Source organism: Wolffia australiana, chromosome 8, assembly GCF_029677425.1.
Source record: "Wolffia australiana isolate 7733 chromosome 8, ASM2967742v1".
In the NCBI taxonomy this organism is placed as follows: domain Eukaryota; kingdom Viridiplantae; phylum Streptophyta; class Magnoliopsida; order Alismatales; family Araceae; genus Wolffia; species Wolffia australiana.
In genome coordinates, this window is record NC_135842.1 from 9,542,457 (window position 1) to 9,679,298 (window position 136,842).

Consider the following 136,842-nt stretch of genomic DNA (forward strand, 5'->3'; position numbering starts at 1 on the left):
CTATCCAATATTTGGGTTGCGGACACCGGAGCTACGGACCATATGTCCCCAAACGGGTCTGTTTTCAGTCATTACTCCTCTTCCAAGATTAATCACAAAGTTCAGACAGCTGGAGGGGGAACCTTGCCCGTAAAAGGAGTTGGAAGTGTCCACCTGGACTCAGTTGGCCTCCTTAAGAATGTTCTGCATGTGGAAAATTTGATGACTAACCTTCTCTCTATTCAAAGGGCTGTTGATGACTTTGGATGGAGGTTTATATTGGACAGTGATGACTGTTTTTTCTGTGATAAGGTATCCGGGACGAGGACTTCATCCTTTAGGAGGGAAGGGGGCCTACTCCTCCTGGAGGGCAATGTGGAAAGATGCATGGTGTCGCGAAGAATGAGCCCCAAGGAGGAGAGGGTGATCCGTCTTCATCAACGGATGGGTCATCCACCTTTTGATTTACTCAGAACTTGTTACCCCTCATTGTTTAGGGGTATTTCGGTTAAAGAATTTTTTTGTGAAGCCTGCCAGATGGCAAAACTTCGAAGGATTTCTTTTAAATCTATGGATGAACGCTTTTATTCTCCATTTGATTGCATACATAGTGATGTGTGGGGGCCATCCCCCGTTGAAAGCTTGACTGGATGCAGATACTTTGTTGTCTTTGTGGACGATTATAGCCGTACTATGTGGTTACATTTGATGAAATCAAAGGCCGAGGTACCGAAGATAATAATTGAATTCTGCGAGATGATTGAAAATCAATTTGGGAAGAGGATCAAGCGATTCAGATCCGACAACGGAACGGAATTCCTCAACTTTGAAGTCAGATCGCATTTCTTGGCCAAGGGGATTATTCACGAGACCTCATGTGTCAACACTCCACAGCAAAACGGCCTAGCAGAGAGGCGTCTTGGCTATACTCTCGCAACTGCCCGAACTTTGCTATTCCAAGGGAATTTGCCAAAGAACTATTGGGGAGAAGCCGTGTTAACAGCCGCTCATCTTATTAATAGAATTCGATAAAAGTAATTGGATACGAAAGTCCTCTGAGCTGTCTGAAGCAATCATTCCCGGAAGTTCGCTTTTCTCCGGACTCCCGGCTAGAACATTTGGGTGTGTGGCGTACACCCATCAAAACAGCGGCAAGTTAGAACCGAGGGGAGTACGCTGTGTCTTTGTGGGTTATTCAGGCACCCAGAAAGGGTATAGATGCTATCATCCTCCCTCACGAAAGTTTATTGTCTCTGCCGATATCACATTTCAGGAGTCTGAATTCTACTTTCAGAAGGAAAGTTCAGTTGAAAGCGTTGTGAAGCCGTGAGGAGACAAACCTGGGATTCCTTCAACACATGGGAACACTCCAGGAACTTCCCCTACAATGTCCATTTCGGTACAGCTTCCTGAAAAGCAAATCTCAAAGAAGACACCGTGATGAAAGTCCTGTGAATCGACCTCAGGTGGAAGATAATGGGCAATCAGAAATTGAACACCAAGTTGATACGGAAATTGAGGAAAGCCGGAATGAGCCAGAGGAGTTAGAAGACAGACCACCTATCAGTGCTGTGGAGGATGACCTTAGTTGGCCCATAGCACTTCAGAAAGGGGGCGTGAGCTGCCGGGCCAGAGCTAAGTACCCTATTAGCCAATATGTCAAGTATGAGAAGTTCAGCGATCACTACAGAAGTTTTCTCACACGGTTGGGAGAAATTCAGATTCCAGTCAAGGTCGAGGAAGCCCTTCAGGACCCTGGATGGAAGTCTGCCATGGATGAGGAGATGAACGCCCTCTTGAAGAACAATACATGGGAAATTGTCACCTTGCCCAAGGGAAAGAAAGTGGTGGGGTGCCGCTGGGTGTACACCCAAAAGTTCTCAGCAGGCCGTACACTAGAACGCCTCAAGGCCCGGTTAGCTGCCAAGGGATACACCCAGACGGAAGGCATTGATCATGGGGAGACCTCTGCTCCGGTGGCCAAGTTTAACACAGTGCGAGTGCTGATTGCGCTTGCTGCTAAGTGTGACTGGGATATTCTTCAGCTTGATGTGAAGAATGCTTTCCTTCATGGAGAGCTAGAAGAGGAAGTTTATATGCAGCTCCCTCCGGGATACACACTCACAGACCAGCCAAATCAAGTATGCAGACTGAAGCGAGCATTGTATGGGCTTAAACAGTCCCTCGAGCCTGGTTTGGGAGGTTTACCAAGGCGATGGTTGAGTTGAACTACCACCAAGCTAGAGGATCACGCATTATTCATCAAGCAGGGACTAACGGAAAGGTTACTATCTTACTAGTGTACGTGGATGATATCTTGATCACTGGGGCAGACAGAGAGGAAATAAGCCGACTGATTAGTTCACTATCAAAGCAATTTGAGATGAAAGAACTTGGTAAGTTGCAATATTTTTTGGGAATTGAAGTAGCATATTCCAGTGGTGGTATACTGCTGAGCCAACACAAGTACATCCTCGACCTCCTCCAAGAGACGGACAGTTGGGATGCAAACCAGTCTCCACTCCCCTCGATGTGAATGTTAGAATCGGCAGAGACGATGGAGGTGCAGCAGTGGACAAGACGGCTTATCAGAGGTTGATCGGAAAGCTAATCTATCTTAACCATACAAGGCCAGACATATCATTTGCCGTCAGTTTGCTTAGTCAGTTTATGAGTGAGCCACTGGAAGTTCACCTTCGGTCAGCCCATCGCATCCTTGCTTACCTGAAATTCACTGTGGGCCAGGGACTTCTCTTCTCACGTGAAGGGGGCTCGCTGGAGGCTTACACAGATTCTGACTGGGCAGGGTCCGTGACCGATAGTCGATCCACATCAGGGTACTGCACATTCCTTGGGGGAAGTTTGGTCACATGGAGGAGTAAAAAACAGAAAGAAGTATCGCTATCAAGTGCTGAAGCGGCTGCGTGCATTAAAGAGGGTGTCTCCGAGTGGCGGTGGCTGAAACACCACCTAGAAGACAATGGGGTCTATGACAATAATGGCATTTGCCTATATTGTGATAATCAGTCGGCCCTGGCAATAGCAAAGAACCCGGTTCAGCACGACAGGACTAAACATATGGCCTTAAATCGACACTACTTAGCCGAAAATATTGATCGTGGCGTTATCAAGCCGAAGTACATTCCTTCTGTAGATCAGAAAGCGGACATCTTCACTAAGGCTCTTCCGGGTCCCAGGTTTCAACAGCTGGCGTCCAAGCTCGGCATGGTCAACGCCCACACCTAGCTTGCGGGGGGGTGTTGGACTGGGACTCCTCAGATCCCTATTTTCCCCTTCTCCCTCTTCTCTAAGTCTGTTGTAAGTGGGCCACAGATCTATAAGTGGCCCACCCTTTTTCCCCCCTCTTTTCTCCCCTTTTTTCTTCTCCTTTTTCCTTCTCTTTCCTTCTCGAACTTACTCTCCTTTTTCCCACGTGTGGCCCACTGTTTAAGGAGTCACACGTGGGACTCTAGTCGAGTAAGTGGTCCCACGTGGGAGGCCACTTAAGGACCTCCCCACGTGGGACAAATGTAATCGGGGGGCCTTTTAAGTGCCCAAACCCTAGCCGCTAATGAGAGCTTCTCCTGTTCATTCTTTCTGTTCCCTAAAGGCGCCGCCCCTGGGCTGGAGCTCCTGCAGCCTCCTTCTTCCTTTGCTTTGGCCTCTTCTGCCCTCTCAGACACATCTCTGTGCTATACTCGACTCAGATCCACTTGCTGGGAACAGTTTGACATGGACCTTGCTCCACACTTGGACTATCCCATCACAAATTGTTCATCTTATTTGTAGATGATTTCTCTAGATATACATGGGTATATCTACTGAAATCCAAGACTGAAATTCCATCTGTTATCATTAAATTTTGTGAAATGATTCATACACAATTCGGAAAGAAAGTAAGGATATTTAGATCAGATAATGCAACAGAATTTTTTTGTGGAAGAGTGACTAATTACATGGAAGAAAAAGGGATAATCCACCAGTCCTCATGTGTGAATACCCCTCAGCAAAATGGTCTTGCTAAGAGAAAGATTGGCCATATAATGTTTTCAGCCAGGGCTCTTTTATTTTAAGGAAATTGTCCCAAGAATTACTGGGCTGAAGCAGTCGCAACAGCCACTCATCTCATAAATAGGACGGCTTCAAAGACACTAAATTATCATGCTCCTATTGATCTTTTATCTGCTGAATTTCCACATTTATCTTTAAGACTCAGGAACTAACCTCCCAGCCAAGGTGTTTGGCTGTGTTGAACTAAATTATCATGCTCCTATTGAACTAACCTCCCAGCCAAGGTGTTTGGCTGTGTTGTGTATGTTCAAGTTCATCATGCAGGGAAATTGGACCATCGAGCCCTAAGATGTGTGTTTCTGGGATATTCGCCAACCCAGAAAGGTTATAAATGTTATCATGTAAGCTCCAGGAAGATCTTCATTACTGCAGACGTGAAGTTTGACAAAGTCCGAATGTTCCATGCCCATTTGGAGCAGTCAGAAGCGTATTTAGAGTCTTCGGAGCCAGAAAATGACAGTATGCAGCGAAGTCTCTCTTCGGCATCAGAAACTTATGATAAGGACATGGCTATAAGCACTCCTCCAAGTCCTCCTGAGGAGGAGGAGGAGTCTTACAGACCACGGGATGACTCAAGTGAAGAAACTCTGCCAGCAGGTGAAGAAGACTCAGGAAACGATGGTTGGTCCATTGCTATAAGCAAGGGAATTCGTAGCTGCACGAAGACCAAACTCTATCCAGTCAGAAATTACATATCTTACTCCTGGCTCTCTCCAGAATATAATCAGGTGGTTCAAGCCCTGATGCAAGTATCTATTCCGAAGAATGTGACAGAAGCTATGTCATCTGCAGAATGGAAGACAGCTATGGAAGAAGAAATGGCAGCACTAAAGAGGAATGACACTTGGGAGATGGGCCCACTCCCACTTGGAAAAAAACTAGTGGGAAGTTGATGGGTATTTACTGTAAAATATCACTCAGATGGGTCAGTTGCCAGACACAAAGCTCGGTTGGTGGCACAAGGATATGCCCAGTCTTACGGCATTGACTACAACGAGACCTTTGCCCCAGTTGCAAAGCTAAACACAGTTCGGGTCTTTATAGCACTCGCAGCGCTATTTAATTGGAAACTCTATCAATACGACGTGAAAAATGCCTTCTTGCATGGAGAATTGAAAGAAGAAGTGTATATGGCACCTCCTCCTGGGGATTGTCTAAGTCAAAATTCAGGGGACGTATGTCATCTCAAGAAATCTTTATATGGACTGAACAATCGCCAAGAGCGTGGTTTGGAAGATTTTCAACAGTAATGTTAGCAGTGGGATTCTTCCAAAGTGAGGGAGACCACACGTTGTTTATAAAGCATGACAAGGATGGGAAGATTGCAATCTTAATTGTGTATGTGGACGACATCATCATCACTGGAGATGACCACACTGAAATTCAGAATCTGGAGAAACACCTTTCACTATCCTTTGACATAAAGGCACTAGGTTTAATGACGTATTTCCTGGGAATTGAAGTGGCCTATTCTCGGTCAGGGATCGTACTTTCTCAGCATAAGTACATCCTTGATCCGCTAAAAGAAACCGGAAAATTGGATTGTCGACCAGCAGCTACACCAGTGGATAGTAATGTTAAGTTAAAAGCTGAACAAGGTGAAAAAGACACACCAGTAAACAAGACTTCATTTCATCGCCTCATTGGCAAGCTACTTTATCTTAACCACACTCGGCCGGATATTGCTTTCGCAGTCAATTCTCTAAGTCAATTCATGAATGATCCTCGGGAATCACATCAAAATGCAGCAGATCGCATTCTAGCTTACCTGAAGGGGTCAATTAGACTTGGCCTACTATTTAACAGAGGAAGTGAGCCAAGTGTGGTCCTCTACACGGATTCTGACTATGCAGGATCGTTTGAGGACAGCCGGTCTACATCTGGTTATTGCAGTCTCATAGGAGGGAACCTAGTCACATGGCGTAGTAAGAAGCAGAAAGAGATCTCTTTATCAAGTGCAGAAGCTGAACTCCGAGCACTGAAGAAGGGAGTATGTGAAGGAATGTGGCTTGAGGGTATCTTATAGGATTTGAAAATTTTTCCTGACAGAGGGATGATTTTGTACTCTGATAGCAAGTCAGCAATTGCTATGGCAAAAAATCCAGTTCAACACGAAAGGACGAAGCATGCACGGGTGGCACGACACTATATCAAACAAAGCATTGATGAGGGATTCATTATACCTCACTACATTCCTTCTCTGGAGCAGATTGCAGATATTTTCACCAAAGGCATTCCCGGCCCGCAGTTCCAAGCCTTGGTGTCCAAGTTGGGCATGATCAACATCTATACCCAACTTGAGGGGGGGTGTTAGATCATATGGCCCAAAAATGAGGCCCATTAACTTATGTTATATCATGTACTACCGGGCCCATATTCTATAAATGGGACCGATCATCGTGAAATATGACCGTTGATTCCAACGGTCATATTTTCCAACGGTCGATATGTAGTCCCTCTAAAAGGGAACAGGGCGTACTGTACCGTGGGCTCTGTGTGTAAAAATAATACGATCATTCTTTTTCTTTTCTTCCACAAATCCTTCTCTTCGATATTCAAGAAATCACAATTAAGATACAAAATTCCAAGAAATTATTATGGGGAGAGACGAGAGAGAGAGAGGGAGAGACACAGGAGAGAGAGAGAGAGAGAGCAAGAGAATCACGTCTTGACAACACTTATAATTCTCACCCTTCAGAACCAAAGGAGGAGTGTACCAGGATTCATGTTTAAACTAAAGGATTATAGAGCTCCCAATCAACACTGAGAAACATCACTGGGCAAGAAGTATTCATTCACCATTGAACGGAAAGATGTTTGCGACAATTAAACAAGGAGTTACCATATCCAGAAAGAGCTATATAAAAGCCACAGTTTCAAAGAAATAAGAATTCTTCCCAGTGAGAAATAACAATAACAAGACCAACGAACCATTAAGATGGAAAATTGATCTATTCTTTCTGTCTACTGAACTGTTCGAACAATCCGGCTTATCTTCATCCGCAGATTCATCCATTTGGGCCCATTTCACTCGGCCCTTCAAATTGCCTTCTGAAAGTGCCTTTTTGTCGCCGATTGAACTCTCTGAGTTGCTCTGCGCGAATATTTCGGCACACTGGATATTAATCGAGTCATGGGTGCTTGAAGCTCCTCGTAATCCAAAGTATTGGGGTGTACCAGGTGTCAAGATGACGCCAGAGTGTTTTGGTTGCATGAACACATCAAAATCCTTTACTTGCATCTCTTGGGGAAGTTCAGAGTACCAAAGCTGGAACGATGCCAAACCATGGATCAAGTGAACATGAGGATCACTCGAAGACTCCCGGTCCTGTGAAAGGCTGCAAAAATAGCAAAGTGCCCTATATAAATAGAAATAACTTTTAAAGATAATCTAAAAGCTCTGTCGATGGTTTCCTGTCAGCGCAAAAACATCACTTTCTATATTTTTCTCCTCACTTTCTATATTTTTACTCTTTGAGAGGCTGAGGACAATGATGAGCTGTCATCATTGCCATTTGTCAGTGGCTAGAATGTCAATGCTGATGACGATCTTGTCCTCATCATTCTGGTAGCAGGCGAGTACAATGATGAGGATGACTCGTTATCGTCCTCTGTAGACAACCAACTCGTCATTGTTGGAGAACTTGGCCAAGAGAATAATCCAGAGGAGAAGAAATTTAAGAAATACAATGTGTGGGCATGCCTTCACTGCACTCCTGATCACAGTGCAGACTACGAAACCCCACTTTTCAACTAAACCTTCTACATTTGTGAAAAGTGGAAAAAAAACTGGCGTCAAGTGGAGAAACTGACAATTTTATGGCCTGATGAGCTTCTTTAACGTTCCCTTGCATAAGGCAGAAGATAGCAAGCTCCATCTGGACTACTTGCTTCTGTAAAAAAAAAATATGTAGGAAAAGAGAATTGAGAAAAAACTCAATAGATTGATGGCAAGACCCAAAGACCCTACACCACATGAGAAGAGTTGACTAAGGAAGTAAGCCACCAGCCACATTTATTGAGTTTATTAATGATGATTGGCGAACATTCTATAGAAATTCTTCAACTCGGATACGTGTCACATGAATGACAGCGAGCAGGAAAAATCAACGGACAGGCTAACTTGAATCTTTGAATAGGAAGCACAAAGAAAATAAGGAATAGCTTCTAACAATAAAGCAGAAACTATACAAAGGAAAAACAAAAAAAAATGTAAGAGATATGGTTTCTCAAAAAAAAAGGAAAAACCAAGTCATCCTGAATTAATATCTTAAGATAAATGCAAATGCGAGTCCCTAACTTAAACAATGAGCTTCTTAGCTGGATAAATTCTTTTTTAAAGAAATATCTAACTGAATAACAGGTAGGCGCATCAAACTATACAAAGATATGCTTTAATATCTAACTGAACCAAACAACATGAACCTAGACTCGGCACACCGGACCTGCCAATATCGACAGAATTTAAATTATTTTCATTGCAATAGTAGGCAAAAAGAGGGCGAGTAAAGAGATAAAAGAAAACCTTCATAGGACACTTTTTTGCCCACGGAAGCTTGCCCATCCATACGTCAAATATATGTTTGATTCTTCTGCTATAGTCAACAGAACTCGGGAAGCGTCGGATTACTTCCATGGCAAGCTAGGAACAACAAGCAAAGAGACATTTAAAATGAAAGAGCGCAAAACGGATTCTTGATGCAAGAAAACGAAAAATATGAAAATAAATAAATATATATATGTATATATTTCTTTCACCTGCGATCTACCGTAATTTTTGCAAAATGGAACAAATGAAAACTTAGAAAAACTGGAAAATCCCTTATTTTCCCCGGAGGAAAGATCATACCGTGAAATGTTTCCGATCCTCCAGGAGAGAGCAGCCGCGGGGAGTTCCTTTAAGCAAGACGCTTAAAGCGCCGCTCACATCTCGCCATTCATGCTTCATACACAACTTATCTAACAGTAAAATCAGCCTACGCTTGTGCTCATGCAGCAAGGGCTTCAGACACGGGCGCTTTTGCAACCTTCTATTCTTCACACTCAACTTAGCGCCATGAATTCCACGCTCTACTTTGACAGACTCCACATTCATCGTCCCGATATCCTCTGTTGCCCTAAAACAGTCGTCGGGCTCAGTTTTGACGGTTGTGTTTGAAGCTTCTTTCAAACTCCATGCCGCCATGATGTCCGACGATTCTCTAAGGGAAGGCCAAAATTTCCTAGAAATTTGTCTGCATCAGATGATAGATAAGAACACAAGATACTAAATAACAACAAAACGATTCAAGAAACAGATATATAAGAACTAACAGACAAGAGTAGAACCTTAACAAAGTAGCCGTCTTCCTTCCTCGCGGCGTCGAAATCGCCCGCTGCCCGAAGTAAAAGCCGCTCAACTCTACAGTTAGAAATCCTCAGTATTTATACAAGTTGGAGCCACTGAAGCGCATATTTACGATAATAAAACTAAAAAGGAAATAATAGTTAAAAATAAAAAATAATTAAGAAAATAAAATAAATGATTTACCTTAAGTGAAATGCATGCAAGTACCCCAAGTTTCAATCACAATAAAGAACTAATTTCAAAATTGAAAACTAGAGTCAATCATCGAATCACAATCCAACTATCCAATCACTAAAACACTGAAGCAACTTAAGAAGAAATAAAAATTTTCTAAATAAGTATACTAATTATAAAGTTAGTTGTATTTTTGTAATGTTTAACAATTAGCTTTAATTTTGTAATAATTAAATTGATATATATATATTAAAATATATTTAATATAGCATAAATAGTGTAAATAACCATTATAGAAATGATGTTTAAATATGCACGTATAAAGTAAAAGCTAATACTTTTTATGAGAAGTGACGATATTTTTCATATTATATTGCATTGAATATTGATAAGGTAAAGATAAGAAAGATAAATATAAGATACTTTGTATGCTTGTATAATCGTGGCATAATGACAAATGTGTGTGTGTTATTAATATGTTGGATACAAGAAAAGGTAATTGTCTATATTTTATTTTGTAATATAATTAAATGTGTATTACTTTAGCTTTTATCATATAAAAAAGAAGAGAAAAGCATGCGAGAGAATAATATGTATATATATATATATTAGAATTAATGTGTTTCAATATATACATACTATATGTAAATCATCTAATTATATTTTCATATTTATATATATATATATATATATATATATATTAATTACTCCATACAGAATGATAAACGAGAAATACGAATTAAAATGTCATTTTAGGCTCGTAATTCATGCAGAAATAGTTCTAAATTTCCTCATGAGCATAAATGGACTAATGCTAGAATTGACAAAGAGTAAGTATCAAAAAGGAGAATCTTCAGTTATTTGCCTCTTGGATATTTTTCTAAAATCACTTTCAATGCAAAGGAAATCACACAACTCAATAGTAATTTAAATAAATCAAACATTTTTTTCAGTGTCTGATAAACAAAATGAAATGATTTATGATCTTCAGATATATTTAGAATTTCTAGGGTGAAAAATAAATTAAAAGTGGCAGTTGCTAGTGTCAGTAGACTAAACAACCAGCAACGGAGGGCTGAAACATGTGTTTTGGACAAAAAACAGTAAAACTTTTGCCATATGAAATTTTTTTGGACATTACTGAAGAATTTCGAAAGCTAAACATCTAGAATATCTAATTTCACAATAATCTAGAAAATGCTAAACTATTATGACTGGAAAAGCTGGAATATATCATAAACTTGGATGCTTCTCCTACAGATCTCCTCCAATTTTTACACCACTTGACCTTCTGTGACTGAAGAATGGAACACAATGAGATTTTACTGAGGTTTTCCACTCCAATAAAATTTGGGCATAAAATCTTAGGTTTGATCAATCAAGGAGGGTAAGAGGGAATTTAAATAGAAATATTCAAAAACCCCAGCACATGGATGAACTCTAGGATTTCAGAGACCGCCATTCCTTCGTATCCATATTCTCAATCTATTTGAAATGGTCAATTGAGTGTCCATTAAAAATTGTAAGAGATTCGTAAAAAGGGTGGCATGTAAGACGATGTCTTAAACTCCTAAATTGGGCAATCTCTATGGAGCTTAAAATATTCCAAATTCTCTCTTTCTGCTTAATTTATTCCACAAAACAAATTTTTAGATCTCTTAATTCCAATATATTAACTAACGAGATCTGATAATAACTCTGTTTAATTAATTCTTAATTCAAAAGGTCCAGCTCATGGACTAACTCTTGGATTTCAGAGACCGTCATTCCTTCTTATCCGCATTCCAAATTCTCTCTTTCTGCTTAATTTATTCCTCAAAACATATTTTTTAATCTCCCAATTCCAATATATTAATTAAAGAAATTTGATAATAAATCTGTTTACTTACTTCCATAAATCAAATTTTAAATCTGCCAATTCCAATATATCAATTAAGGAGATTTGATAATAAATCTGTTTAATCACTTCCTCACATCATATTTTAAAATCTCCCAATTCCTATTTACTAATTAAGAAGATTTGATAATAAATCTACTTACCAAGATGAGTCAAGTGAGGTAGTCATAAAACCCTAAATGATAACAAGAAAAGATAATTCTGGACTTAGGGAATGTTTATAATATTCATTGAATTTACACCAAAGATGATTTAGACACGGTCTTTTTCACCTTCAGATGATAAATTAATTTAATTCAGCTCATAATTATCATGAATTGTTTGATGTTATCTCATAGCTAGACATATATTTCCATAAATTTAATTTTCTAGGGTTTCTAAGATAAATTACATCAAATACATTCAGAAATGTTGAGATTAATAAAACTTGAAAAATACATAAATTTTGTAAATTAAAAATATTGAGTAAATAGGGTTATGGGAATATACCTCTTCCCAAATAGAGCTCGTGATATGATATGGCTTAGATGCATGTTAGATAACTTGGACATCACCCCTTTTATGCCTTCGCCACATAAGCTATGATAACAAGGCAGTTATCTTCATTACTGGAAATCCTACCTTCCACAAGCATAGAAAACACATCAAGGAATGCCACACATTTGTGAAAAGGTGTTTTCTTGTTCACTTGTAGTCGATTTAATATTATTAGAAGTGGACAAGTTGGTATGTAGATATTGAATTTATATTAGCCATCATCACTCCTCCCTCCCAAAAGGGTAAATCAAAGACATTCAATTTTGAGTCTTCATTATTTTTTTTTTCTTTCCTCTGCCCGAACGTCCATATTTATTCATTAAATAAGATGTCAAGTCCTTAAGTTCATCCTCCCTCGTGAATCAACCCCTCATCGTGTGTTCATCATCCTTATGGTGTTTTAGAGTTTATAAAAGTTATTGAGGGTGATTAAGCTTTCACTGTAATAAGAAAAAGCATTTCATAATATAAATTTTAACCATATCTTGATTTTCTTAATGATATGTTAGGTTTTTAATTACCATGTTATTAAAAAAATTAACCATATATATTCTTCTTCCAAGAATTTTAATAATACGTAAAGTTTTTAGTTTTATGTGTTCCGTGGAAAATTTAATATTATTGATGTATTTGATATTTTCCCAGATCAAGATTTTTTAAAAAAAATATTTCAAACTTTTATTTGAATAATTATTAGTGAATTGAGCATACATATCATTATGTTCAAATCAAGCATAACTAAAGTACATTCATTTTCTCTCCAGTTCTCTTACACATTTATATGAATTATTTCAACCAATCTACATGTTATATTATTTAAGCCAATCATATTGATATGTTATGTTATTTCATTTTTTCTATTCCTTATTCTCTTGTATTTTTATACAGGTTCAAATTTTACCCATTTCACTTGGTAACTGATGAACAAAAAATGAGGCACAAAGTTATACATATTTTAAATTAAGTTGGAATCATTTTACTCATATTATCTCCATTTTTATATGAATGATCACTTTTAATATATTATTTGGTATATTTTACAAATCCAATTGTTTTCATGCAAAATGTGTTTTAATTTTAATGGGTTCAATTCTTATATCTAGTGTTATTCTATATTTTAAGGGGCTAAAGTAAAATTTGAATTAAAAAATGGATAGAAGAAAGAAGAAATGGGGTCTAGCAAAGCACTAACGGCTCATCCATGTGCAGTGGCACTCAATCCAATTGCAGGCTGGCGAACGTAGAGCGCTCAAGCCTGCCCACAAATGCTGAGTGCTGGCATGCAGGCAACAATTGACAGACAACAACAGAAGGAGTGGACACACACAATACCAGCCCACGAAGCCCCTTATATCAAGGTCACGCACAGTGATATCTCGTAAACAAGAGGGAGATGTTAATTTAATTTGAGCTTGGAATTTATATATTTGTCATTTTCTAACATTTTTTGATATGGAATCAATATAATACTGATTATTTCAGCCTAGCATGGCCAGGGCCTACAAGTAACAAGAAGGATCACGTCCCATCAGGTCGTGATCTTAAGAGAATTAGAAAGAAAATATGATTGGGCTTTGGGCCAACTGGGCCCAAAACACGTGTCACGATGGGTCGAGTTAAGTGTGGCGATTTAATCTAGGTCTTTTAATCTTCTTCGGGAATATTACACTATGAGACTTAACACACACAATTGTATAATTTTATTTTGTTTACTAGGCGTTTGATTGGTCTTGGCTAATGAGGACGATGGGGCCACAGGAAAGTTGAATTAAGAATGAGATCACTGTTGGGTTGGCTGATGTGCATGCTAAACAGGACTGTTGGCATGGTTTGGGGATGCACTAAACGTTGATTAAATCAAAAAATTTTACCCCTTGTCACATAAGATTCAATGGGTAGGGACAGATGCATCATCTGCATCCCTAGTTGCCTTCCTCCTCTTGCCGGGCAGTGGTTTTCGACCAAGGGGGCCCACTATAGGTAATCTAACGGACAGGGAGGACCCCTAAGGCTTATCCATGCCATCTATGGCCACATGAGATCCTTCCTAGGCCTTAAAAGGGGCTTGATGACCCCTCTATTTGCCATCCATACTGACGAGGGGAAACCCTTTCAGCAACAAGGCGCGCAAGAAGATGGGTGTGACACCTCCACGACAGTGCCATAGAGGGTGCATGAAGGCAAAGGTCTGCAACAACACGGAGGACAACAGAAGGGGAAATCTAATATCAAGGTTAGGTAGCTGCGATTGGTGCCCACAACACTTGTTCTTCAAATCTGGTTGAATCTGAAATTTTTTATGTCTTAATCAGGGTTGAACAAAAGTTTATGATTATTGGGATTGCAAAAATTTCAGTTCAATTCAAAGTTAGATGAATGTCATCAAAATTTAGTATCGCGGCCTTGTTGTCACATTTTGACAAACACCTACTTGGTATCCCGTGTTTTTTCCAAATTTATCCCATTTTTTGTATTTCATTGTATAAAAGATATTAAAAAATACTTATTAATTATACCTAATTAGATAAACCAGATTTATATTATTCTAATATAGACATAAAAGTAAAATAATATAAATACATATGTAAAGTCCTCATAATTACTCTCATTAGTCCTATATAGATTCCCTTATCCTCCTCTGTATCAAATCAATAAACTCTTCTAAGATTAAATGAAATGTTTTCTCTATCTCCCTTACTCTTAAACTCTTATTATATATAAATACTTCTCAACTTCACTAAGCTATATGAAAGTAGATAACATCTTTCTTATTAAAATAAAAATTATTATCATCACATCTTTCAGTTATCTTTCTTATTATACCTTACTAAAATAAATACTGTTATTTAATTATTGCATACATAATCAGCCTTCTTCATTAAAATATCTTTCTGTCTTTCTTAAATGAAATCCACTGCTAATTAAAAAAAATCATACTGAGAATCTCACCCACTGATCATAGTATCATTACTAATCTCTCTTCACCTTATTTCTCCAACATCTTAATTAAAATCTAAAAATATAACCTCCGATACCTATCTTACTATCTTGCTTCACTATAATAATATAGACAAATTTCCTTCTCCAGTTACTCATTGTCTCTAATATCCATCCAAATATTAATTCTAAGAAATTAAAGAATTAACATATTATCTTACAAACACCTTACATCTACCTTCTTTATTTCAATTTAACTTGTACAACTTATTCTCACGTACTAATTACTTATCTTACACCCTTTTCACTATCTTCATTATTATTACCACTTTTGTTACTCAGATTATAAATATTTTATTTCATCATCATTATTATCATCTTACTTTCCATAATTTTAACTCATGAGATCTATTTTTAAAGGCCAGTCCATGTGGAGATAGCCTCCCTCCTATTACAGGTATTTGAGTGAGTTTCTTTAATTCAAAATTTTATTTGATTTAGGAAATTTACTTTAAAACGATAGTAAAATTTGTCTCCATCAAATTTATCTATTCCTTATTACATTATGTTTAAAATATGTTGTACTTTTACTTAGGCAACAATTTTCCCATTTCACTTGTTAAGCTACATTTTTATAATTTTCAATTAAGCTCTTAAAACCTAATTTACCATGTTCTTTTAAAGGGGAAAATACTAATCTGATTTTTATATTAAAAACTAATTAAAATATTAGATGTATTTTCTAATTTTACTTAAAAGTATATCAAAGTGTTGTAAAAGGGAATATAATAATAAACATGCTAAGATTTGCATATGTCCTTCTACCTTTATCACATAATTCAATTCAACGGGATTGATATTTTGAATCATTTATGTAGAGGATGACACACTTGGTATTAGATTTATATAATTAACTTTCCACATTGATTTGTACTAAAATGCTTATGCATGTTATTAAACTTTTAATGATTAAATCTACTTTCAAAATGATCAAAGTATTTTTTTCTACTTCTCAGTAATTTTCTTTGTTTCCAACATGATAGTCATAATAAAATAATTTTCCAAATCAGAATTTATATATTTGAAGTTTTTTTACAGTAAACAAGCAAACAAAACTATTGTCTACATCGAAATGTTTTTTGTAGAATTTATTGACAATGCAGAGGATATTGTTATTTTTAATCTTCCTATTGGTTTTAAGCATTTTGATACATTGATTTTTTTTCAAATTATTTAAAATAAAATTTGAATTTTTTGTGTTTCCTAAGTAATTCTGATAGGATTAACGAGGAGAGAGAAATTCCAACGGCTGAGAATGATCCAATTTCAAATCAAAATATATGATAAGTATAGAGTTTCAGGCTAAAACTTTGTTGGTGAATTTGTCTCCCTCTCCTATTGCCATTACTACCATCTGATGTATAAATAGACCTCTTATGTAAATAGAAAAAGTAAATTCTCTAGGTATCCATCTTTGACTGAAGTTAGAAAACAAACAATAAGTGGAGGGGCTCTAAACTGATTCAAAGGGCCTGAATCTTGTTAGAATAAAATGATTTTATGGTGAGTAATCTTGATCTTAGTGTTCAGAGTTTCAGGTCCTCCATTGAAAGAATTCAAACTCAATTGTAGGGAAAAAAATGAAATTGAAGACATATTTGAAAAAAAAACATCACATTTTCACGAGTCAGATATGTGATTTCTTGTTTCCTCAAGTGAATATCTTCAAGCCATCTAGATGTCAGCTTCTAGATTTATCCACACGACCTTCAGAGCACTATATCTCCTCCCCTTTCTGCAAAAACTCCTGCTAGAAATCTGAAATCCTCTCTGTCTAATCTCCACTAGAAGTAACACTAAGGGAAGAGGAAAAAAAAAAAGAAAGAGGCACTCACACTAACTTGCAAGTGTATCAAATGAAATGCCCCTTCTATTTTGCCTAAAAATGTTTTCTTAAGAGTCCCCAAAAAGTTTCACAAAAGTCCATGTCTTGGAAAACTAATAAAAATCCCCAAACTTAAGAGTATTGTATCTCCAACCTTCAAAACTATTGCACCTTGTGACCCTCTAGGCCCATGTGTGACTCAAGTTAATGGCTTCACTGACCCGTTAACCTTTATTGGTATGACTTTATTAATTACATATAGGTTAATTAGTCAATGATCAATTTAACCCAATTGATTGGCTAAGTTACCAGATTATGGGGTGCCAAACTACACTTCATGCCCCTTAATGCTATTAGTTATCATGTAGGTATAATCTCTCATCCACAAAAGTGTCCACAATGACATAGGATATGATTAATAGGCAACCCCTTATACTGATGGATATTATGTGGCCGTCAAGCCAATCACACTATCATGTTTGTTTAGGTTTGTTGAATAAAATATTTACGTTCATTATTATTCCGTGTGATGTTTATAATGAAGTCCATGAATACGTGCACTGACTTAATGAATTATGATGAGATCATAATACAGTGATCACTAGTTTTTAAACATGTATTCTAAATATTCCTATTCGAGGATAGTTGAGATAGACATCGAATTATCCGGATAGAATAGCACTAGCTGATCCTACTTATTCGATAAGTATACCTGATCTTGTGGCTATTAGTGTGGCGACACTAAGGACAGATAGTGGGTGCTCTTTAGAGAAAGAGTTCATTGAATTGATCCGTATGAATCCCTGAATGGTATTATACCTAAATGTCAATCAGGTTGATTCAAGTCACGGTTGTATAAGCGATCCACTAACCTGAGACACCAAGGACATCTCGTGAGTGGACGACTACATTTTGACTATGAATTACTAGCCTCTAATGATGGGATTCAGATAAGTTATAGATTGGACGTAGTAAGAAGCTTACGGAGATGATTGAGCCGTCAAGATGGGATCATCCGCCCTCGGTATAAGAGGAGATTGACTCGAGGAAGATGATGCAGGAAAATCCCTGGCCAGGGTAGTGAGGATATTGGAGAAGGCTTTCGCCAATGATCCCTGTTATGCATCAGTACTAATCGAATGACGGATTAGGGTTTGACGATAAACCATGCTCTAAGTCGTTCGAGAGTCTCGCGCGGATGATGGATTGTACATATACGATAACCGATGATGATAAAGGTTCCATGAGAGAGTATCGAGACTACTCGGTATCTTCTAGAGCATGAGGTGTAGCTTGGCACCCCACGGGCTGGAAACTTAACCTGTTGATTTGGTTAAATTGATCCTTATTCAATTAATCTATAGGTTGATATAGTTAATTACTAAGGTTGGTCAATAAATATTATTGGGCCATTAAAGTTATTAACTAGAATGATACATGAGCCTAGAGGTCACACGCACAAGGTCATAAGGGCATTGGTGGATACATTTTTCTTTGGAGGGTTTTTGAGAGAAATCTTAAGTGAAATATAAAGAGGAAAAGGGGTTTCATTTTAAGCACCCATGCAAGCGTCATTCGAGAGCCCCCCCCCCCTTTCTCCACTCTCTTCTACACTCATCCAAGTAAGAGTGTTTTCATGGTGAGGAGATCTTCAAGATTCTCAAGAAGAAAGAAGAAGACGTGGAGATCCAAGTGCCGAGTGATCGCGTGGACACTTCTAGAACGATCTCGATTCGGCAAAGTCAAGGGTGCAATGAGTACCCCCAAAAGATATTTTCAATGGTTTGTTTTAAAGATTGATTGGGAATCAATGGACACGCTTTTGCATCCATGGAACGTGTTTTCCATGGCCGAACCAAGGCACCGAACCCAACAGATACATCGTCCTAGTTAGTACTTATGTGTGGCAAAATCATTAGAGAACAACTTCTCTTATATTTCCATTACCTTCATTAGGGATTTTACTACATCATCTTCCTTGAGTCAATCTCCTCTAACACCAAGGGCAAATGATCCCATCATGACCACACAATCAACTTTCTGGACTTTTTGCTGCATCATAAATGGACGGATTGGAATTTCTTGATTATAGACTCATAGGTCATGGTCAAAACATGATCGTCCATCTATAAGACGTGTTTGATGTCTCAATACTAATGACCACTTACATAACTATGACATGAATCAACTTGATTGATAATGGGTATAATATCATTAAGACATTCATATAAATCAGTTCAATGAACTTTTTCCTAAAGAGTACCCAATATCTATCCTTAATGTCTCTACACTATTGGCTAAGGGATCGACCATACTCATCATATGAATGGTATTAGATAGTGATATTCTATTTGAACTTTTCAATGTCCTTCTTAAGTGTCCTCCAAATAGAAATGTTTAGAACATATGTTTAAAGACTAGTGATCATTGTATTATGATATCCTCATAATTCACTTAGTCATTGCATGTATTCATTGACTTCAAATATAAGCATCATACATAAATTCTAATTAATATAATTGTTTCATGGAATATTGAACAAGATGTGGAATATGCAATTGACATGCAGTCCACTTATTATTCCAACATGAAGATCATCGTCATCTTCTCGACATATATCCATATCTACCCATCTACATCCAATATGATGTAGCCCAAAAGCCCATCTTCTAAAGCCCATTAGCAAGATGGGGCCTAAGAAGGAGATTCTTCTAGAACTGACAGGATCTGCAGAAAGATACCTAGAGCCCCTCAAAATCCTCTGACAGGATTTTCTCTGACAAGATCTTTTGACAGGATCATCTCTAACAGGATTTTCTCTGACAAGATCTTCTGACAGGATTATCTCTGACAAGCTTTCCTCTAACAAGATCTTTTGACAGAATCCTCTACCAGATTCTTCTTCTGCCAGGATCTCTGCTCGAACTTTTCAGATCTGCATATCTTCTGTTTTGTCACATCAGGATTTTCTTGAGCCACACAAATATCTCCTGACAGCTTCTACAGGCCCCAGAATCTACAGGATATCTCTGCTCAGGCCTGACAGGCTACTTATCCTATATTTTAGCTTGTGAGATTTGTTTTTCTCAATGCTTTGATTTGTCTTGTCATGGGTACAGTCATTATGGACGACCCTACACTTCTTGTGGCCTATATAAGGCCCCCATGTACCCCTGACTGAGCATTATTGAAATATGTTTTCTTGTTGAAACTGTTGTTTCTTCCCTCTTAGTGTTCTCTTTGTTAGAGAGTGCTTGTGTGCTTGTGGATTCAAGTACAACCCTTTGTGGACTCAAGGGTTGGAGAAGCTAGTTCTGTGGACTCAGGACTTAGCTACTTCAAGTAGAGCAAGGCTTGTGGACTCAAGTCGTGTTCCTACACCGTTCATGTGCTAAGGCTGCGTCACAATACATATCATCTGTATGTGTCATCCATCCATATATAACTCACCCAACATAGTTATTCAACATACCCACTTAATATTCATTTATATACATTAACTAATCCATAAATGTATATTTAATCAATAAATGTATATTCATTTATTTTGTCAAATAGCTCTTATCATTCCCTAATTAACATTTAAAAGGCATTAAATCCCTATTATTCATTCATTGTGGAGAACCTTGCTCAACACTAGCTAGCCATATTATATAATGAGTCAAGATGCTATTTTCATTGATTAACTTAAATACCAGTGAAACATTACCTCACCAAGTTTGAGTTCACTTGTAGATTCTTCTAAAATTGTTTGGCGAGCTCAAGTATAATTAGAAAACTAGAAAAGTTTCCAATTAAATCTGTGATCTTATCCACATATTTTGTAAAGTACTTTACATAAATATGATATAAATTTTACAATACTTATACTTAATCTGTTTTTTCCGCTTTGTAGTTTTAATTTATCGCATTTTTTTGAAGAAATATTTTATCACATTTTATTTATAGCTTATAGTTTTCAGCTTCAATTTGGTAATCTTTATGCATATCTTTTCTATAATACTTTGGAAAACAATCATATTCATGGAGTCATGACAAACATCATCTCCATATAGAAAGCTAAAATGTATACATTCCCCCATAAAACTTTTTTGGATGTAACTGATGACAAAACTTTTTGTAATGACAATATGTTTGAATCTTTGTTGGAAATTAAGACTTGTATAACGATCTGTTTCAAATCACTTCACATATATCTTCTCCCCATCAAAATCATTTCTAATTGTTCAATTAAATCATTGAAAGTTGAGTGACGTTAAAAAAGCGTACAAATAAATGAACATAAATTTTTAAAAGACAAGACCTCAACAGAAAAAATATTGGAAATATATTTTTTATTGGACAGTGGGAATTGGGTATTTGCCTAAATATCCAAATTCATGGATAACTGGAAGAAACTCCAGATAATGGAGGGTTTAATGATATGCAAATGTCTTTCATTTTCATCTCACATGAAATAGGGCAAGGCATGGAAAAATGCTACATTTATATCTCAAGATGCCAAATCCATAATATGGTGATGAGATATCAATGCATTCCATCTTGGCTCTGTAAAACATGTCATTAAATCTTGGTGATTCATAAAACTGTCAATTCTATTTGAACATAAATTGGGAGGGGGGTGTGAAACAGTCCTTTTATTTAGCTCATTATCATTATGATTAATTTGCTAAATCCCAAATATAACCGTTGTAGACCGACCCTAAAACCTCTTCACTAATTTAACCGGTCGCACGGTCGTCGCGGGGTGAGGTTCAGATTTCGAACCACCCTTCGCGCACACCCCGCGGTCTCTGGGGCAGAGCGGTTGAGCAATCCTGGGCGGTTTTTTATAAGAAAAAAAAAAGGTGCCGGGCCGCTGGCCGCTGCTGCTCGTCTCCTATTCTTTGAGTTACGAGAATTCGCAAATCTCCCATGCTTTTTTTTCTCTTTTGGAGACATAGAAGGGAAAATCGCTAATACCCAAATTTAAGAGGGTTAAGCTCAAAACCCTCTCCAAACTTAAAAAAGCTAAACCACACATCCACTTCTACAAGGGTACTATGTCAAATCCTAAATTCAAGAGGTCTAAATCTTAAAATCGACGTCTCACGCCGTCACGCGTGAGACGTTGCCAACTAGCCGTTGGCAATTCTAAGACCCCGAAAATCCGACCGTTACCTCCCCACCCCACTTAAAAAACCCTCTAGAGATTTCGCAACTTAGAGAGAGAGAGAGAGAGAGAGAGAGGATGGTGGCGAGGACGCCGCAGAGCAAGGACAGAAGGCGGGCGGCGCCGCCGCTGAGCCCCTCGGTGGTGAGAGAGACGGTGAAGAAGGTAATAGCAAGCAAGAGAGAGAAAGAGAATAATCGACTAAGATATAGAGAGAGAGAGCTGACCTGTTCTTCGCCTTCCCCGGTCGCAGGTGGAGAGATGCGTGGCGAGGCTACAGGAGCTCCAGTCGACCGTCGCCGGCGTAGACAAGCCGTTAAAGTCCAGGTTAGCTCCGCTTTTCCTACTCACCTGAGTTAACCATGGTTAAGTTAACCGGACGATGAGTTGACTCGGATTTGAAATTAAGCTCGCCGGGCAAGGGCGGAGAGTGGCGGAGCTTGTCGCTGCCGGCGATGTTGCTGGGGGAGACGGTGACGGAGATAATGGAGGCGAGCGGGTTCGCGAGAAGAGTAGACGGTGGAAAGGAGATGAGGGCGAAGAGAGCGAGGGAGAAGACGTACCCGGCTAAGTCCCCCCCCGTGAGGTCGGCCAGGGCGAGGATAACCTTCAAGCCGGCCGTCTCTGCAAACGATAAGTTCCTCAAGGCGGGGTCTCCGGTTGTTTGTAAAGGGCAGAGGCACAGGTTCATGGTTAAGTCCCCGGCGGCGGCGGCGGCGGCAGCGGCGGCGGCGGCGAGATCCAAGGCGGCGGCGCCGGCGAGGCAGCGGCGGTCGTTTTCCCCGGCGAGGCTGGCCACGAGGTTGGTTTCCATGTCGCCGCTGAGAACCCGGTCCTCCAAGAGAGAGGCGGCAACCCCAGCCGCCGCATGAAAATTTGACGTGTGAATTCGATAGAGAAATCGGTTAATTGTTATCTATTTAATTCCGGTGAAGAAATAAAAAGATCTATACAATTACATAAGGATTATTACTTACGCGTGGGTATGACTGCGATTGTGATAAAAAATTTGGGAATTAGTGATAATTCTGGAGATCGCCAGCTACGAAGCGTTTCACGAGGCTGCAGAAGAATTGAACATGGAATGTTGGGTAGAATGAGGAGGAAAAGCTTCCGGTGGCGAAATAAAAAGATCTATACAATTACAAAAGGAATGTTAGTTACGCGTGGGTATAACTGCGATTGTGATAAAAAATTGGGAATTAGTGATAAGTCTGGAGATCGCCAGCTACGAAGCGTTTCACCAGGCTGCAAAAGAATTGAACGTGAAATGTTGGGTAGAATGAGGAAGAAACGCTTCGATCGGACTGGCGAAGAGACGCTTGAAAATTTCGCTAAATCGCGTAGTTAATTCTTATTTCTGAGGGGGAAAATAGTAGATATATAGCAGGAAAGGGCAAGAAATATTAGAGAACGCTCCCGTCGGCGGATTCGGAGACCTGAGGAGAGCGAAAGAAATATTAATTACGCGAGGGTGAAGTTAATTAGGCATTGTAAGAAAAACAAGGAGATTATTGAAAATTACGCAGTATAAGAAAGGACTCAGGCGACCGCCTACTCCAGAGCGCTTCACCTGGTCGAGCTTCACGAGCCTGCAGAAAAATGGAACCACAGTCGTTGGATTGCGCTATAAGTTGGTGGATTGAAGATGAACGGCCGTGATGGCTCCGATCTAACATGCGGAGGGCTTTGCTGGTGTCTGGACTGTCGCCGAGGACGGCTCGGATCTTGACCTCAGAGGTGGAGCCCTTCTTGCAGAGTAAATCTAGTATGGCTTCTGCGCGTTTCCGCAAGCCGCTACTACGGCAAATTGTGACACGGCCTCCCGAGCCGTCAACCGAGGCTTCTTTTCCCGTCATCCGATTCGTCTTCGTCATCGCACAGCCGCTGTTTGCGGTTCCGGAGGAGGATGAGGCGGAGAAGGTAGGGCTGTTCGTGGAGACGCCTCCAACGGCCAGACTGACGGTTGAGGCACTAGACAGATAGGAAGGTTCTGGATCTTCGTCTAGATAGAATGTATCTCGCGGTCGTGGCGTTCGCTTCTCGTTGGTTTCGTTGTTGTTGCAGATACTCCTCGCGTAGACTACCGCGGAACGAGCCTTCCTTATGACCTGATGATCAGTCGTTGAGCGCGTTGTTATAAACGCTAGAGAGTGTTCTCCATGTAGAAATGTAAGCAAGAGGGAAGGATATATGAATTTGTAGAGACATATGTTAAGAGGCAATCTATATTTTCGTAAAATTCAAGGACTAACGGTGAATAGAGAGCGAATAGACACATCGGAGATTCAGAAACAGCTCACTGATTTGGCGAGAGTGATTAATCATTCCCGTCGGCGCGTATTTAAAGTCGCTAAAATGAGCATTCAATGTAGGAAGACGCGCGCGAGAGGAGGATATGAATTTGTATTGCTGAATGTTATGATTGCAACTGTATTTTCATAAATTATCATGATAAACTACAATTCGAGAGCGACGATACACATTTGAGGTTCAGAAACAGAGACAAATTCAGAAACAGCTCTCTGGATTGGTGAGACTGCTTAATCAGTCGCGCCGCACGGTGTTTTTAACGCTAGAGAGAGCATTAAGAGTAGAAACATGCGCAAGAGAAGTAAACTTCTATGTTAAGATCGCCTATATATTTTCGTAAAATTATACGGATAAACCGCAATTAGAGAACGTTGAGGAAAATTCAGAAACAGCTCACTGAATCGGATAGCCTTACCTTACGCTTGATGCTGACGTATCGAGCAGCCAAAGCGAGGAGGCGCAACGGATCCGCCTGGAGCTCGCCTGAGACAACACCAGCGGCGATCTCATGCGAAGAATACGACACAGTCGAAGAGGATAAAAACCGAGTTAACGGACAAGATGACGTTGAAGCAGAAGAAGGACACTGTTCTTCAGCAGAATCAACTGTAGCTTGGCTAGGCGACCAAAATCCAATGCTGAAGAAAAACGCAGTAAACATGACTAACAGCTGACAAAATCCTCGATTGAAGAAATGAATAACGTAAAGTTTGCATGAATTACCTCGCAGATGACCTCGAAGCAGTGGATGTGGACGATGAAGGCGCTGCAGTTGGGGAGGAATTGAGGAGCAAGAGGCCAGCAGCAGCAGATCTTTCGTCGGGAGAGGAGAAAATTCTTCTTGCTGCTTCCCCTGCCGCCATCTCCACTTCTGAGTCCCTCGCAGTGGCGGGAAATTTTGAATTTGACTTCGGAAGGCTAATTATCATCATCTCCTTTGCGACAGATCTCTCTGATACTTATAGTCGTGTTATAATTCAAAGTTTCAGGGGCAAATGAGGAATTTCGTCGCCTCATTCGGCAATTTGGTCGTGAAGAGGTTTGAATTAAAAACCGCAATTGCCTATAATGCCCTTCTACGGATGGCAACAGACTTTAGATGGGGATCACGTGGGGCCCGCGTTTTCGGTTCTGGTCTAGGGTAAAAGAGTAATTTGCTTGAAATGATTCCTTTCTAATCGGTTTATTTCGTTCGATAGCGACTTCTCAACGGAATGGCGACACGTCAGCTATGAAACATAATTCCACGTGGCATCAGCTCATACTTCCACGTGTCATCAGCTTGGGCTTTTTATGATGTAGTGGAGAAAGTGCAGATTTGTAATTACCATTGAAGGCAAAAATATGCATTATTTTAGCCATTATTTAATCCCTAAGTAAAATAATTCAATTATGACAAGTACAACTCCGTTGAAGTGATTTAGTTATGGGATTATGATATCCCATTATTGAGACTGGGATTAATTTAGGCGACCATAGGCTACTAAGAGGCCAAGTCTGTCCTTAATATCATGATGGCACAACTCATGATAGACTAAAGTGGATTACAATACTTCCATTGCCTATAAAAAGGGAGGGCCCTGTCCTTGAGTGATGGGTGAGGCTTTCTTTGAGAAATCCCATTTCTCCCAAGACTAAGGTGACTACTGGATGAATATCTCATTAGAGTGGGTCTTGATTGAGTTTGACATCCCAGTTGACTGCCTTGTTGATGAGGTAGTTGCCAGCCAACCTAAGATGGTCAAAGCACAAATACTACTCTTCATCTTTAAAAGAAAAAAAAAACTGAAACCCAATTATTACTTTGACCTCGATAAATCAATCCAAATGAAGTCCCAAAATTCTGAAAAAGGAAAAAATAATTAATACTTTGAGCATTATAAAACATATGTTTCATTTAGTGACCTGTTCAATAAAATTGATATTTTATAGAATTCACTAACCAATTCAAGGATTTATGGGGTAATTAAATGAGTGTAGTTTTTGCACTAAAATGAGTATTTTATGTTCCGTTCAGACACTAAAATACAATTTATAATTTTGTGAATTATTTAAGAGAACACAGTTCTAATTAAGGCTCAGAATGAATTATTGTGGTGAACAGGTCTATTGTTACTAGCATTACTGATGGAAATATATGTGGCCGGCAAGCCAATCACACATTCCACATCTCGTTTTATATTCATTAATAGAACATATTCATTATAGTGCACGTGTGATGCGTATAATGAAGTCCATGAATACATGCTCGAACTTAGTGAATTATGATGAGATCGTAATACGGAGGTCACTAGACTTTAAGCATGTGTTCTAAACATTCCTATTCAAAGGATACGCGAGAAGGAAATCAAAGTATCCGGATAGAATAGCACTATCTAGCCTAACTCATATGATGAGTATGAGTGGTCCCGTAGCCATTAGTGTGGCGACACTAAGGATAGATAGTGGGTGCTCTTTAGTGGAAAGAGTTCACTGAATTGATCCGTACGAATCCCTTAATGGTATTATACCGAACTGTCAATCAGGTTGATTCGCGTCACGGTTGTGTAAGTGGTCCTTAGACCTGAGACACCAAAGATGTCTTGTGGACAGACGGTTGTACTTTCGCGATGGCCAACGAGTCTCTAATCATGGGATTCTAAATGGTCTTAGTTCGGGTACATCAAGAAGTACACGAAGACGATTGAGTGGTCAAGATGGGATCGTACATCCTCGGTATAAGAGGTGACAACTCAAGGAAGATGATGCAATAAAGTCCTTGGCCAAGGTAGTGAAATATCAGAGAAGAGCTCTCCAATGATTTTTGAATGCATTAATAATAACTCGGATGACCGATTAGGGTTTGACAATTGACCATACCCTAAGTCGTCCAAGGAGCGTCAAGTGGATGAGGGATTATACATACACAGTAATTGATGACGAACATATTTCATGAGTGAGTCGATACACACTCCTTTGTATCTTCTAGGACACGAGGTCTAGCTTGGCACCCCACATGTCGGAGTCTCGACCTATCGATGGGATTAAATCGATCCGACATTAATTAATCTATATGATGATATAGTTAATTAATTTGGAAGGCCAATAAAGGTTATTGGGCCACTGGAGTCATTAACTAGACTGATACATGGGCCTAGAGGGTCACACGCAAATGGTCTTTTGGACGTCGGAAGATATACTTAAGTTTTGGGGGTTTTTATGAAAAATACCCACTTAGTATAAATAGGGGAATGCCCTCAACAAAATTCATCCAGGCCAGAATTGTTCAGGGGCCTTCCCCTTAATGGGGGACCATCCGCAAGCTGAAGCGCCAGGTCAACCCGTGCTGACACGTCAGCAACCACGTCGTGACGCTCGAGCCGACGAGAAGGACACGAAGTTCATGAGAAGGCGTCCCCACTTTACTTTCCTAGCGTTTTTCTGAACTATATGGTTGTGTTTTTGTTGGGGAGGGCCTCCGTGTTTTGGCCCTTCCGACGTACTTCGAACTGCATTTTACGACCCGATTAGGGGTTTTCCCTAATTACGGGCCTCCCCTAGGGTTCCCTCTCTCCCACTATAAAAGGAGAAGAGATGCCCTAGAGGAGTTTGGAGAAGATTGATTGAGTTTTGATTAGCAGTTGTTAGAATGGAGACCACTTGAGGGAGTTCTAGAGGAAGACGTCGCTGCTACGCTGCCAACCGTCGACGTCTGCAGATCACTTCTACCGCGCCGGACTGCACCGCTGCCGCGTTGCTGCCGTTGCCATCGTCTGGCCGTTTGTTGCCCCTCACCATTGCCGACTGCCCATTGACGGTCACCCGTCATCACCGCCTGCCCTAGGCCACGGCCGCCCACCAAGCGCCGACACTCGGCGCACCTGCCGGCCCCCATCGCCGGCCGCGCACGTTCGGCGCCCTCCGCAGCGCAGCCAACGCGCCTGGCCGAGACCCCGTCGGACCCCTAGGCGCCCAGCCGAGGCCGAGTTGCCCCAGCGCCTTGGGCCGAGTTGACTCAGTGGAGGGGAGGGGGTCGATCGATTCCCGCACTAAGTCGACTCAGCCCGACTCGGTTTTAAGTGACCGGCGAGTCACGACCGAGTCGACTCAGTAACAACTCAAATTTAAGAAAGGGCAACCCAGTAAATACTGGTACTCGGAGGGGCATGGTCGTCATTTTCCCACCGAAAGGGGGCTAGGGCATTCGACGATCAAGCGTCGCCGCTGTCGCCGTTCGTCGCCGCCGCCGCTGCCGCTCACTGCCACCGACACCGACGCTTCTTCTGCAGCCACTGTCGCCGCCTTTGTACACCCCACTGCTGCTGCCCCGACCACCACCCTTCGCCGCTCGCCGCCGCCACTCGTCACCGCTCGCTCACCCTCTGCCGCCAGACGCGCCCGCTCGACACCCCCTTCGGCGCCACCGACGCCCCGGCTGCCGCCTCCCGCTGAGTGTCGATACCTGGCGCAGCCCGTCGCCCTCTGCCACCGGACGTGCCAACCTGGCACCATCTTCGGCGCTACCAGGCGCTACGATTGCCGTCGGCCGCCGAGCGTCGGAACTCGGCACGTCTTCCCAACTCACGCTGTCCAACGCGGCCGCTCGGTGCCCCCTTCGGCGCGGCCAGACGCCTCGGCTGCTGCCGCCCGCTAGCACTGTTACCCGGTGCGCCCGCCTACCCTCCTGTCGTCGATGGTCCCGCCCCGGGTGCACCACGCCTATCACACTCCCGGACGCCCACCGCTGGATCCTCCGTGCCAGCCATCCCGACGACCGTTCCAGCTCGTCCCCAGTCTTGCCGCGCTGGTCTGTCACGCCCACCAAGGCTCAGCTTCGACCACCGTGACTACCGGACTCCCGTCCGCAGGTCACGCCGCTATCTCATCTCACGAGTCATTATTTCTTGCAATACTTTATTCGCATGCTCTACCTTCGGGCCTTGCCTTCGTCTTTACCGTATACCGCTTTCTGGGGTAGAAACTCCTCTTGTTTTCCCTGCCCACTTCCTTGTTTCCGAGATAGGTAGTTGGGTCGAGGATGCCCTCCACCTCGGTGTCTGTCGATTGATCCATCGGGTCATTGGAAGTCGGATCGTATGCGGGACGTACGAGAACTCTTACTGAACGCTCGTCTTATCTCAGCTGCTTCGTTGTACTTCTCGTTGTTTTCCTATAAACGTTGCATCATTACATTAAACATCGAATTATACTCGTTGACCGTTTCCTGCCCTGTGTTGCAACGCGCGCCGTCGATCCTGGCCGTACGTGTTGCATCACCCCTTCTTCTCCACTCTCCCCACACCCCCTCTCCATCCCTGATGTGATCGGGATGACGTAACGACACCGACGGAGAAAGAACGGGGCTCGTCAACGAGAAGGAGGAGATCCGACATGCCGAGGACTGCGTGGATACGTCTAGAGGCTGTACACTTTTGCACTCAACTTGTCTCGCTCTGGGATCGAAGAAATCACGAATGAGATTCATGCAAAGCTACCTCGTTTCAATGTTTTTATTGATGCGGTTCGATTCGTAAAAGTCTTCCGCTGCGTATCATTTTGTTTTGTTCATCCATGTCAAGGCCTCAAGAACCCAACAATTACCACCAACTTTATTTTAAATTTCCTCTCCTCTGTGCTTCAGACTCTATTGCCGCTGCTTGTGCCCGTATCCACTATGACACATGCTGTAGTCATTAAGTATGTCATTTTTGCTAGTTGCCAACAGCCAGTCTACAGACTATTATTGACCTCGTGTACTCCTCTTGATAATACATACACCAGCATTGATTTATGTTCTAAATAATTCCCCATTAAGGTACTATAAAGCCAAAAATATTTATTTTCTTTCTAATTCCTTCCAAGTACAAACTCCTAGATTTTCTAAAATGGTGTCCTCTTTTATTTAAATTCAATTTGGGGAGCAGCATTTGAAGATTAATGCCTAAGAAGTACTCTTGATATTTGGTAAATTTTGATGAATTTACAACAATTACATCAAGGCCAATCAGAAGTCAACCATAGCATGGGTTAACTTGCAACACTAGGTCAAAGTAACTTATTGTCTATGTGCCTGCAAAAGTTTATGAGAATCTAAATTCAACTAAGAAGTAAGTTTAGTGGTCAAAGGTAGAAATTGAATTTTAGGCCAAAATTGCCTAAAGTGATTCCCTATTCATTATCTGATAATCTATAATGAGTATAAGGAAGAGTTCTACACGAAAAACATCCTAAGTCATATCTAGTTTGCAAACATAAAATTTAGGAATTTTTTAGATGCATAGTTTAATATTTATAAGGGTAAGTTTGCTGGTTTAGCTATAAAGATTATTTATTTTTAATTAAGTTTTTTATTCTTACTTTTTTACCCTCAAAATAAGTAGCCATTAAGTTAAGCAGTACAGGGGCATTTTAGGCATAAGTTGAAGATTGATGGAAATAAAAGGAACCACGAAACGACAACAAAAATCCCCACTTTCTAGTGATAGGAAGAACCTCTGTGTTCAAGAAAAACATAAGCGTTGAGCAACATTTCTAGAACAACTGTTGAGCTGATCGTTCGAGATTATTTCTTGAACACGTTGAACTCTGGAAATCCAGATCTTCTGGAAGAACTCTAGTGAGATCAATCTGGTTTGTTTTTGGTTGCATCTTGATTACAGGTTAGCCTAGGAATCTCTTGACAAGGTGCTGGGACATACAGTATTCTTCAAAAATCCACTACCTATTTCCTAGTAAGAGTTCCCTGGGTAATTCTGGATTACCATTGACATACTCTCCTAGTTAAACCATAATATATATATTGTCAGAGCGTCATTATATCTTATGATCTTGAAAATAAACTCTAATAGTTCAACTAGATTATTAAACTGATTGAAATTATCAAACCTTATTAAATCCATCTGAGGTTTAAATGTGTTGCTGTCAAACTAATCTTGTTGAAATCAATTATCAAAGTCACTATTTAAAACTCTCTCAAGCCGAATTTGATCCACTACATAAAATTTATTCCTGAAATATACTATTGAAATCTCAAGAGGTTTGTTTCAATTTAGGGTGTTTTTGATTTGGAGATATAATTGAAATTATCATTAGAAATCAAAGGGAACAGTATAAGTTAGATTGGAGATAACAGGTACTTCTTGAATACCTATCTATATATGCTGATTTTTTATTGGAGATTATTATACACTGATTAATATCAGATGAAAGTGTCATTTCTTGATTAAAACCACGACCAAAATCAACCAATAATCCTTGCGTCTAAGTTGGATGTCTAAGAATTGAATTGGATTAAATTGAATTAAATTTGGATTGAGGCAAACAAGTATAATTGAATTGGCTTCATAATATTTCAAACTTAAATAATATTTTTTGATATTGGTGAACAAGATTAATCGTGAATAAACTAAGTGATCCCTGCGCACTTGTATCATGGAATTTTGTTTTTTGTTTGGTCCAAATTAACAATGCAAGAAAGTCAACGTAAATCTGCCAAGGAAGAAGAAGGAAGTATACTGAAGGATTTGCACAGATCCTTTTAGGTTTGGGTTCATGTTTTGATGCCTTTATGTGTCAAGCATCAAATTATTTCTGGGTAGGTAAACATTAGAAGTTACTGAAATACAGACGAGACTTTGCCAAAATGTTCAGTGATCTAGGTCAATTGTTGAGGGTATTTGAAAGACTAACATTTGATTATTAAAGGAAACCTTATATTTGACTAATTGAATTCAATATTTAGGATAAAATAATATAGTTAACGTGAATGTGAGGAGAATGAAGGAAATTGATTGAATTAAAGTAACAATCAAATGTTAGTCTTTCAAATACCCTCAACAATTGACCTACATCACCGAACATTTTGGCAAAGTCTCGTCTGTATTTCAGTAACTTCTAATGTTTACCTGCCCAGTCTTGGTGATGTAACACAACGGGGCCGAGATCGAACGACTCGTGTTACACCACAGGGAGGGGCAGATAATCTGAGATCCAAATGCGGATAGATGATGCAAGCATAGTAAAATTAATGAGGATATACGTCAAAAACCACTGACCAAGGGTGAAAGACCAGATAAATGACACAAGGTTTATAGGGTAGCAGACAGGCTCCCAATGTTCGGATGGTCGAGCTTGACAGTCGACTGGGAGGAGGACAATCACTGTCCACAAGCCTCCATGACCGTCATCGAGAGTGACTTGAATCCAACACCAGGAACGAAATTCCCTAACTCTCGATGTAGTGGCTAAACCTATGACTCAAAAATTATAAGTAGAGGAGCAAGCGAGGACAACATTGAAGAAAGTAATAATACTACAAAGAACAAGGAAGAGAGGTGTGACCTATGGGCCTGGGGCTCGAATGCTCAAGGCGTATGGTGATCATCGTTGTCAAGGAGGTCAGGGACAACCCCAGAAGCGTTCAAGATGGCACGATTGTAGGGCTGGCGACGATGGTGGAAGACGTATAGTCATACCAAACTCGGTTGGCCTGGTTGAGGGTGATGGATATATGTGGCCGTCAAGACAATCACACTACCATGTTTATTTAAGTCCATTGAATAAAATATTTACGTTCATTATTATTTCGTGTGATGTTTATAATGAAGTCCATGAATACCTGCACTGACTTAGTGAATTATGATGAGATCATAATACAGTGATCACTAGTTTTTAAACATGTATTCTAAATATTCCTATTCGAGGATAGTTGAGATAGACATCGAATTATCCGGATAGAATAGCACTAGCTGATCCTACTTATTCGATAAGTATACCTGATCTTGTGGCTATTAGTGTGGCGACACTAAGGACAGATAGTGGGTGCTCTTTAGAGAAAGAGTTCATTGAATTGATCCGTATGAATCCCTGAATGGTATTATACCTAAATGTCAATCAGGTTGATTCAAGTCACGGTTGTATAAGCGATCCACTAACCTGAGACACCAAGGACATCTCGTGAGTGGACGACTACATTTTGACTATGAATTACTAGCCTCTAATGATGGGATTCAGATAAGTTATAGATTGGACGTAGTAAGAAGCTTACGGAGATGATTGAGCCGTCAAGATGGGATCATCCGCCCTCGGTATAAGAGGAGATTGACTCGAGGAAGATGATGCAGGAAAATCCCTGGCCAGGGTAGTGAGGATATTGGAGAAGGCTTTCGCCAATGATCCCTGTTATGCATCAGTACTAATCGAATGACGGATTAAGGTTTGACGATAAACCATGCTCTAAGTCGTTCGAGAGGCTCGCGCAGATGATGGATTGTACATATACGATAACAGATGATGATAAAGGTTCCATGAGAGAGTTCGAGACTACTCGGTATCTTCTAGAGCATGAGGTGTAGCTTGGCACCCCACGGGCTGGAAACTTAACCTGTCGATTTGGTTAAATTGATCCTTATTTAATTAATCTATAGGTTGATATAGTTAATTACTAAGGTTGGTCAATAAATGTTATTGGGCCATTAAAGATATTAACTAAAATGATACATGAGCCTAGAGGTCACACGCACAAGGTCATAAAGGGCATTGGTGGACACATTTTTCTGTGGAGGGTTTTTGAGAGAAATCTTAAGTGAAATATAAAGAGGAAAAGGAGTTTCATTTTAAGCACCCATGCAAGTGTCATTCGAGAGCCCCCCCCTTTCTCCACTCTCGTCTACACTCATCCAAGTAAGAGTATTTTCATGGTGAGGAGATCTTCAAGATTCTCAAGAAGAAAGAAGAAGACGTGGAGATCCAAGTGCCGAGTGATCGCATGGACACTTCTAGAGGCCAGACGTGTGAACGGCTTCAGAACGATCTCGGAGCGGCAAATTCAAGGGTGGAACGAGTTCCCCAAAAGGTACTACAAATATTTTGTTTTATAGATTGATTGAGTATCGATCAACCACGCGTCCGCATCCATGGAACGTATTTTTCCATGGATGAACCAAAGCATAGAACCCAAGCGAGGGATGGTGGTGACCGTGTGGTAGGTGGCGGCTGCTGTTAGGCAATGGCGAGCGTCCGCTCATCGGCGGTGGTCGCTGATACTACAGTAGAGGGCCGGCATCAGTTGCCCATGATGATAGTAACGGTCTGCGGTTGCAGCATCCCCACACCCAAGCAATGGTCGTAGAGGTTGATGACGTTGAGTAGGCAGGCCACACTCTGTTGGGGTCAAGCGTAGCCAAACGGGCATGCCGATTAATGCTTGTGGCAGACCTTGGTTCATGCTATGTAGGGCATGGACAAAGAGGGAGCAGCTCTATGTAAGGAACACTTGCTGGGCATGATCGTGTGCAGATCAGCAACCTATAAATGGCGTGCGTAAGGGCCTCAAGTGAGCTCTATGTAAGGAACACTTGTCGAGGCTGGCCACGCAACCACAGACACGGTCGAGAGGTTGGCCATGGCGTGAGGGCAGGCGTTTGACGGGAGGCGAATGGTCCCACGACAGTGGCAAGGTGGTGTAGTTGCATTGGCGACAGGGTGCTGGTTAGGGGCTCACGGGCGTGAGGGCTAGTGCGGTAGAGATTGAGCCAGTGGCCGCGTCGGCAGTGTGATACAATGAACACTAAGGAGTTCTATTGACAAATGAGGATTCACGACGTTGGTCAATGACAACAGCCTATCTTTTGATGGTGACAATGGCTTTGGCGGTAGTGTACTTGGCAGCGATGGGCCGTCTGGCGTCGTCCTTCTCAAGTGTACTCTAGGAAGCAGCAAGATAGTTCTCTATGGGAAGAAGGGTGGGAACCCCAAAGAAAGAAAAACAACTCAAATTTTCAATTTCTCAAATGGAATTACAAGGGTCTCTTTGGGTATACCTATTGGATTCGGTGCCTTGGTTCGGCCATGGAAAACATGTTCCATGGATGCGGAAGTGTGTCAATCGATTCACAATCGATCTTTAAAATAAATCATTGAAAGTACCTTTTGGGGAACTTGTTCCACCCTTGACTTTGCCACTTCGAGATTTTTCTGAAGTTGTTCAGGCGTTTGGCCTTTAGAAGTATCCACGCGATCGCTCGGCGCTTAGATCTTCACGTCTTCTTCTTCAACTCTTCTTGAAAATCTTGAAGATCTCCTCACCATAAAGACACTCTTCCTTGGATGAGTGTAGAAGAGAGTGGAGAAAGGGAGGGGTTCTCCAATCAGGTTTGCATGGGTGCTTAAAATGAGACCCCTTTCCCTCTTTATATTGCACTCAAGGTTTTTCTTAAAAACCTACAAAGTAAAATATATCCACCAATGCCCTTATGACCTTGTGCATGTGACCCTCTAGGCCCATGTATCATTCTAGTTATTAACTTTAGTGGCTTAATAACATTTATTGACCAAACTTATTAATTAACTATATCAACTTATAGATTAATTCAATAAGGATCGATTTAACCCAATCGATAGGTTAAGTTTCCAGCCCATGGGGTACCAAGCTACACCTCATGCTCTAGAAGATACCGAGTAGTCTCGAACTCTTTCATGTAACCTTTATAGTAATCGGTTATCGTATATGTATAATCCATCCTCCGCGTGAGACTCTCAAATGACATAGGGTATGGTTTATTGTCAAACCCTAATCCGTCATTCAATTCATACTGATGTGTAACAGGGATCATTGAACAATGCCTTTTTCAATATTCTCACTACCCTGACTAGTGATTTTTTTTTTCATTATCTTCCTTGAGTCAATCTCTTATTATACCAAGGGCGGATGATCCCGTCTTGACCACTCAATCATCTCCATAAGCTTGTTACTACATCCGATCTATAACTTATTTGAATCCCTTGATTAGAGGCTCATAAGTCATAGTCAAAATGTAGTTTTCCACTCACAAGATGTCCTTTGTGTCTCAGGTCAAAGGATCACTTATAAAACTATGAATTAAATCAACCTGATTGATGTTTAAGTATAATACCATTCAGGGATTCATACAGATCCTTAGTGTCGGCACACTAATAGCCATAGGATCAACTATACTTATCATATAAGTAGGATCAGCTAGTGCTTTTCTATTTCGATGTCCTTCTCGACTATCCATCGAATAGGAATATTTAGAATACATGCTTAAAGACTAGTGATCACTATATTATGATCTCATCATAATTCACTAAGGCATTGCACATATTCATGGACTTCATGATAAACATAACACGGAATAATAATGAACGCAAATATTTTATTCAATGAACTTAAATAAACATTGTAATTTGATTGGCTTGAAGACCACATAATATCCATCAATACCTTCCCCTATATAGGTTTGGGCGGGTGCCCTAATTGGCCAACTTAGGGAAAACATCAAAAGTGACCAGGATATACCCTAATGGCCCGAATCAAATCTAAAAAAAACATGAAAAATGTGGGGATCCCAAAATACGAGGCAACCCATAAAATCCATAAAAATAATGCGCTAAAAAGAAAACAAACTCTGGAGACCCGTTGTCAAGCCTGATACTTGAAGCTCGGGTTCTTTACGTCAGCTTGCGCTCCACGGCGCCGCTGCTTATGAACTCAGGCCTGGTCTTCTAGATTGTCCTCCATCACTTGGATATTGTGACTTACATGTAGTGATTGAGTGATCACATAAATCAAAATTATATAAGTTGATAAGTTGTATTTATCTGTCAAGCATTATTGTTTTACTACTTGTGAGGATAATGATTTCTCAATTATTGGTATTAATGATATACACTATCTAAAAACCTTACAACATCAAATATCTTTTGACATGATTTATCTTCATAGAGGTTTATGGAGGCATACTAATACATGTAATTAAGGAAACATGCATGTTACTGATAACTCCAATCTTTGATTTTTGTGTCAATATTTTAATCTAAACTTGGCCAAATCTGGAAGTGGGGTTTCTATGGACAAATGGGCGCACCACTACCCTGCACAGACTTGCGTGCGATAAGACGAGCCTACAACTAGCTTACTATGAAAAACAAGTGAATATAGCAACAATGGATGGAAAACCATAGTTTTGAAGGGTTAAATAAATATTTTGTGTTTTTTAAATAGATAAACTAGATATAAAGATTTGGGTTAAGAGAAAGGAAGTGGTGAAAAATGAGATGGAGAGATAAAGTGAAAACTAAGGTTACAAGATAAAATGGTTTATCTTTTTATGAAATTTAAGGAGAATAAATTAGAGGTGTGGGGAAAGGCTTAAAGAGAGAAAGAGATGAATAGAGTGAGAGAAAACGGAAAAAACAGATATTTCGAGAGAGAAAATGAAGGGAGAAATGAATAGGAAATAGTAAGAAAATTTATTCCTAAGTTCATGTAACCTTAATGCACATTGCTTTAGCCCTTAATGCTTCCTCCAAAGTCCAGATTTCCATATTCCACTAGGAGGATGTATTTTTCATTGAAAACAAGAGATCATTCTAGATGAAAACTTTAAAAAATTTACATTAAGAAACTTACTAGCCACTTGTTGGAGGACCTCTAGAATGAGGTCAAATAATGAGAAAGAGAGTATGCATAATGCACATTGCTTTAGCCCTTAGTGCTTCCTCCGAAGTCCAGATTTCCATATTCCACTAGGATGATGTATTTTTCATTAAAAACAAGAGATCATTCTAGATGAAAACTTTAAAAAACTTACATTAAGAAACTTAAATAGCGTGCACCTTGTAGAAAGCCTTTTCCTTCTAACTAACCACTTGTTGGAGGACCTCCAGAATGAGGTCAAATAATGATAAAGAGAGTATGCATACATATGGGATGATTACTAAAATACTATTATGTGATTTATAATTCTCTTTCCTTGCTAGTTCATGTTTTTTCTCGATGGTTTTGAACCTTGTTCTTATAAATTTCATCTTCCCTTTTTTAGAAAATATTAGAGGGATAAATGGTCAGGCTAAGTTATAACCCATTCTCATCTAATTATTTCTTTGAAAGTCAAAATCTTGTTTGACCATCTTAAGTCAATTTTTACAATAAAATAACATCAAGATATGCTTTGGCTTACTAATATCTGATTTTTTCATAAAGTATTTATCAGTGATGCATGGATATTCAATTCATACACATAATAGCATGATAAACTCAACGTCATACATGCTAAAATCATATGAAATGTATGAAAACTGCTATGGATTTATCATGCTGTCATGCAAATACAATAGTATTTAATAGTTGAAAGGATTGTCAAGTGAAGTTGATGTCAGAATGAAGCAACATTCATATATTTTTCATAGGTGGAAATGCTTTATTCCTGGAAATTAATAAGACCTAGTGAAAATTTACAAATAATTCATCAAAATGATCAAATTTATTTCCAACTACAATAATAGATCATCAACTAATCTGTTAGGTCAATGAACATCATGTGAAGTTTCTCTAATCCTCTACAAATAATGATAAATTTAAGACATGCCAATTTGGATGAGGAATGGATGTAAAAATTAGATAAAATATAAACAAGTTATAGATAAACATATAGAAATAATAAATAACTAGCTCTTTTAACATCTAATAGATTTGATTTAGGGAATCCAAAACATACCTAAATTTTTTACAGAAATTACCATTTTTTCATCACTTATTTTTCAAAAATGTAATGAGTCCAAAGTTGATATAAGTAGTTTTTACCCTTAAAACACATATTTATGAAAGAATAAAATTGTAAAAATAAAATGCAATGACTCTGAATAAAATTAAAGTGGATAGAAGAAAATTCGAAATCAAATAATATAGTCAATAAAAAGTAGATCCTCTATAGTCTGATTTTACATAGTAAAACCCCAAACCTTAATCATGATTAATGATGGAACAAACACATAGGAATTAGGTCAAGTCTCCTTTCATTTTTTCAGCCATTCAACCCCTAGTGTTAAATATATGGTTTTGATGGTAAATTATTATTCCTAATGAATTCAAGTTTTGTGTTTCTTCCAAATGGAGTCATAGTAAGTTTTAGATAAATAAGGCTCATAGAATTCTTTGAAAAGGTCAAGTTCATCTGACATAACCAGAGGTAGCTTTAATATGGGATAATATGGGAAATAATTGGAAAATTGGGGTAGGAAGTGACCTCGGCACCTGTTAATCATAAACGGACATCATGCTAATTTGACTCCAGAAAGACCGTAAAACGGTATGCCCAAAGTACCCGGCCTCCACAGATTCCTACTCATTATATTCATCTATCTTGAGGGTTGGGATTCACATCGATGTCTACTTTGATTGATCCACCAAGAAATTATTCTTACATTGCTTCTTTATGATGCAGCCCATATGGGTTATGTCTCCTCGGTCTAGAATTTCCTCACCATATATCTCCAAAAAAAATAAAGTTAGTTTGGATATTTCTCAAAGGACATGGGGAATATAATGTGAAGGGTGATAAGTCCATTTTTAGGGATTCACAAAGATCATTGTATGGAAATGAGCTGATGTAATTAACTTTATAATTTTCATCTTAATAACTTAACAAACACTAGGTATGTATGGAGTATGGGTTAAATTGATTGTGGGGGGGGGGGGTAGGGAGATGTTTAAATCTGAAATTTAACCCTGACTAAGATAGAATTTGACAGTTTAGGAGATGAAACAGCTAGAAAAAGTGGATGGTTGTGCATATGTGGACGCTCACATGTCTGTATGTGTACGCACACTGGTGAATGCATTTGTGATGCAACAGTTTTGCAAGAAATACGCATTTAGACAAACGCTCAAGATATGTTATTTTCAGGAAGTTTAGATGCTGGAATACACATTGGCAGACATGGGGAGCAAAGTGGCCGCATGAGGATTGATGAGGTGCAGATGCTGCATGAAAATAGACAAGTGAGTAGCTATGTCATGGCACCTGGCCAAGCAGGCTGTTCTGGGACTCAAAGATGTCTGGGCCAATGCACTTGTATGTGATATCCCTACATGATCAGGAGACACGTGGTTTGGCACCACAAAGGAAGTTCCCTAAAAGGCTAGGGTTCATATGATCTGTCGATATGAATCGATATCTGATGATGAAGGATATCTTGATATTATATCAAAGATTAAAATTTCAGGGTAATTAGAAGGAATAGTTTGTGATTAGGGTGAATTTTAACGGATAATAAAATGAATGAGAGGAAGGAATATGGAAGGATGGAAATTTTCTATGATTTTTTTAGGGATGATGGAGCGGGAACTTGTAATACTTCTGATCAATAAAACATTAGCTGGCCCTATAATTTCCTCCTAGGCTAGGTATTTAGCATCAATATATCAACTATTCAAACATCAATATATAGAATATGCAGAATGAATCTCCAGCACGATTTGGAGTTAAGGAGTTCTATCAATGAAACTCTTCTGGGTATTTTCTGGCATGATTTATACTTGAGGATTTCTTGTCTCATTCAGAATCCAATACTCGTAAATATCTTCAAAATTAAGGAGAAAGAAATATTAAAATAGTTTATAATTAGATATTGGCTTTCCTAATTTCCTTCTCACTCTACTAAATTATGCTAAATGCCTCTCATCCTAGCCCCAGTCTCCTTACTCAATTGGTCCATTTTTTTACTATTTTAATTCAAATACAGTTCCTCATTTTTGAAATCTGACATTTGATTATAGTTTTTAAGGTGCAAAGTAATACATTGTTTTGGGAATTTGGATTAGTTTTATGATCTAAGATGAAGGGATACAATGAACCATGACCAAAATGTGGTTATTTGGGTTGAATATTGGCCTTATTGTGGATGCCTTTATAGAAATTCACATGCTACAAGCTCAATTTTTTCTAATACAATGGCCATATGGCTCATGTGCCCAAATAGTTATGAGGCCTACCTTGTGTTGTTCACTTGCAATAAGGAGATATACATGCATTTACATATGTTAAATGTTGGTCCCTCCTGATTCTCATTTTATACCTTCTCTTAAATTTGGAATATTATTATTTAATCATTCTCCATCATAACACCCAAAAATTTACGAAGAAGAAAAATATAACAAATGTTAGACATTACATGTAAAGTTTATACCTCAAATTCAGTTAAAATACCATGGAATAAATTGTGGATTAGCGAGGTACGGACTCAAAAAAAACTGAACAGGTAGGTGTTTGAAGTTATTTTAGTCAGCCAAAGTCCAATAATTTTGGGACGATGAAAATGCAAATTTGAGTTTATCAAGAATATAAAAATTCCTAACTAAGTTATAATTTCTAAGTGATCTCAAATGAGCTATGAATATAAAATTAACATTATAGTTGATGAAAAAATATTTTTTTGTTCTCAGATCTTAAATTCTGACTGGTTCTTCTTTCGGGCATAGCCGTCAATTTAAGATCAAATTCATACTCAACTCTTAAGTGAATGCAAGTGCATTCATGTCCGGAGCACAAGTTCTAAATCTCAGATTTCCAAAGCATCAAATATACACTATCTCAGGGCACATATTTTTTGAAATGACACAAATAATTTGGAATCCGTCGTTGTGTGAAGACGAGAGTTGCATTCAATTTTATAAACAAGATTCTTGCTCATCATTTTGAATAAGGTGGTACTGACTTGGGACAATAATATTTCCCACGTATCCCCATGGGAGTGACGATAATGATGCTGCTGATGATGATGATAATGACAATGATAATGATGAAGTCGATGACAATGAGAATGGCAATCAAGATGACAATTTCTGTGTGAATGATGATGGCGATGAAGATGAAGATGACAATCGCGATGAAGATGAAGATGATCGTAGCGATGAATGTGAAGATAAAAATGACCCCAAGATATAACTTTCTATCAATTAAATAAAAAATCTCCTAGCTTTGATTCATAATATTTTACTATTCTTGTGTACTTAATTAATCTTCCCTACTTCTTCCACTACCTTTACTAACATCATCCTTAATTCTAACACTATTAATCCTCTTCAACATCCAACTTTTTATTATCTTTAGTATCTATAACTATTATAATAATATTTGGTATCCTCTCATACACTTAATATTTTCCGGGGGGTAACATTACTGTAACACTGGACCTTCTGCAGTGCCTAGCGCCATTTCAGGGGGGTGCCCCGGTCCAGTAGGAAGGTCTGAACCTCTTGCACGTCCCGGTACTGATCAACAATAAACCCGCCATGGCCATGGTCAATGTGGGTGGCGACGGACAATGTCTTCACAGAAGATGAGGCAAAAAGACTCGGCATGAAGCTCTCCCCAAGTACGGGGAAGATCAAGGCTGTCAACTCAAAGGCGCGAGACATCGTTGGCCTAGCCAAGGGGGTATTGCTGCAGGAGCAAACATGGGAGGGTTCGACCAACCTCATGGTGACCCCGATGGATGACTTCGTGGTCGTCTTGGGTCTCAACCTCTTGATGGGAGCCCGTACGGTTGTGCTCCCCCAATACCACGGTGTATTGCTCTCAGAGGGATCTCACCTATGCATCGTGAGAGACCAAGGGGCCTAGAAGCCGTGAAACACCACTCTTATGTCCACAATGCAAATTAAGGATGACTACAGGAAAGGGGAAGAAATCTTCCTTGTCACCATATGAGGGCTAGCACCTTGGAAAAAGGGTGGAAGGCAAGGGTGTACACCAGCCCATTTGGCTGCACTTAGTTGGGGTGACGATGATGACAATAATCTTGATGTTATGATGGGTGGACTACTGGGGCAGATAATAGACGTGCTGCAAGAGTTCGTCGGGATGATGCATGCACAACTCCCAGCAAAGTTGCCGCAAAGGCGTGACGTGGACCATGAGATTGAAATACTACTTGGTACTCGTCCGCCTGCGCGGGCACCTTATAGGATGTCACTCGCCTAACTGTAGGAACTGCGAAAGCAACTTCATGAATTTCCGGAGAGCAAACTGATCCGGCCATCTAAGGCACCCTTTGGCGCACCAGTCCTATTCCAGAAGAAGAAGTGATGGAGCGCACCATCAGAGCTGTCTTCGCCATCATCAACATCACCGCCGGTCTGTATCCAGCACGACCGGCATGCCAAAGCATCCGTGAAGACGCCCGGGTTTAAATACCCTGGGTAGAGCACGCCCGCACACATGTTTGTGTTTTAATTATCTGTTTTCATTTGTCTAATTTCTGTTTTGTGTTTGTCACGACGAGTTCACCGTACTCGTCATGACACATCCGTATTGTTGCATTTTATCCATCATTTTATTTCAATTTTTTTTAAGTTTTCCCCCTATGTTTTCATTTTTAAGTATTGTAATGGGCCCATCATGGCCCTATATAAGGCCATGATGGGCACGTTCAGAGACAGATCTGGTTTATTTTGTGGCAGTTATTTTCTTAGAACCAGGTCTCATCGAGAGGAAAGGAGAAAGGAAGAAGAAGAAGAAAGAAAGAAGAGGAAGGCACACGAGAGAGACTTGAAGTCCTTGGGGACCATACACCGCTGCCATCTTCGAGTCTTCCAATTGCGCCGCTCTTCACTCTATGATATTGTCAGGAATTGCTGAGGTGTTGCCGCAATGCTTGACACCCTTGCCAGGCCAAGACCCTGTCCATCTAATCCTGGCTGCGTCCAAGTCAATATATCGCGTCCCCGAGGTGGGATGTTGCACCGCCGCGTCATGAATCTGTGGTTGCATGCACCATCCCTGCCTCCCTCGTGGCATGTACTCATCTCATCCCTCATCGCCCCATGATCCCATTTGATCTTCACCCATCATTGCACCCCCTATGCGAGTTCAGTCCACGCAGATCCTTGATCATGTAGTAGTTTTCGTCGACAAGTACAGTCAATGACTGTGCAGTCCTTCAAATCCAGCGACGCCCGGGTTTGACTAGTTGGATACATCAAGCACCTGACATCGCCCCGTCTTGTTCGCCTAGCGGATCTGAGTCCATGTGACTACGGCATTTCACGCGGAGAGAGTGGTCAGTGGTGTGCCGACTGAAGTGGAGCGTCGTGCCATCTTTGTGGACTGTTATCTTCCTCTCCCCCCGCCGATTGGACAGCGGCGTACCCACCAACTCATCATCGCGCCATCGCCATCTTGACTGGTTGTTCCTAACCAATCCACCCTACCGCAAGTGCACCGTTGTTGATTGATTGGGCCATTCGATGGTTCATGACTAAAGCCATCTATAGGGGTTGACGATCTCGCCCTCAACGACCAGTTCGACGGTTGGAGAGACTTCTTGGTATCCCTGATGATCCTGCATGAACCTAGCCGTAATGAGTTGTGCCCGGTTGTCACTGTGCTCATGACAACAGTTTGTCTCCAGTCACACCGATACACCATAACATTGCGCCCGCCGAGCACAACACCGCTTGAGCCATCCGCACATCGCATTATCTCCTTTGAGCATAGCTACCTTCGGACAAGTGCACCGCCAAACACAACCGCACTGCTCCCTCTCTTCTCCTCTAACTTTCAACATCGCTCCAACGTCACACCAACGACGACTATTGAGCCACTCCATGCTACCTCCGAAACACATCCACCGCTCCCTGTCTGCAGTGGTCCTTCGCACCAATGAAGATATCGACGACGAATGCCACCACTGATGAGGTACGCCGTTCCCCTTACTCGTCTGTTATATAACATCTTCTAGTGTATTTTCGACTACACTCCATTGCACTCGGGTTAAATTAGGTGAAAGAATCTATCGAGAAAAATTACGAATTTAGTGAATTATTTGGTACAGGTCAAGCCCGTCTATAACGTGCAAGCGCCAACGAAAAGTCTTTCGTTTGATGACGTAGTCCCACCGGCGTCACTCTGACAAGGGTCAGAAGGTCACCGACATTGTCACCGGTTGCTCTCCTGGAGCTTGGAGCTCGGCGAATCCCCAAGAGTCGGGGCCTACACGTAGGTCTGCCTAGGATTCATCGTATCACATAGTTACAACCATTAGAGAATTACCTGTTGGACGACGTCGTTGACGATGTCCGACATGAGGAAAGATAGGTCACTCCAACTTTGCATGGATTGTCGAGCGTTGAACAAGGTAACAATGAAAAAAAAATATCCTGTACCGAATGCTGAAGAGTCGTTTGAGAGGCTCGGAGATGCTCGCTTCTTCTCACAAATGGACTTCAAGGAGGAGGACGAGCCAAAGACAACATGCGTGACGCGCTATGGATCATTTGAATTTTGTGTGATGCCTTTCAGGCTCACAAATGCTTCTACTACATTTTCTTGCTTGATGAACAATATATTTCAGGATTATATCAATGATTTTGTGGTAGTGTCTTGGATGGTATTCTTGTATACAACCAAAGCTTGGATGACCATGTGAGGCACCTGAGGAAGGTGATGACCAATCTGAAGGAGCATGAGTTCTACGTCAACCCAAAGAAGTGTGAGTTTGCCTTGTAGGGGATTGAATTCCTTGGACACCTAATCGGGAAGGGAAGTATACACATGGATCCCTCTAAGGTGAAGGCCATCAGGGATTGGATAGCACCGAAGGGAGTACCTCAGTTGAGATCCTTTCTCAGGCTTGCCAATTACTACCGCAAATTCGTCATAGGCTTTTCCCAACTAGCTCCTCCCTTAACGGACTTGTTGAAGAAGGATTCAAAATGGCAGTGGACAGACTGTTGCTAGAAAGCATTTGATGAGTTGAAGAATGTAGTCTCCAATGAGTCGATGCTTTGATTGCCCAAATTTGACAAGTCGTACGAGGTACTACTGATTCTTCTAACTTTGCACTCGAGGGTGTCTTGATGCAGGACGAACATCTCGTGGCTTACGAGAGCCCTAAGCTAAATGACGTGAAGAGAAGGTATTCAATACACACGAAGGGAATGACGATAGTGGTACATCGCCTGAGAGTATGGTGCCATTATCTCCCAGAGGTAAATTTGTGGTCTACACTAACAATGTGGCCGCTAGTTGCTTCGAGTCCCAAAAGAAGCTGACCCCAAAGCAAGCCAGATGACAAGACTTCTCGACAGAGTTTGACTTCGACTTGAAGTACAAACAAAGGCGTGCCAATCAAATTGTTGACGCCTTGAGCCGCAAAGAACCAAAATTTTTTGTGGCCGCACTTTCAGCAGTCTAAGGAAGCATTCTAGATGACATCAAGTTGGTGCCGAAAGATGGTCGAGAAATTGTTCGCCTTATGAAGTGCATTGTTGCAGGCAAGATGAGGAGATTCTAGATCAAAGGGGATATAATCTATGCTAATGGGAATCGGCCATATGCGCCGCATGCGAGTGGGCTGCCCAGGACAAGCTCCTCTATGTAAGCTCCTCTACATAAGCTCCTCTACGAAGCACACGACGCACCCCACGCTGGACACCCAAGACAAGCTCTCATGCTTGCACTCCTGTCCAACAGCTATCATTGGCCGAGAATGGGATGTGGAGGCATATGTCCGTTCATGCTTGGTGTGCCAGCAAGATAAAAATGAGAAGGCTAAAGTTGCCGAAACGTTGGAACCTCTCCCAAGGGTGAGCAGACTGTGGGAGTCCATCTCGATGGATCTCATCACTTATCTTCTGCGCGTGGGTGGGCACGATGCTATCTTCGTGGTTGTGAACCATTTTTTCAAGTATGCAACATTCATCCCTACCTCGTTGGAAGTGCACGCTGATGGCATGGCTTGACTCTTTATGTCCCATGTGGCGAAGTACTGGGGTCTTCCATTAGACATCATTAGCAACAGCGATACAAGATTCACGGGATATTTTTGGAAGTCACTGTTTAAATACATGGGCTCGAAGCTCAAGTTTTCAATGAGCTTCCACCCCCAATTTGATGGCTAGACGGAGCATGTAAATGCTATGCTTGAAGAGTATCTACGACAATACGTCTTGGTCAACTAAGAGAATTGGGTGGAGCTGCTCGATGCAACGCAATTTGCACACAATATCAACAAGAGCTCGACTATAGGGCATTCGTTGTTCAAGATTGTGATGGGAAGGCAGCCGCTAACCCCTACGAAAGTGGTGAAAAGAGAAGGGAATGGTCATTTCCCACATCCTTCTACTTTGTGCGTGGTTATCATGCCTGCATTGAGGAAGCCCGTGAGGCACTTGAACGTGTTGCTCAGAGAATGAAGAAACATGAAGATCAACACAAAAGGGATGTGGAGTTCCAAGTGGGTGATCTGGTCTTGTTGAAGACGAACGCCCAAATATCAGAAACAAAACAGGCAAAGCAAAGGCATAAGGGTCTGAGACCACGCTATGATGGGCCTTTCGAGGTGGTAGTGAAGATCGAACGAGTTGCCTACCAGCTCAACATACCCCCTTGGTTGGCGGTCCATCCATTCTTTAATGTATCGATACTGAAAAAGTATATATCAGATCTTGAAGAAGTAGCGAGGAACCAGCCCCAAAGAGCATCGCCGAATGTGCGGGCGCGTTTCAAATAGGAGGTAGATACCGTCCTAGCAAAAAGGGAAATTGATCGGGGAGGACGTCACAGTTGCTACCACAAGATTGAGTACCTCATCAAGTGGAAGAACAAACCAGTCAAATCAAGGACTTGAAGCGGCCCAGCTAGTGTCGACGAGGGCGTGAGAAGTTCAGGCTGTGGGGGCATATTAGGCCCCTAACTAGGCAGGTTCCCTACCCAGGGGCATGCGTGCTTATTGGGAGGGCATGTTCACGTTTTGACTAACTATACTTGATGAATGTGTCCTATCTAGTGTGATGCTGTAGTGCACAAAGGATGGTGCCACCCAACCCTAATCTTTTAGGTTATCGCCTTTATAGTGGTAACACACTATGGATGGTGCGCGTGCCCACCGGTGCTATGCACAAAGGATCAGGGTGACCCGCGTGCATTGGAGCGCGCAGGCTGGCAAGAGCGTGCGTGTGTGCGCGCTGAGTGTCGCGCATGCGCATGATGCTCAAGTATGGCGGCAGTGCCATAATATGGCGCGCGGAGCTGTGCCGGGAGATGGCAGCTGTGCGTGAGCATTGCGCGCATTACGTGGGCGCAGCGTGGGAAGGGAGACATCTGGTCAGGAGACTAAGACATTCGCGCACAGTGAGTGCCTTGACAACTTGGGGCGTGTGGCGCCCTTGCTGGTAGTGCTAGGCGTGTGACATCAAGCTTGAGGCACCAAGCAGGATGATGCCCGAGCGGACCGAGTGAAAGGTGTGAGTGCGGGTACTGCAGCGTGTGTGATCACCCAAGGCTGGGATGGTGTGTGTGACTGCCACTCCTGCGGGTGCGCAACACCCAGCCCGGGGGCACGCGTGTAGCACCAGTGCTGGTGGGGGCGCAGGGGTTGTGAGCCTTAAGGCATGGAGTCGCCCCTACCAAGGTGCGCGGTGCCTCGTCTCGTTACTTCGGTATCAACCTTGGTCTTCCCCCATGTAATGCTTGTGATGACTATGTAACCCTTTTATGATATCAATGCAATGCCCGTATTCCTCGACGGGGCTGCGTACCCACCCTCTCCTCTAACCCCTTCTATGCGATCTCAAGCTATTGCAAGAGACTTCGGTTGCAAGAGATCAAGACTGCTTAGTGTTCTGCTCCAAGCACTGAGGTTGGCACACTCAAGATTCGAGCAATTGTCCTACCTCGGAATTTGACTGCGTGACACCAGGACGTAGTACAATTAACTCATGCCCAGCTGCACTACCAAACCAACAAGGAATTATCACGCAATTGGCATTAAATGAGGAATTACTGCAACCACCATCTTTAGCAACATTCATCCCACCAAGCAATCAAGTATTCAAATTAATGTAAAACACCCACCACATTCTTCACTCCTATCTCCAAGGTGGTTGCCCAAGAGGTAATATACTCTGTAACACCACGTTCATATCAATGTGAAATGTATCATTTAAGAAAGAAAAAATAGATAATGGATAATGAATACAAAATTGTCGCTAACAAATGAAATCCAAACTAAATAGCTTCTGATGTCATATTCATCATTTGACTCTGTAGCTCTCTAATGGTGATGATGAGATAGATGATGGTATCAAAGACAATCACCTTACAGATGATAATGGTATTGATATTGAATGGGACGGCCAACTGTGATGGTTTTGTCTTGTTGACACTGGTGTTAAGTGTTAACCTCGCTCAGATGACGGAAGATGAAGATACTTTCGTGATCGTCTCTTATGTCAACTTCATCCATTGTGTTGATGATAAGTACATCAGCGTCATCCTTACGCTGACGTAATTATCATCTACACAATGGATAATGTTGATGTCTTCGTCATCTTTCTAGATACTATGGATGATGTTGACGACTTCATCATTTTTCTGGATACTATGGATGACGTTGATGTCTTCATCATCTTGCTGGATACTCATGATGATGTTGAAGACTTCGTCATCTTGCTGGATACTGTGGATGACGTTGACGTCTTCTTCATCTTGCTGGATACTATGGATGACATTGACGTCTTCGTCGTCTTGTTGGATACTCATGATGATGTTGACGTCTTCGTCATCTTGCTGGATACTGTGGATGACGTTGACATCTTCTTCATCTTGCTGGATACTATGGATGACATTGACATCTTCATCATCTTGCTTGATACTCATGATGATGTTGACGTCTTCGTCATCTTGCGGGATACTGTGGAGGACGTTGATGTCTTCGTCATCTTGCTGGATACTCATGATGATGTTGACGTCTTCGTCATCTTGCTGGATACTCATGATGATGTTGACATCTTCGTCATCTTGCTGGATACTGTGGATGACGTTAACGTCTTCGTCATCTTTCCAGATACTATGGATGACATTCACATCTTCGTCATCTTTCCAGATACTATGGATAACGTTAACGTCTTCATCATCTTTCCAGATACTATGGATGACGTTAGCATCTTCGTCATCTTTCCAGATACTATGGATGACGTTAACGTCTTCGTCATCTTTCCAGATATATATGAATGACGTTAACGTCTTCGTCATCTTTCCAGATACTATGGATGACGTTATCGTCTTCGTCATCTTTCCAGATACTATGGATGACGTTGATGTCTTCGTCATCTTTCCAGATACTATGGATGACGTTAACGTCTTCGTCATCTTTCCAGATACTATGGATGACGTTGATGTCTTCGTCATCTTTCCAGATACTGGATGACGTTTTCATCTTCTGCAGTGTGGCTTTTGCGCGAGATACTTCTCTTTGTGGTACTTGGCAATAAAGCTTCAGCTCGCGCTCTTCGCCCCGGCAAGATCTGCAAGAACAGACATCACAGCTCGAATTTGAGATCCGTGTGGCCAATGTCGAGCGGCGGCGATTGCTGTAGTGTCAGAGCAATCTGGATTCTCAACCCTCAGGACTCGGTGATCTTCTCCAGGTTGGGCTTCGGTGAAACTTTCATATCATCTTTGTAGAATCTCATGATTCCTGCGATGCGTTTGTAATTTGATCTCTATTGCCTAAATTTCCGAGTATTTTTGTGTAGGAGATTCCCTGTAGTGGAAAGACGCTGGCGCTTGACGTGTCAGGGAGCTGGCAACGATGGATCATCTTCTCAATGGATGTTGCTTCCATCCGACGAAGAATTGGCGTCGGCTTTTTCAGAAAGAAGGAAAAAGTTCGTTCGTTTCTCTTGACCTTGCTTCCTAAATCCAAATTTTGATTGAAAATTTTGAATTCGTTCCATAAAATTGATTCTAAAGCCAATTCGATCCAAGGTAGTAGGACGTACTGAATTTTCCGCTCTCTTAGGTCATTCACACGTTCATACCCTATCTTGGAAATGCATTTTATCCTTTGAAAGACTTCAGACAGAATTAAATATTTTATCTCTCTGTCAATTTCGAATAATAGATGAAATACAGACCATCATTTCCTTCGAGGAAACGATGACGTTTTAATTTGAAGATGTGTCCGTCCATTGTTGAGGAGCTTGTATTAGGAAACACATTGTTGATGGGTCCTCATCTTTAATTTTACCATCTATCTCCTTGTGTACCGGTCTTCATCTAATCAGGATTGATACTGGCATTTTGGCTTCCTTTTCTAAAATAATCGTAATTACGGATCCTACTATGTCGTGTTCTCTATTTGCATTACGCAAGATCATAGATATTCCTTTTTTTCTTTCATAGATATCCCTTCTCTTTCTTCTTCGTTCTGTCCCTTCTCTGAAACAATCTTTTCCTCTCTCTCTCTCTCTCTCTATATATATATATATAGACATATTTCTCCCTCCCCCTTCTCTTCCCTCCCTCTCTCCCTCTCTTTCTCTCTCCCTAACACATTCTCTCTCTTCCCTCCCCCTCTCTCTTCTTTCCCTCTCTCCCCCTCTCTTATTTCCCTCTGTCCCCCTTTCTCTTCTTTGTCTCTCTCTCTGTCTCTTCTTTTTCCTCCTCTAACCTCTCCCCTATGCTCGTTCTCTTGCACTATCCCTTCTCAACCATCATACTTGCCTCCAATGTCTTTTTTCTCTCTGCGTCCTTATTTCCTATTGTTTTTCTCCCACTCTTCCATGCTCTCTCTCATTCTCTTCTGATTGCTTCGCACTCAGATTTTATTCTTCCTCAGTTCCTTCTCTCACCCAGTTTATTTTGGCTACGATGACTATGTAACGTTTTTATATACTATTGTATCTATGCTGAGTTCCTCAAAAAATTATCTTCGTACTGACAGGGAAGGTCTTTCTCAAGTCTTCGGCATTCGCAGTAGTCAATCGGCACGTGGATCAGACTCGTGGCTTGATGATCCAATTACACGTCACTTAATATCACTTCCAATCAATCAGAATGGGGGAAAAGTGTTTCAACTGTGGCCATTAGTTCTACATAGCAAAGGTTCTTTTCATATTATTGTGCTACCATTGATCCAACCTACGCATCTGGAAGCTTATGAGAGGATCTGTTATCAGTCTGATCATGGAAGTTTTATCGGACATGGAGAAAACCTCTCATCTCTTCTTCTCGACCTGCCTTGCATCACAGGGTATGGTAAGTCACTTGATATTCTTCCAAGTGCAATCAGCTTTTTTTGTCTTTATGCACAACGGACATCCAAAACTCGCATTCTAACTCTAAAACCACTGGACTTCTAGCACGGACTATGTATCATCTTTGCTCCCCGCATTTTTTTCTTTACTGCCTTGCATCACTGCACATTTTGGAATATCTTCGATGCCGGCAATGAAGAATCTCTTCTTTAATTTGGTCTGGTGGTACTATTTTTGTAAATCAATGTATAAATGTTCGTGTTACTTTTGTATCATACACAGTTTTAGCTTGCCTGATTTATTGAAGAATCTTAGCAGACATGCATATGTTTTTTGATTTTTTTATTTCCACACAGTTAAATTAGAAATTTTTCTATGCTTGTGGATGATCTACTCTTCCCTCTCCTTAATAAAAAATGTAAAAACTTGGATATTCATAGAAAATTGGACATTGTTATCATTGTATCGATTTTTTTGTGGAGTGTTGGCGTTTCATTATATTTTAATGTTTAATTGTTTTTCTTGGTTGAGTATTCTAGCCATATTTTGCCTTTGCTCCATTCGTTCTATTTTTTTTTTCTGCGAGCCCAAGAACTCTGATCTAAACTGGAACCACTCTATAGAGAAATTTTTGGTGGCTAGGGACCATTCAAAGTTAAACTCTAAATACGAATAACCAAACTTGAGACTATATCTTTTACCTGAAAGCGCAAACATCAACATTTATTCCCTAATCCTTTAATAACTTCTACCTAAAATAAATATAATACTGACCGATCTCCCTTTTTTCTGATACTCTAATTGATTTTTTATTGATTTCATTTAGGGCATTATTGGTTGCGCATTCCATTGGAGACGTAATCACTGGGGATTTTGTTGACCCAGAGGTGGTGTCCAATTCATCTCCATCTGTTGGAGGATTGCTTGATTCTCTCACTGGCACAATTGGAATAAGTGGGTTGTCTGCAAGAGCCAAACCCGCTGCAACACCAGTAACTTCTACTGCATCTGCCTCTTTGGCAGTTGGTGCCTCAGCATTCGATCCTCCCAAAAATTCATTAAGGTCTATAGACAAGGATGCCTTGCGTTCTTTCATCAGCAGCTCTATGCCCTTTGGTTGGTAATTTTTAGCTTCCATGCTACATTAAATTTCTTTCCTTTCTCTCTGTAATGTTGGATCATTCCAGGCAGGGTATCATTTTCTTACGTTGGCTGGTTATTTCATGTAATTGTGCAGGGACTCCTTTGGACCTCAACTATTCAAACATTGCCACCATGAGAGCCACCGGTTTTCCTCCTTCAGACATTCTACTTACAGACCTCAAACAGCCAGCCTGGAAGCCATATTTATACAAAGGAAAACAACGGATTTTGTTCACATTTCATGAGATAGTTCATGCAGCCATGTATGATAGGGACGAGATTCCAGACATTATATCAATATCTGGTCAAGTCAACTGCAGAGCAGAATTAGAGGGACTGGTTGATGTCTCTTTCCCTTTGACTGGACTGCAAACTGCTAATGCAGAAGTCATGTCTTTTCATCCATGCGCTCAAGTTCCAGAACAGGGTATGGACAAGCATGCTGTAATGTTCACCCCACCTCTGGGAAACTTCACTCTGATGAATTATCAAGCCTTTTCTGGGCTAGGCCCAGCTGTGAAGGGCTTTTATCAGCTATCCATGGTTTCAGAGAATGAGGGGGCCTTTCTATTTAAGCTGAAATTGATGGAAGGGTACAAAGCTCCCATGACCATGGAATATTGCACCGTTTGTCTGCCGTTTCCCAGAAGAAGAGTGGTGCATTTTGATGGCAATCCTTCTATTGGCACTGTCTCGACCACCGAGCATTCTATTGACTGGAAGATTGTGCCCACTGGTCGGGGCTTCACGGGGAAAATGATTGAGGCAACATTTCCCGGTACAATTAGGTTTTCTCCAATGTCCAGGCAAGCGTCAAATCCAGCCTTCCGGCCCATGAATGAGAGCTTGATAGATGATGATAGTGACTTAGAGCAAGAGATTTCCAGTAACACAATCAATATGGAAGAATTCTTGATGGAGAAAATGAAGAAAGAGATGCAACCAGCAGATTTGGGGGAACCGTTTTGCTGGCAGGCGTACAACTATGCAAAGGTAACAATTTCCACTATAAGTGCACAATTTCTATTGTTATGTTGATTAATTGTATCATCATGCACTGTTAATTCATTAATGTTCTCTTTGTATTTTTAGTCTAATATGTTTATGCTTATGGAAATATGAGGTGAGCGCAATACCAGATGAGTGAAGATAGATGAGTCCTGGGAAGGCCACTTGGGTCTGATTGCACTACATATGCAGCACAAATCAACCCATGTTAGTGCATCTCTGAGTGCGACTGCGGGCAGGATCTATTATGTTATTGGCACCCATATCACTACGCTAGGGACCCCTTATACTGTATCCCAGATTTGGCATAGCAGCAGCACCTCAAAAAGTGCCTCGTGTCACAATTTTCAGGAACCTAGCGACTGGATCAGTACTTAGGGGCTTGTCAATTACGGAGATCAAGCCTTGCAAAAGCCAGCGTTCAATGGGTGCACTGTCCATACCAAAGTTCTCCGTTGGCCATTCTTACATGGGCAGCCTAAGAACTATTACTGGCCACAAAGAAGCTCAGCCTGACTACTGTAGGCACCACATTCTTGATGGATCTTGGGAATTCCTTGGTTTTGGTCAAAATTGTATACTCTAGGACTTGGTTGTGGCTAGCAGGTAGTGAGAGAAGTATGAATTTTTTTTATAAAATTAATGAGTTCATGCACTTGCCATTAGTGGTATCTTTAGACATGTATCACTCTTGAATAAAAAAGTGTGCATGATCCTTTTCCGTCTCATGTTGTTTCTTCTCTGTGAGAGGCTGTATATTTAGGTAGAAAATGCTACCAGTTACTTTCTGTCTAAACTATCTTAGAAATCAATATGCCAGATATCATTTAATTTCCCTGCGCATGACTCTCAATGAGTTGAAAGTGAGATCGTTTGGATTGGTCAGAATTTATTTCTAAAGAACAAATGTTTAATCTGAAGCCCAGGTGTGTACATGCTCCTTTTGGTTTTAAATCCTGAGCATCAAAAGTGATCGAGTCAGAATCTGCAGAGTGTTAAAATGACATATTTGGGCAGTCATCCGACTCGTAATGGATGAAGAGAGCTGAATGAATCTGACTAGGGATCCAGTAAAAGATGAGTGACGATAGATGAGTTTCTGTCTCTTCTTAGACGAACAAGTTTTGGCCTTCTCAAATTGTCTGTGGCATCAGGCTGAGTCTCCTGAGAGGCTTCTAGAGCAAGAAGGGTTGGGAATCGTTTGAAATATTGATCTTATCAATCAGATCAAGCAGATGATCGGATCATGCTGCAATGGTATAGAATCAGATCAAGCAGATGATCAGTTCATGGCGCAACGGTATAGAATCAGATCAAGCAGATGATCAGATCATGGCGTAATTGTATAGAATAAGATCAAGCAGATGATCCTACCCAATTCAACCGCAGCAAGAAATGAGAGCAAGTTCTCTGAGGCATCAACCCTGGTTTTCTTCTCCTACTGCCTGTATTTCAGCTGTTATGGCAACAATATGGAGCATCTACTTTCAAGTGACTGCTCCATCCAAGTCCTGTACCAACATTAAAATAAGATGGCTGGAGATGATCCAGTTGTAATTTTGATAAGAGTTTTCACCTCAAGAGCACCCTTGTCACTGTTCATCATTAGGGGTATTTTAGTCATTTTAGGTCTGGGTGCTTCCAGAATCCATTCAATTTTCCTACATTTGACCTTGTACTCTATATGGTCACCTTGTAATCCCCATTCGTGTAGGTTGGTTATCTCCTTTCTATATGTAGTTTTTGAACATTTATGTTTTTATCGATGCAGATCACACATTGTTTTGTTTCATAGTTTGTCAGTCTTGTGGTGTCAAGACAACTGTCATAAACAAGATAACCATCAATTAATTCGATAGAAGTGGGTTCTTTTAATCTTATTCCGGCAATCTAAGCTGTCATGGAAGGACATCATAAATGTTTTACGGAACTCCCGAAGATTTTGATAGAAGCCCAATGTAGACTTATAAAGGCCTATAGAGGCATCTGATACGTCTATTTAGTTCAAAGAGAAAAATGGTTATTTACCTTTCTTGATATCGTAAGGGTATAAATACTCCTGTATGTAACAAATACGTAACAAAGACACTTGTGAAATGGGATTTGATGTTCTTTTGGGAGACATGGAGTCGCATCTGTCTCAACTGGGACCTCCATCTTATCTTGCCTCTTTCCCCCTTTGTTTTCCCTACCATTCTTGATAACTGATAGATTTCCACTCAGGCATCTTTAAGGCTCCTAAGGAACATCGTCCAAGGAGTTAGTAGGACAGGTGACAAATCCTTGCATTTTAGATTACAAAATAATAACAGTCAGGGTTAATACCTTTGTGAAAGATTCTTTGGACCTATTCACTGGGATTTGTGATTGTGGAAATCATTGGGTGATTTGCGCCAAAAAGGAAGACCCAAAGATTGGGGCCAAAAATATTGGGTTGAATTTGTCGATTATAAGATATCAAATGGGATGGATTTGCATAAATCTTGCCTGTGGCGCCTCTGTTACCTATTTGTCGTTAATTGACCCACCAAGCTATGGATCCCAGTAAATAGTAATCAATGATATTCTCTCACACTGGAATACGAAGCAGACCTTGTAGTCTGAGCTGATCAAGGGGCGTATGATATTTTTAGCTTTGTGTTATGAAAGAGTTGTAAGAGCAAATCTGATGATGAATATCTTCCAAATTTGGGTTTTTACAAATTCTTTTGACGTGTGGAGAAAAAAATGAAATTGTGAACTGAAACTCGTTTGAAATGACTAATATCTCTCTATTGGTACTGCTAATGAAAAACTGAGGATTTTACAGAAATGAATCCCCTGCCCCTTGCGTCAGTTCTTGTGTATTTTCAAACCTCGTTCCCATAAAATATCCATCTATCATTACTGTACTGGAGTTCGTTCTACCGGAAGATGTGACATCAACCACGCACTGGAGGGCCACACGGTCCCACTCTTTTAATCGATCATACAGAGGTTCTGACTTACAGTAGTTTTTAAGAAGTACAGTATAAATATACAGAGAACTGTTTACGGGCTAAAATGAGCTCCATTTCATTAACTGGTATAGTTATAGAAAGCCTGGGGGGGATGCGTGTCTCCACTATGGTTGCATCTTGATAGAAGCCTTGGTATAGGTTTCTGATAGAGACCTTGGAAGGGATGAGGGAGAAGGGCTGAAAGTTAATATAGACAAATTAAAATCTCTTTCCGTAACTGTCCCGATTTAGCTTCTTAACTACCCTCTGCCAAAAGTACGCCTGTGAGCTTCTGTTAGGTCACGGACAATAAGAATGAGGGAGACGGAGTGCTCGTTAGGGTACGGGCAGGTGAGAGCCGATAGAGAGATAAAAAAGAGAGAACAAAACAATTAAACTTCAAGTCAGCTAGTTTTGACAAGAGTTACATAGCACTTGAGTCCCACATGCTCCGTCCTAACAAGCTTCAGTATTTAAAGGGAAACTACCCTTAGGTCAACTGACAGTAAAAACCTTGTAGGGGGTTATGAATCTGTTAAGGCCCCTTCCTAGATCGAACAGGCGAGCAATTGTGTGAAAGTGAATTCAAGAAAGAGTCCAGGTAATTCCCGTCCAATAACAGGATTCAAGAAAATAGTCAAAATGTGGAAGTGTTCCAAGAACAAGAAAGGTGGTAGAAGGAAAAGGAAAGAACTAGGAGATCGGATACGTCGATCTCCTCCCTCTGGGTCGGGCATCTCCCGCTCTCCAGGCTCACAGCTTCTGTAACTGAAATTCAAGAATGCCCTTCTTTCTCCCTGGGCATTTATTTATAGGCAGCTCTGTTGACCAACTATGTTTTGGTTGACTGACAACGCTTGTTCCTCTGATGTGTCCGAGGCAGGACCGTATCAGAATCCCATCACATCTCCCTGGTACTTTCTCATTGTCGATGTGTTTTCTTATTGTCCCTGCAGGTATCGTTCAAGATAGTCGGCGGAACGCTTTCCGGAGCAACAATGGATCCGAAATCCGTCAGTAACAAGTTTTAAAGATATTTAAAACTTTAATCTTCTTAAGAGCCCTGATCTTTACTCGATAAAAAATACTGTAGGTGAGCATTTATCCTTCCGTCAAGGCTCCAGTCGACCTTGCGATGCAGGTTCATTTTAATTAAGTACTGAACACAGATTCTCATCTTTTTTGATGGCAAAATAATCCTCCGGATTTGTCGGGTGATCATCCCTTTCAATCTTCAAAAAAAAAATCTCTTGATTCCGGATTTCTGGATACTTTATATTTTGCTGACTAGTTTCAATTTGACTTGGAGTGGTATTTGTATTGGCAAACTGATGCTATATTTTTACGTACAGGCTGTGTCAGGAGATTACATTCTATGGAACACTTTGAGCCCTTGCCCTTCTGTGGCTTCTCTTAAGTGATGCCCATAATGGGAAGGTATAAAAGCTCGGCTTCAATAATATACAGTTTTCATTTCGTTCATTTCATTTCTTTCCTTATTTTTTGAATTGGGGGGCCAAGAAACCGTGTTTTGTGTTCCCTCTCATGTATTTTTTGGATATTTTTAAACCTTTTGAGTGTTGTTTTTGTCAATATTGAACTAATGAAGTTCAGCAGATAATGAAAAAAAGGAGAAAACAATATGGTGCGCGAGGCATTGTTTTTCTGTTTCTTGTCAGCTTTATCCCTTTCCCTGCTGCAGCGCTAAAAATTTCACCTTTGCATGGGATATCCATCGTAAACTGTGAGGAAAATTAAAATGAAGAATAATTCTAGTTATTTAGGAGTGATGGAGAACAGTAACAAATCAATAAGCAAATGGAGCGGCAATCTATTCATCCAAGAAAAGTCCAGTCAATGACAAATAAGAAACATCCATCTACAGAGAGACACAGATACTTGAGAGGTAGACATCCAGTCCAAGCACAGGAGCTGTCAGTTGTAACTATAGTTCAGGGACGCGGACGGGACGATTTTTTCATCCCGGGACAAAAAAATCGTCCCGTCCAAAGATACGGACGAATTTTGGGACGAAAATTCATCGTGGGGACCACCAGACAGGACAGTTTTCATCCCGTGGAACGAAAAAACTGTCCGTCCGGAGGTCTCGGACGATGGACGGACGGATGTGGACGAAAAACAGCTGGCTTCACATCCGACGGTTGAGATCTCATCACGTGGCCTCGCTATGACAATTTGCATCAAGGTCCTTGTGTTTTTTCGCGCGTGCAAACTGACGCCACTCAGAATTATTTGTACATATGTTCATTTGCAATCTCTCTCCTCCATATTTCCCTTAAAATACTTAGAAAAATCTGTATTAATATATTAAAAATATAAAATGGGTTTTTTTCGTCCGGGACGAATTTCAGGGAGGACTGGACGGGATGAAAAACCGTCCCGAGATTATTGGACGGGACGGTTTTTTTGTTGGTGGACGAAAAACAGTCCCGTCCTTCATCCCTGAGCTAGCATCGGACGTGGGACGGGACAAAATTCGTCCCGTCCCGTCCTTCGTCCACGTCCGGGACGATCCGGAACTATAGTTGTAACCATTTATGCCCAATGAGAGAAAAATGGATGCTTCTCTTTAGAGAAAACTTTATCTCCCCCCCTCTCTCTCTACCTCTAATATGAAAGATAGCGATTACAGTGGCAAACACGGACAGATAGAGACCAGAGGTATCAACCCTATGGTCTAAGCAGAGGAGCTGTGAGCTTTAACTATTTCTGTGCAAGGTAAGAAAATGGGATTTTACTTTTTAGAGATGTTAGCAAAAATAATTTCTTCAATTAAAACCATGTCTCTTTCTCTCTACCTCAAATATGAGAAAGAGAGAGATACAGGAGGGAGATAGAGAGACCAGAGGGGGTAAACCCCCTGGTCCAGTCACAGGAGCTATCACCTGATACTAATCCTGCACAATTTGAAAAAAATGGGATGATATAAGAAAAGGGCACCGAAGAAAACTATTTGAGAAAAAATCCCTCGAGTCTCTCTCTCTGCCTCAAAGATGTATGAGAGAGAGAGAGAGCATGGAGGTGAACCCCGTTGACGGATGCCATCACACGAGCTCCATCAACAAGGGGTCACCATTCGCCATCAATCTTATTAACCGGACAAAGTCCACCTCGCCGCCGATGTGGCAGGGGTAGACCCCCGGTACCTTCGCAGAGTACAAGTCGGCGCAGGTGGAATTAGAACGCAGTCCCTTGTCGTACACAACTCCGCTCAGAACCCCCGAATCAAAGTCGGCGATCTTGTCCATGGCCATGAAGAACATGGGCACTGCCGCCATCTGATGGAGGTCAACGTCTTTGACCAGGTCGACGAGGTCAACAAAGTCGCCGGCAAGGCGGCTGGGCACATAGAATATCTCGCTCCCACACAGAACCACGTCCCCATCTTCGCCCTCGCCGACAGCCTCCTTGTAGTTGACTGAGAAGTGCACGGGCAATGTGTTGACTGCCTGTTTGACCAGCTTCGCCTGGGCTGCGGCCCACTCGGAGCTGTTGCCGCTCGCGTCTGACACACTGAACCACGAGCTCGGCACCTGTAAATTTGAGAGAAATTTCAGAATAATTAAGAGAAATAGATTTCTTCAAAAAAAAGTGAAAATAAGACATGTTAGCTTTCCCAGAGTAAATGAAAATAAGACAAGGAAGATGATCAATTCAAGAAAATTCATGTTACGAAGTCGATTCAGATGCATCTTCATGTTACAAAGTCAACGAATTGATTTTTGTAGAATGATTTAATGCAATACCCTTGGTCGGGATAATCATGGGGAAATTGATGAATGATATGAGGTGCAATGGTGCACCTTGTTTGTAATCCAAAGTTTAGTTGTGTCTGCATCGAGGAGGTTCCAGTAGTTGAGAATCATGTCATCTTGGAGGAACAGAAATCCTTCAGTGCTGGTATACTGTTGAAAGATCTTCGGAAGATACCTGCATCACCACGCAAAAGAGAGAGGGCGATGATAAATATAGAGAGAAGTTACGATGTTCAATGATGGATATACCATATAAGAGAGAACGAGAGATTAATAATGCAGTAGATTGAGGAAAAAAGACAGGGAGAGGAGAGAGTGAAGCTAAAAAGATCAACGACGAAGCTATAAAGATCATAACACCATAGCAAGCTGAGCTATAAAGATCAACGACGAAGAAATCATGCAAGGGGGGCAAGAAGAGAGCGAACGAGGGCCAGAGGAGAGCAAGCCGGAGGATAATTGAAGAAACAAGGAGAGAAAGAGAAAGGTTGATCATAACACAGGAGAAAAAAAGCAATAAAGAGACTAGGAAGGAGAGAAAGAGAGAGCAATAAGGACATAGCAGAGAGAAGCAAGATAGAGAGAAGCTGATAATAACACAGGAGAGAAGCAATGAAAAGAATAGGAAGCAGAGAAAGAGAGACCAATCAGGATACAGGAGAGAGAAACGAGAAAGAATGAGGTGGATCACAACACATCAGAGAAGCAATGAAGAGACTAATAAGGCTAAAAAGAGAGACTGGTCAAAACACTGTAAAGAGAGAAGCGATGAAGAGGGAGTTTGATCATAACACAGATGATCGGCAATGAGGACACTCAGAAGGATAGAAAGAGAGACTGATCATAACATTCTAAAGCGAAGCAATGAAGAGAGAGGTTGATCATAACACAGCAGAGAAGCAACAAAGAGATTTGGACAGAGAGAAAGAGAGACTGATCATGACATTGTAAAGAGAGCAGTGAAGAGAGAGGTTGCTAATAACACATCAGAGAAGCAATGAAGAGACTAGGTAGGCTACAAAGGTAGACCGATCAAAGTATTGTAAAGAGAGAAGCAATGAAGAGGGAGGTTGATCATTGCACAGATGATAAGCAATGAGGACATTCAGAAGGATGGAAAGAGAGACTGATCATAACATTCTAAAGCGAAGCAATGAAGAGAGAGGTTGATCATAACACAGCAGAGAAGCAACAAAGAGACTTGGACAGAGAGAAAGAGAGACTGATCATGACATTGTAAAGAGAGCAGCAATGAAGAGAGAGAGAGAGAGAGAGAGAGAGAGAGAAAGACCTGTAGGCGTAGGCGAGTTGGGCACGGCCAACACCAAGCTCCGGACTAGTTTCCTCTGCGAGAACAATGACTGTCTTAAAGATGCGACCATAGAGCAACCTCCACTCAAGTGCCGCCCTCTCTGGCAGCGCCGTACAGAACACCACCAGCACCACATTCCCAAACTTGCCCCTCCACCGAATCAAGTTCCCGATCTCGAATCCGACGGTCCCTGTCTCCTCCACGTCGAGGTGCACTGAAGGCATCTGTTTTGCCACATACTCCTTCCTGTCCCCATGCCCGATTGTCGCCCTCATCCTGTCCAGCTCCAGTGACATCAGCCTTGGCTCCTGGTACCCCACTGCCGCCAAATCCTGCAACCATGCAGACGTCATCCTAACCTCCTTCTCCGTCCAGAACCCCTCCTCTGCCATCCTGTAACTCAGCTCCAGAGCCCTCTCGAAGAATGTCAACTTCTTCGACCGCCACATCAGCAAAAACTCTATCAACCTTCCCACATTCACATGCAAGTCCTTCTCTTCTGCAAATGGATACCCCCCTGACGTGTCCACCCTGTGCACCGTTGGCGGGTAGAAGGCCACGTAACCGCCAATCTCCCACAGAAGTCGCTGTGCCCAATACCCACGGATGACGTCTCCCGCCATTGTGCTGACATCAGCAGGGAGCATCAGCCCCCAGAATGCCTGGTAGTGGAAGAGGGTGTTGAAGGAGTTGACCGGCGCCATGATGCCCTGCGGCAGTGCCACCTTCGGGGCATCGCCGTCGAATCGGATGTCAAAGGTGGCAGTGGTTGACTTGCGGGTGAAGTAGAAGACGGCATCGACGTCAGGGAGGCCATCAGAGAGGCCTTGCTGGATGTATTGCCCCCCGCTGGCGACCTCCGTGTAGAAGTCCTCGCCGTTGACTGCACCCACTTTCTCTAATGGCAGCCCACGTGGCCAGACCGACCTGAAAATCATCATCAAAAACCAGTCATGAGGGATGATGGTCTGGTCATGTGCAGTGCACAATTGTGAGGGTCCTTGTACGCTGCCGCTTTAATTTTTTAACCAACAATCTTGGTGAACTCTCGGACAAGGAAATCTCAGATTCTTGAAAACAGTTTTGATTTGAAAACTTACTCTCTTAGCATGAGGAACGTGGCCCCCCTCCCAAATCCCTCTGAGGGGGGAAGACAGTTTTTCTTTCAATTAAAAAGTCACTCTGAATCCAAAGACTAAAAAGATGCAAGATTCCTGCATCCCTTTTGTAACAGACTTCTGCTTTCAAGTCCAAGTCCAAGTGCACAGTACTTCCGCATGTTGCGCAGCCTGCAGGCCCTCAGGCAGAGCGGTTGTGCAATTCCAGTGAAGTTCTTTAGGGTTTCTCTCTCGTTAATCATTTTTTTTGAAGAAAAAGAGGGAAAATCACCCGAAACCAGTGTCTCTCCTTGATTCCAGCTTGAATCTCTCTCGTTTCTCATCTCTCTCGAACAGTTTTGAGCAGAGCGCAGTTCAGATTTCCGCTTCAGACAAGACAATTGAGCTAGTATCCCTACCCATCATCAAGATCTGTAACGTCATCCACCTTCAGTATTCGAGGGCGATGACGCAAACCCACCATCAAATTCGACCATAGGCGAGGATGACCACAACAAAACCATCATCCTCATCCCCAACCAGAAGATCAAATCAAAGATTCACAGACTCTCAATTGTCATCTGGGGGAACAGCGAGTAAGTACTAGGCATGGGTGTTCTGTTCTGTTCGTTTGAGACGAACAAAAAATTTGCACAAAAGAACTGCACAGGGCCTTGTTCTTTAGTCTGTTCTTTTTTTGTGCAAAAACGAACAAAATTCGCACATCCGAACAAAATTCGCATATCCGAACAAAATTTGAACAAAACCAAACAGAAGGAACAATTCTGTTCGGTTTTCCGAACAGAACAATATCAAATTCGAACAATTCGCACAAATTCGCACAAAAGGAACAGAACAACCATGTCTAGAACTAAGTACCTCTGGCCGAAGTGGACGTAGGGGTTGACAACGGTGCGGTTGGGGTCGCGGTGGGTGTACTGGAGGAGGGAGGAGGGGCCGGCGAGGAGGTCGAGGTCGAAGCGGCGGGCGAGGTCGTCGGCGAGGACGGCGGCGCGGTCGTCGGCGTCGAAGATCTGGCGAGCGCCGTGCTGGATGGCGAAGAGATAGCCGGCGGGCTTGCGGAGGAAGGAGCGGTAAGGGAGGAGGTCGACAACGCGAAACCCTAATTTGGACTGGTCCTCGAGGGAGAGGAAGAGGGCGCCGCGGAGGGACCAGTCGGGGGGGGTGGAGGAGTCGCCGACGACGAGGAGCTGCCAGCCGCGGAGGCGGGCGAGGCGGCGGAGGGGATCGGACGGCGGGGATTTGGGGGCGGAGACGACGATCCAACGGTCGGATTTGAAGGAGGCGGTGGGGCCGGGGAGGGGGGGGAGGGGGGGGATGCGGGTCCAGGCGACGCGCGGGTAGGGGATGCGGGCGGCGCCGGGGCGCGCGGCGGCGACGCGGGACTCGAAGCAGAGGAGGGAGGCGGCGCCGCCGCCGAGCCGGCGGAGGAAGACGACGGCGACGAGGGTGGTGAAGAGGAGGACAAAGAAGGCGACTTTGGCGAGGTTGTCGCAGACCCACGTCGAGAAGTCGAGGCTGCGGGCCTTGGAGAAGCGCTGCCGCCGGAGGTGCCCGTTCGGGACGAATCGCCCGTCCTCTTCGTCATCCGACGGAGGAGGATGACGAGGAGGAGATCTTGGGGGGAGGGTGCGATCTTGCACCTGCATTTTGTGGGGGGTGGGGAGATCTGGAGGAGCTTCCCTGGGAGGATCTCTCTCTCTCTCTCTCTCTCTCTGGTTGTGAAGCAGAGAGGGGAGGGTGGAGAGGGGTGTGTCTTCTCTTTCTGTCTTCTTCGGGGTTGTCTTTGTTGTTGACTTGTTAGGTTGTGGTAGTTTTACCCCGCTTGGTTGAGTTGGTTCTCTCTCTGGAGTCTAGATCGGTTTGTTGTTGTCTGGGCTCTCTCTCTCCTTTTTTTTTTTTTTTTTTTTTTTGGTTAGGTTGTTGCGTGGGGATTGGGGTGGGGGGAGGGGGGGATTTGTTGGCGCGTGTTGATTTCCTTGACATGGAAGTTTTAAGCTGTTTTGCTCTCTATACCTCTCTCTCTATACCTCTGTCTCTCTCTATACCTCTCTCTTTCTATACCTCTGTCTCTCTCTATACCTCTCTCTTTCTATACCTCTCTCTCTCTCTCTCGCTATACCCCTCTCTCTCTCTATACATCTCTCTCTCTCTCTCGCTATACCCCTCTCTCTCTCTATACCTCTCTCTCTCTCTCTCTCTCTCTCTCTCTCTCTCTCTCTCTCTCTCTCTCTCTCTCTCTCTCTCTCTCTCTCTCTCTCTCTCTCCCTCTCTCTCTCTATACCTCTCTCTCTCTCTCTCGCTATACCCCTCTCTCTCTCTATACATCTCTCTCTCTCTCTCGCTATACCCCTCTCTCTCTCTATACCTCTCTCTCTCTCTCGCTATACCCCTCTCTCTCTCTCTATCCCTCTCTCTCTATACCTCTCTCTCTCTCTCGCTATACCCCTCTCTCTCTATACCTCTCTCTCTCTCGCTATACCCCTCTCTCTCTATACCTCTCTCTCTCTCGCTATACCCCTCTCTCTCTCTATACCTCTCTCTATACCCCTCTCTCTCTATACCTCTCTCTCTCGCTATACCTCTCTCTCTATATATATACCTCTCTCTGCACCTCTGTCTCTCTCTATACCTCTCTCTTTCTATACCTCTCTCTCTCAATACCTCTCTCTCTCTATACATCTCTCTCTCTATACCTCTCTCTCTATACATCTCTCTCTATACCTCTCTCTCTCTATACCTCTCTCTCTCCCTTCCTTTTGGCAATGTCTTCCTTATTTTCAATTTAATTTGCAATAAGTAAACTGTGTCGGTGACAACCTCTTGGAGGGTCTCAAGCTCATAGAAGGATCCAGCCATGCCCTGGACGCCATCCTGGAATATTTCATTAATGTATAAGTTTAGTTTTCGTTATTGTCATTTTTATACACTTACCCTCTCTTACTCTCTCTCTCTCAGTATATCACTTTTTTCTCTCTGCCTTTTTATTGGGAAATGTTTATCGCTTTATTTGGTGTTATTCATTTCCTTGATTAGAACATTGAAAGTGATTTTTATATTATTGGAAAGTGCTATTTTCTGGTGGTAGCATCTTGTTACATTTTACCACGTCCGATCGCCCAGCTAAGGCACGTGCCAAATCAAACATATGCGTGTCAGCGTGGGCAAATAACTTGCAATGTTTAAATTGCAAAATCAATTAATTGTTTAGTACGACATCAGAGAGTGCCATAAGTCGCCATAATTACGGTGGGCCACCAGAGTCGTCAATATCACAAGTTATCTTATCAAGAATTGTTTATAACTTTGTTCAATCCGAAAAAAATGACATTGTTTAATTTGGCATGAATAAAGAAATACAATTAAGAGGGAAAAAAAGAAGAGAATAAGTTACTTGAATAGCGAACGAGTATTTACTGAGAATTACTGACTCGTCGATGAAAAAAATGGTAATAGAGACAGCCGTGGAATATATTCTAGAGGAGAAAATAAATAACGTATTCACCAAATTATGTACTTAAATAGAGATCCATATGCTATTTTCTATAGTTGGCATAAATTTTCCAAAAATCTGTTTGTCGAGATCCAAACATATCTCTATCTTTATCTCTGTCTCTGTCGCTGCCTCTGTCTCTGCCTTTGTCTGTCTCGATCTGTCTCTATCTCTGCCTATCTACCTCTCCCTGAACAGAACGAGGGATGGAGAGAGAGAGATAGAGACTCCCTGAACAGAATGTTGAGTTTGCTTCTTTCAGTACTCATCCTCGTCATTTGTCTGAAGTAAAATGATCATCGCAATGCCGAATTCATCATCCTCACTGTCATTTGTAGATAGATAGGATGCGGATAACGAGACTGGCACCCATATCCTATCAATGGACGATGACAATGATGATGATGATGATGATGACAATGACTATGACGATGACGATGACGATGACGATGACAATGACGATGACAATGACGATGACAATGACGATGACAATGACGATGACAATGACGATGACAATGACAATGACGATGACAACGACGATAATATTGACAATGATGATGATGATGATGATGATGATGATGACTATGATGATGACGATGACGATGACAATGACGATGACAATGACGATGACAATGACAATGACAATGACAATGACAACGACGATAATATTGACAATGATGATGATGATGATGAAGAATTTGCCATTGTCCTCCAACCCAAGTTGTAATAGTGATGCATAATTGTTTGCATCCCTTACATCAAGCAAATCATGCATTTGAATGGGGAGAGGGGGATGGGAGAGAGATCTGAGGGGAAATCCAGATAAAAGACGGATACAAAAGAGATATGGAGGTGAGTCATACATCGTCCTTCCCTAACGTCTCAGACTTTAACAAAAGGGATTTGATAGAGAGATGTAACAAGAAGATGAATGAAAAAATCAAAGAAATCTACTCATCGCTCATTCATAGAAAACAGCACAGACATCTAAGATATGAAAACAGTAAATATCAAGCAAAATTCAATCAATTTCCAGATAATTAAACGTTCAAACAAATACCTTTAAACCCATCAAGCCTTTTGATAATGGCGAAGCTTGTATAACAACACCTTCCCCGCGGCATTCCCCACCGCCATGAACCCTCCATTTGGACTGAAGTCCAGGCAACGAGGATAACCCAAGTTGCACCCCAGAGCCGGCCAGTTAGAAAAAACAGTGAATGATGGCGCATGAACTAACTTCAAGCTGTTCTTCTTCATCGACGAGCAAATGGCAAGTATCTGTGCATCAGGACTAAACTTCAAGCAATCAATTTTCGTAGTAAGATTCTCAATAGTCTTCAAAGGCCTCTTCTTGCCTCCCAGAAACTCCCCACTAGAGTAAACGTTCACTATCCCGCTACTCGACCCGGCCGCAAACAATGCGTTGCCAGGAGATGTGCAGAGGGCTGAACCAGTCAGACAGCCTTCATCAACGCCCTTGTGAAAGCATCTCATCGTCCGAAGATCCCAGTGATAGACGTGCCCATCTCCTCCTCCACTCAGAAGCTGCCTTCCATCATCCGTAAACGCCAGAGATCGAACAGAGCCGTTCATCTTCAACGTGCCCACAAGATTCTTCGTCTTCGACGACACCAGCAGAATATACCCTTCATTGCCGATGAAGGCAATCGTGCTCGAGTCCGGGGACACTTCAAACGACTCCAGGCTCTTCTCTTCCCGGCCCAGTAACGGGCCCACTTTGTCGATCCTTGCTTTGACCAAGTCAAAGCAGTAGAAGAACTTCCTTCTCCCTGAGATGATAGCCTGGGAGCCATCTGGGAGGAAAGAAGCTTTCCTGATTGGGCAATCTTCCAAGAACACACTCTCGACTCGAGTGTTGTGCTTGCCATCGACTTGGAAGAACCGCAGCCGCCTATCCAGCCCTGCGGTTAGCAGCAATTGGGCATTTCTATGGAAGTGAACAGAGTTGATCGGCCCGTTAGAGGATTCCTCTTGATTTGCATCCATCAGTCTGGAGTACTCTAAGATTCCGGGGAGAAGCCTGGAACTGTCTTTCACGATGAGATCATCAGTGCTCTGAAGAATGCCAGTGCCTTTGATTTGGTCAGATTCTTCGTCGTCAGAGGAGTTGTAGTCGTCGGCAGTCGAGCCAATTCTTGCCCAGTCTGTTGCAGGGTTGAGTTTGATGTGCTGGGCACGCAGCCGAGAAACGAAGTCGCTGCCGGAGATGACGGTTTCGTCGGCCTTCTGCCGAAGTTTTCTCAGTCTGTTGACCTTAGTGACGTCGACTCTCAGTTTCTCCTCTTCATCGTCAACCCAGACAGATTCCCTGAACTCGATTACTTGTCCTTGTTCATGATCTTGAACTTTGAATTCTGATTCGAAGGGGATTATGCTATTGCTTCCTGATTTGTCAATGTAGAATTGGGGCCCAGAGGTTGCATCAATGACCTCTCCATCTCCATTTCCTTCCTTGCCAAATTCTGGAAACGAGTACAACGAGCCAAACAAGAGATCCTCCAAGTTTTTCTCTTCTGCTGCATCTGTCCCAGGTTCGTCTTCTCTTCTACTGACATCGACATCTCTGTTCTTCTTCTTCTTCTTCCGCCTCAACTTGGTGGAATTAGATACTTTGGTAACATCAGCCTCTTCTACGCCAAGAAATCCGGGAGATTCTTCAAAATCAGCTCCTTCGTCGACTTTTCTCCGCTTATCCTTCTTACTCGGCGCATTCTGCGAGATTAAGCTCATTGCCACGGTAGAATCACTGAAACCAGAGAGGAAATTCAGCTGAGAAAACCCTAGTACCACCGAAAACACTAAAAATTTTAATATAGGAACAGATAATGCAAACGAAAAAATCGATAAAATTCCGAGAGCGGGGGAAAATACCGCTGAAGATGAAATCGACAGACGCCCACTTCTTAGAACAACTAGATCAGAAGATGGGCTGATTCTTATACCTCAATCAAAGCATAGGAGGAGGTCGCGGCGACGGCAAGAGAGAACGCGCTGAGGACGACGGCGCCAATTGCAAAACGTACAAATACGAGGAGCAAGGGTTTTGGGAGGCAATCAAGGGGAGAAAACTTAAACCGGTTCTAGCGGTCGAAGATGTGGAACCGGGTTAGACCGGCCGGTTTGCTTTTATATTTGCCAAGAAGTTTCTGTTGGTTTTCATTGAATTTTACCATGTATGATAATAGATGGGATGCACTGTTATTCACCAGGAGCAACAAAATTTTTAGAATTTTTCATTTTTATCTTCCATTGTTCATTGCCAATAATTGCCGACGCATGTTGGGAGTTGATGATGTGGTAAAAAAGTGTTGAATTATAAAGTGTTTTGGTGTTGAGAAAAATGAATTATAAACATTGTGTAAAGAAGATATTATATATATATATATATATAGATATATTATGGCATTAATTAAACATTAATTAGATGATATATAATAAATAATGGATACTGAAGAATGTAGAGAAAGTGGACCACGGCCGTTGGTCAGTAGTATAGTGGTAGTGGTGGGCTACATGCCCAAAAAAAGTTGGAGTGAGATTTCCAAACAGTTGCTTGCACACCTGTGGGTGCCTAGTTATGCTTGTGCAGAAAACATTGATTGGTCCCCTAGAGGGCAAGAAATGGAGGGTGAATCAACGAGTCAGTGAGGCTGGCATTTGATAGAGCGAGGAGGGTGATAAGTCCATTCCAGGAGTGAAAGATAGTCTTATTATTGATAATATTTCTAATGTTAACATATAAACTTAAACTTAAGGAGTGAACAAGTTGTTGAACCCATGTGAATGTTTGGGCACTAATTGACTTAGTTTAAATAAAGGAACATGATGATTAGATATTGAAAATGGCCAGAATATAGAATGGAGAAATGCAAAGAAGTTGGCCCAAAATTAAAGTTGAATTGGTGAGAAATTAGAGAGAGATTTAGTGAGGAAATAATGCCCAAAATTTAAAAGAGCAACAATAAATGATTTCTGTGAGCCTAAGAAGGATCAGGAGGTGTTTCTAGCTAAACTACTCTCTCTAGGATATGAATCTTCTGCCAAGACAAGGTGCTTAACTCAAACAAGCAAGAACAGACTGAAAACATGAAAGATCCATCAGAATCAATGTTGAGGAAAGCACATTTTAATATCCTAGTCATAACTGGGAGCAAGTTCTAAATAAAAGGAGAGTTATATAGAATGATATTTTATACATAGGGCTTTAGTACCCCATACTGCATCTCTCCTTCTTAAATAACTAATAAACTTTGAGGTTGAATTGGCAAAATCTCCCATTGCACCAACTCCTTCAGTGGCAAGAAAAAGTATTGTTGTACTTGTTTTTTGAGGCACCTACTGAAAAAATATCCTTTGGACTCTTGGATATTTCTCTAGACTTGACATAGATGGCCCCAATAATAATCACATTTTACAAGGCCAGCACAATAGTATTAGCTTGGACTTTAATGTGCCACGCCCGATACAAAATGTGTCTGGACCCACCAAGCCTAAATGTGCACCTTGGGACCAGTTGCATGCAAGTGAGCAAGTCATCGAGCATGACATGGGCTTCTAGAAGCAAGCACCTCGATGCATCTAAGTGGGCACAGTGGCTTGTGGAATGAGACCCAGCCAATCATCATGTAGATGTGCAATTGTTGAACCCAGGGTGGGCAGAGTGGGTGCAAGCTAGTTTTTGCATTTGAGGGCATATCAATGTGGTGTTTTGAATGTGGTTGCATTCTTTTGGATGTGCCATGAGAAGTCCTTGGGCTCCCCATTCATCTCACGCAATGACCAATCCATATCACATACATACAACAATGTGGTGTGTGGCACTGGTTGCCAGGGTGTATGACCATTCAACATTGTGCTTCTCCCCTTGGTTTTCACTTACTTTATCTCCATTTGTACTGCACCTAAGTCCTGCACACATTAACATTCAAGATTTAATTTTCAAGCATCTACTTGAATTCATGGAGGTCAAGTGGGTTTCGTAGAAAACATAATTCATGATTCATGTAAAAATCAGGAGAATATAGGCAAGGTAAATCTTGATAATGCACTAACATGATTAAATCATATGATAACACATATATTAAGATCCCTTACTTCCTGCATATATCAAATCAATATGATACATTTTTTTCATAAAGATATGTGTTTTAGGTCGGTAATTGACATTCGATAAAAGTAGGCCAGCACAAATGGTGGCAAGTGTGGGGAACCACACTGGTGCCCTACAAGTGTTGATGAAAATCAGGCAAGTAGTGGCAGCAGTGTGTGTCCAATAAATGCACATTCTAATGAGGGGTATCCCTGAAAATTAGATAAGCATTGATAGTGGCATACATGCTTGCAAGATGTTGGGGGTGTGATAACATGCATTGATAGCATGCATTTAAACATCACTTAGCATCACTTTATGCTTGTGAGTTAGTGAAATAATGTATGCTATCATTTTAAAATTTTACATTTTTCATGCATGAATAAGTTTTTTCTTATTTTATATTATTTTAATATGACAAAAAATAAATGACACTGCATGACAACAAACCACAAAATCATTCTAAAACGAATTTTTACATTTTTAAGAGTTTTCCAAAGACTTGGAACATTTATTTTACAAATAAATGATTTATTTAAGTCAAAATTATATAGTAAAGGATTAATCTGCATTTCTTCTATGATATATGGTTTATTAAATTAGTGTACCAAATCCTAGAGTGGGCTTAGAGGGTCAGTGTGGTAGACCATGGTTAATTGGAGGAACACAGGGTAGCAGATCAAAATAGATGGCTTAGAGGCCCAATATCAGCAGGTCATCATTCTGGAATGAGAGAGTTAAGATGGAGGTCACATGATTAGTGAATTGGCATATCGGATTGCAAAGTAGTGGCAATAGAAATTAGCTGGCAGAGCAAGAAAAATTACCAGAATCAGTTAAATTGACTTAATCACACTAAGTGATAAAAAAATATTATGATGTGAAGCTTTTACATTTGCTCCATATTTATCTATAAATTGTTATAATGAACTTAAGTTTATGCATAACTGTTGGTCAAAATATTATTAATATGACCTCGCTACTTAAGTTATCAGATGCATTATTTTCTTTGGATTTATTGTTATTAAGATACCCCACTTGACTTCGTTGAAGTCAAGTGGATAATTTTTTATATCCTTTTGATTTTTTTTAAATGCAAGGACGCAGATTAAAGTAACACTACTGATTCAATTTTGGGAAAATCAGATGTCCAGATTCCCTCCAAAACATGAAACGAAAGCACATTCTCAAGCTGGATTAGGCCCCCATGGCTGCGTCAAATGATTTCACATTATGAGGAATGGAGTCAAACCTAGATTTTGACATTCCATCCATGTTTGAGTGAAATAAGGATGTGTAACTTAGGATCAGAATGATTCATCCTTGATATTCATTCTTAGGTCATCAAATTAGAAGCAAACTGGATAATTGAAGACTACTATTTGATCTTCTTCTCCCATTTCTAAAAGTCACCTTTAGTTTGCTAATAGTGGCTAGACTTGTGAAAAAAATTTTCGCTTGGTCCATTCTTGTTTCACAATGAAGTGGAAATTGGATGGAAACTTTAGGGATTGAATTTCCATGGTCAAAAACTGATTTTACAATGGAATATCAAATAAAAAGTGGATCTAAGAACCAAGAACATAGAAAAAAATTTCACCTTTGCACAGATCAAATCCGTGATTTCTTGGTTCCTCAAGTGACCATCTTCAAGCCGTTCAAATGTATCCACATGAACTTTTGAGTGCTGGATCTCCTTTTCTTTCCGCAAACTCTAATACCAAAAATTTGATTTCCTCTCCATCTAGTTCCCACTAGAAGCAACACGCATGGAAAAGGAAGAGAAGATGAGGGGGGCACTGAAATTGACTCACATGGTTATCAAATGAGGGTGACCTCCTCTATTTATACTGACTGTATGGGCAAATTTTCAAAAAACTCCCTGTCCTGGGGAATAATTAATAGAAGTCCCCATTTTTTTATTATATCCACATTCACCCAAAAACCTTGTGTGTATGACCCTCTAGGCCCATACAAATCATGTTGCCTACACAAGAAAGAGAGAAGAGATAGGGAAAAGAGAGAGAGTCCACATCATGACCTATCAGAGCGGGCCGGGCAATTGTCGAGGGTCCGATCCGCCATAACACATCAAATCGACGGTCGTGATCCCTCATGAAGAGAGATAAACTGTAAGGGGAGAGAACAAAAGGAGTACATGCCCCCCCCCGTGTGTTGCATGCAAGTCATGTCCCTCAAAAATTCTTTCACACCATGTACGCTCCTCGAACACTACATGTGCCGATGAATCGTTGATATGCCACCCACTCATAGCATTCCACATACCCTCTTCATTTAAGTAATCAGGTGGATCTAGTCCACTCTATCCAACGATCATCGTCTATCACCGTGATTGACGTCTTCATGCGGCCCCATCACCTATAAAAGTCACAAAAGGACATAAATCCTACATTTAAACCAAAAGAGAAATACATATGCATAAAAGAGCCACTCCAATCTCTCTTTTAAAATCATTTAAATGTTTCTCTCATGCGTGCCACACATGCATGCCACTTGTATGGTCATGCCTACATGGTGCCCATGTGGCAGTAACCAAGTGGCACCATAAATGATTTTTATTCATTTTTTATTTTTGCAATATTTATCCAAAAGTATTAATAAATTCATAAAATAAAGACTTGAAAATATAAAAATAAACAAACTATGGAGAGAAAACCCTTAAAGATAGAGTTAACATTGGATTTTTGCCTGACTTTGCGTGGGCATATCTCCCTATTGATTGCATCGAATTGGGCGACATTTTCACCCAATTCTTCTATCTTCACAAGGCTTTAAATTCATTCATCCTGCATTTCAAATAAGAGTCATTCAGGCACTCAAAGGCAGTGCAAAAGTAGGCACCTTGGACCTGAAATGCGGCATGTGCTTGGAGTGCAAAGACTGTCTTGATGTGAATTCTATTAACATGTATCCTTCACATCATAGAACTCAAAATAAATTATTAATTCATTGAGTTTTGACCGATTGAAAGGCCAAACCTGCAAATTACATCATATGAACTCTAATTTGACAAACAAATGAGCAAACACATGATGACATGTGATGAATGCTGAAATGATTAAAATACATGATAATATGCATCGAATTCGAGTGAATTATGAGTTTTGAATTGGTTATAAATGGGAATAATACATATCATTATAGCCCATTATCACTCAACACTTTGCCATATATAAGAATGTCGGACCCTTCTTCCAGTTTTTGGGTGATTGACTCTAAGTTTTTAGAGTTGGTAAAAAATATACATCAATCTATAATAAAACTTTATGATATTTGGGAAGTTTTGTTTCAAGCATAAGTTTGTGTAAATTGATCTAGAATATAGCAAAGAAATGCTGCCCGAAATACAAGCTCTTAAGTTCAAGTTCTTTTTGGATGAGCCACAAACATGGCATATATAGGATTGATCCAGCTAAAAACCAGGCCAACCATTAATTTAACTCATTCTTTATCAATTTAGACTATCAATTCATAATGAGAATAGATATTGATTGACTGGGCCCCCAAATTCACATGTGACAGATTATAGCCAATTAGATTTCCATTTTAATGAGGTTTCTCATTCAATCCTTTTCCTATTCCTTTTACCAATCTTCCCACCTAAAGAAATACATAAAAAATGATTTGAAGCCAAAAAACCTGTGTACAACCTTGGACTCTCTATTGCATAAAATTAATATTTTTTCTAAAGTGATTTCAAGATTATAAATTGTTGTCTATGTTCAATATAACCTGATATGATATAATGAGATACAAAATATCAAAGTTCAACAAGTGTATGTGGAAGTGGAAACCCAGATTGAGGATGGTATGGGTCTAGTTGATGGTTTTGATGAACTTGGAAATGTCGAGGTATAAATTTAGGTTCCTAAATAGGTTATTGTCGAAGACGATAGTCAATGTGAAAGAGGGAGGTGCATAAGCCTCAGTTTATAGCTATTTATAATATAAGTGATGCACAGAGTCGAAAAATATGTGATCAAGCTTCTCAAATTTTTCTCTAATGATCTTAAACAAGAATGGATATTTTTTTTGCATCAAGAGATCCAACGCAATGAAAAATCCAAAAAAGTGTAGATGAGAGAGAATAAAATATAGAATAAAAACTAGTGCCTTTTACCTGTCATTTGGAGAGTAGGAATAGCTGTCCAGGTTAGATTTTAGGCAGTAATGTGGCCATTATATAAATGTGATTTTACTCCTATATATGTTCGTTTAGAATCCTCATTTAAGGCTCCTATGATTCAATTTAATGGGCTTTGGGTGTCCTTTGTTTGGACTGGTTACCCTTGGACATCCTTTCATCTCACATATTGCATTTTAGTTCATGAGAAATTTCCTCATATACCCTTAGATTAAATAAGAATTAGAAAAAATACGAGTCTTGTGCATCTTTCTTGAATAAAGACAAGTGGGGTTAATTTAATAGTTCAAATAATAATATGAATTTTGGTCTTTGGAAAACACTGCATATTATGTATATTTAAATTAAGTTAGTAAATTAAATAATTCAAATAATAAAGTAAAATTATTTAGATTCATATGATAATACATTAATGAACCAGGTGTGGATGACTCTCAAGGCTGACATACCAGTTTGGTACATGATTCAATTAGCCCAATAAATTCTTGTTGATAACCAAGTTAATTGAAATTATATAATATTTTTTTATCAATTTAATCTGATTTAATAGGCTGAGTAGCCAACACATGAGGTGCCAAGGTAGGCTTCATATCCCATAAAGTATTAGGATTTTAATCAACCATTGACATAATCTATATATTCAAACTTATTATAGAATTATCATTGGTTGAGAAAAATGCACTCATACCTGTAATTTTTTGTGCTCTTAGCCTAGTAAATGGGTAATGTGTTATAAGTGGCGATGTGTTTTTTCGGTTTCCTTTTTATGTTATAAGTGACCAATCTGACTGTTTGTAAGTCATTTATGGTAGGGGGCCCATTACTCAGTTTTTGTATTGGTTAGTACTGAAACCAGATTGAACTGAATGTGTCATAGGAGCATCAAGGGGAGGAGAATAAGGTTTAACATGGTATCTAAGTAGGTTTACTAATTGCTGATATGACTCTCCCTGCACTCTCTTCACCATAGGTTATTTATGATTTGTTGTTTCTTGGTGGTTCACTCTAGGTCTCGTAAAAAATATATTCACATTCATGTAAAAGCATAAAAAGGGGATTCATGTACAAGAACTGTTGCCGCAAGTTCTGACATTTCTGGATACCAAACCTAAGTTTGATAGGTTCAATATTTATGAATAGAGAAAGCTTGTGGATCTGGCTATTGAAGGAAGATTTCTAGTAGATGATCTTAGTGATGATCTAGTCAAGAAGGGGCAACAAATGTATATAATGTCATGTTTTTAGGAAGCCCTTATTTGCTTGTGCATTTTGGATAATATGTTGCAAGATATAATTAAAGAATTTCTCATATATTGATACAGTGAAGGAGTCATAAATACAGTGGGAGAAGATTCAGAATGATAGTACCAAAAAGACCAAAGATGGGAGGCTATATGATCTTAATGTGAAGGCTGCTCAAGCCAAACAGGGAGAAATTTTAGTAATGGTGTATTCCTATCAAATGAAGGCAATTTGTATGGACATCAAATACTTTTGGCCCTTGAAAATCCTCTCTCTACTGAGAGAGGTTATACTTTGAAGCACAAGCTATTTTCCTTTTTCATGAGGCTCATCCTTGAGTATGAAATTATAGTAATGGTGTTAATAGCTTGATGCTTAACTGAGAAAGATATGGATCTAGACTGTGCTATCAGCATGATATCTGAAGAGGAAACTTTCATGAGAATTAGATCTAAACCTCAAAACTCCGCTCAATGCCAAAGGGAAGTCCTTCAACAATGCAACAGGTGTCCAGGTGAAAATGGCCATTGGGCAAATATGGGATGCTGATCCAAGAGATGAGCTGTGTTTTAACTATTGAAACAAAAAACATGTAAAAAAACATGTCATAAAATGGTATAAAAGAATCAACAGACAAAAAACATGTATGTCGCTATCTCTTCAGAAGGAGGAGAGCTAGTGCAGACCAAGGAGCTGACAAAACTTTCCCTGACTTGCTTAGTTGATTTTTACATTTTTATAGTTCATAAAATTTATCTATTGCAAATGGAGCTTACTAGATCTTGGATACTTGAGCGGCAGCCATATGACTTCTGATTGAGATAACTTTTCCAACTACATGAGCATTTAAGCACCAAGGAAAGTGCTGATGGATGGTGGCCAATACCTTCAGAAAAAAGGAATTGGTAGGTCAAGTTCAGCAAGCCATGAATTTTGAAGGTGGCCTGCTAACATGCAAACTATTTTAGACATATCGTGCACAATCATAAATATATGCATCTAAATGTCCATATTTGCATGTTATCATGCTTTAAAATGATTAAAATTTGAATTTATAATTTTTCAAGATTTTCTGAAATTTTTACAAATTTGTTTGACTTTATTCATTAAGAAATTAATTTTAGAAGGCAAAGACTATTTATTTTTAATTACTAATGGTGTTTCCTAATTTTTCTGGATTTTTTTCCACATTTTCTCACATTTTCAACACTAGATTCGCAAAGAGATTCCTTTCTTAATGTGCAAGATGAGCTGGCGACAGCGGAGGACACAGAAAGTGAAAAATTTGGATGGCCATGATTCATGAAACTTGAAACCTTGTGATAATCTCAAATTTAGGGGTTTAATTTTTTGTCGTTGGTAGTTGAGATTATTCAATAAAAATTATATTTAACAGTACTTAAGAATACTGATAACACCCTAAATTCGGTTTTTATTTCAAGCAATTTAGCACAATTTTATGCATTTAACGAGATTAATATGGGTTGTTATCACATATTTTTACATGATATTAATGTTTTCAAGTTATTTCTGATTTTCCCCTAATTTTCTGTTAATTTTATGAATTTATAGGGATTTATTTGACCTTGAAATAATTATGTTTAAATGAAAAGGCAGGTTTAAAATTTAATTTCGAGGTAAACTAGTATGTGGATGAATTACTAAATTTTCTAGAATGTTCTGGAATTTTCTAGATTTTTTCTAGGATTTTATTGGGTTTTTGGGAATTATTCAAAGAAGAAATGAATTTTTACATAAGAAAATGATATATTTATATGAAAAATATGAGTTTAAGAGCAATTTCTTAAGTCGGAGGGGCTTATCGTAAATTTTAGTTGCAATTATGCCCTCAAAAACAGCTCTCGCTCGTGTGTGCAGGCGTAAAGCTATTATTTAAACAGTTACAAGGTTTTATTGCAATTACTTAGTATTTTTTAATGGTTTTCAACCATTAAAAAATACTAAATATTTTTAGTGCGGCATTATTTTGCATGCGCGCTATTGAAAGGGGACTTTTCAAAAAATTTCCAGGGAATTCTCTCTCCCTTGTAATGCCTACACAGCGCACATACCGTGGATGACATGGCACCTTGGGATTGGGAGAGACTAGTCCAAACGCACATGCACATGCAAAGCGCTTTGTATCATGTTTATTTTTTTCTATTTTTCTCTTTATTCTGATTTCAGGAAAGGGGTACGTGGCGCAACGAGAATGAACCCGCCATTTGAAGTTTAAAATTTGTCATCCAATGAGGAATCGACACGTCATTGCGTGTTTCAGAGGAAAATAATTAAATAAATAGATTTAAATCCAATGGTTAAAATTGGTTTAAACTCATTTATTAATAACTTTTGATCCGGAAGTCCGATTGAAATGATTTTTTTATGGATTTGCTCGTCTTGATCCCCTCTTTCTATCTGTGTGGTTGGATCATTTAGATAAATCTTATATTGATGGATAAAAATTAATTACTAATTAGGGGTAAAATGGTAATTGTTACCATGTAACCTAAGTATAAAAGCCAAATTTCGATAGGAGGGGGTCATTCTTGATGGTGCTTGATGGCGCACGCCATCAAGGATCATCATCGACGTCATCCGCGCCCCGCGCCCACGACGTTGAAGACCGGGTGACCTTGCTCCGGTTATCTTCCTTGCTTTCCGTTCTCTTTCGTTCATGTTTTGTTTTACCCCGTCTCTTCCAACCACTTTTATCCTGTTTCGTCGCTCCCGCGACGGTCGTGTCTCGTTGTTTTTCCACCGAGGGGATGGATGTCTCCATCCACCCTTCTCCCCTCGTTTCTTCCCCCAAATTCCCCTCATTTCCCCTTTATTTTCTTCAGTTCTGTCTTGTATGTGTTAAGGGGAGCCCATTTAGAAGGGCCCCCAAGTCGGACCCATGATGGCCCACTTAAGGCCCAACTCTTCTCCCCGTTATAAGGGAAGAGAGGGCGCCCTAGGTCAGTTAGAATCATTGAAGCATTTTATCGAACAGTTGGTGGGTCTCGTTCCTCGTTTTGAGAAGAACAGAAAGAAGAGGAAGGAGGAGGAAGAGGAACGAAAAGAAAGGAGGAAGAGAAGGAGAGGAAGGAGGAGGGTCGCCGCCGCCGCCGTCGTGCGCTGCCCCTCACGCAGCCGCCGCTCGCGCCGCCTCGAGCACCGCCGTCGCTCGAGCGCCGCGCCGCCGCCGATCGCGAGCTGCCTGCGCGCCGCCCGCGCCGCCCGCGCGCGCTCACCGCGCGCGCGCACCTGACGTGCGCGCCGCCGCGCGCGCCGCCGCACACGCGCTGCGCGCTGCCGCGTCGCCCGCTGCCGTGTCGCCGCCGCCGCCGCGCGCCGCGCTTGCCGCGCCGCTGCCGCCAGCGCGCTGCCCGCCGCACCGCCGCTGTATCACCTGCGCGCGCGCCGCCATCGCATCCGCGCTGCCGCCGCCGTAGCGCCGTAGCGCTGTGCGCCGCCGTGCCGCTGCGCCGCTGCTGCCGCTGCCGCCTCGCCGCTGCCACGCCATCGTGCCGCCTGCCGCCGCACCGTCGTGCTGCCGCTCCGCTCCCGCCCACGCCAAGCCGTCGCCCATGCTGCACCCACCGTGACCGCCGACGTCCGACCATGGCCACATCACCACCGTGTTCGCGCCGTCGTCCCACTGCGCCGTTCGCTGACGACCGCACTGCCCTGCACCGCTCCGGCGCCGTCCGCGCGTCACCACCACTCCGCTAGATAGGCGCTCCGACGCCTAGACCTCGATGACTGAACTTTGCCAGCCACTCCGGCACCGTCGCTGCCCGTCGAGCCACCATGACCTCTCCGGCGCTCGTCACCCAACCCGCTCGAACGTCGGCCGTCTTTGAATACTGCACTTCGAGCTCGTCGTCGAGGTACGCCATACTCTCCGACTCTCGTTTATTTATTCCTTGCAGTATATTTTCGTCTCGACTCCACCACGCTCGGGCTAGGTAGGTGAGTGTGGTAGAACGAGAGAAAAACTACGAATCTGAGTGTCTTACCGGTGCGGACGAATTCGTCCGTCACGTGCGAGCCCTACGGACTGAGTCCGTTCGGCCGTAGTCGCCTACGTCCCTCCGACGAGGTCGAGTGGCCCCCGTTGCCGTCACCCGGCAACTCCCGTCCAAGCTTGGAGCTCGGCGCCTCCCTCGAGTCGGGGCCTGCACGTACGACACGTAGGGCATTCATCCCGTAGTTACATACCCGTTAGGGTATCGTCGGACGACAACATCGTCGCTCCCGATACATATCCTTTATCGTCGCCGAGCCATCATACTCGGTGACGACGGGACGACGTCCTGGGCGTACGTCTTGCATCAATGCTCTATCATAGCTGCAAGAGAGAGAGGAGCTCCAGCTTGGATAAACCTATTTGGTACCTTTTTCTTCTTTGTATTTGAAATTTTAGTGTATTTTGGATGATGTTTTAGTTAAATCTCTTCTTCGTTCTTCTTGATCTTGGTCTGAACTTCTAAATCGCTAGGCTTGAGCAAAATGTTTATGCCCTTACTGATATTGAGAGGAGAGATTGAGAGATTTACCTAGCTATTCCAACTGCATGTTAAAAAAACTATAAAAAAATTTCAATTTCTATGATATTAAATTTCCCTTTTTATTATCTAATACTGTAGTTATTTCTGAATTATCAAACCTACAAAACCAATGAAACCAATTCAAAATTTCCCTCTCAACCTCTCTAATTGACCCCTTTTACCTTTCTCTTTGGATCAAAGAAGCCAATTTAGATCTCCCTATTTCTTCTATTCATCCCATCTCTTCTACCCCCCTTTCTAAATTTCTCATCTAATTAGAGTGATTTGATCTTCATTGAAGATCAAGTTAACTCTAATTACTGTCAAATTATTCAAGTGTATCATCAATTGAATTAACTTACTAGCTTCCCTTGGATGATGCCCTTTACTTATCACTATACATCTTAAGTTAGGGTTTTATAAATTTTATTGTATAAGCTAAAATTAACAACAACAAGGGGTTTAAAAATTGCAAAATTCACCCCTATTTTTGGCTTATCAAATATTTAGTAAGTGATGAGTACGGATCGTCTCCACAGGGAACGATGATTAAGGAATTAATTTCTTATGATAGTGATGATCAATGAGAGAAGAGATGAAGACGAGAATAGAGGATATGAGCTAGTGATATCGAGTAAAAGGAAGTAAGCTATATGTTAATTTAACAACGAGTAAGTGAACGTGAAGGATACGGTGATGGTTGAGTGTGTGGACGATGATAGTGGTTGAATGTAAACGGTGTGATGGAGAGGATAGAGAGACGAATTAAGAGAGTACAAAGGAGTAAAATGTGAGTGAAAATATGATGAAGAACACTAATTAAGTGAATTATGATGTCGAAAAAGAAACAGCGTACGGCGAAGACGCTTACCTTAGATCCTTACGTTCTGCCAGGATCAGGGTGATTTATGAGTTCTGGTAAGCTCTCCCTCTTCTCCAATGCTTAAAAGAATATTTATCTGTTTTGTTTACTTAGATTGACTTAAGTACTCTTTTATGCAAAACCTGTCAATTGGTGAATAATAAATAGTCTACTTTTGAATTGTGTAATGTCAAATGCTTGAACCTTTTGAGTTTATTCATAACGGTGTGTGGGGGTCTGATAACATGCATATTTAGCACTTAATATGATCATATTTACATGTAAATTTGCATTAAATCACTCATATTTGCATGTTATCAAGCTTAAAACGATTAAATCTATTTTTAGAATGATTTCTGAATTTTATGCATTTTTTGGGATTTTTCTAATAATAGATTCTAAAAGAATACTATTTTTGAGATAGAATATGATTTTTCTAGAATTTTTTGACATTAAATTTGGAAATATATGACTTTTCCAAGTCAAAATATATATTTATACGTATTTTTTGGGCTTTTATATTATTTGATACGAATTTGTAAAGTATATTTGGTTTTTTTTTTCGCAGGGTGACGTGGCGCACTCACATCCACTCATTTAAAACAAAAAAAAGAAGAAATAAAAAGAGGGTGACGTGGCGCGTTGACGCGCCGCCATGTTATCCTCGAGAATAGGAAGGGCGCCCGCACGTAGCACGGAATACGAAGGGCGCCCGCCTGGTATACGAGAAGCATGTAATATCAAGCACTCTGACTTCTCAATGGGCACGGAAAATGATGAGGATGATGAGGAGAGAGAAAATTTCAAGGGCTAGGATTTCTTCAACTTCAAATGGCCATAACTTTTGATCTACAACTCCGAACGAGCTGAAATTTTTAGCACTGCTTCATCTTCATCTCTTCTTTCCATCCATGCTTAGATGTGGTTAGATGTGGAGTGGTACAATGGAGAGAATAGAGAGACCAGATAATGGGGAGGTAAGTAAGTGAAATGATAAATGAAAAGTTGATAAAAAACTATAATTATGATAACGATGATGTCAAGAGAGAAACAACGTAAGGCGAAGAAACTTACCTTAGATCCTTACGTTCCGCCAGGATCATGGTAATTTGCGAATGTCGGTAAGCTCCCCCTCTTCTCTTATGCTTCTTCCCACACACCCAAGACACCAAGAAGACACTTGATGGATGTCAAAACTCACTATCTTTCAATCATGCCACACAAGTAGGAAGCAAGTTCAAGATAAATTTCACAATGATCCAGGCCTCTAATGCCTTCCTCCATAGAAAATCAGAAGTTATGTATATGCCTTCGTCCATGGTTATAAGTTGATAGATCAACATAATAGTTTATGTGAGTTATAAAAAGTCATTTTATGGTCTCAAGCATTATCCTAGAAGCTGGTTTGGGAAACTTGCTGGAGTGATGAAGGGCATGGGCTACAAACGAAGTAACAGGGATCATACCAGGTCTTTTAAATTGGTCTTGATGGTTACAGTGTGGATGATATGATTATTACTAGAGATGACGCAGACGGAATCCATGTCCAGAGGCAAGACCTGTCTGAGAAGTTTGTTATCAAAGATTTGGGGTAGTGTGGTATTTTCTAGGAATAGAGGCATCATACTCACATGAGGAATAGTCTTATAACACTCCAACTATATACTTGATTGACTCAAATTTAAGGCGTTAATTTATCATTGATATTTGAGTTAATCAATAATAATTCATTAACCTTTACTCATAAAATAATTTAGCTAGTTAGTGATGAGCAAAGGTCATGTCCATAGAAAACAGATCTTACGAGATAACTCTCTCTTTAGGGGGAATTCAAGATGGTGAGAAGGAAAACGTAAGAGATAGTGATGGGACAAAGATAGTGATCAAAGAAAAGGATAGCAATTATTTAAGAAGAATATGAAGAGTATCATATGAGTAGTGGATTATGATCAAAGTGACTGAAAATGAGAGTGAAGGATGCAGGAAGTTGTGATGAAGTGAGGACTAGACAAGACGAGAAACTAATGTGCGGATAATAAGGGATATATGTTTTAGTGTTTAGTAGTGAAACTAGGGTTTATTATGATATAGGTGGGTTTGAAGGTGAGATGTGATGACCTTAGGAGACATGGTGATGAAGGTGGTGGAAATGGGAATAGAGTAATGGATAAAATGGAGGAAGTTAATGATTTGAGTTTTCCTAGATAAATAGAGAGGGGACACGTGACGAGATCATGATAGTGTAGGTGATATGTAAGGTGATGGTAGATGACTATAGTTAGGGATGATGATAGATGTTCATGGATATGGATGATGGATGATCTACCTAAATGTGTTGAATATTTACCAATGTAAGGCAAGAGGCTAATCCTAAATCCCTACATTATGCTGGGATCAAGGTGCCTTCCTGATGTAAATCAGCCTCCCCACTTCTCTTTTGATTATCTCCAAGCACTCAAGGCACCAACATTTTTTACCAATCAAAGGGAGAAAATTCACTATTTTAGGTCTTCCAACCTCACTCTCCGCATCACATTTGTTGCAAAATAAGTGCTCCTTTTCTTGATTTGGCCACATCACCCTCACGATTTTTAAAATTAGAAAGAGAATGTAAAGCATTAAATGCCATTATGATATTACTAGTCGTGACTGATGGATATTATGTGGCAGTCAAGCCAAATCACACCATTGTGTTTACTTATGTTCATTGAATAAAATATTATGTTCATTATTATTATAGTGTGATGTTTATAATGAAGTCTATGAATACGTGCAATGACATTGTGAATTATGATGAGATCATAATATATTGATCACTAGTCTTTAAACATGTATCCTAAATATTCCTCTTTGATGGGTAGTCGAGATGGATATCAAATTATCCGGATAGAATAACACTAACTGATCCTACTTATTTGATAAATATAGCTGATCCTTTGGCTATTAGTGTGGTGACACTAAGGACAGATAGCCGGTGCTCTTCGGGAAAAGAGTTCACTGATTGATCCGTTCGAATTCCTGAATGGTATTATACCTAAATGTCAATCAGGTTGACTCATGTCACAGTTTTATAAGTGATCTAATGACCTGAGACACCGAGGACATCTCGTGAATTGACAACTACATTTTGACTACGACTTACGAGCCTATAATCATGTGATTCAAATAAGTCATAGCTCAAATCTAGTGAGAAGCTCACGGAGGTGATTGAGTGGTCAAGACGAGATCATCTACCCTCGGTATAAGACGATATTGACTCAAGGAAGACAACGTAGAAAATCCTTGTCAGGGTAGTGAGGATATTGGAGAAGGCCTTCTCCAATGATCCCCATTACACATCAATATTAATCGAATGATGGATTAAGGTTTGACGATCAACCATACGCATTCGTTTATGGTAATCGATGATGACAACGATTCCATGAGAGAGTTCAAACACTACTCGGTATCTTCTAGAGCACGAGGTGTTGGCTTTTCACCCTATGGGCTAGAAACTTGACCTATCGATTGAGTTAAATAGATCCTTAGTTAATTAACCTATATGTTGATATAGTTAATTAATAAGGTTGGTCAATAATTGTTATTGGGTCACTAAAGTTATTAACTAGAAAAAAATTACCTAGAGGGTCACACGCATAAGATCATAAGGGCATTGGTGAATATATTTTATTTTATGGGTTTTTTGAAAAAAATTTAAGTAAAATATAAATAGGGAAGGGGTACTCATTTCAAGCACCAGGCCAGCCATAATTGAGAGCCCCTCCTTTCTCCATTCTACTCTCTTTTCCACTCAATTAAGGAGGGCGTCTTCATGATGAGAAGATCTTCAAGATTTTCAAGGAGAGTTGAAGAAGAAGAGGTGGAGATCCAAGCGACAAGTGATTGCGTGGATACTTCTAGAGGCCAGGCACATGAACGGCTTCAGAATGATCTCAATGAGAGCAGTTCAAGGGTGGAACAGGTTCCCCATAAGGTACATATGATATATGCTTTCATAGATTGATTGAGAATTGATTCACATGCTCCTGCATCATTGAATTATGATTTCCAAGGTTGAACAAAGGTGAAGAACCTAACAATGATGCCATATCGGGTTTGACGAATGATTGGTTGATGGCTGATAATCTCAAATTCAGGGTTTTAATTCATTGTTAGTATTTGAGATTATTCATAGTTCATCATTTTATCTAGTGATGAGTACGGATTGTCTCAAGAGGGAACACTGATTAATGATCTAATATTCTTAATATGGTAATTTTTACATGATAAGCGATAATTACTAATATGAAATCATGTGATGTGAAAATAGAAGGCAAAATAGTGATATTCAGTCAAGGAGAGTAGTTAGTAGATAATGATAATTAAGGTTTGAGAAGAGTGTGTAAATGCGAGAGTGAAATAACAATGATACGAGGAGTGACGGGAATGGGGTAGAAAACAAGTTGAAGATGATAATTAACGAGTAAGTTAATGTTACAACAATGATGTGAAGGTGGTAAGATGTGATTTGGAGAACATATGGAGGTGATGGAATGCGAAAATGTGTAGTGAAAATGAACTAAACAACCGTCGGTGTTGAGAAAGAACAATATAAGGTGAATATGCTTACTGTAGATCCTTATGTTCCCCCTTTTTTCTATTGGTTCTTCCCACACAACAGGGAACCAAGAACACACTTGATGGATCTCAGAAACAGATTATCTTTCAATCAGCCCACATGAGTAGGAAGCAAGTTTAAGGATAATTTTGACTGTGATCCACTCCTCGATGTATAGATCAGAGGGTATGTATCGAAAAAGGAGGCGAAGACAAAGCACCCCTAAAAATTTGATTGTACACTCTCAAATATCATTTGATTAAAGTAAAGTTAGAAATGACAACATTAACACACCCAAACTTGCTTTATCAAATTGGCACCCTTGTCGGGGATTGGCATCCCATGGAGTAGATTTAGCTTTTTGCTTCATTGCTATAATAGAGATATCCTGTTTTACTTGTGCTTGCGTTACATTTAGTATTTATCTTTCGTGCTCTTGGGTCAATCATGCTCTAGGAAGAAAAGGGACAACAAAGAACTACAAAAAAGAGAACCTAGGTTAGAAATTGAATTATTGCTCACATTAGGGGATAAAGTCAACGAGTCTAAACTCTTTCCTCACTCCCTCCCTAGAGGTTAATTGTGTTTGAATGAGAGGAGGTTGCTACAAAATCCTCTCATGAATCTCTTTAGCTCAACACATGAGGAGTTGACTTTCGATGACATCTCTATTTCAACATTGCCGCTTTCTACTATGGATGAAGATAACAAGAACAGCAAAAGGATGTGATTATGAGACCACTCAACTCCAATGCAGTATAGGCCAATCACAACGCTTCATGCCCCCATTGTTGCGGGGGGTGCACTTTAGAATTAATGGTTACACTATGAACCTTCTACCAACATTTTTAGGTAAACCTTCGGAAGACCCTTATAGGTTAGTTGTAGATTTTTCACGAGTCTGTGAGATGAAAAATTACCAAAATGTTCGTCTCGACATAGTGCAAATGTGACTCTTTCCTTTTACACTAAGGGATAGAGCGAGAGAATGGTCCCTAAATTTAGCTCGAACGCTTGATTCATGGGATGAGATTGAATAAGCATTACTTATGAAATTTTACCTTGTAGGAAAAACAAATGGTATCAAGAAATCCATTCAGGATTTTGACCAAGATGTTGGGAACCTTCAATGATGCTTTGGAGCAGTTCAGAGAATACACTAGATCTTGTCCTCATCACGGAATCCCTGATCACGAGATAGTACAGATCTTCTATGAAGGCCAAAACAATTTAGATTGACTTATGCTCAACGCAATTAATGGTGGAGCATTCATGAGCAAATACAACGACGATGCATTTGAACTCATAGAGTTAGTGGTTGAAAATACAGCCCATCATGCTGATGGAAATATATGTGGCCGGCAAACGAATCACACATTCCACATCTCGTTCCATGGTCATTAATGCAACATATTCATTATAGTGCACGTTTGATGCTTATAATAAGTTTCATGAATACATGATCGGACTTAGTGAATTATGATGAGATCGTAATATGGAGATCACTTGTCTTTAAGCATGCATTCTAAATATTCCTATTCGAAGGATTCTCGAGAAGGACATCGAAGTATCTGAATAGAATAGCACTATCTAGCCTCAATCATATGATGAGTATGGCCGGTCTCATAGTCATTAGTGTGGAAAGGGTTCACTGAATTGATCCGTACAAATCCCTGAATAGTATTATACTAAACTGTCAATCAGGTCGATTCATGTCACGGTTGTGTAAGTGGTACTTAGACCTGAGACACCAAAGACATCTTGTGGACGGACGGTTGTACTTTGACTATGGCCAACGAGTCTCTAATCATGGGATTCTAAACAGTCTTAGTTCGGGTACATCAAGAAGTTTACGAAGATGATTGAGTGGTCAAGATGGGATCGTCCACCCTCGGTATAAGAGGTGACAGCTCAAGGAAGACGATGCGATGAAGTCCTTGGCCAAGGCAGTAAAATATCAGAGAAGATTTCTCCAATGATTTTCGAATGCATCAGTACTAACTCGGATGATCGATTAGGGTTTGACAGTTAACCATATCCTAAGTCGTCCAAGGAGCATCAAGTGGATGAGGGACTATACCTACACGATAACCGATGATGAACAGGTTCCATGAGTGAGTCGATACACACTCCTTTGTATCTTCTAGAACACGAGGTGTAGCTTGGCACCCCACGTGTTGGAGACTCAACCTATCGATTGGGTTCAATCGATCAGACTTTCATTAATCTATATGATGATATAGATAATTAATCTATCGATTGGGCCACTAGAGTCGTAAACTAGACTGGTACATGGGCCTAGAGGGTCACACGCAAATGGTCTTTTGGACGTCAGAAGATATACCTACGTTTTGGGGGGTTTTATGAAAAATACTCACTTAGAACAGGGCCTTCCCCTACTTCTTCCCTCTCCCAACACCCCTATCCATGCCCAATGCGATCGGAATGGCGTAATGACGCCGGTGGAGGTAGAATGGGGCTTGTCAATGAGAAGGAGGAGATTAGACGTGCCAAGGATCACTTGGATACATCTAGAGGCTGCACACTTGAGCAGCTCGACTGGTCTCGCTCTAGGATCTAAGAAATCATAGATGCAATCCGTGCAAAGGTACATCGTTTTATGGTTTTTATGATCTAGTTTGATTCGTAAATGTCTTCCACTACGTATCATTTTGTTTTGTTCATCCAGATCTAGGCGTCTAGAACCCAACACATGCAGCACTAACTCAAACAAGGAGTGTCATACCCTAGAAGGGAGGTCTGATAATTGATGCTAATGTGGTATAGACTGACATGATAATGGATAAGATTTACAAATTGGTGGAAAGACAAAGGAGTCTAGTAAAAAAAGGTAGAACAAGTGAGTACTTATAGACATACTATAAACAGGGTAAACAAAGACTCGCCCCCTTGTATAATCTGCTCTAGCTTAGACCTTGAGGAAGATGATTGTCAATTGAATCCGGATGTGATGGCTATTCAGGAGCAAAGCCACTATAATCAGTATAAAGCTTCAATGCAAGCTGAAAGGCCTCAGTACTCGAATAGGTACAACAATACTGATGCTAATAGGGTTAACATGGATAAAAACCTTGGGTTTAGAAAGGGGCCATATCAACAGTACCATTTAAACCTTGGGATCAAAGAGGTGGATGTCATGGAAGTAGTTGAGGAACAACTTCATGATTTTAATGAGGAATCTCTAAATTATATGGGACTCGTGGGAAATGAAACTTACGAAGTATGCATAGATAACATGCATAGAAAGACCATTAGATCTAAAGACATTTCCATCCACTCTCAAGTATGCTTTCCTTGACAAGCAGGGAACCTCACTGGTGATCATATCCGCTCAACTTACTCCAAACGAAGAGAAATAACTTTTAAATGTGCTACGAAAACATCGAGACGCCATAGGATGGACACTAATGGACTTGAAAGGTTTAGATTCATCTGCGTGTGTGCACAATATTTATTTAGAGGAAAATGCAAGACTCGAAAGAAAGGCTCAAAGTAGACTCAATACTCAAGTATGGGATGCAGTGAAAGAAGAGATAATGAAATGGCTACATGCTGGAATTATATACCCTATTTTTGATAGCCCTTGGGTGAGTCCAATTCATGTAGTCCCCAAGAAATCAGGTATGACCGTTACATTAAATCTACTCTTCTCATGTCTTTAATGTATTTATGTTATTAGATTTGTAAATGGGTCACATCACTATGAGGCTCATATGTCCTTTCCCTATTCTTTTTTATGTTATTAAAAGGCAACATGTTATAAGTGGCCCATATTTTGGTTTTTAAGTCCCCTATGGTAGTGTGGCCACTACTCATTTTTTATATTATATGGTATTTAAACCAGCTCAAATAGAATGGAATTAGGTCATCTTATTTGATTATAACCTAGCCACCACTAGAGCTCCATTTTCAGGTGTGATAGGAGCATCAAGGGGACGAAGATGAATTTTAACATAACTCCCCATCTTCTCTGCGCTCTAGGAATGATTTGGTGCATGGCCAATCATCAAATCCAAATCATTCATCCCTTAGGGGAGTGGTGAAATGCTAATTCTTAAAAAATCTTGTGATAATATTTCCAATACTTTAACAGATGACATAATTTAAACATACTTAAATGTGTTCGACTCCTCTCCTATCTAAGGTGGATAATCCTATCTCACATGTAAAATCACATATGTATATTTGTTGTTGTATTTGAGATATCATCATTTGGAGTGATTAGAGATTCATAACTCATAGTCCAAAAAAAACTTCCCACCATAATATTTCATTGGAATCATAGGTCCAAGATAGATTGACAGTAATGTGAGATACCAACCAATGATTCAGATAGATAAATTCATTTCCCTCTTATTAAAAAGACCACTCGATATTTTCATGATTACTTGATAACCTATTGACAACCACAAATAACATGTGGTTATCTATAAAATTAAGTCACTAACTTATACATTTTATCTTCAAAGAAATGTTCACATTGTCTAGTAATAAAAATATTTTTAAAATTTTTAAAATGTTCTGATTTTCCCAATTTTCTGAATCATAATTTTAAGTCATAAATTTAATAGACTTATTTAAAAAATTTTGGGGTTTACTATATTTTAAAATGATATTCTTTTTTCCCATTTTTGGTATTTTTATGTAATTTTATGACATTAAACTCGTAAAGAAAACACTTATAAGTCGGAATGTTTGCATTTAAATTTATTTAAATAGTTGGAGTTTTCTTGAATTTTCCAGTCTTTGGATAACTTTATGGGACGCTGGCAATCTGCCTCTTAGATTAAGGCGGGTAGCTTCTCCCACATGAGCCATTTCTGGCTCTGATACCAAGGTAAGGATTGGAGACAGATGGATGCAGAAATGAGAATAAAATCATTCGCAGAATTAAAATATCTTGTAAAAGAACAATTAAAGATATAACTACTTGTAGGCAGACAATCAATCAACTTGAATTTGAGTTGATTGACTGTCTCTTAAGGAGTAGATACTCTTATCTACAAGGTCTTTATAGAGAAAGTTCTAAATCAGTATAGTTGACATATTTCCAGAAATATCCATTTTATTTATTCTGCCAGATATTTGGAAATAAAATTTATTTCATATTGCAAAAGGTTTTGCAGGAGAACGATAATAAATTTTATTTTACTCATGTTCACTACTATATAGAGTTTCAAAAATAATTTAGAGTTCACTGATGTATAGAGTTTCAGAAAAATATTTAGATTTCACTGCATTTGAACAGAGAGGTTGGTATGACAACTTCATAAATCTTTGTATGGTTCGTTCAAAAAAAAAGTCTTTATATGGACTCAAACAAGCATCTAGACAATGCTATTTCAAATTATCTTTATCCTTGGCTGAATCTAGCTATTCAACAATCACATCCAGACTACTCTTTCTTCTTGAGGCGAGAAGGAGGTGTTATAATCATCCTTCTCATGCATGGTGATGATATCATCACTGCGGGGTTAAACATTAATCACATTGAAAGTGAGGAAGTCTTCTTGAGCTTCAAGTTTTCTGAGTCACTGTTGGGCCTAAACAGACCCTTCCTGTATTTTGTTTTAAGGTGGGTGAATCTCTTACTACATTTTCAAGTTAAGTTTTAAGGTGTAGAGAGTGCTGCAGAGGATGGAGTCATGCCCAGGATATAGAGAGATAGAGAGAGATTGAGACATGAGTGAGAGGGTGATGGAGGGATTAATCATAGATTGATGAACAAAATAGAGATACTGGATGCAAAAGAAACAACACCTGAGGTGGCAGAATGAGAGGTTTTAGAAACTTTGATTTTCAGAACCTCGAAGATTTGGTGGCGACAATTTAAGTGGGACAGTGGTGATTAAAGACGGACATAGTTGGAGGCCAGGCTGAAGAATCAAAGAACTAACTGAGGTGAGAACTGTATTTTAGGGACAATTTTTTAGACTTCCCCCAACTACATGCGTCATCATCTTCAACCATTTTATCTCTGTTGTCCCTTCTTCCGCAGACCCATGACAGAAAACTGGTAGAATTGATGCATTTTGGACAGACCATGATTGGGACGCTCTCCAGAAATTATGAGACTTTGGGATAGATGACATCCATTCAGTTATGCTCGCTTCATCCCATATAGTCGTCCATGCACCAACAACGAACCTCCCCACATGTTCTTCAAATGCAACACATAAGAATAAGTGGAGGTTTCTTGAATTCAAGCCTCCAAGCAGTACAATGGCCCTTCTTGGGCTTCACTTGAGCCACAAAATCTACAGGTCCAGCCCAGTATTGGGCTGTTAATATTCTTTGGGGTTGTGACATAAAAATAAAGTTACAAATGGCTAGATACAATTTACTCGTGGGCCATGATATTTTTATTGCAATAATTTTCTTTTAACTGGTCACAATTTGGTCTTGGACTCTGGGTCCGAGGCCGCCAGCTCAGCATACATGTCAGCAATAGCCTTGTCAAAGTATGCCCTTGCTTGGGGCCTCTTGATCTAAGAAAAGCCAAAAACATTTTTCATTAAATTTGGTATTGAAATTTTTTAAAAAGAACAATAAATGTCAAAACTAGAGGTAAAGAGAAATAATATAAACGACAAAACTGTTGACTTATTGAGCATAAACCATAATTAAAACACCGTTTTAAAATGAAAGGAATACAAAATGAAAAGTATCACACTGGTGAATTGAGATAAAATATAATCTGATCTGATTAAAATAAAAACAAGTTATAAAATTGGTTGGCTTCTCATTCAGAGGAATTCTCCTTTTTCCCAAGTTGGTCAATTGTTTTTCTTGCAGAACCTAACTGCACTAGTTATAGCAGTTTTCTATGTGCGCGTGGGAGAACGAGGGCTGATCCAATCTGACATCTATTGAACCAATCAACTCCCGAAAAAAATTTATAGAATTATGATGTTAAATGGAAATGCTATAAACACAGTTTAGTTGTATAAATAAATTTAAAATATTTTTATATTAAAGAAAATGGTTAAAATTTAACTACCGCAGAATAGCATCCAAGAAAACATTATCCAAAAATATTTAGATTCTATTTTTAAATAAATAAGATACTAAAAAATTTATATAATTTTATAATGACGAATAGAAATGACAACTAATGGATAAACAAATAAATCAGAAATGATAACTGAGTTGAAAACACAACTATAATTTAAAAGGGTGTCATAAAAGAGAATAGAGAGAAAATATGACAACAAACCATTGAAAACATACTTTTAAAACATAAATAAAATGCAGATAAGTAAAAAAATCATAAAATTTACTATGAAAAGTTAAACTAAACTTTTTAATAAAGAGTTTAAACTAGAACTAATCAGCAATTTATTTTCCACAGAGTGGCCTGGTGGGATAGGAAGGTTACCTTGAATGTGGGAGTGAGAAGACCATTCTCCAAGGTAAACGGCTCAGTCACCAGGGTGACTGCCTTGACGAACTCAAATCCACGGAGCTGCAAATTGAAAATAGAGTTTTATTTAAAATATTTTATAAGATAACTGGGATCAGAATGGAAAAATTCATCTGGTAAGGTCACCTTCGACTCTCTTCCCACGGCATCCAAATCTGCCAGAACAGCAGCTCTAGCCCTGGGATCAGAGCACAGCTGCTCTAGACTGCCATACTGCGATGATAAAATTTCTTCGAGGTTATTTAATTATATTATACAGAACGGTTATGCTTGAACAAAAAAGTCAACGACAATGCCCACCTGAATTCCATTAGCTGATGCCCAGTTTCTCATGACGTCGGGGTCAACGGAGATCACCGCCACCAAGCTGGAGTTGAAGCTATCCCCTATTTTTTTTTAGCAGGCATCCATATCTCGCTTAGATTCGAACAAGTATTCATGGATTTTAATAGTAGATGTTTATTATTGGGTATGATTATTTAACATGAATACTCTTTTAATTGGAGGGCTTACCATAGACGAAGCACTGGGCGACGAATTTGCACTTGGCGTAAACGTTCTCAATCTTCTCTGGGGCTATGTACTCTCCCTGAGCCAGCTTAAATATGTTCTTCTTTCTAAAGATGTAAAAGATGATAAAATACTTTGAAATTAGAACGGATAATGGACTCGAATTGGGTGGAATAATTTGAGAAGAAACCCATCATTAATCAGGAATATAGGGGCAGAAGATTGTCCGCCAAAGGAATAAAAATTTTGATGGTTCCAAGGAAGACAGACTTTTCACCTAAATCACACACTAATCAGGATTCAAATTTTTTATGGTCCTATGGAAGATAGACTCTTCATTTAAAAATACTTCTAAATTTAGAATGAAAATGGACCCAAATTGGGTGGAATAATTTGAGAAAAAACCCATCTCTTAATCAGGGATATGGGAGGTAGAAAATTGTCCAAGAAAGGAATAAGAGAATTGTCCAGCTTAAAGATGGTTTCAAGAAAGATAAACTTGCCAAATATTCTTCCGAGAAGATCAATAAGACAAGGACCTTACGATTTTCAAATGATCAAGATATTTGTATAAACATCCATAGCTACCGAGTAGTTTTACTAACAACAATTTCTCCAAAAAATAGAACTGTGTCTTGAAAAACTTAAATGACGCCGCCAATCTTGGTCGATTTATTGTACCTGTCTATGATCTTGAGACGCCCACCAGGTAGCCAGAGTCCAATGTCCCCAGTATGTAGCCACCCATCCTCATCAATCACCTCTCTCCTGCCACGTCATTTCCTGTTAAATTATAGAAAATGATAACTGAAAATGACCTAATAATAGATTTTTTTCCACATTACGTTTGCATTTCATCCTTAAAGTAGCCCTTGAAAATGGTCGGGCCTCTCACACAAATTTCACCACGTGGATATGGCTGGTCATCAGATGTGTAGTTCATCTCTGGAACATCAACCAACTTGATTTCTGAATAAATAAATAGAAATTAAAATTATATAAACAAATAAATCATCTGAAAGAAGAAGTAAAAAATAAAAGCTTACCGCATGCAGTGTTTGGGGAACCAACGTGGCCACTGAGCTTGTCACCAGGATCCATGGCACTAATTACACATGAAGTTTCCGTCATCCCATAGCCCTCAATTACCTCACAACCAAAGCATCTGCACAAAATGATAAACACTAAGATTTAGATAGGGAGAAAGTTTATGAAAAATGTAGAACTTGCGATAAATTTTGAAATTTAACGAGCTTACACTCTCAAGAAATCCATGACATCAGGGGACAGTGGGGAAGCGCCAGATCCCATGAAGCGTACACGCCCTCCCAGCTTTGCTTTGATCTTATTGAAAACCAGTCTATCCCACAAAGGCGATGGGTTTTTGCCTGATGTTCGATTCAGGGATTTAATTCAATGTCGAAGAAATAAAATTCACGGCAAATAAAAAAATAACAGAGAGCAGAGGAAAAGAATAAAAAAAATTTCAAACATTAACCCTAAGATCTTTTCATAACCAATATGTGAATAGGAACATTTGGGCAGCGACTATCCATCAAAAATTGAATCTTGTTTGGGTTCGATCTAAAATTTAAATCGATAGAACAACCCTTATTCGCCTAATCTGATCAACTTGATCCGATCAATCAGAAGGGCTGGATCATGATAGGTTAGATAGATCCAATCCAATCGGCCCAGTTAGTGTAACAAGCGGTCAGATCATGATAGCTTGATTAATCGAATATACACAGTTTCTAAAGTTCAGAGAGGTAAAGGTTTATGCTTCCTATGGCTTACAACAAGCGAGGAAATGAGTAATAGAAGACAGAAAGCCCTGGAGAGTGACTACTGGCGGAAATTCTAAATTTTGATTATTTTTAAGAAATTTTCAGTTGCTTTAGGAGGGAGACACCATTAGAGGAATTAGAGAGAGAGAGAGCTCCTTTTTCTTTCTTGTTAATATTTTTACTGTCGATCACGAATCGATTCAACTGCTTAAATTTGAACAATTGATCATGATCGCTGGATCAGGAGCTGATCAAACTTTCTGACTGATCGTATATTGCTAGCTATATCTGATCTATCAATTGATGTGATCAATCTGATCGTAAAATAGACCGATCCCCAAACCTTAACAAGGAAAAACATTAAAACCAAAGTAACTACAGGAAAAAATTTAGAGAAAGCATGTCACCATTGGCGATTGCTTGCTTTTTGGAGTTGAAGGCAGTGAAGAAAAGCTTCTCTCGCAAGGCACCAGATGCTTTCACGGCATTGATAATGCTACAGAATTCATAGATTTTAATGTAAATTGAACAGGTATTTTCTCAGCAATGGAACGAATTAATGTCATAGAATAAAAGTCACGGAACTTACCCTGCATAGATTCTGTTATACAAGCGGGGTACGCTGCAGAAAACTGTTGGTCTCAGCACTGCCAGATCATCCATTAGCTTCAAGTTATCCTGTTTGAAGACATGCACAAATCAAACGTGTAAGATAAATAAATGGATGACAAACAAAGGAAAAAATAAAGTGATGACAAAATTCCAACTAAGGCATTAAGAAGGTGTTTTTTCATGGATATTACTCGTATATACACAGAGGTCGTAATAAGATGATTTCATTTTCAGACTCAGCAAGATGGAATAAAGTAACTTCATTAATTTCACGGAGAGATGATTATAGTATTCTGCTCGTAGCAGGTACGTGCTTCAATTTTCAATGCAGTGTGTTAGCCAAAACATGTAGTTTAATGTGTTTAAAGAGGGTCTTGAAAATATAATTACAAGAGATTTGAAAACGAAAATATCTCACGAACCCCTTGGTAGAAGCCCACAGAAACTCCGTAGTATGCTAATGCCACGTGGTTGGCACGCTCGTAGATGTGTGCCAAAGGAAGATAAGAGATGTAACTAAAAAAAATGTTCATAACGTTAATCAACGATAAGTCTGCAGTCCTTAATGAAAAGGAAAATTAATATGGGAGGATTATCTCACATATCAGATGTGTAGAAGGGAACGTTTGTGTTAAAACCAGCAACGCTCGCGATCATGTTCTTGTGCGTCAACACAACTCCCTGAAAAAGAGAACGCAATCCATATTTATTAACTCTCAAGAGAAAAGGCAAGGGATGAAAGAAGAATCATAATATACAAATAAGAAGTTCAATCCGTCCCCTACGAAAATTTCAGCAAAAATTTTCCCTACTCAAAATAAAGTGACCGTCAAAGGTAACCTTGGGTGTGCCTGTTGTCCCACTGGTGTAGCAGATCGTGTAAACATCGTCAGGTTTTGGAGGAATAAACGGATGAATGTTTCTCCTTCCCTGAAAACAGACGAGTCAAAGATGAGATTGATACACGTGGCATAATGAAATTTTATCACATTTCTTTCAGTCTAACCAAAATCAATGAACTTCAATTTGTAAATATTAAAAATAGGCAACATAATATGAACAATATGGAACGAGGGTTTATTTTTAAAGTACACTAAAACTAGATTCTCTCATTTTGAACTTTTTGTACCACGCTCTTATTCTATCTATAATTTTCCATATTTAAATATTTCTTTCACTTGTGGACTTTTTTTCCAATAATCTCTCTCGCGCCCACGTTCAATCTCCTTTCTGAATTTGCTGACAGAAGATTCAATATATAGTCAGATTATCAATTTACAATCTGTTCGCCAGCTTTTTCCCTCGGATGACAAAAAAAGACGTCCATAAGAATTACGATTATTTCCCGAAAGCTACCACAGAGTGAAAGTCCCGATATTTGATGAGTTGACGCGTAAAAAACCAAATTTGTGAAAGTGAGTCAGCAAGAAAAGACACCTGTTCAAGAAGCCTGGAATACGATACAATTTTCACGCCGGCTGCCACTGGAAGGGATGGTATCTTTTCGTCTTGCCCATCTATCACCTATTCAAAATAAGATAATATAATCAATAAAATAAATGCATAACACTGAAGCTATTAAAAAGAAAACTTGGAATCCTCCATACCACAATTAAACGCACAGATGGAATCTGAGACAAGAAGCTAAGGATCTGCACAGCGAGCATAATGTATCAAAAAAATTGACAAAAGCTTATCATCAGTTCCCGTTGACGAAAAGTCAAAAAGATTAGCCATTTTATCCCACAGTAAAATGGAATAGGAATGTTGGCCGAGTTTTACAGAAGCATAGACTCACAATGTCCAAAGTTTGGGGAAGACAAAAAATGGCCTGCACTTCGGCGTGATTTACAATAAAACTAACAGCATCAGGCCCTGCAGTGAATGAAATAATTGCACGTAAACAAATTACTGTTGCATTAACACAGGAAACAAGCATTAAGACGTTTAGTAAACTTACCAAGTGTATCATATAGGGGCACAGAAATAAACGAATACGCAGAACAGGCATGATCCACGATAAGCCACTCTGGCCGGTTGATGAAATAAAGTCCTACTGAAGCCCCCTGAAAGAAGATATCGTATTAATAGGGTTACAGAAAAGAAGATATTTTAATTTTTAGATAAATCGATTGATCAATAACACACTTGAGGGATTCCATGGTAAACAAGACCGGAGCCTATGGCAGTTCTTGCTGTGCTGGCTTCTCCGTATGTCATCCACCTGTATCTGCGATGCAAAAGAACAAAGAATCAAAACAAAAATTCATTTTTTATGAGGTTCCCAGAGAAGGAACCAGAAAATAATGACATGATTTTTCTGAAAACTTGACGGTAGAATAAAATAGAAAGTCACGAAAAGCTGTTCAAAAAGGCAATAGCACCGGAATCAACACACACATTTTTTTCACATGTTAATCACATAAAATGATTGAGAAACTGTCATATCCTTCAAACATGAAACGGATAATCCACTTACTCTCCGACTGTTCCGTCTTCTCTGATCCGCGAACCCAAGTACTTGTAGTCTCGAAAACTCTCAACTCCGTGCCTTCAGATACGACCAAGTTCATCGGCGTTAGATACAATTGAGTTTATGGTGAATTATACCCCGAGTTACCCATTGTTAAAATCGCTAAAAGGGACTCACACAAAATTTTCGTGGACAGTGCTAATTTCTGGATGGTCGGAAAACCTCGTTACCAGCTTTAAAGGAGAGCGTACAGATCTGCATACCGGGATTGAATATCAGAGAACTACGAATTTAACTCAGAATTGTTGGAGATTTAGCCGCAAAGAATTTGGGCTACCTGTATACGTTCCATTTCCCAGTATTGAGCTTCTCTGGAAGAACAACGCTGTACCCTTGATCTGTCGAACAGAAAACCAGATCATCAGAATCAAACCGAAACGTAGAGATTCTTTCCTATCATTATTTCTTTTCATCCCTTCTGATGAAAAAAATCTCCACACAGAGAATTCCAATGGAATTTCCAGAGAATTTAAATTGGAAGCGATCTCCATCTCTATCGCTCTCTATCGCTATCTCAACCTCTGCCTCCATCTCCTTCTGACAGCTTTTCATCGTTTCCGAAGAAAAAAAATCGTCCACAACGAAAACTCCAAGGAGAATTCAGGAAAAAATTTCTTCGAAATCGATCTCCATCTTAATCGTGTTCCACCAGAATCTCCATTTCAATCTCTACCTATCCCCACCTTTTCCGGTCTCCATCTATATCTCTACCTCTGAATCCACAAGGAAGAACCGTGAGCCGGCAACGATACAGATTTCTCGAGCAACAACAAATCTTCGCAACAACGTTCAAACGCACGAAAAGGATTGCGAAGATCCATCAGCTAGATACTCACTGTGAACGAATTCCGCAGCAGTCGGATTGAAGAACAAAGAGCGCGCCTCTTCCCGACAAGCATCATCGACGGAGCTGAGCAGGTGGCCGGAGATGGCTTTGAGCCGCCGCTGCGCCGCCGCGTGATCCATCTGCTCCGCCGCGAATTCCGCTCCCTCTTCTGCAAATCCTTCCTCTCTCTTCCTCTTCTTCCCTCTTGCAGAGACTGTTCTAACCGATGACTTGAGCAGGCAGTTATCTCTACGTATTTATATGGTGGCGACGAGACTGTCCGTTTCGGGGGATCGAAGAGGATCGAGGCGGGCGCGCCTTTCGAAGAAATCGATCGATCGATCGGTCGGTTGGTGTCGAAGAGAGGGAGTTGGTCAAAAGGGAGCGGCGGGGGGGTTCGGTTCGGGTTCGTGTCGAGAACGCCAGCGCTGAACGACCGGAGGCGCCGGACCTTGTTTACGTGGTGGTCGTTTTCGGGGTAAGCGGAGAAGCAAGTAGAGAGAGGAAACAGTGGGAAGAAAGGGGGAGGAAGAGAGGGAGTGTGTGAGAGGGAAAGAGAGGTAGAGAAACGTAGGGGGAAGGAGAGAGGTAGAGAGAAAGAGAAGTAGAGAGAGAGGGGGGGTAGGGAGAGAAAGAGAGTTAGAGAGAGAGAGGGGGAGGAAGGAGAGAAAGAGAGCGGGTGTAAGGGAGAGAGAGAGGTATAGACAGAGAAGAGAAAGGAGAGAAAGAGAAGGGAAGGAGAGAGAGATATATAGAGAGATAGAGAAGGAGAAATAGAGAAGGGAAGGAAAGAGAGAGGGGGGGAAGGAGATAGAGAAGGAAGGAAAGAGAGAGGGGGGGAAGGAGATAGAGAAGGAAGGAAAGAGAGAGGGGGAGGAAGGAGAGATAGAGAAGAGAAGGAAAGAGAGAGGGGGAGGAAGGAGAGATAGAGAAGAGAAGGAAAGAGAGATAGAGAACGAAGGAAAGAGAGAGGGGGAGGAAGGAGAGATAGAGAAGAGAAGGAAGATAGAGAACGAAGGAAAGAGAGAGAGGGAGGAAGGAGATAGTGAAGGGAAGGAAAGAGAGAGGGGGGAAGGAGATAGAGAGGGGGGAAGTAGATAGAGAAGGAAGGAAAGAGAGAGGGGGAGGAAGGAGAGATAGAGAAGAGACGGAAAGAGGGATAGAGAAGGGAAGGAAAGAGAGAGGGTGGGAAGGAGATAGAGAAGGAAGGAAAGAGTGATAGAGAAGGGAAGGAAAAGAGAGAGCGGGAAGAGATAGAGAAGGGAAGGAAAGAGAGAGAGCCGGAAGAGATAGAGAAGGGAAGGAAAGAGAGATAGAGAAGGAAGGAAAGAGATAGAGAAGGGAAGGAAAGAGAGAGGAAAAGAGAGGGAGGGAGGGAGTTTGCCCAGGGAAACTCAGAGACTGTGATTGATAGATAGAGAGAGAGCGAGAGAGAGGGTATGCTAAAGGCAGACTTGTACAGGAGAAAGAAAGAAAGAAAGAAAGAAAGAAAGAACGCAGAGAGAAAAAGAGAGAGAGACAGACAGGGTAGGTAGTAAGAGAGAAACTCAGCACATAAATCAACAAAGTCGGGCGGGGGTTATCCGGGGCGGCCAAGAAGAGAGAGCCGCCCCGGGTCCCGGCAGAGGAAGAAGAGGAATGTTACAAGTGAAGCAGAAGAAGAAGAAGCAAAGAGAGAGGGGTGATAACACCTATCGATCAGCGGTCGATGCCCTCGATCTTGTCCTCGACCTCGGAGTAGAGCTCGCGCAGGCGGTCGAGATTCTCGTCGGAGGTCTCCCAGTAGCCCCTCCCGCTGGCCTCCAAGAAGGTCTGCACCAGCTTCCTGAACGAGTTCGGGTTGGTGTCCATGAGCCGCTTCAGCATCGCCTCGTCCTTGATGAACGTCTCGTTGGCCTCCTCGTACACCCAATTATCCACCTGCCCGGACGTCGCGCTCCACCCCACCGTGTTCGTCAACCGCTTCTCGATCTCCCGCACCCCCTCGTACCCGCTCTTCATCATCCCCTCGTACCACTTCGGGTTCAGCAGCTTCGTCCTCGCGTCCAGCCGCACCGTCTCCGCCAGCGTCCTCACCTGCGCGTTCGCCGTCGTCGTGTCCGCGATGTACGAACCGGGCCGCTTCCCGTCCTTGCGCAGCGACTGCACCAGCTTGGTCGGGTCCGAGTCGAAGTAGTGGCTCACGTCCGTCAGCGAGATCTCGGACGAGTCCAGGTTCTGGAACGTGGCGTCCGCCGTGGCCAGCGCCATCTCGAACACCTTCCGCTTCTCCTCCATCCCCGCGCCGGGCGCGTCGCAGTCGAAGGCGAAGCTCTTGCGGCTCAGGTACATGTCCTGCAGCTGCTTCTCGTCGTTCCAGGTGGAGTTCTCCACGGCCAGGTTGACGTTGGAGGAGTAGGACCCGGACGCGTTGGAGAAGATCCGCGTGGCCGCGTCCCGGACCGTCGTCCCGAGCTCGGCGGCCTGCTGAAGCGCGTGCTTCCGGACGAAGTTCATCTCCTCGGGCTCGTCCAGCTCGGCCACCATCTTCACGGCCCGGTCCAGGAGGTTCATCTGGTTGATGAAGAGATCGCGGAAGACGCCGGAGCAGTTGACGACGACGTCGACGCGGGGCCGGCCGAGCTCCTCCAGGCTGACGGCCTCCACCTTGTTGACCCGGCCGAGCCCGTCGGGCACGGGCCGGACCCCGAGCATCCACAGGACCTGAGCCAGCGACTCGCCGTAGGTCTTGATGTTGTCGGTCCCCCAGAGCACCAGCGCGACCGTCTCCGGGTACCGCCCGCCGTTGTCCTTCTTCTGCCTCTCCAGCAGCCGGTCAACGACGACCATGGCGCTCTGCATGGCGGCGGTCGTGGGGATGGACTGCGGGTCCAGCGCGTGGATGTTCTTCCCCGTGGGGAGGACTTTCGGGTTCCGGATCGGGTCCCCGCCAGGCCCGGGCTCCACGTACTTGCCCTCCAGCGCCTGCTTCAGGCTCCCCAGCTCGTTGTCCATGACCACCAGCCGCAGGCACTCGCCGAGGAAGGTGAACACCACGCGGAGCTTCTCCCGGTCGGCCCTCAGGAACGGGGTGTCGGACAGGTACTGCACCCACGGCTCGGAGATCCCGAACCCGAACATGGACCCGAAGAGCTTGTCCGTGACGTCGACGACGAGCCCGCGGTCGTCGGTGGTGCGCTGCACGAAGGCGGTGATGGCGCCGCGGGACGCGTCGGTGATCTGGCGGAGGAGCTCGACGTCGGCGAGGACGCCGGCGTCGTTGCCGCGGTAGACGTCTTCGATGCGGCGGCCGACGGTGGCAGCGAGGATGGAGGGGAGGGAGGAGATGTTCTCCTCGGGGCGGTCCAGGGCGGCGATGTTGACCAGGGTGGCGACGGCTTCCAGGGCGGAGGGGGGCTCGCCGATGACGTGGAGGCCGCAGGGGAGGAGCCGGGACTCGATCTCCATGATCTTGGCGTAGACCTTGCCGACGACCAGGTCGCGGTCAGCGGGCTTCAGGTCCATGGTCTGGTCGTCGGCGGGGAGGTCAACGTCCTTGTCGAGGTTGCACTGGCGGGCGGTGCTGACGATGGAGCTGACGATCTGGGGGCCGCGGCCGGTGTCCTTGAGAGACTGGTAGGAGGAGATGAGCTCGGCGAGCTGCTTGAGGCCCTTGTAGAGACCCGCGTTCTCGGCGGGCGGGGTGAGGTAGCTGATGGTGTTGGCGTAGCTGCGGCGCTTGGCGACGGTGGCCTCGGAGGGGTTGTTGGCGGCGTAGTAGTAGATGTTGGGGATGTTGCCGATGAGGCTGTCGGGGTAGCAGACGTCGCTCATGCCCACCTGCTTGCCGGGCATGAACTCGAGCGAGCCGTGGGTGCCGAAGTGGAGGACGGCGTCGGCGCCGAAGATCTTCTCGACGAAGGAGTAGTAGGCGGCGAAGCCGTGGTGGGGGCTGGCGGAGCGGGAGAAGAGGAGGCGCATGGGGTCGCCCTCGTACCCGAAGGTGGGCTGCACGCCGATGAAGACGTTGCCGTACTGCTTGCCGTAGACGAGGAGGTTCTCGCCATCGGAGTTGAGGTTGCCCGGGGGCTTGCCCCAGTTCTCTTCCAGGAGCTGCGCGTAGGGGGTCAGCTTCTGGTACTCGCGGACGGGCATCTTGTACGCCACGTTCAGGTTCGGGCTGCTGAACTTGGCCTCCTTGTCGTGGATCACGTCCTCGATCAGCTGCTCCGCCGATTCGGGCAGGCCCGACACGTCGTAGCCGTCGGATTGGAGGTCCTTGAGCACGGAGAAGATGGAGGAGAACACGTTCAGGTACGCCGCCGTGCCCACGTTGCCCTTGTCCGGGGGGAAGCTGAACACGGTGATGGCCAGCTTCTTCTCCGCCTTGGTCTTCCGCCGCAGCTCCGCCCACCTGATCGCGCGGGTGCACAGCTGCTCCACCCTCTTGTGCAGCGCGTGCGATTTACCTAGTTTACGAGAGCACCATTCAGAATCAGAGAGATATAATATAGAGAACCAACGTGTAAAAGAGAGTTTACCCATGTGAGATCTACGATAGGAATAGCGAGATGGGTATGTAGAATTGTAGAGAGAGGGAATGCTAGAGATTGATGTTTTGAGATGGAGACTAGAGAGGGAGAGTTTAGCTGGGAGTCGCGTCATTCAGATACCACCGTAGTTGGAACGAGAGAGATGTATAGATAACAAAGAATAGAGAGGGATAGAGACCGAGAGAGAGTTTACCTATTTGTTCTCATCAAGAGAGAGAGAGAGAGATGGATAGAGATGGATAGAGATGGAGATAAATTGATAGAAATAGCGATAGGTATGTAAAATTCTAGAGATTGATGTTTTGGGATGGAGACTAGAGAGGGAGAGTTTAGCTAGGAGTCGCGTCATTCAGATAGAGTTAGTTTACCTGCGTATTTAGAACGAGAGATATATATAGATAACAAAGTATAGAGAGGGATAGAGACCGAGAGAGAGTTTACCTATTCGTTCTCATTAAGAGAGAGAGAGATAGAGATAGAAATAGCGATGGGTATGTAGAATTCTAGAGATGGATGTTTTGAGATGGAGACTAGAGAGGGGGATTTTAGCTGGGAGTCGCGTCATTAAGAAGGACAGAGAGAGAGAGAGGGTTTACCTGTGCGGGGGTCGCGGCCAGAGAAGACGATGGGCTCCATGCCGCCGTCGAGCTCGGGGAGAGCGACCTGGAGGGCAACCTGAATAGGGTGCAGGCCGAGGGTGCTGTTGAGCCACTCCTCCGTGGTCTGGAAGACCAGCGGCAGCGCCACGAGGTACGGCACGTCGAGCTTGCGCAGCGCCTCAATGGCCTTGGGATGGTCCTGCCTCGCCGGCCCACCCACCAACGCGAACCCCGTCAACGACACCGCCGCGTGAATGAACGGCTTCTTCGTCACCGGATCGACCAAGTACTTCTCCACCGGCCCGGAAAAGTCCAGCCCCCCAGCAAAGATCGGGATCACCTTCGCCCCCTTCGCCTCCAACTCCATGATAACCGCGACGTAATGCCCGTCATCCCCGGTAACAATGTGGCTACGCTGCAGAATCAACCCGATAATCGGCGCCTTGTCGTCCCTTAGCTTCTCGGTCGTGTCCCTTCTCGTCCCGTACCAGTTCAAATACTCCTTAACGTCCTCGAACATGGAGGGCGCGAGAGGGTGCCAGATCCCGGTATCAAGAAACAGAACCGGGTCCGAATAAGGCACCTTGGTCCCCTTCAATGCCGGCACGTACGACCCGGCGATCATCTTCACGAAGTTCTGCAAGTTCTCGGGCGAGCCCCCCAGCCAGAATTGCAGGCTAAGTATGTACAGGCGCGCGTCCTGGGCCTTGTCGCTGGGCAGGTACTTGAGCACCTTGGGCAGAGTCCTCACCAGCTTCAGCATGTTGTCCGCGAAGCCCGCGGACTGCTTGGGCTTCTTGAAGAGCTGGAAGAAGGGGGACTTGGACTGGCCCAACTGCGCCATGCTGAACGAGCCCAGCTTGTTCAGCCGCATCACCTCGGGCATGGACGGGAAGACGAGGACGGCGTCCATCCTCTCCCTCTCCTTCTCCACCGCGTCCTTCACCTTCTTCGCCAGCTCCTCCACGAAGATCAGCGACCCGATGAACACGTTCGCGTCCTCCAGATCCTTGCAGAAGGTCGCGTACGTCTCCGCATCGCGGAGCTCTTCCACGAGATAGCCGACGACCTCGAAGGAGGCGTACTCCTTGGCGGCGTTGAGGGCGCGGACGGCGGCGGAGAGGGAGGACTGGTACTGCGCCTCCAGCACGACATAGACGATCTTCACGCGGGGGAGCGATCGCTGGAGCTCCAGGGAAGGGACGATGCGGCGGACCTCGGGCTTGGTCTGGGTGAAGAGGCCGTTGCCGGCGACGCTGCGAATGCGGAGAGAGGAGGAGCCGGCGGCGCCGCCGCGGCGCCGCCGCGGGAGAACCGGCTGCAGGAATGTGCTCTTCTGCCCCGCCGATGATAAATGCTCCGCCGCGGAGAGAGAGAAGGAGGCCGCCGTGAGCGACGCCATTGCCGAGATCAGATCTGAGCTCGCCGCTTCTTCTTCTTCTTCTTCTTCGTCGTCGTCTTCCTCGGGGGGAGATTTGGGCGTTTAGGGTTCTTTGTTCTCGGCCGAGAGCCCGATCGGACTAAGCTTCTGAGAGAGGAGGAAGGGGGCGGAGTTTAATGGGGGAGTGAAGGAAGGCGAGCTTGTGTGTGGCCTGTGCAGAGGGAGGAGGACTGGTGGTGAAGCGGAAGGACACGTCGGCAGGCTTTTTGCCGTCGCCGTTATCTCGCCGTTAGTTTGGGGGGGAACGTACGGCGGGGGCGAGGATTGGGTGGATTTTGTGGGCCCCGGAGATGGAAGGATTCGCGCTCTGATTGGCCGGCCCGGATTGCTGTCTCAGCGGTTCGCCGATTCTCGGAGGATCAGGGGGGAGGGGGTTTAGGGGTAGGATGGGGAATTCGTGCGGGTCGGGGCGTGGGATTTTTGTGTCGACTTGTGGACGGGAAGGGGGCTTGACGCCGATATTTAGCGGGGAGGGGGGGAAATGACGGGGTTGGCCCCTCGAGGCGGACTTTTTGGCCACGAATTGGGGGTGAAGGAGACGTGGACGAATTGGGCCCAGGCAGACGTCATGTGCTCTGCTCGAGTGGGGTTTGAAAGTGAGCCCGGGAAGGGGGGCCCACGGGTTTGATTTTTTCGGAGTTTTATTATTCGCTTCAGAGTGAGCAAAGGAATAATGCCAAGATAGGTCAACTCTCTCTCTCTCTCTCTCTCTCTCTCTCTCTCTCTCTCTCTCTCTCTCTCTCTCTCTCTCTCTCTTTTCTTTCTCTCTCTCTCTCTCTCTCTCTCTCTCTCTCTCTCTCTCTCTCTCTCTCTCTCTGTCTCCTCTCTCTCTGTCTGTCTCCTCTCTCTCTCTCTGTCTCTCTCTCTTCCTCTCTCTCTGCCTCTCTCTGTCTCCCTCTGTCTGTCTCTCTCTGTCTCCCTCTCTGTCTGTCTCTCTCTGTGCCTCTCTCTCTCTCTGGCTCCCTCTCTCTCTCTGTGTCTCCCTCTCTCTCTCTCTCTCTCTCTCTCTGCCTCTCTCTCTCTCTCTCTCTGTCTCTCTCTCTCTCTCTCTCTCTCTCTCTCTCTCTCTCTCTCTCTCTCTCTCTCTCTCTCTCTCTCTCTCTCTCTCTCTCTCTCTCTCTCTCTCTCTCTCTCTCTCTTTCTCTCTCTCTCTCTCTCTCTCTCTCTCTCTCTCTCTCTCTCTCTCTCTCTCTCTCTCTCTCTCTCTCTCTCTCTCTCTCTCTCTCTCTCTCTCTCTCTCTCTCTCTCTCTCTCCCTCTCTCTCTCCATCTCTCTCTCTCCCCCTCTCGCTCGCTCTCGCTCTCTCTCTCCTCTCCCCCTCTCTCTCTCTCTCTCTCTCTCCCTCTCTCTCTCCCTCTCTCTCTCCCTCTCTCTCTCTCTCTCTCTCTCTCTCTCTCTCTCTCTCTCTCTCTCTCTCTCTCTCTCTCTCTCTCTCTCTCTCTCTCTCTCTCTCTCTCTCTCTCTCTCTCTCTCTCTCTCTCTCTCTCTCTCTCTCTCTCTCTCTCTCTCTCTCTTTCTCTCTCTGTGTTTCCCTCTCTTTTGTTTCCTTCTCTGTCTCTCTGCCTCTCTCTGCTTCTCTCTGTGTTTCCCTCTCTTGTGTATGTCTCTCTCTCTTTCTGTTTCCCACTCTTTCTGTCTCTCCCTATTGCCATCTCTGTCTCTCTCTCTCTATTTTCATCTCTGTCTCTTTCTTTGTGCTTTCTTCTCTTTGAGGGTAAACAATCACATCTTATCATTTAATGACCTTCGTGGACTTGTTGTATCTGAGCTAAAGCTTGAATCTCATAATTAGATACTTATAAGTTGTGCTGAAAACACAATAGTCTATCCACAAGGTGTGTTCAGTGTATGGGGTCAAAGAACCACTTATACAAGTGTGACATGAATTAGCATGATCGATAGTTAGGAATAATATCATTTAGGCATTCATAAGCTTCAATTAAGTGAACTCTTTTTCCTAAAGATCACCCACCATCTAGCCTTTGTGTATCTACAGTAGTGGCCACTGGATCAGCCATACTTATCATATAAGTAAGATTTTGTACTATTATTCTATCTTGATATTTCAGTCTCTATTTTGAGCATCCTTCAAATAGGAACTTTAAATATGTGTTTAAAGACCGGTGATCATTCCACTGTTATGTCATCATTATTCACTTAGTCATTGCATATCTGTAAGGATCTCAACATAAACACCAGACAAGAATAATAATGAAGAAACGTTTATTTCATGATCTTAAATGAGGCATACCTAGATGATATCCATCACACATACCTATCATGCCTCACTCAGTGATACTCAATCACACCAGCATGAAGCACCATCCACGAATCTATTGGGATGGGCGCCTAATTTTTGGAGTGCTAGCTCGTGCTTGGTAGAATGCATGACATATGGGGTTTGGTATGGCATAGATGAGATGAATGTGATGAATGGTTATGGGTGGGATTGTGACAAGCGATTTGTACATGTTCCACCCATCAGACACCTCTCATTTTTAGAAAAATTCTATCATAACCCATCACGTCACATGTTGTCACATCATGCGATCATTATGACATCCCAACGGCACCACGAGCTGATAATCTCAAAATCAGGGTTTTAACTCATTACTGGTATTTTTGAGATTATTCAATAAAAAAATAAACGTGTACTCTCTTAGTGATGCAAGACGTCATCCGGTTGGTACCGAGTTGATGCTCGGGTAGCGAGATAGTGATGTCGGACGTCAACGGCATCATCGCCCGACGGATAAACAAACCCTTGCAGGTAATGTAGCTATGATGAAATGAATGTGTACTACGCGTCGTACTTGCAAGCCTCGATTTGATGGAGAGTGCCGAACTCCGAGCTCCAAAGGAGTCATCGGGTGATAGCGAGGGTGGCCTCTCAAGCCTCGTCGAGGGGACGAAGGCGACCGGCGCCGAACGGAATCAATCTGTAGGGGCCCGCACGTAACGGACGGGCTCATCTGTACCAGTAAAGATGCTCAATGATATAACGAGCGCGCGGTGGAGTCAATCGAAAATACACTACAAGGGATAATATAACGAGCCGCGGAGAGATGACGTACTTCGGCGGTGTGTGATTCGCTGTGCAGGTTCCTCATCACCGCGGCAACCGGTGCGAGTGGCGGGTGGAGAGGAGCCGGAGAGGATCGGCGATCTTAACCGGCGGCGCGGCACAAGAGCAATTGGTGGAGTATGGAGGCGACGGATCGAGGGATATGTGGCAAAGGGAGTGGTTCGACTGGCACCTGGAGCTCAACGGCCACGTCCGTAACAGGGGACTGATGCGGTCGGAGCGGGTCGGGGTGCCGTCGGCCGATGAACCATCACCACTAGCAGCTTGGTCACGTCTAGCGGCAGTCATGCAGCAGCACGGTGATCAAGAGCTGCCATGTGTGCCACACACACCCAGAAAATTGTCGCATCCTGCCACCGTTCACCCAGCTTGCACCTCTAGCGGCTAACCCAGAAGGGACCGTCGGCTAGCACCGTTGAGTAAAGGGCTCAGCGCGCTTGCCGCGACCAGTAAGGCCGTCGATCTCAAATGGCGCGAGATCGGTCGTGGTTACTGCAGGAAAATGGCGATCAATTGAAGGGTGGTATTGCCAGGAGGGGGGGTCAATTTCCCAGCCTCCACCAATCCCGGCACACGCGTTGGGCGGATAAGTGCTATAGGACTTCCGTCGACTTGGTGGCGCCGGTGAATTAATGACTTCCGACTGTCGAGAAGATAGGATTCTCAACAGTTGACCGTAGTCGATCAAATTAGCAGCTCAGATGTGTGGTAACTCCCAAGCATCGAGATTATCGACCTCAATTCTGAACGTAGCCAATCGATCTGACGGCGCCGGTGCAACTAAATCTCCCGCGGACTGATAAAGCGGGGAATCAGTAGGGATTGGATCGGTTGCTCTGGGGCAGGAGAATTAGAACCGACGGATTGGGGGGGGGGAGGGTGGCGGACTAGGCAGGAACGAATCAGCCAACCACGTGGTCTCCCCTTCTTCTGGTCTTTGATATCCCTCCTTCCCTTCCGATTTCCTCTTCTCATGGCTCTCCTCTTTCCTCGCCTTCTCTTCTCCTTTATTTTCTTCAAGATGAGACCAAGACTAACGATAAACAATCATTCCATAAATTCCTGGTCTTAGTGCATTAGGGCGCCACTCTTCCCTTAAGTAGGGAAATTAATGGGCCCTAATGGGTCCCTAGGAGGGGGGGGGGGGGGGGAAGGGGTTGTCCAATAAGAGGGGCCCTTATATAATGGGCCCCCATTACAAAACAATAAGAGAAAATAAAACATAAAAAGAAGGGGAAAGGGAAGGGGGTCCAAACAACTACGGACCCTTCCCAACATTACGATAAAGACAAAACCGACAAAACGACAGATGGTTCTCGACTCGACAGAACAACTGGACGAGACCGAGAAAACAGAAGCACGACTGAGGAAGAAGACGAAAGAAATCAAAACATGATAAAAGTGAGCATAATTCACCCAGGCTGTCGGCGTCGGGTGCCTTCATTGGTGCCTAGGTGTACCGGTTGGCTGGACGGGAATCAACAGGCAGTCGACGACGATGGTTGCGGCTTGGATGACGCCTTTGATGGGTGGAGATGGCGTGCGCCATCACTTAGTAATCTTAGCTAGAGATGAGTATGGATTGTCTCCACAGGTAACAGTGGTTAATGATTTAATATTCTTAGTTTAAACATTATTGAGATGAGTTGAGATATGTAATAATTACAAAATGGAGTGACAAGGAAATGCATGGTGAGATAGTGATATTAAGTTGAGGAGAGTAATTAGTAGATTGTGATAATTCAGATTTGAGAAGATTGAGCAAATGCGAGAATGAAATGATGATGACGTGAATGAGATAGAGAATGAGTTGAGTATGGTAATTGATGAGTAATTTAATGATAAGATGATTGTGTGAAGGTGGTAATATGTAACTTATAGAATGTACGGAGGTGATGTGATAGTGAGACATGGTTGTGATATTCTAAGCCAACAATGATGTTGACAACTAATGACTTACGGTGAAGATACTAACCGCAGATCCTTACGTTCGACCACGATCATCATGATTTGCAAGTGAAGGTAAGCTCCCCCTCTTCTCTGTTGCTTCTTCCCATACACCCAAGACACCAAGACCAGACTTGATGGATCTCAGAAATTCATTATCTTTCAATCAGCCCACATGAGTAGGAGGCAACTACAAGGATGAATTTGATAGTGATCCATACCTCTATTTATAGATCAGAGGGTATGGATAGCAAGAGGAGGTGAAGACAAAGGAACCATGAAAATTTCAGCTCAATCAAACTTTGGGATCATCAAATATTGAGCTCTGAAGTTAGAATGAACCTAGCCCTCCATTTTTTCCTCTCACTGTATCATTGGTGCTAGTGCTTCCTCTTTTTCCATTTTTGGTTAAGTCATCCAATCATCAATTGTTAATCATTAGTGTGATTGCCTCGTCTTTTAGGATCGTGCGCTTCGACGACAGCACTTGTACCTGCGTAGAGGGAGAAGACAATAAATTAAATCCTTTTTATTATTTAATCATTGTGCGATGCGGCACCGTGCTGCCGGACGCCACATCACAAGAATCCACTGCGTATCACGTCAATAAATATGGAATATTTCCCACTCATTACCTGATGTCTCACACGTTTCTGCATGTCGCCTCATCTTTTTCTTCTTTTTAATTAATTGCAAGGGTACATGTGTGTGTCATGCGTACTGCCACAATAGTTGACTTTTCTCTTTCCCTATTTTTATTATTCTCTCTTGATTATCACATCACATTTATTGCAATTTATATAAATTTTTTTTTCTATTTATTCACATCAAACCTACGAATCAAAATAAATAGAGTGTCAGATAATGATTGCCTCATCATGGCATTAGGATTCACAATGCCATAATTGCGCCTTTTTGCAATGACTATCATAGCTAATAATTGCAAATAGTTATGATTATACATCATTTGATGAATCGAACGGCAACCCGTGGGGGATGCATATTCAAGTCAAAAATATAACAATAAATCATTATAAAATAAATAATAATTCAGAAAAATGTAGTATATAGATGTGTATTGATTTAAAAATATGCATATTTCCATGAATATAAGGTCAACAAATTCATAAAAATATATATTTTGAATAAAAAAATCAAGTTCTTTTAGAATTCTATGTCATTAAAATCCAAAAAAATATGATTAAATCCACAAAAATCACAATCTGACTATAAAAATGAATTTAATCATTTAAAGGTTTATAAAACTCATTTATAGTTATGTTAATACATAAAAGTGTAAATTTCCCAAAAATGATCCAATAATTTATGTGTGATCACCAACCATCTCCCATATTCATCCACTATCTAGAATTACAATGTGAGCATCGGTTTATAAATTTTATTTACACAACCAATAATATATTTAACCCTAATGTTTGAGCTTATCGACTAGCGCCGTTGCCTAGGACTGGTAACCATAACCAGGAAACTAACCTTATATCAATATCTTCCTTCAAGGAAATACTGTGATGCATGCAAGCTTTTCCTATTATTTGGTAAAATTCTGCAAACACTCAAGACACCAAGAAAATCTTGATGGGTCTTATGAAACCTCACTTTCTTTCAATCAGCCTCTCAAAGAGGAAGAGTTCAAAGATGTTTTTTACAAAGATCAGGTGATCCTTTTATAAATTTTTATCATATGGATGGGATAGGAGAGAAAGACAAAGTTGCCCTCAATATTTCAGCTTCATCGGCCTTATGGATCATCAAATATCAAGCCCTGAATTTGGATTGTTCTCAAACATTGATTTAATCCAAATATTTCTCTCTTGTCATTGACAGCACATAATCTGTAAGATTTATTCCTTAGTATTTCCCAAATTTCCTCAATGATTGGCCATTATTTTTCCTTTTCCTTTTTCTCCTTAATCAGTGGCCCATGACTTGCCTTCTCTCCTATGTGTAAAAACAAAACAAAACATAATGAGTGTGAGATGTTACATTGTATCAATGTGTGCCACATCCACATTTTATTTTTTTCAACCAATGAGATTTTGATGCATGTACATGAGCTCCACGCGTATTCATAGACTTGCATATGTGTTGCCATGAGGTCAGCACTGTAAATGTTAACTAGTAAATGACTTGCATATGATAAAAAACTTATCAATTATTTTATTCCTCTTTCTCATTTTTGAAAATCACATTTATTGAAAAAAAAGTCTGGTCATTTTTCTATTGGGCCACGTCATCACCTGCGATAAAAAATAAGATTTCATTACTAATGACTGGCCACTATGGGATCCTAATTTGTGAGATGCCATAAGGCCTTGTGCAATGATTAGCTGAGATAACTATAACAGAAAGGGAGGATTGGTTGCCTTCCGATGAATAAAATGGTGATGTGTGGCCAAGAAAAATAATAAACCCTAAAAAAAACTGTATAAATTCAAATTAAATAAAATATAAAAATATGTTTTCTGACTTTAATGAAAAAAATTTAATCCTTTTAACCTTTATAAAACTCAAATATAATAAATTTAATAAAAATAAACACATAAATATGGTCATATGAACCCACTGGATATGTGTGTTATTTCTATAATCTTTTGAGGAGCTATCTAGAATCCATTTTTTGGGAATAATCTTAATATGTAAATGAGAGTTGTTTAAGAAATATTTTGATATATATATGTCCTTTGAATCCAAAAAAGCTGCTCAAGCATCTTGTATTCAATAAGGTGTATTTTTTCTTGATGAAGTTTTGTTTCCTATTATTATTTGTTAGTGACATCTTAGCGTAAAAAAATTTATGAACCCCTCCCTTTACCAGATGACCAATCATCATGTGTCTCTGACACAGTTTGATCTACCATAAAGTTTCGTTCACTTTTTTTTTACACTCCCTCTTTTCTTACAATAATCACAAAAAAATTTTTGCCCAAATATTTTTTCTTGATAAGTAAATATAGAAGTCTTGCTTTCCTTATGATTTTAACGCAGTAAATTTATATGATGAGATAGAGTTTTGTCCAACTTTACATGGTTTACTGCACTCACACTTGTTGCAAATATATGTTGGCCTACAAGCCAAACACACATTCCATGTCTCGTTCAATATTCATTGACACGAGATAGATTCATTATAATGCATGTGCGATGTTTATAATTTCAGTACATTAATACATGCAATGACTAAATGAGTTATGATAAGATCATAATACATAGTTCACAAGTCTTTAAACATGTTTTCTAAACATTCCAATTTGAAGGATACTCAAGAAGGACATCAAAATATCTGGATATAATAACATTGTCTAGTCCCACTCATATGATTATCATGGCTGAACTCGTAGTCGTTAGTGTGAAGACATTAAGTACATAGTATTGGTGCACTTTGGTGAAAGAGTTTACTAAATTGATCCATATGAATCCATGAAGGGTATTACGCCTATTATTAATCAAGATGATTAATGTCACAATTTTAAGTGTTTATTACGCCTGATACACCAAAGATGCTTTGTGGTTGGGTTTTGACTATGAATAATGAGTCTCTTAATAAGGTGATTCGAAACCTTCCTAGATTGGATGTAGCAATAAATGATAGTGATTGTGTGGTTAAGATGGGATCATCGACCCTTAGCTGGAGGATATTGACTCAAGGAAGGTGATGTAGTTAAATCATTTGCAAGGGTAGTGAAAATATTTGAGTTATTCTACTACTACGCATTATTACTAAATAGAATGACTGATTATGGTTTAACGATTAATCATAGCCTAAGTCATTTGGGAGTCTTATGCAGGTGAGGAATTATAGATACATGGTAATTGAAGATGGTAAAGGTTCCATGAGAGAGTTTACATACTCCTTAGTATATTCTAGGACATGAGTTGTATCATGGCATCCTAGTGGCCAACAACTTAACCAATACACTGGGTTAAAACTATCATTGATTAGTTAATCAATATGTGATATAGTTAATTAATAAGGTCAACCCAATAAAGGTTATTGGGCTATTAAAGTTACTAACTAGTCTAATACATGAACCTAGAGGGCCACATGCACAAGGTTGTTTGGATGTTGGTGGACATGCATAGGGACATTGATGAACAGAACGGGCACTTTCATTTGATACCCATATGTGTTAGTTTGGCTGCCCCCCTCTTTGTTCTCTTCCTCTTCTCTGAGTGGTGCTTCTAGTGGGGACATGATGGAGAAAAAAAACATATTTCCAACAGCAAAGTTTGTGGAAAGAAGAGGATATTCGACACTCTGAAGATCACATGGATATATTTAGAGGCCAGACATCACAAAGTCTTAAATATACTCACTTGAGAAACCAAGAAATTACAGATTTGATACGTGCAAAGGTGATGTTTTTGGTTTTTATATATTCTTGATTTCAGATATTTTTTCAATTTGATATTCTGCCACACAATCAAGTTCAGGTCATGTTAATTGAATTTATAAAATTTACAACACAAATATTACATCATTAGATTTTACCTCTGATATGGTTAATCAGTTATGTATTCCTAAACTACACCTATTTTTTATTTATGAGTGAGCAGATTATTCTTAACTATGATTTGACCTTCCAATATGCTAATATTTAGGATTTATTCCAGCAAGATATACCAACAGTTTCTATCTTATGAATCAAGATCATGGGCTAATATTATTCAATTTATTCACATGGGTTAATCTTATTGACATTATAATATGCTAATATTCAGGATCAATATTATTAAAGAGGGATATCGATCTCAGGACTGATAAAAAAGACAAAATTGGTATTCTCATAAAATTTAAATTTGATATCATATTGTGAAAGTCCAAAGAAATCAATTGAATTTTTATGGATAGTTTCAACCAGGAAAGAAATTCAGGAGCGCTTGACAGATTTGAATATTTATTTTATTCTTTTTTTATAAATTTATCAATAATTCTATGAATTGGAAACATATAAGATCTTATTAAGTAAAAAAACTCAAGTCATTTAGAATAAAGTTTTAAAGTCCAAATAAAAAAACACCAATTATCAGGATGAAGGCAGTCCGCATAAAAAATTCTCAGAGATCATAAGCTTCAAATCAGTCCAAATTATTCATTTATGATTTATTGATAGATCATAATCTATCAAATTAGTTTGAAATCATAGTTCTACACAAGCATTTAAATAAATAATTACAATAATGATGATAAATAATAAAAAAACACTTTTGAGTTCACTTAAATTCTAAATTTTACAAAATATTACCAAGAACGATGTTTTATGCAACACATGTTTGAATTGAAGAAACAATTACCCACCATTCATATTAATAGGTATTGTTGGTGTTTTATGATATACCTTCGACAAATAGCAGGAAAAAATAATTCTTAGTAAATCTTAGAAGGAGGTTTCGAGGGAGCATTAGATGACTAAGCACAAATTATCTGAGCTATATGGGTGATTTGATAAGACAATTTCTCCTATTCTTATTTTTAGCCAATTCTTAGCCAATTTCTTATTTTTTTATGATGTTTAATATTTTTCAAAGTATCCTCATTTTTTTATATCCTATATGGAAGATTTGACTTGACCCTTTGATAATTCACATCACATCATGCTTTTAAATCAACATATAAAATATTCAATGCCAATAGGGTAAAGCATTACATCGATTAATTTTAATGATTATGAATTTGCTTAATTATATCTGGTTATATGATGGCGAGGACGCCAACACATCACCGTCGAACGCGTCACCACGATCAACCGGAGTCAACATGCCTGCTATGGACCCGACGATGAAGTCAATCGAAGTCAACCCGCCACAGTCAACCGGAGTCAACACGCCGCAACCGTCGACTAGCACGTCTCCACCCGCGCACGTCCCTACGTGCGTCATGACACAACGCCAAAGGCAGATCCACAACTGCCCTTTGGCATGACACAACGCACGTCTTTACTTTCTCGTCAATTTCTCTTTCCTCCAAGGCCTATATATTGGTCATTGTTTTCAAGAAACAGTAGGCAGTCATAATTTCAAGAATTTAGTTTTGTTTAACTCTTCTTGGAGGACTGCCCAGCCTCCCCTATCCCTCTTAACATTAGCCGTCGCCGCCGCCGCCGCCTCGCGACGTCGGCCTTCCATCCTCTCTCCTTCCTCTCTCGCCATCCTCTCTCTCTCTTACTCTCTCTCTTTCTCTCTCTCTTTCTCTCTCTCCCTCTCACCCTCTCTCTCGCCCAAGGCCGCCCAGGCAGCCCCACTAGGGCCGCCAGCCGCCCAGATAGGTCGCCCAAGGCTGCCCGAGCCCGCGGGCCGCCAGGTCGCCCCAGCCAAGACCGCCCAAGGCTGCCCAAGCAGCCCAGCCAGGTCCGCCCAAGGCCGCCAGGGCCGCCCATCCAAGGCCGCCCAGGGCCACCCCTGGCCGCCCGCCCCAGACGTTGCGTGCCTGTCATCCACGCTTCGGACGCCCTCGAAGCTTCATACAGCGGGGTATACTGTTTAGATTTCGGGGCGCTGCCCCGAACCTCGCGAGGGGGCGACTCCCCCCTTGACCCCCCCGCCAACTGACCACGTAGTTGGATCCGTGACACCCTGTCGTAGCGCACGTCAATCGTCCCGCCAATGACGCCCACGCCCAAGCACTCCGCCCTTTGAGCAACCAGGTCGAGTCTCCACCAGGGCCATTCAACGCCCAGAACGTCCAGATCCCATCGTCTAGTGGGCCTCACAACGCCCAGATTCGTCTAGCCGCGTCACGATCAGAATTTCCCGCATCCTCTTCATGCACTACGGTGCAGAGGCACGCCTAAACTCTCTGGTGTCGAAGTGTTCTCCGTTCAGTATTTTCTCGAGAAGTTTCCACCGCCGTCAGACTTAGATTTGGTTTGAATTTTTTACCTCTTCTCTCTTCTTCTCGAGTGTTTCTTCGCGACACAAATTCGTCATATTGATTTCGGTGCTTGGCATCGTCGCGGTGGGGGAAGACAGTACTCCCGCCCTTGATAACGGTCGGAGCTGCACCACCAGATTTTCATCGGTTTTAAAGTCCGAATCCGACCGTGTGATTTATGTGGCTGTTTTGTCCCTCAAATATCCGCTCCATCCTTAGCTGTCCACCTTCTCGTAGTCAGCCCATCTATCCCATCATCCCATCCTTCATCATCTATCCCATAGTCGTACACCCTGTAGTCGTCCTACGTCATTATAGATGTGGAATCCTAGTATAATGTGGAGAATCTTTCCTTTCATACATATGACTTTGTAAAAAATGTACTTTATTTTCTGAGGAACTTCCACTCATGATAGATTTCCCTATCAAAACTAACTAAGAAAATATCTAATTCATACAAAAAGATTTGTATGATATCTGCAACACCTATAGACACCCCATGAATATTACAGTATCTCTCACCATTTTTTACGAGTATGATAACCCTGTTTTTTTTCTAGTATCTGGTTCAGTGACTTGGTTTCATTTGAGGAGTAGATAGGCTTTTACCAGTATGATGGCGCATGCCAGCTTGCTCCCTCGGAGCAACTTCAGCATTGTCCTTCTCATCATCGACGGCCCGTCGGTTAGTGTTCCGCCCAACCGACACGCCAAGTTCTTTCTCCCCCATTGATGGCTCCACATTGCAGCCGATTTCATGGGTGCGAGTGCAGCTGGTTGACCAGGCTCACCGATCGATAGAACCCCACCCCTCCCTGGGTGACTGCATCCCAACGTGCCCACCGGGGTAATGTTGAACTTTGTAGAGGACTGTCGAGAATAGATGGAGAAGAGAAGGGAAGATGTAGATGAAGAAGGGAGAGACGAGATAATGAAACAAGTATATTGATGAAGGGATTCTGAAGACAATGAAGAATAACGGAGGTGTTATGTGGTGTTTATAGCCGTTGGAGGTGCCTTGGAGACAGATGCGTGTCTGGGGGCTCGCGACGTGATGATGTCTTTTATCTGGGAACCTGTCGCTGATAATGGCGGTGCTTGAGTATTGGAAGACGTTTTGGCAGCGTTAGGTAGCTTGGACGATGTGACAGTAATGATGGTCTTGACATCCCCCGGCAAGCTCAGCCAGGGTGTAAGGTTGAGCTTGGACCGCACGCATAGAAATTGTTGTTTGGGAAGGCTCTTGGTCAGAAGGTCAGCAATTTGAGTTTGACTTTAGGTAAATTTAATCGGCAGTTGCTTCGCAAGACTTGTTCACGAACAAACTGGAAGTCGATTTCCACATGCTTAGTGCGAGCATGAAAGACCGAGTTCCGAACGAGGTATGCAGCACCAAGGTTGTCGCACCAGAGAATGGGTGTCAAAGTCGGTTGTAGTCGAAGTTCTTGCATGAGAGACAGAATCCAGATAAGTTTCGAGGTCGCATTGATGAGGGCTTTGTATTCGGCCTTGATGTTGGATCCTGAAACAATAGCTTATTTCTTGGAGTTCCAAGATATTAGGTTAGTGCCAAGATAGATAAGATAACTGCTGGTGGAGCGGCGATCATTAGGGTCCCCGCCCAGTTGGCATCCCTGAGAAGGCTTAATTGGGAATGTTTGGTAGAATGCAATGCAAAAGAGTGATGAGAGGTACCTTTGAGGTAGCGAAGAAGATGCTGGACGGCTTTCCAGTGGACGGGTTGCAGGTCATGCATATGCTGGCAGGCTTTGTTGATGGCGTAGCATATATCAGGATGAGTGATGGTGAGATATTGGAGAGAGTCCACAATCTGACGGTAGAGAGTTGGATTGCAAGATTCAGAAGTTGTGGAAGGAGATGTTGTAGACGCAGGGGTAATAGTAGGATTACAATTGTGCATTTTAGCTTGATGAAGAATGACGGAAAGATACTTTGATTCAGAGAGAAGAAGACCATGCGAGTGAGGAAGGAGTTCCAAACCAAGGAATTGATGAGCGGGTCCGAGATCACGAATGGCGAAGGCTTGGAGGAGCGAAGAGAAGTGATTGAATATGCAAAAAATCTGAACCTATGACTTGGAAATCATTGACATAAATTAAGAGGTACAGGCGGGAAGTGGGGGTGATTTAAAAAAAAAAGAGACGAATCAGTTTTAGAGCCAGAAAAACCGAGGGAGATAATGTAGGTGGACAATTTTAAAGACCAAGCACGGGGAGCTTATTTTAGACCATAAAGCAATTTTCGAAGTAAGCACAAGTATGAAAGGAAGCAAGGATGTTGGAAGTGATAACTTGCAAATTAACATGATTAAGTAATGAATTTTACATTATATTTAAGTGTTTTAATGACTATATTTGCATGTTATCATATAAAAATGAAGATAAATCCTTACACTTTGATTTTACTATTATTTCTGATTTTTTTTCACGGAATTTAACCTCATTTCAGTGAAGAAATATTTTTTACAGGGCCTTAAATACTTGGTTAGAGGTTGGTAAGGACTTTCTTAATTTTTCTGGAATTTTTTTCCATATTTTTATATAATTTTTTGACCATTATATAGCCAAGAAAGTGTTTTAATGACCATTATATATTTAAATAATACATATTTAATTTATTTGGCATTTTATAATATATTTATATATATATCAAGGAGTGTCCACATCATTCGCCCGAAATTCGGGCGAATAAATGGATATATATAAATATAAATTAAGAGAGAGAAAATAACATTATTATCTCATTATGGCATCGTGAATCGCGATGCCATAACGAGCACATGATTCTATAAAAAGGGCATCAACGTGGCGCACTCGGCGTGTCGGCGGAAAAGGTAGGTTTTGATTTTTATTTTATATATATATATATCTACCACGTCGGTTAACCGCGTGCATTAAATGCACGCAGCAACCGACACACGTGCTCTACTTTGCATGCGAATTGGTTAGCCGCATGCATTCAATGCACGTGGTAACCGACACGCACCTGCACAACATATTTTATTCTTTTTTAAAGTCAGCGCGTGCATTTAATGCACGCGCTAACCAACATATTTTTTTAAAAATAAATTGACGCTTTGCGGCGTTGATTCGCCGCGTGCATTTAATGCAGCGTAAATCGATGCCGTAAAATATTTAAAAAAGCTGGACGGTAAGCTTACCATATTTTTTTATTATTATCGACAATGCATAAGTCCAACATTGCGGCTCCTTTTGTCTTTTCTACTTATTTTACACAAAAATTTAAACGAAGGGCGACGTGGCATTTTTTGGGCCATTTAAATAGAACGTTATTTCCAAATGATTGCGCCCAGCATACGCGGACAAATACGTGTCAGAACGCGATCCGAGAAGGGGGAAAACGAGGAAAATTTTGGCAACCAATCGAAAAGCACCATTTCCAAGCTTCTTGGAGGAGAGATAAATTAATCCAACGGTGGAGATTAAGCGCCAGTAAAATGACGATATCTTGAGATCCAACCGTCCGATTGAGCTGAAATTTTGAGGGCATGTTTGTCTTTTCATCCTCTACATTCCATATGGTTGGACCTTTAAATAGAAGTCAGGAGATGGGTGAAAATCACTTTTTGAAGCTCTCTCCAAGGATTTGGCCAGGAAGGACACAAGGGATGCTTTGGAAGTCCACAGCTCTTGATTCTGCACTCAAATTTGTAAGTTTTTGATTTGTATTTCAATCTTCTTCTTGAACAATTCTAAAACGCCAAGGCATGGGCGAAATGTACATGCCCTAGAAGTTAGTTTTGAATAAAATTAGCACTGCAATTTGATTCTGATTCAAGATCTGATTTTTGATCTTTAATTCTACATCAATTTAGAACATCTCTGCATCATTAGATTTTTAATTTAGGGTCGGATTTCATCTTTTCCCCAACTTCTTCACTTTCTCTCTCTAGGTTAATTTGTTTAGTTTCTCTCTCTAGATTTCGATTTTTATTGTTTAGGAATTTAATTTAATATATTAAAAATCTAAAAATAAAATTAGATAAAAAAATTCATCCATCTTGAAGTCCAATTTAAAAATCCCTTTCTTGATTATTTAATTCCCAATTTTAATTCATAAAAATTGTCTTAAAATTTTATAATAACTGGGAAATTAATAATCCAATTAATCTGATCTTATAATTGAAATACTTCTATCTTGAGCTTTCTGAACGAAATATTTAAAATCAAAATTAAGTTTTACTTGATTTTGATTAATTAAAAACACTATTAAGCATAATTAAGATTTATTAAGTGCATAATTAATTCTTCTTTGAATTAATTCATTAAAATTTGATAAAAATTCTTACTTTCTGCCTCCCTGTGGTTCAACCCCTTTACTTGCTCTAGATTTTATATTTAGTGATTAAGGGAAATTATAAATTTTATAGTATAAGTCTAAACGCCAAATCAACGACATATTTATACGCATTCTTAGGCTTATCAATTGGCGCTGTTGCCGGGGAGGCACGGTTTGAATTTTAAAAATTATGTTCTTGAGTGATAATCAATTTTTATACATTCTTGAATTGAAATACAATTTTGAATTTATTTTTGGGAATTTTACATGTATAGTGGAAATTGCAAAAAAATTGTCATTTCTCTCTATCTTTTATTTGAATTTTCTTGTTCATCTAAGCTGATTGTCTTGCTATTTGTGTTTTTGACATTGCATGGTAGGAGATCCTTAAATCCCTATCTAGTGAACCTTGAGACAATCAGTAGAAGTCCTAGCCTTGATAATATTTTTGAGAGCTCCGAAGGGGAAAATCAACAAATTTGTGAGAGAATGGAGGATAACCAAAATTGTAGAGCTGAACAAGGAATGAGAAGAATGAGATTGAGAGAGTTTTCTGATCCTGCAGAGAGTGAAACTTACGCTAAAATTTCTGCTCCTTTACCTGAAAATGTTTACTTTAGAATTGACCCGAATATGATCAATCAATTACCTACATTTTACAGACGATTTAATGAGGAGCCTTATGAGTTTTTAGAAGAGTATAATCAGATATGTTCTGCTTATAGTTATGCAGGTGTTCCTCAGGAAATCCTCAAACTCATGCTATTTCAATTTGGTTTGAAAGATAGGTCAAAGAGTGGTTCAAAGGAGTAGGTCAAGAATTTCAATCATGGAGTGAGATGCAATCTAGTTTTCAAAAGAAATTCTATTCTTATGGAAAGACCACTTCAATTAGGAAGGCTATGAGAGATTTCTGTCAAGGAACTGACACCCTTGGAGAAGCATGGGAGAGATTTATGTCACTTACTAGGAAGTGCCCACATCATGGAATTCCATCTCATGAATTAGTTCAAATTTTCTGTGGTGGATTGAATGATCAGGAACGGCACCTAGTAGATATATCTAGTGGAGGAATGTTCCTTGACACTCATGCAGATGACTCCATGAAACTTATGGAAAAGTTAGTGGAAGATTGGACATATCGTCAAAGTTTTTCGTACACTAACCGAAATGCAGGTCCAAAGCGTGGAGGAATCATTGACGTCAAAAGAGAGACACCCAAACACTTTAAGGAAGGTATAATTTGGTGTAGAATTAAATAGTACCTGAAATGGTGATTTTTTGCCGAGAAAGGGTGTTGGCATTTGATTGATAAGAAAGGCAGCGGTAGATGTGGCCTCATCCTAGAATTGTGAGGGTAGGCATTCTTGGTGAAGCATCGAGAGAGATGTCTCTATGATGTGTCTATGTTTGCGTTCGGCTGCTCCGTTTTGTTGCGGAGTGTGTGGGCATGATACTCGATGAATGGTGCCATTGTCTTGTAGATGCTTCGTGAGAGCTTGGAATTCTCCTCCCCAATCGAACTGTAAGGGGCACACTTTGGTGGAGAATTGACGTTCAACTAGTGCTTGAAACTGAAGGAACGTGGGGAAGACGTTGCTTTAGGCTTTGAGAGGGTAAAGCCAAGTATACTTGCTAAAGTCATCAACAAAAATAACATAATATAAGTAATTGAGGTGTGATCTAACAAGAGTTGGGCCCCAGAGATCGGAGTGTACAAGATGAAGCAGAGCACTAGAATGATGATGAGATGTAGTAAATGGGAGTTGATGCGCTTTAGAGATACAACACGAAACACAAGTAGATTGTTGTTTTGAGAGATGAGTGGTCAGAAGATCATATTGTTTGATAATACGATGCAAAATTTGGAATGACGGATGTCTGAGCCGGTGGTGCCATGTAACAGGGGAGCTGCGTTCGCTGAGATGTGCTTGCAGAGGGTTGTAAGGTGGTAGGGTGTACAGCCCAACATCAGTGCTGTCCTGGAGGAGGACCTGACCGGTTGCTTAATCCTTCACAACACAATGGTTAGGAAAGAAGTCCAAGGAAACCATATTATCATTAGTAAATTGCCTTACGGATATATTTAAGATAAACTACAAACAACTTTCTTTGGCCTTATAGATTCTGTACTATTCCTTCTAATTACCGGCATATCTATTCTTCTTTTCTCCCAGATGAAGCAGCAGGCATCGGTCCATAGAACTTATAAAAAAGAGATGGTTGTGGCACAAAGTACTCTTGTGCACCTACGTCACTCGGCTCGCGCGTAACCCCGCCTCTTATGGAAAAATTGAGCTTATTACTGGGCTACTTATTCAGAGTGGTTATGAATGAACTTGCTAACATGGATATAAAGGAGTCAACATTCAATCAAGAATTGTGAGATATTTAGAAACTAGCATAGAAGATAATATTGGATTCTTATTACATGAAGCACATTTTTTATTATACTATAGAGATAATCCAGAGAGTGAGGTATAAGAGGGGGATGAAGGTTAGATTTTATTAAAAAAAATTTACTGTTCAAGAGTATAATATGACAATAGAATCTTTTTGGAATAAAGTATATGATGAATTAAGAAGTAAGGTATTAGATGGTCAGAAGGATTATAAAGTGTATAATAGAGTGTATATTACAGGAATTTAAGATGTCCCTTGCTCTAAATAACATTAAGGAAGAGGATTTATTTGAGTTACAGGAAAAAATTGAGGCTTTAAGTATATCATTTGACGAAGATAATATATATTTGCATACATCTGAAATTATAAACATATTAATTAATAAACATAAGTGTACTGCTAAAGATTATTTAAAGACGCGTATATCAAAGGACTTATATTCTAACTTAATTCATCATTTAGGTCATTATACACTGGAAGCCATTATTATATATGTACTAGGTGTTTGATATAATAGTAACAAAGATACTTCTATGATTAGACTATCTACGTTGATAGATAGATTAGAAAGTTTTGTAATAACACATCCAGATTTAATAAAGATTAAATTATTGGTTAACTCTAAGAATAATGTGGATATAAAGATAAAAAAGGTAGTACGATGTATAAAATAGGCGTTAATTTGATTCATTTTATGTTGGAAAGAAAATTGATGCTGATTTATACATTAAAAGATGGATCACCTGTTATTATGAACACAAGCGAGGGTTATCTTAAATCTAAGTCATATGTTGTTTGTAGTTTAGATTTGAAGACTAAGAACATGTAATACGTTAGTGAGTTGAAGATGACATGACATAGAGGAAAGTGTAGAGGATCCAGAAGAATTAATTTGCAAACCTGTGCCATCATCAACGAATAGCTTGTCTGATCCAGAGTAGAGTTGGGGATCCAGGATGACGTTTGGATCTGGATTAACGTGATGTTTCGCACCACTGTCGGGGTACCAATAAGATGAAGGCGTATTGGAAGATGCCACACCGTACGCGTGTGGTGAACAAATTGTCTGCTCGAAGGAGGGACTGAGGCTGATAGTACGTGATTCGCGTATCAGGCTGGCTCCGTTGATCTTGGGGTATGTAGGTGCGATTAAAGCGTTCATAACACTCTAGAGCACGGTGTTCATTTATGGAGCATATTTGACAACGAAGAGGATGTCACCCATTTTGATTATTTCCACGACCATTTCCTCTGCCAAAACCACGTCATTCGTTGGAGCTGCTTGTGCTTGATTGGCGGTGGTTGGGAAGTCGGTTGCGGTTTCCCTGATGCCTTGATGTCGCACGGGCATCGCATCGTGGTCGCGCAGGTGAGAGAGAACTTTTCCGAAGGTCATGGGACACGGTGTAACATGTACTGTGGTGATAACTAGGGCATACTGAGGTCCGAGTCCTCGCAATAAAGCTCAGACAAGAGAGCGTTGGTCAACGCATTCTCCGGATGCTGCTAGTGCATTAGTTGTATTCCGAAAAGTAGAAATAAATTCTTCAAGCGCCCGAGTCCCTTTGTTGAGTTTATGGAGTTTGCCAAGCAATTCCTGAATGCAGGCCTCTATTGAAGATGAAAAATCCTTTGCGAGGATATCCCACGCAATTTCGCTGTTGTTGCTTCACTAACGCATCCTATAACTGAATCCGTCATGGATGTCACCAGAAATGCAAGAACATGTTGATCAAAGTAACCCCAGTCGGTGTCTGAATCGGAAGCTTCATCTGGAGGATCATCTGTAATATGTGTTAATAACCGATGGGATTTCAATGTGGGTAGTACCTGGGTATTTCATGCAATATAGTTTTCCTTTGTGAGTTTGATGGAGGGAGCCATTGCCGCTGAAATCCACTTCTTGGCTTTTGCCAATAGTAACTTCTTTAGAACTTCACGAAAGGAACAATGTGAGGATTAGACATGGTATGTGCGAATCTGTGCGAATTGTGCGTTCTGTTTGGATTTTCGAACAGAACACACAAGAAAACAAACTGCACTTCGCACAGACCGCCGTGCGGTTCGTTTGTGTGAATTGTGCGATTCATATTTAAAAATTTAAAAATAAAATAAAATATCACTCCCTCCCAGTCTCCCACTCCCCAGTCCCCACTCCCCCGTCCCCAGCCCCCGACGCTGCCCTCCTCGTCGCTCTGCCCCCAGACCGTCTAGACTCTAGCGTCCTTGCCGTCAACCCGGTTGTCGGATCTTCATCTGCGAGGTAAATCTTCCTCACGCTTTCTCGCTCTCCATCTCCCTCTTCTTCTCCTATTCTCAATCACTCCCCTTCTCCCTCTCCCTCTCCCTCCCCCGCTCCCTCTCCTTATTCTTATCTCGTTGTCTCTTCCTCACACTCACGCTCTCCTTATTCTTATCTCGTTTTCTCTTCCTCACGCTCACGCTCTCCTTATTGTTTTTCCTTTTTTGATCTCCCTCTCCATTCCCGCCTCCTCGCCGTCCACTGTATTCTTGGATACGAGGATAGATAGATAGGATTTCATTGGATTTCCTTTTTCCTTTTTCGATTTCCTTTTTCTGTGCATTTCATTGAACTGTTCTGGATGAATCTTTCAATGCCTCGATGACTCTTAAATCTGAGCACGTTTTTTTATTTAAATTTCTTGATAAATCTTAACATATCTGGATAGATATTTTAATTTATGAATTAATACATTAACTCTGTGGATAAATCTTGTAGTTTCTGTGCAGTTCATTGGTCTATGAATTTGACATTTGAACTATTCTGGATGAATCTTTCAATGCCTCGATGAGTCTTAAATCTCAGGACGTTTTTTATTTAAATTTCTTGATAAATCTTAACATATCTGGATAGGTATTTGAATTCATGAATTAAGACATTAACTCTGTGGATAAAGCTTGTAATTTCTGTGCATTTCATTGGACTGTGAATTCGACATTTGAACTGTTCTGGATGGATCTTTCAATACCTCAATTAGTCTTAAATCTCAGGACGTTTTTTATTTAAATTTCTTGATAAATCTTAACATATCTGGATTTACTTTGTGGATAAATCTGGTAATTTCTGCGCAGTTCTTTGGACTATGAATTCGACATTCGAATCTATGGATGTATCTTTCGATGCCTCGATTAATCTTGATTCTCAGAACGACTCTTACTTAAATTTCTTGATAAATCTTAAATTATCTTGATCTTAATTTTTTGAGTTAGACTTCACATCTTAAGATAAATCTTCTGATTTCTGCACGTTCTTTAGATTTAGGAATGCATCTTTTCAAGGATGAATCTTTCCATTTAATGGGCGAAAAATCAAATCTATCCATCTATCTATCCTTCTATCTGTCTATCTATCTATCTATCTACATATCTATCTATCTATCTAACTCTATGTTTCCCCCTTTCAATTCCTCTTCCTCTCCCTCTCCATCCCCCTCTTCATGTTCAATGCTCAGTCTGCACAGTTGGTCGCTAGGTTGTCGAAACTCTCACTATTTTTATGGTTGTGGAGTAGGCTGAGCATAGCAAGCGTTTCTGGAGGCATGTGGGAAATTGGTTGCTCAGTTCCTGGTACCATTTTCTTCTTCAGTTTTATTAATTTTTTGTTCTATTTATCTTGGATATTCCAAACAATCCTCGCCACTTTAGATTGTTGTGGGGCACTGTCCATGTTCGTTATTTTCTGCTGGTTTAATTTTCCCTTACTTAATACATCATATTCATCTGAAAGTTATAATCATCTAGAATTTAAATTTTTGTGTTCTACAGTCGTGTTGAATTCATTCTGTACTAAGCTAAAATTCATTCCCGTGGTATTTGAGCTAGAACTATGACACAAAGATTGAGCATTGCTGCACTGTAGTTATCTATGTCAATCTTAGCCTCCTAATTGATGTGTTTAACTTTCTCATAATTTAGGTTCGAACTTGTAGCCTAAGATGCCTAGAACACATGAATCACATACATCTACTTCATCCCAGAGCTCCGCATCAGCGGAGCGGACTGTTGGCCAAGTCAAAAAGAAGAGGAGGAGAAAGAACGAATGCGCTGCCCGGGTACACTACACCGAGGTAGCGCCTAGGGTTTTCACATGCAATTTATGTGCTGCTCGGCCTAGGGGTTGTGGAGTGACAGTAGAGCAGAACAAATATAGCTGCAGTACAGTGCTATGGCGTCATTTACAAAGTGTGCATCGTAAAGAGTATAACGCACTCAAGGCTCATGAAGGGAGCTCTTCCAACCAACCATCTGTGGCGAACATTTTTGATCGACAGAGTACAAGAAAACTGTGCTTCATTGGGCGCACGGCGGAGACGACGAAGGAGGAGCTTGTACGGTTCATATGCCAGGCAGCCGCACCGTGGAACATTGTCTGCAAGAAATACTTCATACGACTACTGCGCTACATCGCACAAGAGGAGATCTCGATCCCATCGACAAGGGCTGTGAAGGAAAAGGCTTTCAAGCTATACAGTGAGTTGAAGATTGGTATTCGCGCCCGATTGGAGGGCGTCGAAAAAGTGGCGATTACTTTAGACTGTTGGACTTCTGCAAATCGAATCTCATTTTTAGGACTCACTGTGCATTGGATTGACGCGGAGTGGAAGATGTGTGAGTGTGTCCTCGCCATACGTCAGTTGGAGGGCACGCATAGTGGGGAGTGCTTGAGCAAAATTGTGTTGGAGGTTCTTTTTGATTTTAACTTGAGCGCAAAGGTATGCGCGATGACGACGGATAATGCGTCGAATAATACAACAATGATGGCGAAATTGGAGCGAGAGTTGTGCTCCGTGAACCCCCATTTCACTGCAAAGAGACATGTGCTGTGTATTGCCCACGTGATCAATTTAGTTATGCAGACCGGACTTAAGGCGCTCGATGTCGTCGACGAAGCGCCCGAGGCAACCTTCGTTGATGAAGTCGACCTCACTGATATCGTCAATGACTTTGCTGTAGAGGAGTCGGCTGGCTAAGCGATTTCCTTAGGTGACGTTGTTCGGCGCCTAAGAGAGGTGGTTGTTGCTATAAGAAGATCGTCCAAGAAAGAGGCAAAATATTTCTCCTATTGCCGACAGTTGAATATGAAAGACACGAGTAGGATCCCGATAGATTTCCCCACAAGGTGGAGCTCAACTTTCAAAATGCTCCGTGGATGCATTGGCAAGAAATTCGTCATCGATATGCTGCTGTCAAATGTGCTTTGCAAACGACCGTTACTAGACGCGGAGTGGGACCTCATTGAGAAATTTGTTGACTTGCTGACACCACTACAGCAAGGTACCTCCGTCGCAATCGGAGCAAGGCACCAATGTCAAATGAGGGCATAGTCATTATTAAGGGTCTGATGAGGCACCTTGAGCTTATTAGAGTGGGAGTTACGGAGTCCTCAACGGTTCACGCTAGACACGCTATGTCTGCCAGGCAACGTAATGCCTTATCTAATGTTTGTGCCGCTATGCGGGTGAAGTTAGAGAAATATGTCTCTGTACTTACACGAAATGAGGCGTTCACTATTGCCTCTCTATTGGACCCATCCATGAAGCTTTGCTTGATTGATCCACATGCAAAGAGTGAGGTGCTGTCTACCGTTCGCAATATCATGCAGTCCCATTTGGTATCTAGGAATGATGGGAGCCGACCCACCGAACGATCCGCTATAGCAGCGAATAGTGACTTCATACAAATGGAGCTAGTAGAACTGCTGGATCCCTCTGAACTACAGCAAAGAGTTGATCCTATTGAGGAGCTCGACGTGTATGCGACGGCCCCCCCAGCTTTTGGCACAGAGGTGTTGCATTGGTGGAAGACGACAGGTAATATTTAATTTGCATATATCATAGTCTTGATTGCGTACATGATTAACAGTTCTCTCATAACAGGTTAGATTTCTTACCCATCGTTAGCGTCGGTTGCGAAGGAGTTCCTAGCTGTGCAAGCGACGAGTGCGACGTGTGAGCGTCTATTCTCAGAAGGCCGTCGTGTAATCAACTACAGGTGATTGTGACTCACAACAAAGAGCGTGGAAGTCCTAATGATGCTGAAGTCATGGTACAACAACGAAGATTTGAGAGCGGATGAGGACGAAGATGGTGACGAAGATGACGGCCCAATCAACATTCGTGTCGACGCATCATAGAACAACAAGGTGAGTGCGTCTTACTCGTCAACTACCGTCTCACTTAAAATATCCCATGAATCTAAACTTTGAACGTCACTGATACGTTCGTCATCGATGTTCAAGCACATAATGGTCCACAGAAGTTATTGCTCTTACAATTGAGAATTTCAATATATCCTCGTTTATTTCTCCTTTAAATGCGCGTTGGTTGTTATGTTTCTCTATTGAAGTGTGCTCCACTCTCTATGTAACCATTTCGTTGATTCATGTGCCGCTCTCTATGTAACCGTTTCGTAAAACTGAGAATTTCCGTGTATTGTTTCTGTTGAAGTGCAGGTACATCCATTGCAATGGAGGGCGCATGAGCGATAGGTAGGCGCGCCCTTCGGAGAAGTGTGCGACTTCTTCGACGGCGAACGCAAAAGCAACCCAAGACCCCACCGTTACAGTCATCAACTCGGACTCCGAACCGAATGGCGATGACGTCGACATTCGCATAAACAATACGGATGGGGAAGCGCCGAACAGTTTTCCCCATAAGTGATCGGCTACCAAAACATGCTTACAAAAATTGTTTCTGCGGTAACAGAAAACTTAAACACTACGACATATGTCGAAAGAATTTGGAATGCTGAGTGGGATGACAGCGAATTTTGGGAGGGCTACAACTTAACTCCAGCAATGATTGATGCCATCATGAAACGCGTCCGTCATTTCGCCTCCCTGCGTTGATGTTTATCAACTAGTTTGGCACTTGGCATGTCATCTTTTACCTTCCCTAAATGAACTTGGACTTTTTCCTATGTAACCGTTTCCTAACTGCACTTGGACATCTTTTAAGTAGTAACTATCGTTGTGTGTGCCACCATTCATTCTGTCACTGTACCTTCAAGTGATTAATAACAACTCAGAACAGAACTTTTTTGTTCTAAAAAATTAAACCATAAGAAGGCCACATTTAATTTCAACAATTAAACGACTGCCTCATACTTTATTAGTGGGGTTAGTTGCCCCTCACTTTTCTTAATTTTTTTTTCATAACCCTCAACTTATCTAAACAAAAATTAATCACTACCTTATACATCAATTATTCTTCTACCACTAAAATGTCTACTCTTCCAATTAAAAATTTTAATTAATTTTATATTCCCAATGCTCATCTGGATGATAACTTATCAATTAGGGTATTATTATGTCATAATACTAGCCGACATATATAGCAATGTTCTCCCAACTATGCACAGTTTTATGCAGTTTGCAACCAAATTATTTAAATTTTCCAAAATTGTGTGCGAATTTTGTGCGATTTGTGCGAATTTTGTGCGGTTCGTGCGGTTGTGCGAATTTGAGAAAATGTGCGAATTGTGCGAATTGTGCGTTCTTTTTTTCGCGCATTAAACGAACAGAACAAAGAACAGACCCGTGTGCGGTTCTTTTGTGCGAATAAAAAGAACAGAACAGAACACCCATGTCTAGTGAGGATGAATCAGAGGATGCTTCGTCTTCTGTTGGTCCTTTTGAGAGATCCCTGATCTTCAGCTCCGATACCACGTTGAACTTTGTAGAGGACAGTCGTGGACAGATGGAGAAGAGAAGGGAAGATGTAGATGAAGAAGGGATAGACGAGATAATGAAACAAGTATATTGATGAAAGGAGTCGGAAGACAATGAAGAATAACGGAGGTGTTATGTGGTGTTTATAGCCGCTGGAGGTGCCTTGGAGACAGATGTGTGTCTGGGGACTCGCGAGGTAATATGTCTTGTGTCTGGGAACTTGTTGCTGATGATGGCGGTGTTTGAGTATTGGAAGACGTTTTGGCGGGGTTAGGTAGCTTGGACGATGTAGCAGCAATGATGGTGTTGACAGGTAGATGGCGACTCCTGCGTGGCCGAAAAAGTTGTCTCTCCGATCACCGTTGAAGGTGGATATCTAATTCGTTGGCCAATCAGGGCACAATTTCTTCCCACGCCACCGGATCTGTCTTGGGCTCCCTCTCTAGCATGACACTACCAACGCTGCTCTCTGCCCTATTGCGCTTGTGCGCTCCTCGCAGCCGCGTTTGCCCTCCAATTGCCACCAAAAACTGCTCGTGGCGCCTCGAACCTTGATTTGGTGCAGTCGGCACCTCACTCACCAAGTTGGTCGCGTCCCGCGGCGTTGTGGCCATTGACTGTACCGTCCTGTCAGCAGTCTCCTTGTGATCGTCTTCTCTTCGACCTTGATCTCTGCTAATCCGCTCCTGCGCGGCTGCCAGTCGAGATACGCCGGGTCCTTCTCCGGCACGTATCCTGCTCATCTCTGCCTGCAAGCTGCACCGGCTGCACTCGATGAAGATCTTGTCGACAAGCTACTCACATAAGAGGTACATCATCTGCCAGCTCGCTCGTCACATTATCCTTTGCAGTATACTTTGATTGCCTCCACTGCGTTTGGGCTAGTTATAGGCGAGAGAGAATTTAGTAAACTACGAGAATTTGAGCGTCTTACAGGTACGGGTCGAGCCCGTTCGTTACGTGCGAGCCCCTATGGATTGAATCCACTCAGCGCTGTAGATGCCGTCGTTCCTCTAACGAGGGTCAAGAGGCCACCGCTGCCGTCATCCGGCAACCCCTTCGGAGCGCAGAATCTGGCACTCATCATCGAGTTGGGGCCTGCAAGTACGCCACGTAAGACACATCATTTTGTAGTTGCATTCTCGTAGGAAAAATTATCCGCCGGACGACGTCATTGACGACATCGGACACCACTATCTAGGTAACCGAGCATCATCTTTGGTACTGACCGGACGACGTTCTAGACGGTGTCCGCCATCACAGTACCTATTTCCACAAGTTTTTATTCATGCAAAAAAATGGAAAGGAATATGTTAAAAATTTCTACCAATTTTTGTAATCTTTGGATGAACCTATATTCATAAAACTAGTTCCCCGAATAAGATGTATTTCTTGAGAGTAGTGTTTGTCTGTCCCAAGCTGGATCTCGGATGACGATAGCGGTGTTGGGTTCTAGAGGCCTTGAGATGGATGAAAAAATCAAAACGATGCGCAGCGGAAGTCTTTTGCGAATTGAACGACATCAAAGAAAACATTAAAACGAAGTACCTTTGCACGAATCTCATTTCTGATTTCTTCGATCCCAGAGCGAGACGAGTCGAGCTGCTCAAGTGTGCAGCCTCTAGACGTATCCACGCGGTCCTCGGCGCGTTGGATCTCCTCCTTCTCGTTGACGAGCCCCGTTCTTTCTCTGTCAGCGTCGTTACGTCGTCCCGATCACATCAGGGATGGAGAGGGGGTGTGGGGAGAGTGGAGAAGAAGGGGACAGGCCCCTGAACAATTGTGGCCTGGGTGAATTTTGTTCAGGGCCTTCCCCTATCTATACTAAGGGGATATTTTTCATAAAAACCCCCAAAACTTAAGCATATCTTCCAACGTCCAAAAGACCATTTGCGTGTGACCCTCTAGGCCTATGTATCAGTCTAGTTAACGACTCTAACGGCCGAATAACCTTTATTGGCTTTCCAAATTAATTAACTATATCATCATATAGATTAATTAATGTCAGATCGATTTAACCCAATCGATAGGTTGAGATTCAGACACGTGGGGTGCCAAGCTACACCTCGTGTCTTAGAAGATACAAAGGAGTGTGTATCGACTCACTCATGGAACCTGTTCATCATCGGTTACTGTGTATGTATAATCCCTCATCCACTTGACGCTCCTTGGACGACTTAGGGTATGGTCAACTGTCAAACCCTAATCGGTCATCCGAGTTAGTACTGATGCATTCGGAAATCATCGGAAAACTCTTCTCCGATATTTCACTACCTTGGCCAAGGACTTCGTTGCATCGTCTTCCTTGAGTTGTCACCTCTTATACCGAGGGTGGACGATCCCATCTTGACCACTCAATCGCCTTCGTGTACTTCTTGATGCACCCGAACTAAGACCGTTTAGAATCCCATGATTAGAGACTCGTTGGCCATAGTCAAAGTACAACCGTCCGTCCACAAGACGTCTTTGGTGTCTCAGGTCTAAGGACCACTTACACATCCGTGACGTGAATCAACCTGATTGATAGTTTGGTATAATACCATTCAGGGATTCGTACGGATCAATTCAGTGAACTCTTTCCACTAAAGAGCACCCACTATCTATCCTTACTGTCGCCACACTAATGGCTACGGGACTGGCCATACTCATCATATGAGTGAGGCTAGATAGTGTTATTCTATCCGGATACTTTGATGTCCTTCTCGCGTATCCTTTGAATAGGAATGTTTAGAACACATGCTTAAAGACTAGTGATCTTCCTATTACGATC

General features: G+C 41.6%; 7 protein-coding genes and 1 non-coding gene across 14 annotated transcripts in view; 2 read left to right on the forward strand and 6 right to left on the reverse strand.

Annotated features, from left to right (window-relative positions):
* LOC144706963 (TAF RNA polymerase I subunit A) overlaps positions 1 to 9,461 on the reverse strand; it is a 17,763-nt gene extending 8,302 nt beyond the window's left edge. Inside the window, exons 1-5 of the mRNA XM_078580063.1 lie at positions 9,379 to 9,461; positions 8,900 to 9,284; positions 8,576 to 8,692; positions 7,864 to 7,943; positions 6,982 to 7,388 (exon numbers count right to left, since the gene is read on the reverse strand). Of these exons, the coding sequence (XP_078436189.1) occupies positions 6,982 to 7,388; positions 7,864 to 7,943; positions 8,576 to 8,692; positions 8,900 to 9,235 (940 nt within the window). The 5' untranslated portion in view covers positions 9,236 to 9,284; positions 9,379 to 9,461. The remainder of the gene's footprint in view (positions 1 to 6,981; positions 7,389 to 7,863; positions 7,944 to 8,575; positions 8,693 to 8,899; positions 9,285 to 9,378) is intronic.
* Positions 9,462 to 21,986: 12,525 nt separating this feature from the next.
* Positions 21,987 to 22,942, forward strand: ATN (cyclin family). Its single transcript, XM_078579596.1, has 3 exons — positions 21,987 to 22,144; positions 22,233 to 22,306; positions 22,389 to 22,942. The coding sequence occupies exons 1-3, from the start codon at positions 22,058 to 22,060 to the stop codon at positions 22,849 to 22,851; spliced, it is 624 nt and encodes a 207-aa protein (XP_078435722.1). The 5' UTR covers positions 21,987 to 22,057; the 3' UTR covers positions 22,852 to 22,942.
* Positions 22,943 to 50,315: 27,373 nt separating this feature from the next.
* On the forward strand, positions 50,316 to 58,845 carry LOC144706710 (clathrin adaptor complexes medium subunit family protein). Of its 5 annotated transcripts, none has more exons than XR_013582309.1 (8): positions 50,316 to 50,501; positions 50,610 to 50,741; positions 51,800 to 52,108; positions 52,939 to 53,228; positions 53,350 to 54,248; positions 58,198 to 58,254; positions 58,335 to 58,455; positions 58,594 to 58,845. XR_013582309.1 is itself a non-coding variant. In XM_078579711.1 (8 exons), exons 1-8 carry the CDS (start codon positions 50,425 to 50,427, stop codon positions 58,660 to 58,662), a joined length of 1,827 nt encoding a protein of 608 aa, XP_078435837.1. In that variant the 5' UTR covers positions 50,316 to 50,424; the 3' UTR covers positions 58,663 to 58,845. The 5 variants fall into 5 exon arrangements, 3 of the variants coding, with proteins under 3 accessions (XP_078435837.1, XP_078435838.1, XP_078435836.1); XM_078579711.1 differs by having other exon boundaries at positions 51,800 to 52,113; positions 52,998 to 53,228; positions 58,335 to 58,382; XM_078579712.1 differs by having other exon boundaries at positions 58,335 to 58,397.
* A 1,167-nt stretch (positions 58,846 to 60,012) lies between these two features.
* Positions 60,013 to 65,236, reverse strand: LOC144706607 (putative glycosyltransferase STELLO1). The gene is made up of 4 exons (XM_078579601.1): positions 64,306 to 65,236; positions 62,309 to 63,256; positions 61,066 to 61,192; positions 60,013 to 60,795 (listed from the first exon to the last, which is right to left on the reverse strand). The coding sequence occupies exons 1-4, from the start codon at positions 65,094 to 65,096 to the stop codon at positions 60,307 to 60,309; spliced, it is 2,355 nt and encodes a 784-aa protein (XP_078435727.1). The 5' UTR covers positions 65,097 to 65,236; the 3' UTR covers positions 60,013 to 60,306.
* Positions 65,237 to 66,836: 1,600 nt separating this feature from the next.
* Positions 66,837 to 70,031, reverse strand: LOC144706599 (Transducin/WD40 repeat-like superfamily protein). Of its 2 annotated transcripts, XM_078579594.1 has the most exons (3): positions 69,907 to 70,031; positions 68,001 to 69,710; positions 66,837 to 67,171 (listed from the first exon to the last, which is right to left on the reverse strand). In XM_078579594.1, the coding sequence occupies exon 2, from the start codon at positions 69,692 to 69,694 to the stop codon at positions 68,012 to 68,014; it is 1,683 nt and encodes a 560-aa protein (XP_078435720.1). In that variant the 5' UTR covers positions 69,695 to 69,710; positions 69,907 to 70,031; the 3' UTR covers positions 66,837 to 67,171; positions 68,001 to 68,011. The 2 variants fall into 2 exon arrangements, with proteins under 2 accessions (XP_078435720.1, XP_078435721.1); XM_078579595.1 differs by lacking the exon at positions 66,837 to 67,171 and having other exon boundaries at positions 67,871 to 69,710; positions 69,836 to 69,990.
* An 18,502-nt stretch (positions 70,032 to 88,533) lies between these two features.
* LOC144707272 (small nucleolar RNA R71) lies at positions 88,534 to 88,638 on the reverse strand. The gene has a single exon (XR_013582433.1). It is a non-coding gene; the product is annotated as a small nucleolar RNA R71 (small nucleolar RNA).
* A 4,995-nt stretch (positions 88,639 to 93,633) lies between these two features.
* LOC144706984 (long chain acyl-CoA synthetase 6, peroxisomal-like) lies at positions 93,634 to 101,459 on the reverse strand. Of its 2 annotated transcripts, none has more exons than XM_078580094.1 (23): positions 101,177 to 101,459; positions 100,618 to 100,678; positions 100,458 to 100,535; positions 100,287 to 100,358; positions 99,956 to 100,037; positions 99,768 to 99,873; positions 99,606 to 99,682; positions 99,415 to 99,459; positions 99,245 to 99,331; positions 98,648 to 98,737; positions 98,409 to 98,488; positions 98,230 to 98,323; positions 97,785 to 97,873; positions 97,603 to 97,691; positions 96,667 to 96,796; positions 96,455 to 96,573; positions 96,254 to 96,353; positions 96,090 to 96,176; positions 95,412 to 95,515; positions 95,199 to 95,284; positions 95,025 to 95,111; positions 94,854 to 94,940; positions 93,634 to 93,963 (listed from the first exon to the last, which is right to left on the reverse strand). In XM_078580094.1, the coding sequence occupies exons 1-23, from the start codon at positions 101,304 to 101,306 to the stop codon at positions 93,865 to 93,867; spliced, it is 2,079 nt and encodes a 692-aa protein (XP_078436220.1). In that variant the 5' UTR covers positions 101,307 to 101,459; the 3' UTR covers positions 93,634 to 93,864. The 2 variants fall into 2 exon arrangements, with proteins under 2 accessions (XP_078436220.1, XP_078436219.1); XM_078580093.1 differs by having other exon boundaries at positions 96,254 to 96,377; positions 101,177 to 101,420.
* A 1,237-nt stretch (positions 101,460 to 102,696) lies between these two features.
* On the reverse strand, positions 102,697 to 107,871 carry GUN5 (magnesium-chelatase subunit chlH, chloroplast, putative / Mg-protoporphyrin IX chelatase, putative (CHLH)). The gene is made up of 2 exons (XM_078580092.1): positions 106,295 to 107,871; positions 102,697 to 105,614 (listed from the first exon to the last, which is right to left on the reverse strand). The coding sequence occupies exons 1-2, from the start codon at positions 107,697 to 107,699 to the stop codon at positions 102,865 to 102,867; spliced, it is 4,155 nt and encodes a 1,384-aa protein (XP_078436218.1). The 5' UTR covers positions 107,700 to 107,871; the 3' UTR covers positions 102,697 to 102,864.
* Between the last annotated feature and the right edge of the window lie 28,971 nt (positions 107,872 to 136,842).

Coding starts and splice junctions, on each gene's coding strand:
- ATN (XM_078579596.1), top strand. CDS start 22,058: ATGGTGGCGAGGACGCCGCAGAGCAAGGACAGAAGGCGGGCGGCGCCG. Junction 22,145..22,232: donor TGAGAGAGACGGTGAAGAAG/GTAATAGCAAGC, acceptor CCCCGGTCGCAG/GTGGAGAGATGCGTGGCGAG. Junction 22,307..22,388: donor GACAAGCCGTTAAAGTCCAG/GTTAGCTCCGCT, acceptor TTTGAAATTAAG/CTCGCCGGGCAAGGGCGGAG.
- LOC144706710 (XM_078579710.1), top strand. CDS start 50,425: ATGTCGAGCGGCGGCGATTGCTGTAGTGTCAGAGCAATCTGGATTCTC. Junction 52,109..52,938: donor GACCTGCCTTGCATCACAGG/GTATGGTAAGTC, acceptor GATTTCATTTAG/GGCATTATTGGTTGCGCATT. Junction 54,249..58,197: donor AGGCGTACAACTATGCAAAG/GTAACAATTTCC, acceptor TTGTCCCTGCAG/GTATCGTTCAAGATAGTCGG.
- LOC144706607 (XM_078579601.1), bottom strand. CDS start 65,096: ATGCAGGTGCAAGATCGCACCCTCCCCCCAAGATCTCCTCCTCGTCAT. Junction 63,257..64,305: donor TACGTCCACTTCGGCCAGAG/GTACTTAGTTCT, acceptor GATGATTTTCAG/GTCGGTCTGGCCACGTGGGC. Junction 61,193..62,308: donor CAACTCGCCTACGCCTACAG/GTCTTTCTCTCT, acceptor GTGGTGATGCAG/GTATCTTCCGAAGATCTTTC.
- LOC144706599 (XM_078579594.1), bottom strand. CDS start 69,694: ATGAGCTTAATCTCGCAGAATGCGCCGAGTAAGAAGGATAAGCGGAGA.
- LOC144706984 (XM_078580093.1), bottom strand. CDS start 101,306: ATGGATCACGCGGCGGCGCAGCGGCGGCTCAAAGCCATCTCCGGCCAC. Junction 100,679..101,176: donor TGCTGCGGAATTCGTTCACA/GTGAGTATCTAG, acceptor TCTGTTCGACAG/ATCAAGGGTACAGCGTTGTT. Junction 98,738..99,244: donor ATTCCAGGCTTCTTGAACAG/GTGTCTTTTCTT, acceptor GTCTGTTTTCAG/GGAAGGAGAAACATTCATCC.
- GUN5 (XM_078580092.1), bottom strand. CDS start 107,699: ATGGCGTCGCTCACGGCGGCCTCCTTCTCTCTCTCCGCGGCGGAGCAT. Junction 105,615..106,294: donor TGGCCGCGACCCCCGCACAG/GTAAACCCTCTC, acceptor CTCGTAAACTAG/GTAAATCGCACGCGCTGCAC.